We start from the raw sequence: 144,179 nt of genomic DNA, 5'->3' as shown, positions 1-144,179 counted from the left end.
CTTATTTGGCTACTATTGTAGCAGAAATTCAGTATAGTTACCACTGTAGTGTGACTGCAATCGAGCTCTCATTATAATGTCACTACAAGAGAAATACCATCATAGTGTGACTACAGTAAAGCTACCTACCTCTGTAATGTGTTAAGGCTAACACTGTAGTGTAAATGCAATAATACCAATTTTCCCTCCATTGTTACATGCTTTTATGTCACAGCTGCTTGCTTTCAAATGCCCATTAAATAACTTACTCAGGCATAGTTTACAACTAAAGTCCCAAGGTACATTGCAGAGGTGGGTGGGGGAATGAATATACAGAGATGTTGGGGGTGGTGGTGGTGATGAATATGCATAAAAGAAATAAAGAAGCAGATACTAAGTGTGGTGCAAAAGATAGGAAAACTGAGTGAAAGTTTGTTCATGGGTTTGAGATCAAAGCCCAAAATGGAGTGCAATGAGGACAGTTAGATCGGAAAGGTAAAACACCTCCAATAGAAGTTATTTGATTTTCTGTCATTTGAACTTAATGGACCTGCTCCAATACAGGAATGTGATCCTCCCTGCTTTATTTTCCTCCATATGCTTGCACTTGAACACTACAAGAGGAATATCTGCCCACGCTGCTCTGTGCTCTCTGCCTACATTTCTCTGAACTCTGAGCCAGTACTCCACTAGCTGTGTAGATACAGAGCTAATATAAATCACATGTTGTAAATAGGAGGGAAAGAGGGCTTGGTGGATGTTGTTGCCTCATGTTTGCATAAATGACTAATTATATGAAAAAATCCCTGTTAGAAGATTCTTAACCCCAGACTTGTGTAAACCTGATGCATATAGGCTAGCTAACAGCAACAGAAGTTGCTGAGATTCTTGGTGGTGAAATAATTATGAACCTGATAGCCATATAATTAATTTAGTAACCATGTTTTTATAAGGTCTACATTGCAGTTTTTTTTCCATTTATAGGTTAGTTACGTAACAGTATATGTTATTGTCTATGAGGCACTGCTTTTTAACAGTAACACTGTGCAATTTGCCATTATTAAAAACAAAGTTGCCAACATGAATAGTGAATTAAACTGACCACTGATACCAGGTTAAAATATCAACATTTTTGAAGGAATTGACCTGTGCAGCATGAGATAAGATTCAATGGAAAATAGTATCGTCAAGGCTGTGTCCAAAAGAAGGTCAAAAAGGTCAGAACTATTGAATTGAAGCATTTTAGTGGCCACATTTGTTAAGGAAGTGACATGCAGATGGCTAACTACACCAAACAGCAAGCAACTTCTCAAAAGTCTGTGATGTTGATAAAGATGAGAGTTGTCACTCAACATTCTCTAAATTCCAGAACTTCTCTGTTTTGTCAGAGGAATGTAGCTTGTAGATGGCAGATACTTGGTCATAAGACGTATCACATGGACATGTTGTGTTGGAGACCAAGAAATCCATGTGCCTTGGGAGATGCACAAAAAGCGCTCTAGTGTATCTTACATCTATGTGCACTTCCTGTGTTTCACATTTATAATGGAAACTGCCTATATAAATTTGCACCTGCACTTCAGTGATGCCACTGTAGTATCTCAGTTACAGCTCCCAAGCCTCAGGCTATACTGCAGAGAAACTCCTACGCTCCATCCAGCTCTGCTATTTTGCTTCTGAAATTACTCTAAGGCTTGAATTTTACCCTTGGCAGGCGCAATCGGCGGGCCTGCGACCAGAGAAGAAACGGGCGGTTGCTCACAATCGGCCCACAACTGCGATTTCACGTTGGCTGTCCAATTAAGGTCCGCCCAGCGTAACGCATCCTCCCAATGGTTGGGAAAGGGCAAGCGGGGGTGGGGCCCTGTCGGCCACCGGGTCCAATGGTGACCCTGCGGCCGGTTTAAAAATGGCACAGGCAGCTCCTTGAAGGCTGACAGGGAAGAACATATCTTATGCGTTGTGAACATTGAAGTTATGGCATCAAATGCATCTGGAGATGCCAGGTGGGAGGGCAGGTCGGGTGGGCACTTGGCCACCCCGTTTTTTCGATGAGTGCCTCACAGTCCTCCTGGAGTAGGTGGCTGCCAGGAGGGACACCCTTGTCCCCAGAAATGGAAGGAAGAGGCCATTGTACCTAACAAAAAGAGCTTGGGAGGAGATGGCAGTGCAGGTCAGCAGCCATGACATTGTGTGGTGCACATGGGTGCAGTGCCGCAAAAGGCTTAATGGCCTGCTGCACTCGGGAAGGGTGAGTACCACGTTGGCAAGGATCAGTGTGTTGAAGTGTTAAGGTCTGGCCATCCCCCCACCCCCGTGGAGCTCAGGGGTGTTACAGTCTGAGTGTCAACTGTCAATGACGCCGGAGCTGGCCAAGGGGGTGAGGCCTGGCTGCTCAGATTGAGTGCTTTGTGGCTCGAGGGCCATGACTTGGATGTGCCGTGCGAGGTGTTCCTCAGGTGGAGTTGGCTAGGCTGCAACGTCGCTGCAGATAGAGAGTGGACTAATCAATGCTCCTCTATCCTTTCAGAAGATGACCCATAACAACTTTGAAAGGTCGCGGACATGCGGAGGACCCCCAAACCTCCTAATCCTATCCAGATTCAAGCAGGACGCCTTGGAGCTGGAGAGGTGCCACGCACCTCGGTCAACGGGCCATGGAGAGGCTGGGGTGTCAGACGAGGGTAAGAGTGCAGTGCACAGAGGTGAGAGTTTCAGATGCTGCAAACATTCTTGTGTAGTCTCATCATTGACAGGAGCCTCAAAACTGGATTCCCCATTGATTATTGAAAGACGATGGCACCATGGTGCAGATCTCCATTGTCTCTCCAGGGAACCTGGCATGCATAGTGACAATGCGATGACTTAAACTAATGACATGTCATTGTTCTCCCTTAGATTTGCCAGCATGCACTCATTCGCAGGACCCCGAAGAGCCACCCCGACCCAGAGGACCGCCAGTTTTCACAAGCACCTGCATCGCACCCGCTCTCTGAACCAGTCAACAACGCAGGTACCAGCACCTCGATGGGTGTTAGATCCTCAGCTAGAATGTCAGAGCACAGCGGTGAGAGCACTTCACACTCACTTGAGGAGCATGCAGAGGCAGAGTGTGCCCCCAGGGCGCCAGCAGTCAGAGGATTGCTGGAGACCAGGACGGTGTTGAGTCAAAGGCAGGTGATGAGCCTCTGGAGTCGTCCATTAGGCAGCAGATGCTGGATGTCCAGCGAGATGTGCGGGAGAATCTGTCAGAGATCCATGAGAGTATGTGTGCCATGGCCTCTGTTGTGGGGGAGTCCATATGGAGCGCACTGTCTCCTCCATTGAGAGAGTCGTGACTCTCATGGAGAGGCAGCTCCAGGAACAGAATCAGGGGTTCCTGAGAATGCGCTCGGACCTGCAAGCCCTCACACAGGCAATGACATCAGGTGGTCAGTGCCAGTGTGGGAGATGGATAAGACACACTGTATCCCAGCTAGATGCCCATCCATCAATGGCAAGCAGGGGTGTCCAGACTCCGACCTTACATTGGCACAGGAGCTGCTTATCATCTTAGCGGGCTTCTCTCAGGGCACTCTGAATGATGGCAGCAGCTCCTCCGCCCATCTTCCAGTGACCATGGCATCTGATGGGGTTGCAATGACTGGGGAGATGCCAGCTGTGGCACTGGCTGCTCCCACCCAGGCGGGGCCAGCATGGGCTCCACAGGCCAGAGAACGCCCACTAAGGTTATCAAGGCCAACAAGACAGCAGAGCCAGCAGGCTGCCTCTAATGCTGCTGCCAGCGAGGGAGGGGAGGGTTGTGGGGGGGCATCAAGACGTAGTACTCACAAACGTAAGTTTAAGGCACCATGAGCATAAGAGGATTGGGCACGGGTGATCTCATGATGTCTAATGCTTTATTCATGTTATGAATGAAAACCAGAGAAGGTGATGTTAATTTTTTTGGATTGTCAAAATTAGATAAGTTTGTTTTTGTCGTAGTGGCTTGAGTATGCTTCACCTTTGTATTTTTTTGGTACAGGGTACACCAGTACGTAATGCTGGACATGAGTGGCCCTAAACTTTATTGCACAGGTACTGAGTGGACTTTGTGTTCAAATGAAAGGGTCATTTCAGACATCTGGGATGGAGGCAGAAGCCCTGGTATGAGGTGGAAGCAGATCATTGGCAGCCTAGCTGAAGGAGCGTTGGATCAAGGTGTCCCTGGTGTCCCTGCCTCCCTGAAGGGTACAGAAGTCTGCCTCCACGCCCTCAGCGTTCTCCTTACCATGCTCCTCTTCTGAATCACTACTCAATTCATCATCTGTGGCCTGTGGAACTGTGTCAACTTCCTCTTCCTCCAGTGGGTCCCCCCTTGCCAGTGCCAGATTGTGGAGAGTGCAGCATGCAACTACTGTCATTGATACCCACTCTGGTGGGTATTGTAGTGGGCCCCTGAACGGTTCAAGCATCGGAAGCATATCATCAGAAGACCTATGGCGCTCCCCATTACAGCCCTTGTGGAGGCATGACTCCTATTATAACGTTGCTCTGCCCCTGTTCTTGGGTGGCAGAGAAGAGTCATAAGCCACCTTTTCAATGGATAGCCCTTGTCAACCAGCAGCCATCCATCCGGTTGGGCTGGAGAACTGAATAGCCTCAGCACCTGGGAGTGTCTGAGGATATAAGCATCATGGGAGCTGCCAGGGTACCTTGCACAGACTTGTGAATCTACATCCTGTGATCACACACTATCTGCATGTTCATGGAGTGGATGCCCTTCCTGTTGACGAAGGCACCCGGCTGACACCTTGATGGCCACATGTGCGCAGTCGATTGCACCCTGGATGTGGGGGAATCCAGCAGTCACTGCGAAGCCTCTGACTCACTCTGCCTGGTTGGCCTCATCGATACGGTAGTGAATGAAAGTCAATGCACACCTGAACAGGGCTTCTGTCACCAGCTTGACACAACTGTGGGCAGCTGATTGGGAGACTCCACAAAGACCCCAGCTGACCCCTGGAAAGGTCTGGAGGCATAGACATTTAGGGCCACTGTGACATTCAGAGTCACTGGCATGGGATGTCCACCCACACAGTCGGAGGTGATCTCAGGCCCAATCATCTGACAAATGGAGGTCACTGTCTCCCTTGAGAGGCGGAGCCTCCTTCGGCATTGCACCTCAGGCTTATTGAGGGAGCTGCATCACCGCCTGTAAACCCTGGCAGCAGGATAGTGGCGTCTTCTGCGGCCCCTTCCACCTTGGACTACCTGCTGGCCCTGCGCCCCTTGTGCCTGCGCCTCTCCCACATTTCGGTCCCCTAGAAGCTGCATTGGGACACCTGGCCTCCTCCCCCTTCTGCCCCTCTCTTCCTCCTCAGAGGAGGTGCCACCAGCGGAGACCACAATCCCCATTACCAGGGTAACAGAAGGCTGTCTGATACCTGGAAGGTTCCACATGGTCAAAATCCTCCGGGGACCTTGGAGATACCAATGAGTCCTGAAATGAAGCCTCAAAATCTTAAGAATGGAGTTGAAGCTGTCAAATTCAAATAAGCAACCAGCAGCAAACTATCTCCTAAACTCCTCACCACTCACACAGGCAATGCTGCTGACCCTTTTTATCCTGACCTTGGTTGTGGTTTTGCAAAATGTGGGCCTGCCTATTTTGCCCATGCAACAAGTACAAAATCTCACGGTCAACGTAAAGTTGGGTTCAATTGGATTTTTAATGGTTTTAGGTGTGGTCTCTTAATTGATGGCAGGCGTGGCTCTGACCCGCCCGTGTGCCCGCCAACCTGAAGATTGTGCACGTGCAGGATGACATCAGGACGATCGCCAGATGTCTTCTTGTGTTATTTTACGCCCGATCCAGTTGGGCGGGTGCCTGCCCATGAGGCGTAAAATTCTGCCCAAATTTTGTTATTCAATTCGAAATACCAGTACAGCATCCTATTGTATTGTTACATGAAAATAAGCAGAGAGGCCTTGGGATTTTAATATGTGGGTCATGAAAACCTTTAGAACAATGTTCCCCAAATATTGAAAAAGCAAATAGCATGTGCGGATGCATAGCAAAGTATATAACCTATGAAGCCAGAGAAGTAATTTTAAACTGTTTTCATCCTGGCCAGAACTTCCAGCTTCAGCAGGGGTGTATGAGGGGTGATATCAGATTGTCCATCCATTATACATCCCTCCCAATCCAATACCAAATGTTCCTTTTGTCTTTCATCTGCCCTAGTTCCAAGGGTTGGCTGCACTATGAAAATCTTTCTCCACTGATTTCTACTATCTGCTGCCCACACTGCCTGTCCCATAGAGAAGCCAGTTTATGTTCTGACATTATCCATTCACGCCATCTTGGCTCTTCCTTGTGCATGTTTTCCAGGTGTTTTGCCTTGCATTACCTATTTTTTCCAAACACTCTCCACCTGTTTGCATCACATATCCAAAATATGAGAGCTTCCTTGATACCACTGCCTCAAACAAGTTCCTCTTAACACCAGTTTTCTCGAGCACCCCCTTGTTTGTCTGCTTGGCCATCCATGACACATGTAATATCCGTCTGAGTCCATTCATTTAAAATCTGTGCCTCATCACTATTCTTGATGGTCCAACACAGGCATACATTGTCATCGGTCACACAAGGGCTTTCAGAAGACGATTTTTGTTGTAATCAGGATGCTGTGGCTACTCCATTCTCTTTTAAGTGAGTTCACAATGCCATGACTCTTGTTAAGTCTAGCCTAAATTTCTTGGGTAGACTCTGCATCTTCTGTGATGAGTGACCCAAGATAGCGGAAGGTATCAACCTGTTCAAACTGAACTCAGTTAATCAGAATCTTGCAGGTGTTTCCACCTGTCCCCATCACCTTTATCTTAATATTGATCAGGAGACAGTGTTTCTCGTTAATTGATCAAGATGATCTTCCAACTCCTGTAGCTCCTCCACTGAGTTAGTGAGCAGAATAATGTCAACAGCATATTGAAGATTTGAAACTCGCCACCCACCAATCTGTATCCCATCTTTCTATCCATCAAGTGTCTCTTTAATAACCATTTCTGCTAGGCTGTTGAATAAATACCAAACGTGCCCTTGCCAAAAAGTTTGAGAATTCCCACATCAGGAGTGCTGCTTATTTCCAAAAGGGAATTAAGTAATTAGAGAGGGTATAGAGAAGGGTACATATTTTGCTGCAAAACTTAAGGAAAGATTGACAAGTGTGGGTTATTTCTTTTTTGTAAAAAGATCACCGAGATGGGATATGATAGAAATTATGAAAGATTTGGGAAAATTGGATCTTGGTAAGCTTTACTACTGTGTGCTGTGTGCGGAATTCAAGCACAAAGAGTCATATTTACAAATTAAGGGTAATTGGGCAGAATTTTCTGCCTGCTGGGCGGGTGGGTCCGACCCAATCTCCTGCGGGCAGGAAGCCAATTCCCGCTGGAGAAACAGGCCCTGCAGCCATTTTATGTGGGCAGGCCAATTAAGGCCCGCCCAGCGTGACGTCCACCGGGAAGTGCTATGCGCTTCCTATGTGTGCGGGGGGGAATTCCCCAAAAGCGAGAGTGCGCTTTTTCACGCATGCGCATGAAAGAGCGCACATCTCCCTAAGGCTAAGTGCTGCCTCAGGGAGATTGTTGATACTTTTAAAAACGTTAAAAATAGAAAAAAAAAATCCTTAACATGGCCCCCTCATGTGACAATGTCACATGAGATGGGACATGTTCATAAATTACACTAAAACTTTATTAAACTTTTAAAATCCCTACATGAAACCTCATCCCGCCAGTGGATGAGGTTTCATGTTTTTTCTAGTTGCCGCCGGGGCTCCTGGCCTGCCCGCCAGCCTTAAGGTCCCTTAATTGTTTAAATAATCCTGTCAATAGCCTCAATTGGCCATTGACAGGTCAGCGGGCGCACAGCTGATTTGGCTGTGCCCCCGCCTTCCTGAAAATTTAAATGGGGCGGGGTGACGTCGGGGGTTCCCCTCGATGTCATCCCACGTCATTTTATGTGTCGGCGAGCGGGACCTGCCCCCTGCTCGCCAACGGCAAAATTCAGCCCATTGAGTTTGTGGCCTTCTTGAACTGCTACAGTCCATGTGGGTGGTACTGTGGGTGTACCTCCATAGTTGCTACCATGGCACCAACATGTACCTACACCCCATGGACTGCAACAGTTCAAAAAGGTGGCTCACCACCTTCTCATGGCAATTAGGGATGGGCAATAAACGCTGGTCTAGCCAGCAACATCCACGTCTTGTGAAGGAATAAATAAAAATAACCCATTCTATGCCTGCTGTCATCCAGGCAGAGACAGCTGACATTGTGGATGTGGATCTCAGTGTTCGATGGAGCGTTTAGGTTTTCACAGTAGACCAGCAATCTGTGCTTCAGCAGACAAAGAGGATTGCTGAGGCGCTGCCCTGAGGAAGTGGCAGCGGCACTGTGGAGCTGTCATCGGGATGACAGCAATCATGCTCCCACCACTGACTCTGCATCAGTGTCTTTGCTGATACCTTTCCGTCAGCAATCTGCAGACCCCAGCGAGGAAAGTCAGCAGACTTCCATTAGTCGTGCTGTAGCAACTGGGATAGCAATGCATATGAGCACTACGGCACTGGCAAGACAGACATTAAGGGAATGCACAAAGGTCATTAGTTCTGTATTTTTGTGCCATTGATTTTCTGTTTTATAAAGTTGTTGTGTGATTAAATGATGCAGGTCAAGGGGACTTAGCCATTGAGAATCTGAAATGGATGTATTTTAAGGGGATGGTGGGTCCATTTTGGGGTGGGGAAGCTTTGTTCAAATATGATTGTGTACGAGTCCAATTATTATGTAGTCTTTCACCCTCATCTGAAGCCTTAGTACGTCACATGCTAAACTGTTGGGTGCACTTGGAATCTGTAGTATTATACTTTATTATTAGGTTCTAATAACAAATTTAATCATAAATGAAAATATTCCACTGAAATGCAATGTGATTGCAGTGACCATTTTTATTCCTGACTTAGCTGAAAATATAGGACGGGATAATAGATAGAGAAGGAATTTTACAGCAGAAACAATATTTTGAACCTATATATAAAATTGGGCATTCTATGTTGGAAATGCCTTTAGGAGATCTGCAGTTTGAATTCTGTTGCATTCTCCAGGTTTTATTATGAAGGGGTCTAACCAAATATCAGCCTCACTGAATTTGCCAATGTCACGCTGCATGTCGTGTTGTTGGACTGCAATTCACCAAGTTCAGCAGCAGTGACATGTATCTCACACTAAAGTTAAACCTCTGAGAACGCAACATAAACATGCTGTCTTCAATTGTGCCTAACTGGATAATGATGCAGGAAGAAAACAGGAAGAATGTGAATGGCCAATCTTACTGTCATTTGTAATTTTAAAAATTGGAGGAATACTCGCCCACAAGCTTCGGACATTCTTCCGAGTGCCTGGACCATATGGCATGAATAAAACCTTCTGACGAAGTTGGTCACTCTTCCTCTTGGCATGAGACATGCACAGCTCAGGAAGACAAGGGTAGGGGGGTTGGAGAAAGAAAAAAATAAATCATCAGTTATAATAATGAATCTTACTAACCACCTGAGAAGAAAAATTACATCCCAGCATTTGGAAGTTAATTGATTAGAAATATTAAAAGAAGATATCAGAATGCTGAGACAGACCAGCTCAATGATAAAGTACAGAATTAGGAACAGAGCATCCAGGCACATCAGTCATTTGATGTAAAAGAATAAAACAATCAGTAAGAAGGTGCAGATGACATCAATAGTGAATAACATCAATAACGAATGACAATGCCATTACCAATGTATATTTGTAGCTAGAGTTAAATTCAATAATTTGCTTATTTACTCCCGAACTTTAGAAGGTTTATGAACTGTAATAACTAATTTCCTCGGGAGCTATAGCCACTTTCACTCTGAAAATGTGCCACTGGCAGCAGGAGCAGTTATTCAACAGCTGCTGTTGCGCTATGTTACAAAGGAGGCAAACTCTGTGCCTTCAGTGGCTTTGGGAGACTTTTCATGAGTCCCAAGAGAAGGGTTCTGAGGTACAGAAAACAGAAAAGGGCTTCTTGTCTCTTCATCAGAAACACATAATTACTGGCAAAACACTGATGCAACTAAGATGATCAGTTATGAACTTGGAGTTGGCTGGTATCCACTGGAGTTCCAGTCTCTTGTGCCTGAACAGAAATGTAAAATTGTCCACCAATAAAAGTAACTTTTTTCATTTTGGCTTTATTCAAGGTCCCATCTTGAATGACAAATAGATTTGCACCAACTGTAACAAGCACTGAGTGAACATTAAATGTTGCTCTGTTACTCATAATTGGTTATGATTTGGTTTAGACTTAGGCAACCTGGGTTATGTGGAACAACATCCTGCTCTGGACATCCTTATCATTACGTTCCATTATTGTAGTGCAATACATAAAAATAAACCTGCTAGTTAAATGTAGAAGTTTGGCTCAATTTCCAACCTTTGTGGTAGATCTTCATTCAGACTTGATCTAGTAGAACTAATGCTGACAAGGTGGGTTTTGGCATGGAATAAGCCACGTTATCTTGTGTCCTGGGCTGAATGGCTCAGGGGTTCGGTGATCGAGAACAAGTTCTGAGTTTCCCAGCACCCTTCCAGCAGATTTGCTGCATTTTGTCACTGGGAAAAAATGAGCTTTCGAATACTGACATTTCTGATGATAAGTTCTAACATTCTTCACAATTTCCACCCCTCTGACAACTTTTACAGCTTGGTACTCGAGTGTTGTTTGGATTTCATTTGCAACCCAAGAAGCTTCATATGTATAACTGAAGACTGCTGGATACGAACTATCGAGTTGAACTGGGTATAAATGTTGCAGCAAATCTTTGTTGATAAAGTTGTTGACTTGACTTTCTCAATTTGCCCAGTATGATTAAATCTAGGGAAGAGTTTTTTTTTAACATCTCAGTGGTCTGAAGCTCTGTGGTCCATGTGTGACTATGGAGATATGTGAGGAATCTAATGGAAGTCATTGGATATCAAGATGGGTAGCTATTTTACCTCCAGTTTGTGATAGAGGTTAAAATCCTTAATAGGATCTACTTAGAGATTAAAATCCTTAATGGGATTCAGTACTTTCCATTTATACAAGATTGATAGATTTGTGTGCTTTTTAGAAAGGATGATAAATTAATCCAATTCCTTTGGGAATCTGAGGAATTTATAACATTCTTGAATTGATGATAACAGGAACAAAGAGTAAAGACTTTATGTTAACACTAACCCTGAATATGACAGGTGCTTGTGAGTTAATTTCAGGGCCTCCATTTTTTTTAAATTGGGCAACTGTTAGCTGGAGTCAGGGGGAGTATTTGAGATCCCAGCTGGTGCTTCAGAATGTTGGAATGAAAGATGCATTCTCTTTCAAATGGATTATTTTCTAATCTTTTTGGCCTTTTTCTCACTAATGGGATGTAGGACCGTCCTTTAACTTCCCAAATACGTTGGGTGAAAGTGAAAGTAGAATGCTTCAATGACCAGAGTCTCCTTTAATGTGGAGGGTGTCTGCAGTCTGATTTATGCTTTGTGTTTATAGTGTGCCTTAATTTTATACTTCATTAACTAATATGGGACTTGCCAAGGCTATTTACATCCTTCTTATCTGTTACACATGACTTTGATTGCTCTGCTTGTCATTTTTCTTGCAATTTGTTTTGGCAATCATTGTGTATAGAAATTAAATTTGGGATGTTTTTCAATTTTATCTTTTTCATACTACCTTTTATTTATTGCATACAAAACTGCACAAGACAGTAAAAAATTTAAATTTTCTAAAATAAGATGAATGTCTTATATCCCATGCCTCCTTCAAGAGGCTAACTCCTTGCCTCTAGAGTAATTGTCAGTGATGCTGCTAATTGGGTAAATAATTAGCAGATACTGGCATAACCTGTTAGTGCCTAAATCATCTGTTGAGTGAATATTAGCTTCCTGTGGTGCTCAAGTTGGTAAAAAAGAAAGCATTTATCAGTGCAGGGGTTGTCAAAAACTTGCTGAATGTCATAACAACTACAGCAATTATATAGGGACCAGAGGAATGGGTGAAATCACAAAGAAATATCTAACATTTAAGTTGCATATTTCACAACCTCAGGACATATTTAAGGCTGCAATAGGCAGACTATTTGGCTCTTAGGAAATCAAGGGAGAACAGGTGGAAGAGTGGATTGAAGTCCAAGATCAACCATATGTGTGTTGAATGGCAGAGCAGGCCATATGGTATTCTTCTGTTCCTATCCCTCGTGTTCAAAGTGCTTTACATCCTATCTGCACTTTTGATGTTCAATCACTGTTGTAATGCAGGGAAACTAGGCAGACAATTTGTGAACAGCAAGGTCCCATAAACAATAAGATATTGACCAGGTAAGCTGGGAACACAAGAATTAGGAGTAGGAGTAGACCATTTAGCCCCTTGGCCTGCCCTGCTATTCAATAAGATCATGGCTGATCTGATTGTGGCTTCAGCTCCACTTTCTTGTCTGCCCCGATAATCTTTGACTCCCTAATCAATCAAAAATCTATCTGATTTCAGCCTTGGACATATTCAGTAATCCTGGCTGCATTGCTCTCTGGGGAAAAGACTTACACAGACTGACGATGCTCTGACAGAAAATAAATTCTCCTAATCTCAGTCCTAAATGGGGCACCCCCTAATTTTTAAACCGTGTCTTCTAATTCTAGACTCCCCCACAGGGGGAAATGTTGACTCAGCATTTACGCTGTCAAGCCTCCTCAGGATCTTATATGTTTCAATAAGATTAGCACACCTTCTGAACTCTAATGAATATTGGCCCAATCTGTTCAATGTTTCCAAATAAACTAACCTCTTCATCCCAGTAATCAGTCGAATGAACATTTTCTGAACTGCTTCTAATGTGATTATACCTTTTCTTAAGTAAGGAGAACAAAACTGTACACAATACTCCAGATGCAGCTTCACTAAGGTCCTGTAGAGTGGTAACAACACCTCCCTACTCTTATAATCAATTCCCTTTGCAATAAACACAAACATTTCATTTGTCCTCTTAATCACTTGTTGCATCACTTTTTGTGATTCATGTACCAGGACCCTCTGTACCATACAGATCTGCAGTCTCCATTTAAATAAAATTTTGCTTTTCTATTATTCCTTCCAAAATGGCCCATATCCCTACTCTCTGCTTCCTGTTAGCTAAATGATCCTTTTTTAAAATTCAGTTATGGGATGTGGATTTTGCTAGCTAGGCCAGCATTTATTGCCAATCCCAATTGCCCTTGAGAAGGGGGTGGTGAGCTGCCTTCTTGAACCGCTGCAGCCCATGTGGTGTACGTAGAAACATGGTGCTGTTAGAGAGAGAGTTCCAGGATTTTGGCTCAGCGGCAGTGAAGGAATGGCAATATATTTCCAAGTCGAGATAGTCAGTGGCTTGGAGAGGGGCTTCCAGGCGGTGGTGTTCCCATGTCTCTGCTGCCCTTATATTTCTAGGTGGTAGCCATCGTGGCTTTGGAAGGTGCTGTCTAAGGAGCCTTGGTGAATATCTGCAGTGCATCTTGTAGCTGGTATACACTGCTGCCACTGTGCTTCGTGGTGGAGGGTGTGAATGTTTGTGGAGGGGGTGCCAATCAAGTGGGCTACTTTGTCCTGAATGGTGTCAAGCTTCTTGAATGTTGCTGGAACTGTACTCATCCAGGCAAGTGGAGAGTATTCTGCTCTGAAGAAGGGTCATATCGACTCGAAGTGTTAACTTTGTTTCTCTCTCCACAGATGCTGTCAGATCTGCTGAGTTTTTCCAGCATTTTCTGTTTTTGTTTCAGACTCCCAGCATCCGCAATATTTTATTTTTATGGAGAGTATTCCATCCTGACTTTGCCTTGTAGATGAAGAACAGGACAGGAGTTACTCGCCACAGGGTTCCTAGCCTCTGACCTGCTCTCGTAGCCACAGTATTTATTTGGCTAATCCGTTCAGTTTCTGGTCAATGGTAACCCCCATGATGTTGATAGTGGGGGATTCAGTGATGGTGGTGCCATTGATTGTCAAGGGGTTATGGTTAGATTCTCACTTGTTGGAGATGGTCTTTGCCTGGCACTTGTGTGGCGAAAATGTTACTTGCCACTTGTCAAGCCTGGGTATTGTCCTGGTCTTGCTACATTTGGATATGGACTGCTTCAGCATCTGAGGAGTTGTGAATGGTGCTGAACATTGTGCAATCATCAGTGAGCACTCCCGCTTCTGACTATATGGTGGAAGGAACATAATTGATGATGCAGCTGAAGATGGTTGGGCCTAGGACATTACCCTGAGAAACACCTGCAGTGATGTCCTGGAACTGAGATGATTGACCTCCAACAACCACAACCATCTTCCTTTGTGTTAGATATGACTCCAATCAGCAGAGGGTTTTCCCCCTGATTCTCATTGACTCCAGTTTTGCTAGAGCTACATGAAGGCACACTCGATCAAATACTGCTTGATGTCAAGGGCAGTCACTCTCACCTCACCTCGGGAGTTCAGCTCTTTTGTCCATGTTTGAGTCCAGGCTGTAATGAGGTCAGAAGCTGAGTGGCCCTGGCGGAACTCAAACTGAGCATCAGTGAACAGGTTATTGCTAACTAAGTGATGCTTGATAACACTTCACTTCACTGATGATTAAGAGTAGGCTGAAGGGGTGGAAATTGGCTGGGTTGGATTTGTCCTGCTTTTTGTGTACAGGACATGCCTGGGCAATTTTCCACATTGCCAGGTAAATGTCAGCGTTGTAGCTCTACTGGTACAGCTTGACTAGGGGCGCAGCAAGTTCTGGAGCACAGATTTTCAGTACTATTGCTGGAATGTTGTCAGGGCCCTAGCCTTTGCAGCATCCAGCACCTTCAGCCATTTCTTGATATCACATGGAGTGAATCGAATTGGCTGAAGACTGGCATCTGTGATGCTGGGGACCACCAGGGGAGGCCGAGATGGATCATCCACTCAGCACTTCTGGCTGAAAATTATTGCGAATGCTTCAGCCTTATCTTTTGCACTGATGTGCTGAGGTCCTCCATCATTGAGGATGGGGATATTTGTGGAGCCTCCTCCTCCAGCGAGTTGTTTAATTGTCCACCACCATTCACCACTGGATGTAGCAGGACTGCGGAGCTTATATCTGATCCATTGGTTGTGGAATCATTTAGTTCCGTTTTTCACTTGCTGCTTATGCTGTTTGGCATGCACGTAGTCCTGTGTTGTAGCTTCACCAGGTTGACATCTCATTTTTAGGTATGTCTGGTGCTGCTCCTGGCATGCCACCCTGCTCTCTTCATTGAATCAGGGTTGATCCCCTGGTTTGCTGGTAATGGTAGGGTGGAGGATATGCTGGGCCATGAGGTTACAATTTATGGTTGAGTACAATTCTGCTGCTGCTGATGGCCCTGCAGTGGATCAGAAAGTGCGATGTTCTCACCAGATTTTGATCCCGAGGCTACTCTAAAGCTAGGTCCCATTGAGGTGTGTGTCTCTGCGCTGGTGGAGGGTGTGGATGAGCACTGTGATGAGACATCAAGAAGGTTTCCTCCAGATTCCTCTTCAGAGGTTTCTTTGGGGCTTGATTGGAGGCCCTGGGTCATGGACTTTGTCAGCTGTTTGGCAGATGTACCTGCGAAAGCAAGGAGAGATAATTAGTGCATGACAGTGGCCTGTGAAAGAGGACACATCATGTCTGATGGATGTTGCACTGCTGGATCCTCACTTGATAGAGCAGTGCTGACCTCACCGTCAGCAGGAGATCGGCCCAGACGGATAGCTCTGTTTTCAAAGTCCATGAGGACCTTGATTTCAGGCATTCCGCCTCCGGTCTGTGACCTCTCTCTCTTGTTGTGTGCCAGCTTGTCCAGCATGGATAGAGATGACATGCCTACCAGGCCAGATGACAAATATGCCTGACCAGAGTGAGTGTTGAGTGGTTCCATGGACGGGATGAGGATAATGACAGTGAGTGTGAGAGAGTGAATGGTGATGTCCCGTGAACTGGCAGTGAGTAAGGGCCCTGTGGATGTGTGATGGGTTTGTGCTTGTGTGAGTTGAGTGATGAGATTAGTGACTTACCCTGGCAGAACAGAGGAGATTCATCTTCTTGCAGCACTGGGTGGCTGTCCTCTTTTGCAGGGTATTGGCACTGACCACCACTGTCACTACCTCCCAAGCCAGGTTAGTGCTGTTGCTGCCCATTCTGCGGCCAGAGCTGGGGTAGAAGACATCCTGGCGGGCCTCCACCGCGTCCAAAAGTCGCTCGAGAGACGCGTTGCTGAACCTGGGGGCTGCAGTCTTCTTCAGTTTCAGGACCATATCTTTTGTGCAGCAGTGATGAGCTGGAAGCACAGAGATATGTGCTTGAGGCCGGACTTTATACATGGTAACTGGTGTGATGCAGCAGCGGGGTGATGGCGGGCAGGTGAATGAGAGCCCACCCGCCATGGAAACGGCATGTTTCCTGGGAGTGTAGAAATAATAGCACAGGTTTGGGACAATACGGCGTGAAAACCCACCATCACAGCTGACAGGTAAAACACTGTTTTACCCACCCACTACCGCACTTAGTGCAAACCTGGGAAAATTCTAACCTAAGTCTCTGAGGTGCTTTCCTTATTTTGTTAGAGCAGCGTAGCTCTGCCACTTGAGGTTCTTCCACAGGACCGACATAAGCAGGAACTGCAGCACCAGATACATCATTAGAAAGTGACAGCTCAGGATTCGGCAGCTCGACAGAGACATCAGGCATATCATTTCTAAGTCGATCTATCACTTCAGGGATTGATAGTTCGATGTTAATCACAGAAGGAATAGTTTGTTATTGGAATGTCTTTCTATCACCAAGATGGTCCACTTGTTTTTGGGCAATTCTGTCCTCCACTTCCACCTGGGAGGATCAGGGACAATGATTCCAGGAACTTTTGAAATTCTGCACGAATACTGTGTCTCCTACAATGAATGTGTGAGCTTTGCTATGAATATTGTGATTCAGTTTTTGATTACTGATTCCTCTCTACCTTCCCCTCCAAGTTTGGAAACACCAGACTTAACCTTGTACGTAGGCAGCGTTTCGTCAATAATTCAGGTGGTGTTGAACCCGTAGTGGAATGAGGCACTGTATGATAACTGAGAAGAAAGCGGGAAAGTTGAGTTTCTAGAGTATCTTCTGATAACCTCTTCGTTTCCAGCTTTGAAAGTTTGCACAGCTCTCTCAGCTAAACCATTTGATGAGGGATGGTACGGTGCTGTTTTGATATGTCTGATTCCGTTTAAATTCAGGAATCTCTGAAACTCTGTACTCATAAAGACCGTACAGTTATCCAAAACAATGATTTCCGGTAGGCTATGTATACTAAAAAATTGACGCAGCTTCTCAATAGTTGCACTCGATGCTGGTGATCTGACTTCGTAAATATCCACCCATTTAGAATGTGCATTTACAATCAACAAAAGCATGGTACCTAAGAATGGTCCTACATAATCAATATGTAGTCTAACCCAGGGTCGACCAGGTCACTCCCACGGATGCAGTGAAGCTGAAACAGGCAACTTCCATTGTTGCTGACAATGGAGACAGTGCTTGACCATGCTTTCAATGTCATTGTCTATGCCTGGCTACCAGACTTGGCTTCCTGCAAACATTTTCATCTTTGATACGCCTGGATGCATACTGTGAAGCTCTGTCAAGAGTGGCTCTCTTCCTTGTGAATGGAAGACAACTTATGATCCCCACAACAAGATTCCATCTTGACAACTGAGCTCTGTTTTTCGGGCATGGAATGGTCTCATCTCTTCAGATACAGATGAATTTGACCATCCTTGCTGTACAAGATCTCTGACTTTTGACAAAATTGGATTTCTGTTCATTCAATTTCTAATTTGCTTTGCACACACAGGCAAAGAATCCAAGAAATTCAGTACAAGCACAACTTCTTGTGGAGCATGTACAATGCTATTTGGTAATGGGAGATTACTAAGTGCACCCGCATTTGCAATATGTAAGCCAGGATGGTGCATAAAGTATCCTCATACGCAGATAATAGCAAAGCCCAATGTTGTATTCTTGCTGTTGCAATTGGCGGAATGGCCTTATTCTCTCTGAATGAACCCATTAATGGTTTATGGTCCAACACAATGGTGAAAATTCGTCCATGCAGGTACTGGTAGAATTTCTTCACTCCGAATACCACTGAAAAACCTTCCTTTTCTAGCTGTGAATAACCCTTCTCAGCTGTGGAGAGGGTTCTCGAGATGTAGCCAGAGCTAAAGAGAAGTATAATGAAAATTTATACTATTTAAGGGGAGTGGAGCAGGTGAAGCTGGAGAGAAGGCCAGTGATAGGTGGAGGCAAAGGAGAGATTGCCAGAGATGTCATGGACAAAAGGACAAAGGGCGTGTTAATAGTAGTGATGCTGGCTAAAGGAGATGCTGATGGTGGCATTAAGGTCAGAAAGCAGAATATGATAATGGCAAGACAAGGGTAAGCACTCTGGAAAGAACATCATGAACAAGTGACAGATCGCCCTAGTGGGGGTGGGGTGGGGGGAGGGGACGATGGTGGGAAAAATGATTGAAGATAGGATAAAAAGTGGGGATAAAACAATGAATAAAAATGAAAATAAATAAAAATTAAAATAAGTGGACAAAAGTTGTTGAACTCAATGTTCGGTTGAGTTCGGTTACACTGGATGGTGAGGGCACATCTTTGATTGACTGAACTTTCTCTTCTGCCAAATGCAAACCCGCAGCATCCATCTTGTGACCCAGGTAAGTAACTTCCGGCACTTGGAATGTACACTTTTCTTTCTTTAATCTAGTACTGTTGTGATGCCCTTTAACTGTATAGATTCTCCAGTGTATGTCTTCAATTTAGTGGTTGTCCACTCCAGACTCAGTGGTTAGTACCTTCATTTAGGTATTTAAATATGTGCTGTCCCACCACTGTGGTTGAGGTTCCCATATCTACCTCCATTATTAGTTGCTACCCATTACCTCGGGTTGTGACAGTGATAGGTTCGGTTTTTAGAGCAGTGACATTATATAGGGATTGGCGGTATCGGCAGCTTCAGGTTCTGCTGTATTTTTCAATTCAGTGATGTTGGTTTGCTGCTTTATGGGCTGTTTCACATTGCCTTACTACGTGACCTTTCTTATGGCACTAATGGCATTCTGCCTCCTTGAATCTGCAGGTGTCTGGTCCGCGGTCACCCCCACATCTATAACAAATGAGCCTTGGAGTCGCTGCTGAAGAGTTTCTGCTAGGCCTTTTTGTGTGTTTCTAACAGTGGACATTGCCTCTCGCTTCGCTGCTGTGTCTCTGGTTTTCCCGTCATGACTGGTGGTAGGCTCCGGCCCCACATGAAGATCAGCGCCATGTTTTATGTGTTGTAAAGCCTGCGACTTGTCACTTTCCATGGCTAGTGCTATTTCCAGGGTGCACTTCAAATCGATATCGACCTCTGCAAGTAAATGGCACTGAATGGTGTCATCGTGAACGCCACAAACTAATCAGTCTTGCAGCATATCATTTAGTGTGTCTCCGAAGTCGCAGTGTTCTGTCAACTGCTTCAGCTTCACTACATAGGTTGCAATGGACTCTCCTGGGGCCCTAACTCTGGAATTAAACTTAAACCGTTGCATTATTAAGGATGGTTTTGGCTGGAAATGTGTTTTCTCGAGGTCCACTAACTTATTAAAGGACTTAGAGTTGGGCGCGTTCAGGGCCGTCAGATTGAGGATGAGATTGTATGTTTTGCTACCTCATACACTCAAAAAGATTGCTTTCTGCTTTTCCTTCTCAGAAATTTCATTCGCTATGAAATAAAAACTAAGGTGCTCTACGTACTGGCTCCAGTCTTCCATAGTCGCATCATAAGGATTGATTCTGCCGAAGAGTGGCATTATTGGTGAGTAATCTTTTCTTTTTTCTTATGATTTGATGTACTCACGTTAACAAGGTGAGGTGCAGCATCAGTGCTGTTTTACTGTCATCACCAAATGTAATTACTTGATGGAGCAGATGGGTTTCAACAAGAAACAGTTAAACTTTGTTACAGAGAGCTCTTCAGGTGCTGCATGTTCAATCAGGACTCTCGTCAGGAAGCCCCACTCCCCCAGATTACTTGCATTTAGGGCTCATTGGTCAGATCCTCCAAGAACATCATGTGACCCCTGATAGACAGCAGGAGGGGCTATATCTTCAGTTGCTATATGACGATTAAATATTTCTTGATATATATGGCCTCCAAACAAATCTCACCTTGCTCAACTTATTTTTAGTGCTTATTCTATGTAATCTGTGTCCAAGCCAAGCAAGAGCATGATAACACAATTTTCTGTAGGTGAACATTCCATTATCTTATCACATTTCAATGTTTCTGTTAAATTGCATTCTACAATCATGGGGAGAGTGACTGCCCTTGACATCAAGGCAACATTTGACCAAGTGTAGCATCAAGGAGCCCCAGCAAAACAGGAGTCAATGGAAATCAGGGGAAAACTATTCACTAGCTGGAATGATACTTAATGCAAAGAATGATGGTTGTGGTTGTTGGAGGTCAACTAATAAGTGGCAAGTAACATCTACTCCACACAAATGCCAGGCAATGGCCACCTCCAAAAAGAGAGAACCTAATCATCTTCAGAAGCATTACCATCTCTAAATCCCCCACTATCAACAACCTGGGGTTGCCATTGACCAGAAACTGAACTGGACAAGCCATATAAACACTGTGACTACAAGAGCAGATCAGAGGCTTGGAATCCTGAGGGAAGTAACTCACTTCATGATTCCCCAAAGCCTATCCACCATCTACAAGGCACAAGTCAGGAGTGTGATGGAATACTCTCCCCTTGCCTGAGTGAGTGCAGCTACAATACTTAAAAAGCTCAACACCATCCAGGATAAAACAACCCGCTTTATTGACAGTCCATCCACCACCTTAAACGTTCACCTCTGACACGCAGTGGCATGCGTGTGCACCATTTACAAGATGCATTGCAGCAACTCACCAAGTCTCCTTCGACAGCACAGTCCAAACTCACAACCTTTACCACCTAGAAGGACGAGGGTAGCAGATGCATGGGAACTGCACCACCTGCAAGTTCCCCTTCAAACCGCACAACATCCTGATTTGGAACTATATCACCGTTCCTTCACTGTTGTTGGGTCAAAATCCTGAGACTCCCTTCTTAACAGTACTCTGGATGTACCTACACCCATGGACTGCAACAGTTCAAGGAAGCGGCTCACCACCACCTTTTCAAGGGAAATTAGAGATGGGCAATAAATGCTGGCCTATCCTGTGAAAAAATAGTTTAAAAAAGGGTGAACAACCCAATAGATAAACACGAGTGGAGACTTGACAGAGCACAATTCCCAGCTAGCTTCCAACAACTCTCACTGCTTTTGGACAGGGGCAGAGAGCAGAATATTTGGCATCTATAGCTAAGCAGTACTCACTCAGTATTGCAATAAAGTGTTAACCAAGTGTCATGATCAGAAGACATGAACAAATATATGTACACACATATATTTACATCACCCTGGCTACTTTAGAAAATAATAAATTTTCTTTCAAAATGGACAAAAGTCTGAACTGATAAAATGGCTTCTGCTGACCACATGATGGTAGGCCTGGAAGTTTCTGAGCAGTTTAAAAGTGGACAAAGGCTAACACATCAAACACCTGGAATGTAGGGCTCCTTGCATTGTATAAACATTCCAGCCAAGCCAACACAAAGGACAGTAGATGAGACATCTGCCCCAGCCAGCTATGGACAAAGGCAGAGCTATTTGTCACTCATTATCTCCAACGTTGTGGTAATGGTTCTACAGTCACCTGCTCAAAACTGAACAGATTTTAAGACGAGGCCCCGTTAGCTGATTGGCTCGACCCAAAACCACCCTGTCACATGAACAAGACTTGAGCTGTTTGAATTGCTTTAATTATACAGCTTTGGGATTCCATCTTCAGTCTGCTATTTAACATCTGACGGGCACAGGAACAAGCAAGGCTGGACAACTGGCCCCCATTTAACCTGACTCTGCTGGCAAGATATTTGTACTATTGCCTACAGAATTGATTCAACCTCTGCATGCTTACTTCATCTTGGGACATCAATGCCACCGGAAATGAGAATCCTACACCACCGGTCTTCAGCCAGCAGTACTCTGTGAAAGAATTCCTCATTGGACTTTGATTCTGGACCCTGGACTCACATGGAACCATAATTCTTATTTTTATCATGGTCTTTGCCATGAATCCCTTTCTTTCCCTTATCCCTCTTTTATTGTATGAATGCAAAAAGGGGCAGACGCTGCAAAACCTTTTAAACTTGTTTTGTGTGTATGTGTATAAAATAAATCAACCCTCTTATTTTAGCTTATTTGCTGTGGGGTTATTAATAAAGGATTGGATAACTCCAAACTGAAGAGCTGGGGAACACTTATAAAAGGGGAAAATCAAAAATCAAAAATACCTTTCTGTTTATGGACCATTAGTGAGTGGAGAAATCAAGACTGTTCTAAATTAAACCCCCTCCGGTTTGTAACACAAGATTATGCACTCAAATCCCTATTGTGAAATTTGAACCTTATGATTCAGCATCCGTAGTACTATCACTGAGCCAAGCCAACACGCATACAGGTTGATTCCTTGACTTTTGGGTCACAACAGAAAGTCTCTCTGGAGAGAGTATGGGTCAGAAAATCATGGCTGCAATGTCATAGCCCCATCTCTGAGCCACTCTGCTTTTGAGTCAGCATCCCCACTGGGATTACATGCTCACAAAATTAGAACTCTAGTGTGCAGTACTGTCCTACTTTAGCCTGTACTTTCTATTTTCAGATGTTGACAGATCTAATGCGCTCTGCCAACATTTTATCATTTCATCAGACACAAACATGGCTGGCCAGCCTTTAGAGGATGGAGCGGGGGGTTAATCAACTCCATTAACCATACTAATCCTGCTGCATGCAAAGTTGGCATTGCTTCCTGGGGTATTGTTCAAAATGTGTCAGTAAGTTGAAGTATTTAAACCATATTTGTAACATGACTTGATTGTTTATCAAATATGTGCATTTGAGTCTCAGGAATTAATTGCTCAACACCTTAAACACTTTGGTTATGTGGCAGTACACTTCCAAAAATGACATCTAGCACTTGTTTTGAAGTAAATACTTGTGTCATTTTTGAAATTATTTCTTTGGAATGGACGAAGCAAATTAAAATAACATGCATTTTGGTTTGAATCAAACTGACCCAGATCCATTGAACTCAGAAATAGCTGATCCAAATGATTGCTATTTCCTGATAGAAATCAATGGGAAACAAAATAAAATTAACTGGGCTCCATATTTCCAGCCAGATTTATCTAACTCCTGTCATTTGAAAATAAATCTGAGCATATGGACCAAGTAGTGTTCACATGATCCAAACCAATGCTACTTTTACCACAACAATTAATTTTCAGAAAAAGAAACCATGAAAAGAAGGCTTTTATCACAAAGTTTAAAATACTAGGAGATTCAAATAAATGTTTGGATATTGGACTGTGCAGAAGGGACTAAGAACATACTACTTGCCTAAACCACTGCTTCATGAAATCTTTAGCCTCACATTTAGGGTGAAATTTTCCGTGGAGTTGGGCATATTCGGTGGCATGAGCGGACATTATGGTGAGATGGCCAAAAATTGGTTTGAGCATGCCGGAATTATCCCCCCACACTGGATCGTCCACCCACGCCAGTGGAAAAACACGCTGGTGTAGAACACGTCTTGCCAAGTGTGATGTGCAGAAGTCAGAACATAATGCCAGGGCCTTGCTCACATTGCAGGCATCCGAGGAGCAGAAGATGCTGGAGCCCGACAGCAATGGCACACTGGAGGAATGTCCATGGCATGCTGAGTGGGTTCTGATGGACATGGCTCTGCTGTGAAGCAGCTCTCAGAAGGTAGAAAGTTAATGTTGAGGGTCTGCTCACAATGGATGATGGTCGAGGAGGTGGAGAGGAAGGTCCCACTGTGTTTGGGAGAGGAAGATGTACCCCGGAGGTGGGAGAGGAAGAGGTGTCGGGGGGTGTGATGTCGGGAGGGGGTGAAACAAAGGTGTCGAGAGTGTGAGGTAGGGTGGGGGGAACAAAGGTGTCGGGGGGTGAGGTGGGGAGGTGAACAAAGGTGTCAATGGGGTGAGGAAGAGAGGGGGGAAACGAAGGTGTTGAGGGGGAACAAAGGTGTCAGAGGAGAGTGAGGTGGTGGGGAACAAAGGTGTCGGGGGTGGTGAGGTAGGGAGGAGAGGAAGAAAAGTGTTAGGCATGGAGATTAGGAGGAGGAGGGACTACAGAGGGGAGGAGGGTATTGGGGGAAAAGATGGCAACTGGGGAGGTAGGCGTAAGGGAAGGAGTTTGGAGGGGGAAGGAGTGTGGAGAAGGGAAGAAGGTGTCTGGGGCGAGGAAGGAGTATAGGGAGGGGAAGAAGTCCAGGGGGAAGAAGGAGTGTGGGGAGGGGAAGGGGTAAGGGTGAAGGAAGAAATAAGGGTGGAGGAAGGAGTTGGGGAGGGAGAAGGAGTAAGGGTGGAGGAAGATATAAGGGTGGAGGAAGGAGTCGGGAAGGGAGAAGGAGTAAGGGTGGAGGAAGGATTAAGGGTGTTTAAAGGAGTCAGGAAGGGAGAAGGAGTAAGGGTGGAGGAAGATATAAGGTGGAGGAAGGAGTCGGGAAGGGAGAAGGAGTAAGGGTGGAGGAAGGAGTCTGGAGAGGGGAAGGAATAAACATGGTGGAAGGGGTGTCTGAAGGAGTCAGGAAGGGGGAAGGACTAAGGGTGGGTGGGAGTTCAGGGTGTGGGGGGTGCAGTCAAGGACTCAGAGACAGGAGTCTGGGAGGGAAGGAGTTCTGTGGGGTAGGAGTCCAGTGAGGAATGGAGTTCTAAGGGGGGGAAGAGTTCCCAAGGGAGAAGGAGTCTGGAAGGGGGATGCCCAGGATGTCCAGGGAGGGCTTGGATGAGTCCATGACTGCTTCCTGTGGAGGGAACTGAGCCTGGTTGTGGTATGAGGGAATGGTGAGAATGATTGGGGGCAGAGTGGGGCGGTAGGGTGGTAGGGTGAGGGTTCGATGGTAGCGGCAGAAGGGACAGTGAGGGTAGTTGGTGGGGACTTGGAGGCAGACCGTGGGTGTGGGAAGGAAGAGGTCAGGGTGGTTAATGTGGTTGGGGGTGGGATTTTCAGGAAGGAAGGGAACATGCACATTCACCTGGACATCGCCGAAAGAAAAGGGTTGTGGCTGGTAGGTCACGGAGGGACGGTGGAGGGTGATGAGAGGAGGGTCAACAGTGATGGAGTAAAGGAAATGCGTGACTTGGGGGAGGGGAAATGACAAGGGAGCAAAAGAAAAACTGCAGTGCTACCATGCTATCTAAATCAAAAGTAAAAGAGAGTTGTGGTGGGCGAGATCAGGGGCTGCATGGGAGTGTGATCAGTGGGTGGGCAGAGATGCAGGTCAACTCAGATGGACAACTGAAAGTGAACCCCAGCAGGCAGCATTGAAAATGCTCAGGACATTGAGATGATTGTGATATGGGGAGGATCCTCATGCATGGGAGAGTGCTTGAACGAGGCTCCAAAAGGCTCTGCCACGCACACACTTCTCTCTCTAGAATTGCTTGTGGGCCGGCTGCGTGTAGCTGAGCTGCTAGTGGGGGAACTTGCGAAGCCTGTCAATGAAGCTGAAAGACACCATTACACATTATTCAGTGAAAGTGAATATATTTCCAGGTTATAAAGTGACAAATGTGTTCACTTAAGCAACCAACTGTGATCAGAATTTCTTAACTTTTGAACGCCTTAGACTTCTAGTTGCTGCACTAACATCCGCAGCAGGGGTGGAGACAGCCTGTGCAGTAATTGGCCCTGTTGCCCTGTTGCCTCTGATGCCTTCGCGGTGTGTCCTCTGGAGAGATGAGGCGTTGGGAGCCCCGGTTTGCTTTGGCTGGACTCCGGTGGGTCAGCTGCTCCCTCTGTGGTGACAGAGGCCACTATTGAGGGGGCCACAGGCAAAGGGGACTCAGAGGAAGTGGACAGCATCTGAGATTTTCGAATGGATGACCCAGGGGTGTCCAGCTGCTGCTCCTCCTCCTTTTGGCTGCCCAAGGACCCCGGCCTGACTCCTTGAGGGGAAGGAGCACCTGGGGGCATGTCGAGGTTTCTCTCTCATGTCGCCACTGCAAGACTGACTCTTAGCTACCGCAATGAAGTGCAGGTCATACATCTCTACATTCTGCTTTTTAAAAAATTCATTCACAGGATATTGAGTATAGGAGTTGGGATGTTATGGTGAGGTTGTATAAGACATTGGTGAGGCCAACTTTGGAGTATTGTGTGCAGTTCTGGTCGCCTAACTACAGAAGGATATCAGTAAGATTGAAAGAGTGCAGAGAAGATTTACTAGGATGTTGCCGGGTCTTAAGGAGTTGAGTTACAGGGAAAGATTAAACAGGTTAGGACTTTATTCCTTGGAGCGTAGAAGGATGAGGGGAGATTTGATAGAAGTTTACAAAATTATGAGGGGTATAGACAGAGTAAATGCGAGTAGGCTCTTTCCACTTAGATTAGGAGAGATAAACACGAGAGGACATGGCTTTAGGGTGAAAGGGGAAAGGTTTAGGGGAACATTAGGGGGAACTTCTTCACTCAGAGAGTGGTGAGAGTGTGGAACGAGCTGCCATCTGATGTGGTAAATGCGGGCTCACTCTTAAGTTTTAAGAATAAATTGGATAGATGCATAGATGGGAGAGGTCTGGAGGGTTATGGACTGGGTGCAGGTCAATGGGATTAGTGGAATAATATTTCGGCACAGACTAGAAGGGCCGAATGGCCTGTTTTCTGTGCTGTAGTGTTCTATGGTTCTATGGTTCTATATGGACTTCGCTGGCTGGGCCAGCATTTATTGCCCTTCCCTAGTTTCCCTTGAGAAGGTGGTGGTGAGCTGCCTTCTTGAACCGTTGCTGTCCATGTGGTGTAGGTACACCCACAGTGCTGTTAGGAAGGGAATTCCAGGATTTTGACTCAGCGACAGTGAAGGAACGGTGATATATTTCCAAGTCAGGATGGTGAGTGACTTGGAGGGGAACTTCTAGGTGGTGGTGTTCCCATCTGTCTGCTGCCTTTGTCCTTGTAGATGGGAATGGTTGTGGGTTTGGAAGGTACTGCCTAAAGCGAGTCTTAGTGAATTCCTGCAGTGCATCTTGTAGATGGTGCCATTCAAACGGGCTCCTTTGACCTGGACGGTATCAAGATTCTTGAGTGTTCTGGGAGCTGCACTAATCCAGGCAAGTGGGGAGTATTCCATCACACTCCAGACTTGTGACTTGTAGTTGGTGGACAGGCTTTGGGCAGTCAAGAGGTGAGTTACTCACCACAGGATTCCTAGCCTCTGACCTGCTCTTGTAGCCACATTATTTATATGGCTAGTCCAGTTCAGTTTCTGGTCAATGGTAACTCCCAGGATGTTGATAATGGGGGATTCAGTGATTGCAATGCCATTCAACGTAAGGGGGCGATGGTTAGATTCTCTCTTGTTGGAGGTGGTCATTGCCTGGCAATTTTGTGACGAGAATGTTACCTGCTATTTGTCAGCCCAAGCCTGGATATTGTCCAGATTTTGCTGAATTTAGACATGGACTGCTTCAGTACCTGAGAAGTTCCGAATGGTGCTGAACATTGTGCAATCATCAGCGGACATCCCCACTTCTGACCTTATGATGGAAGCAAGGTCAGTGATGAAGCAACTGAAGGTGGTTGGGCCAAGGACACTACCCTGAGGAACTCCTGCGGTGATGTCCTGGAGCTGGGATGACTGACCTCCAATAACCACAACCATCTTCCTTTGTGCTAGGTATGACTCCAACCAGTGGTGAGTTTTCCCCCGATTCCCATTGACTCCAGTTTTGCTAGGGCTCCTTGATGCCACACTCGGTGAAATGCGGCCTTGATGTCAAGGGCAGTCACTCTCACCTCACCTCGGGAGTTCAGCCCTGTTGTTGATGTTTGATCCAAGGCTGTAATGAGGTCAGGAGCTGAGTGGCCCTGGCAGAACCCAAACTGGGTATCAGTGAGCAGGTTATTCCTAAGCAAGTGCTGCTTGATAGCACTGCTGATGACCCGTTCAATCATTTTACTGACGGCTGAGAGTAGACTGATGGGGTCGGGTTGGATTTGTCCTGCTTTTTGTGCACAGGATACACCTCGGCAATTTTCCACATAGCCGGGTAGATGCCAGTATTGTAGCTGTACTGGAACAGCTTGGCTAGGGGTGTGGCAAGCTCTGGAGCACAAGTCTTCAGTACCATTGCCGGAATATTGTCAGGGCCCATAACCTTTTCAGTATGCAGTACCTTCAGCCGTTTCTTGATACCACCTGTAGTGAATTGAATTGGCTGAAGATTGGCAACTGTGATGCTGGGGACCACCGGGGGAGGCTGAGATGGATCATCTACTTGGTACTTCTGGCTGAAGATTAGTAGCAAATGCTTTAGCCTTATCTTTTGCACTGATATGCTGCTCCCCCATCATAGAGGATGGGGATATTTGTGGAGTTTCTCCTCAGTGAGTTGTTTTATTGTCCACCACCATTCCTGACTGATTCATTGAACTAGGTTTGATCCCCTGGCTTGTGGTAATGGTACAGTACATATATGCTAGGCCATGAGGTTACAGATTGTGGTTGGGTACAATTCTGCTACTGCTGATGGCCCACAGCGCCTCATGGACGCTCAGTCTTGAGTCGCTAGATCTGCTCGAAATCTATTCCATTTAGCACAGTGGTAGTGCCACATAAAATGGTGGAGGGTATCCTCAATGTGAAGGCGGGACTTCGTCTCCACAACGACTGTGCGGTGGTCACTCATACCAATACTGTGATGGGCAGACACATCTGCAGCAGGCAGGTGTTGGTGAGGATGAGGTCAAGAATGTTTTTCCCTTTTGTTGGTTCCCTCACCACCTGCCTCAGACTCAGTCTAGCAGCTATGTCCTTTAAGACTCGGCCAGCTTGGTAGTGGTGCTACCGAGCCACTATTGGTGATAGACATTGAAGTTCCCACCCAGAGCACATTCTGTGTTCCTGCCACCCTCAGTGCTTCCTCCAAGAGGTGTTCAACATAGAGGAACACTGATTCATCAGCTGAGGGAGGGTGGCATGTGTTGTAATTAGCAGGAGGTTTTCTAGCCCATGTTTGACCTGATGCCATGAGACTGCAATGTTGAGCACTTCCAGGGCAATTACCTCCCGACTGTATACCACTGTGCCACCACCTCTGCTGGATCTGTCCTGCCTGTGGGACAGGACATACCTGGGGATGGTGATGGTGGAGTCTGGGACATTATCCGTAAGATATGATTCAGTGAGGATGTCTATGCCAGGCTATTGCTTGACTAGTCTGTGAGACAGCTCTCCCAATTTTGTCACGAGCCCCCAGCTGTTAGTAAGCATTTTGCAGGGTTGACAGGGCTGGGTTTGCCATTGTCATTTTCGATGCCTAGGTCGATGCCGGGTGGTCCGTCCGGTTTCATTCCTTTTTTGTGACTTTGTAGCAGTTTGTTACAACTGAGTGGCTTGCTAGGCCATTTCAGAGGGTGGTTAAGAGTCAACCACATTGTTGTGGGTCTGGAGTTACATGTAGGCCAGACCAGGTAAGGACAACAGATTTCCTCCCTTGAAGGACACTAGTGAACCAGATGGGTTTTTTTTTACAACAATCAATGCTTTCACAGTCATCATTAGACTTTTAATTCCAGATTTCGATTGAATTCAAATTCCAACATCTGCCATGGGGGAGTTTGAGCCCGGGTCCCCAGAGCATTACCCTGGGTCTCTGGATTATTAGTCCAGTGACAATACCACTATCTCCCCTGGACCAGGGTCTTCATGGCGTCCACTATCCTTCCCATGGAAACCTCCATATGCGCACATATGGGCACCACTTCGTCAGAGAGCAGGCGGACGCATTTCTCAGACTCATGTGCCACTCTGTTGAGGGTTTCCAACAGTTCTGCGTGATGTTCCCTCGCCTACTGCTGAATCTCCAGGATGAGTTGGAAGGACAAATCCAGAAGCTCGTCATCTGACTCGGACCTGATAGGTGCCTGATCCCCAGCAGTCCTCCAAGTGCCGGGGAGCTTGCCTGATGCTGCGGACATGTGTCATGCGCAGATGCATCTGCGGCAGGCAGGTTAGTCAGGATGAGGTCAAGTATATTTTTCCCTTTTGTTGGTTCCCTCACCACCTGCTGCAGACCCGGCCTAGCAGCTATGTCATTTAGGGCTCGGCCAGCTTGGTCTGTTGCGGTGCTGCCTGATTGTGAACCTGGGATTGCTCTAGATTCAAGTCCCACTGAGGTGTGTGTCTGCGCCAGTGGAGGGTGTGGGTAAATGCCGCTACGGGTCTTCCAGGCTGCTTATTTGCAGCTCTTGGCTGGAGATTAGGACATGGTTGGAGCTGAGGAACAGGCTGGCTGAGAGGGTCAGTCGCTTGGCAGAGCTCCCTGTGAACCAAAGTAGAGATAGTTAGTGCATGGCAGCAGAGTCAAAAGCAGGAGAGAGAGCACTCACATTTGCGTTGAGAGAGGGATGATGTGGTGCAGGAATCTCAAGAGGGTGTTCACTGCCGACCCCACCGTCACTACACCCTCACCAGTCAGTGCGATGGCACGCTCCTCAAAGTGAGTGTGGGGCCTAATGTGGGCCATCTTACCCCCCCACCCCGGTCTGGGACTTCTCCCTGCTGCTTTGAGCCAGCTTCTCCTGCATGAAAACAGATGACGAGAGTGTGGGCATGGCATTGCATGGAATGTTTGTGTGGTGAGTGGAGCCATGGATGGGATGAGGATACAAGCTCCAGAGGACATGAGCCTGAGGAAAATGTGAGGGTGTGCGTAAGAGTTAGTGGTGTTGTCACTTGAGGTGTGGGACCTATGAGGAGGTGTGATGGGTTTGTGAGTGTGTGAGTTGAGAGTGATAAGAAGAGTGACTTACCCTGACCATTCAGAGGTAGCACTGGGTGGCTGTCCACTTTTGCAGGGCATTGGCACTGACCACCCCTGCCACTGTCTCCCATGCTGGATTAGTGATGTTGCTGCACATCCTGCGGCCAGAGCGGAGGTAAAGGATGGGCCTCCACTGCATCCAAAAGGCACTCGAGGGATGCGTCATTAAACTGGGGGTCGGGGGTAGGCTGCAGTCTTCTTACCTTTTGGGGCCATATCTTCCATGCAGCAGTCCTGGGCTGGAAACACTGAGAGGTGTGCCCATGGATTCACATTAAATATGGCACCTGACATGAGGAATCAGCGAGGAGATGACGTGGCAGGTGAATAAACAGCATGTTTCCTGGGAATACATAGTTAATGTGGTGGGATTGGGATGATACGGCGTGAGAAGCTGCTTTTGCAGCTGACAGATAAAACATTGTGTTTCCCGCCCCCCTACCGCACTTAGTGCAAATCTGGAACAATTCCCCCCTAAGTCTTAACCATTTGCTCTCGGTGACCTACTCTGGCTTCCTATCTCCCAAAACATTAAAGTAAAATCCTTTCCACCTCCTTTAATGCTCTCCGCGGGTTCATCACATCCTATTTGTACAATAATTTTCTCTCCCTGAATGTCCTTCTGTCCTCCTGTTCATCCCCCTTTCTTTTACCCAACCAATAATAGCAGAGTCTGCAGCTGACCCTGTCCTTCCCTACTGAAACTCAAGATCTAAGCCTCTCAGCCTTTCCATCCACCTTTTAAAGTCTGTGCAAAATTCATTTCTTTGGCCAAGGTTTTGGACACTCCTGTTTCCTCCATTCCTACCTCAGTGTCCATTTTTTATTATGGCTTTTTGTGAAATGTTTTGGGATATTTTTTATGTTAATGTGTCATACTATTGCAAGTTGTGGTGTCTGATTAACAGACAATTCTGGAGCTAGTGAATTATGCAAATATATTTGATCCCTTGCAAAAAGGTCTTTAGTAACAAATGACTAAAAATACTGGGGGAGAGAGTGTCAAGAGTTTAGAAGTGGGCATGGCAGAGATTCATTTGCAACTTTTATTTTTACCACCATTGCCATAGAAAAACATCCCAGCACTTCACAGGAGTGTTATCAAATAACATTTTAACACTGGGCCATATAAGGAGATATTAGGGCAGATAGCCAAAAGCTTTATTGAAAAGGTAAGTTTTAAACGTCTTAAGGCAGGAAAGAGAGGTAGAGAGCAGAGAGTTACAGGGAGGGAATCCTAGAGCTTAGCACTTGGGCAGCTGAAAGCACAGCTGCAAATGATGGAGCAATTGAAATTGGGGGTGTGCAAGTGGTCAGACTTGGAGGAGTGTGTTTATCTCAGAGGGTTGCTGGGTTAAAGGAAGTTACAGAGCTAAGTAGGGGTTTGGGTTGGGTTGGTTCAGTTTGGGTTGGGTTGGGTTGGGTTGGGGCGGGGGGGGCGGGGTTGAGGCCATAGAGGGATTCAGTAACAATGATGAGAATTTTAAAATCAAGGTATTGCTTAACTGTGAGCCAGGTCAGTGAGTATATGGCATGGTCGGTGAATGGGAATAGACGTGTGTAGGATATTGGCAGCAGAATTTTGAATGGTCTCAAGTTTACAGATGGTGGAAAATGGGTGGCCAACCTGTTGTGTTCTGGAATAGTCAAGTATAGACAGCGATGTGTTTCAGCAGCAAATGAGCTGAGGAGGGGGTGGAGTCTGGTAATGCTACGGTAGTGCTGTCAATGGAATTTCGGTTTTATGGAAATTTTATGGAAGTTGACGCTGTGTTTTGGTCCAGTACTTAACTCAATATAAAGTGACTGGTATTTCATTCTTTTCTTTTATTACATTGTTATAACTTTCAAAAGTACATTAGTCTTAGTGGTGCTGCTGTTCAGTGGTTTGGAAGTTCATCTCAGAGTCAGGTATGATACCAAGTTTGCGAATAGTTTGTTTCAGCCTCAGATAGTTGTCAGGAAGAAGGACAAAATCATTGGCTAGGGAATGAAGTTTATGAAGAGGTCTGAAAACAATGGTTTCCATCTTCCCAATACTTAGATTGAGAAAGATCCTGCTCATCCAATACTGGCTGTCAGACAAGCAGTTAGACAAGTGAGAGACAATGGAAAGGTCAAGCGAGGTGGTGGTCAGGTAGAACTAGGTGCTGTCGATGGAATTTCGGTTTTATGGAAATTTTATGGAAGCTGACGCTGTGTTTTTGTCCAGTAGTTAACTCAATATAAAGTGGCTGGGTTTCATTATCTTCTTTTATTACATCGTTATAACTTTCAAAAGTACATTAGAGGACATTTTTCTCCTTATTTACCAAATTTACTGATGCTTTCCTGATTATTCTCAGTGCTATATGAGAAAATTCAGACCTTATTCAGTCTGTATCTGTAACTGCATCTTTATGCTCTTTCCCATAATTCATTAACATTGGATACCTTCCAAGGGTTCTGATACTATTTTAAAATAAATCAATATTATGACATGAATGAGTTGATAGTGCTGTCCAATCTTTCTTTGTTGTTCCTTGCAGCCATGCTCCTTAAAGCTTTAATTTATGTTTTGGTTAATTTATTAAGAACATCCTAGTTAAAGAGATGGTTGGATAGTGCAGAAATATAAAATCTGCTTCTGGCTGCTGCAACAACATTGTTTACTGTAATGGTTGTGAGACAATTTTTGAGGATATGAAAGTATTTTTCATTGCCCTTTTTGAACAAGCATAGATAAAATTCTGCAAGAATTGGGATATTGACCAAGAAGGTGGCCAGGCATGGTCAGACCCTCAAGAACTTTCTCTGGAAGCAGCTGCAAAAAAGATCCAATATGACCTGATCTCTATGGGAAAAATGTATTGACAAATCCATGGTATTCTGATTGAGATCAGGGGCTCACTTGGAATTTGGTTTTGAACATACTTCATAGCACACTAAACCTATTATACGTCTGTCTGTTAATCATGCTCTTATTCTATTTTAATGCATTTATTTTAAATAGGGAAAATCTAGGCTGTCACTTCAATTATATCATCCCTTAATCTTCCATATTCAGGGAATACAAGCCTGGTCTGTGCAAGTTACCCTCATAATTTAACCCTTTTAACTCCGGTATCATTCTGGTGAATCTACACCCCATCTTTAAGGATAGGAAACTGACACTCTTAGCTGGTCTGCCCTGTTGCAATATGCCTTTAAGGGATAGCAGCATGCTATCACTTTAAGGGAAGTGTGTCATGTGATTCAGCCTCAATTTCACCTCGGCCTGGTGCAGGACACAGTAACACAGCTCTGATGTCCTTAAACTTTCTATCCGTGTATACATCTGCCTAGAATTAATAAATGAACGCACAATGTGTTTACCCAATCCCTTATGAACAATTGGTGCCTTTACATAATTATAGTACACATAACATGGTGTGCAGCAGTGGTTTCTTCTAAACGACATAGTGCTCAGCCTGGTAACAAGATTCAGTACAGGTACAACATGATGAACAGTCTTAGGCCGTGCTACATGGCATGAGATACCCTCGATGTTTTGGTCAGACGGCAAAGAAGCTGCAGCGTGGGACAGTGTTGAAGCTGCAGACTGGTGACTGCACAGAAAAGCACTGAAGGCACAGTGCACAATAAAGAGCTGGTAAGCAGACGGATCCCTCGTGGTGAGTGGGACCAAGAACCGAGAAGACCAACGCTGGGTTAGCTCAGTCGGAAAAGGCAAGTGACCAGGGTGTGAGCTAGTTCAACAGTGAGGGAGGGAGAGTCAAACAAAAAAAATAAAATAAAATTGGGCCAGAGAAGGTTGCAATTATAATGAGTGGCTTTGGGAGTTGCTGAACAATAAATTGACTAAAAAGCAAAGATGCCAATAATCCCACTTGGCCTTTGGAACAAAAGCTAATAGTTTCACCCCTGAATACTTTCAAGGTAAAACAGGTGGGAATGAATTTCTATACCTGTGTATGAAATATCCTAAGTACAAGACTGAGGGAAGAATAATTCTGTAAGTATTTGCAGAGGCATGTCTCAGAGATCAATTTCTTGGCTACTCAAGCCCAGCATGGGGACCTGTTTGCAGGGAGCACAAGTCAGAAAATCAGGACTGCAATGTATAGTTGCATCTCCAACTCTCATTTCCTTCTCTGTCCTCCGAGCAGGAGCGGTGGCCAGAATTTCCTATGTAATCCTTCGGAATCCTATGAAGTCCCCTTACTTTTCTTAATTGGGATTCAAGAGGAACAGAACATGGGCCCCTTCATCCTTGCAGCTACCTATCCACACAGCATGGACAATGATCCAATGCTAACAACCATCCAGCTCAGAGTATCTCCGTACCCCATCCCCAACCAGCAGCCACTGGTGCTCCCAGCTAACACTAACTCCTCTAATGCCAGCATTACATTCCCGATGGCCAATGATCACCGACTTCTGGCTAATGTTACCATCCCCCCAACATCCGCCTTTGGCTAACTCCCCTGTTCAATAATCAGCCATCACATGTAATGCTATTATTCCCAAAGCTTCTCCCAGGCCAATGTTTGTCCACCTCTAGCTATCAATGGTCCATCCTTGCTCACTTATGTGAGGGCCACTGTGAACAGCAGCCTAATGTTCATTGATGATTAGTTGGCAGCTCTGTATAGCAGGTTCCATTAAAATGAGACTCTTATAGACTTGGGGCAGGATTTTATGTCCCGCGGGTGGGCAGGCGCCCGACCCGATTGGGTGTAAAATAGTGTGCATTGACGGCAGGCAAGCGTCTCGACGTCATCGTACACTTGTGCGATATTTCGGTCAGCAGGTACGCACAAGAGTTGGCAGGGCGCCCGCCAACAATCCCTTAATCAATTAATTAAAACTTTACTCTTGGTGGGCTGGCAAATCGGCCAGGCAGCTTTTTGATTTTTTAGCAAACTTCATCCACGGGTGGGATGAGGTTTCCACAATTAAATAAAAAATATGAATTTTTGGACAGAATTTTTATTCTGCTGATGTTATTTTGAGTGAGCCCCATGTCGGGACATTTTTCTCAGATTAAAAAATCTTTATTATTGATTTTAAAATTGTTCAGCTTCCTGAGGCAGCTCCTTACCTTTGGAGAGCTTTCAGTGAGTGCTCCTGAGCACATGCGCAGGCTTTTGCACACGCACTCCTCCCGCTCCCACCCCAGCAACGCAGTCGCAGTTGGGGGCCAATGACAGGTGGCGGATTGTTTCCCAGCCGCCCCTGGACCTGCCTGCCAGGCCTGCCCGATGACCCGAAAAGCCTGCCCTTGATTTTCTAGACAGGTTTCTCATCAGAAACAGAGAACTTTTTTTACAGGGCTTCAGCAGCAGTTACATGCTTCCATCAAGATCCAAAACTGGACACAAACTCCACCCCTAAGGTTCCCTGCACTTAGAGCTGATTCATTCGCACTCTCTCGTGATACTACACAGTACAATAAGTCTTAAATCTACAATCACTATATTCCTTAAAGCTACAGTTACATTCCTCCCCCTTTATTTTTTTTTAGATTTGTATTTACAAGAACAACTACATTCATGACATTATACATATATACCATGGGTTATGATGTTATAAGTTCAGTCTCTCAGGCGGTTTACTCAGGTGGAACGTCGTAGCTCCATGATTTTAGAATCTGTTACTGAATCTTCATTTCCTGGAACTGCAGCAGCGTGAGGTACCTCCTTAGGCACAGGTAGTTCAGTGTTATCCACTCCGACAGAGACATCTGGCATGTCAATCCTTAGTTGATCAATCACAATGGGGATCACAAGTTCTACAATGTTTACAGGTGGAACATTGTTTTGTTGGGGTATCTCCCTTCTTCTCAAAGGACCCACGTGTTTTTGGGTGATCTGGCCCTCCACTCTATGTGGTGCAACAACGGTCCGGTCACAGAAACTATTACACCAGGTAATCAACTTGATCCACCACCGACGTTTCATACAAATACTGTTTCACCAACAGTAAATTCTTGCTATCAACTATGCAAATCATGAGTCACTTCTTGATTCCCTTGACTGTTTTCTACCTTCCCCTCCAAAGTGGAAGTAGCCATATTCCTGAAACTCATAGTTTTAAAGAGTTGGAGTGGCATTATTGTCATACTACTTCAATATCAGTAACAATTCATTTTCAGATTTGTTGCTGAGCTGTCTCCTGTGTTTTAAAAAAATTTTCAGGTAGCAGAGACTGTCTCCCGCTTCGCAGCTGACTCCCTGGCTTTCACACTACTCCCGGCGATCTGTTCCTGCCCCAACTGGAAAACGGGGTCATTTTGTACACCCTGTAAGGCCTGCAAATCGTGCTCTGTGCTTTCAATCGCAAGCGCTATTTCCAGTGCTCTTTCAGAATCGATATTTACTTCGGCTAATAACCGTCCTTGAATGGTATCATCATCCACAGCACAGACCAAACGATCCCTTAACATAATGTTTAGGGTTTCCCGAAGTCACAATGTTCAGTTAGCTGTTTCAGCTTCACTATGTGTGTTGCCATGGCCTTCTCAGTGCTCTTACTCTCAAATTAAAGTTGAACCTCTGCATGATTACAGAGGGTTTAGGTTGAAAATGATCCTTTATGAGATCCACCAATTCGCTGAAGGACTTTGAATCGGGAGTGTTCGGGGCCGTCAAACTATGGATTAAATTATAAGATTTACTCCCACAGATGCTTAGGAGAATTGCTTTCCTTTATCTCTCCACCGTTATTTCATATGCTTGGAAAAAGAAACCGAGGCATTTTATATATTGACTCCAATCCTCTGTGGATGAGTCAAAGCGGTTAATCCTGTCAAACAAGTGACAGGATTAACAAGTGAGTATATTTTCCTTTTCTTCTGTTTAAAACAAGATACTCACATTCACTGGACGAGGGGCAGCACGAGAACCAATTTATCCTCGTCACCAGTTATTATAGACCTGATTTTCCAGACAAGTTTCTCATAAGAAACAGTGAACTTTATTTACAGAGCTTCAGCAGCAGTTACATGCTTCCATTGAGATCCACAACAAGACACAAACTCCACCCCTAAGGTTCCCCGTGCTTAGGGCTGATTCATTCACACTGTCACTTGATGCTACACAGTACAATAAGTCACTACAACTACAGTCACTACATTCTTTAACCCTACAGTTACTACAGAGACCCATGGTTCAACACCAAGGTTTCCTCACCCTCATCATTCAGGTACTGGGATTGCAGCCCGTACTTAAGCTTTCCATTCTGAGCAGGATCTTTTCTAGGTGCTGTTAATTGTTTATAATAATAATTATTATTATTTTGCAGCTATTGGAGTATGAACATTAAGTGACCATTTTGGTTGTTTTTGAAATAAAGACACATAATTTGTCATGTCAATGTGCAATGCACCTGAGGGGAACAAAACCTCCAACTAGAGTTGATCACCATGCTTACTTATTTACTTTTGCTTTATTCAAATACGGTACTCCCATCCCACTTCCCCTGCAAGCAACTTTTCACAATTACTAGAATCAGTACATACAAATGAGAGTAAAGCACCCTAGAGGTTGTCTTCCATTAAATTAGATCATGGTTGGTCTGTACTTCAACCCCAATTACACATCTTGATCCATATCCCTTGATACATTTAACACAAGTGTGTTTGGACAACTTCTTCAGTTGAGAGAGTTCCAGATTTGTACTATCCTTTATGTGAAAAAGAGCTTCTGATTTTCCTTGATTATTTTCCTTGTTTTGGATTCCCCAACAGAGGAAATAGTTTTTCTGTGTTCTATCCCATTGAATCATTTTATTGTTTTAAACGCCTAGGTTAGATTACCCTTCAATCACCTATACAGAAAATGCAAAAAAAAGAAGCAACTTTTCTTCACAACTTTTCTTCACTTAAACCCCAGGATTGTTCTGGTGAATCTGTGCAACTCTTCTGCCAAGGCCAATATATCCTTCCTGAGATCCGATACTCAAACTGATCATACTATTTCAGACGGCGTCCGATCAAGGATCCATGCAAGGTAAAGCATCACTTCCTCTATTTTGTATTCCGGGTCCCTTGAGATAAAGAAATACCACAGATACTTTAAAAGACCCCAACAAAATGACTCAGCGGGGAAAAAGACCTTGGGTGAGCCATCGGCTGTATCAGTTTGATAGCTCACAGGTTCCTGCTCAAATCATAGAGCAACAAATTTCAACTGCAATAGGACCACCAGATGCAAAAACCAGAAAGCACTTTCCTTCAAGAAGCGGTTAAAAGTACTAGTGTGACAGCACTATTCCCAGGCACCTTCCAACACATGTTACAAAGTGTAATTGTGGAGAGGCCTGCGAGCTGGCTGTCAGGCTCTGACATCATAGAAAGGTGTCCAGTGCAGACTTCTTTAAGAGAACAATGGAGGGTATACAAGTGAGGGCAATAAAAAAGTGCAAAATAAATGAAAAAGAAGCCTAGTTTTCCTTATAATTATTATAATCTACAACACTTCTGCATATACAATTCAGAAAAAACGTAGTTAATTGAAAATGTTTTTCTAAGCATTCAAGATCATTTTTCCTGATTAAAATAAAGTCTGTTGGAAATGCCTATTGTTTTAAAAACTGCATAGTTTGCAGGAACATTAGCTTGCAAGATGCTTCCGATTAGCTGACCTTGCAAGCTAATAAATTCATCCTCTATTTTCCGCTGCTGCCAATTTATGGCATACAGGAAACCAATTGTGCACAACAACTGCCTTCCTGTACTCAATGTCTAAATGGAGCCAAATGGATTTAGAGATGGAGACACACAGCAGAACATTACGATCCCTTTGTAATAATGCTGATCACAGCAAGGACTCCATATATTGTTAAAGTAGAAGGGATTTGTAAGAGAAGAACACTACAGTTATTGACTTTATAGTATGCTATTTACTTCTACTTCACTGGAGGTTTTTTTTAAAAATTGGGATTCAATATTATAAAACATAGCTACATCTTTAACTGGTTTACACATACATTTCAAACGCTGATTTAAGGAAATGTTCTTAGTGCAGTTAAATTCTCAAAGGCTTCTGACAACTAGATTGTTATTTAAATTAAATTTAATTGAAAATATTAAACTTCATGAAAAGCTCAATAAATTTTGTATATGCTAACAAGCTTTTGGCAGTGATATTAATCATTTTGAAATAATTTTTAAAATTCATTTACGGGATGTGTGTGTTACTGGCTAGGCCAGTATTTATTGTCCATCTCTAATTGCCCTTGAGAAGGTGGTGGTGAGCTGCCTTCTTGAACCGCTGCAGTCCCTGCGGTATAGATACACCCACAGTGCTGTTAGGGAGGGAGTTCCAGGATTTTGACTGAATTATTGACTGATTTATTTGTTCAGTGTATTTTAAATGCATTCTAAATAATGAACTTGCCTCCAAGAACCTGGATATTATTCCCAGGCCGCCAGCCATTCCAATAGAGGATATTTGTGATTTGACATTTCCCTGGTGTATTGTGTCTTTTGCATATTCTTTCAAAAGGGAAAAACAATTATCTTTGGTACCTGCAATCATGCTGAATTAATAAGAGATATTTTAGATAGAAGTAGTTATATATGGAAACAGAAGGCACTTCCACTCTGCTTATGTTCCCACTGCCTTTCAGTTTAGCTTGTCACTGATTGGTGAGTCTGAAAGAAGAGGTTAACCTCTTAGTCAAGTTGTTGTGAATTCCCAAGAGATAAAGAACATTTCCCATGTTTTACGATTAAGTGTGTTTATGAGAAGCTATATGAGTTATTCATCGAGCAATGACTGTTCCCATTCTGAAGACCTCTATTTATTTCCCAGCAAATAGTTTGAACTGTGGGTATCTGGAAAGCTGCCCACTTGCAGAGCTCAATGCAGTTACCTCACTTGTGGAAGAAAAACATACAGACTTTATGAACTATATGACTTTTGAAACACAAAGCGAATTAAATATATTTAATATGAACAATTAAGACTAACTTGTCACCAATGTTTATTGCACAAGAAGCTGTCATTCAGCCCAATGTAGCTGTACCATCTCTTTACAAAAACAATCTCAAACTAATCTCACTTCCCTGCTCTCTCCCCATCTCTGAAACTTTCCCTGCTTCGTTACTTATCAGCTCTTCCTGTAAAAGAATGCAATGGTCTCTGTTTCCACCACTCCCTGTCCTGAAACATATCATGCACCAACAAACATCTGCACAAAAACCTTTTTCCTTAACTCTCTTCATACATACAAAGTAACAATTTTAAATTGATGGTCCATCACTGACCTTCCAAATAGAAAATATAGTTCCTCCAATCTACATTATCAAAACCCTTTATAATTAAAATGATCTCTGTTAACTCTCCAATTAACCATCTTTAGTACAATAGAAATAATCCTTGCACTTTAGCTACCTTCTCATACAACAGCTTCTCATCCTAATAAATCTATGCTATACACTCTCAATCACTTTGTTGTCCATCCTATAACACAAAATTCAAAATTGCACAAGGATTCTAGATTGCCCTATATGAATTTATTATTACATCTTTGCAATGTACTCTATGGCCCTGTTAATAAAACCTAAAATGAAGTTGGGCTTACTAATGGTGTTACCGACCTGCTGTCACCTCAGTTTAAGAGCCATTTGCTTTAAAAACATGTAAAATAGCCTGTACAAGGCATATACCAACAATAACAATTTGTATTTATACAGTGTCCTTAATATCAGAAAATATCCCAAGACACTTCACAGGAGCGTAATCAGGCAGAAAGCAGCACCAAACCAAAGAGAAAATACTAGCACAGGTGTTACAATCTCAGTAGAGACCGATAATGTTTAAAAAGAAATTTGAACTTTCAGTTAATAGCTGAAAAGGATGATGCAACAAGGTTTCATATTTTAAGATTTTTACTGTAACAAATTACTTAAAACACTATTAACCAAACACTATTTTTGTAGGCAACTTATACTTTAAACTACAGAGAGGGACATGTATTTATCACACGTCACACTCTCTACAGAATTACAGTCTTTATACTAAGCAGTCCACAGTAACTTTCAGCTTCCTTGGGTTCACATTTCCCTTTTCACTGCGTAGTAACTTCCACTGACCATCTCCAGTCGCTTTCTCAGTTCTTGGAGAGTTTCCTAAATCCATCACCAGCTGTAAAGCCTGCTCCAATGATTCTTCTTCCCCACTAGCCATGCTAGGCTGAATCTCCAGGATTCCTTAGATGGCTGCGGAATGTATCTCTTCGATTAGAAACCATTTCCCTCCCTTATCAAATTTTGGCAACTCACAAAAAACCTGCAGTCTCTTCTTTCTGCTGACCATACCAACTGATTTTCTTTTCCTGTCACTCTTTTCTCTTCTGCAAGCTTGGAGCCCAGCAAGTCTATTTTACTCAGAGATAAAAACAAAAAACTGCAGATGCTGGAAATCCAAAACAAAAATAGAAATACCTGAAAAAACTCAGCAGGTCTGGCAGCATCGGCGGAGAGGAGCAAAGTTGACATTTTGAGTCCTCATGACCCTTCAACAGAACTGTTGAAGGGTCATGAGGACTCGAAACGTCAACTTTGCTCTTCTCCGCCGATGCTGCCAGACCTGCTGGGTTTTTCCAGGTATTTCTATTTTTGTTAAGTCTATTTTACTGTTAGCACAGCTGCCCTTCCTTTTGTTCTCAGGTGTGAGAAGTTCGCACCTTGCTCATCAGGTCCCTTGATTTAGCCAGTCATATTGTCAGACAGAATTCAGATTAGTCACATAATCACTTCATTTTTAAGCTAAATTTAAGGACAAAGCTCAAAACATAATAATCTTAAAAACCTCATAATTACAACCCGTTTCCCTTAAAAATTTAATTCATCATTATAGTGATGAGTTTTCATAAACACTATCCAAATATAACAGCTTATAATATTCTATACATTTTAATAGCTAACTTACTACAGACAGTACAAGAAACATTCTCGCCCATGCTGTCACATTTTCCATTAAACAGTCCATCTTGGCGGTATCATGATGGCTTAACCTGTATCAACCAAACACATGTAACAGAAATTAAACTTCTGACATTCAATCTCTATTTTCTTTCATGGCTGCAGGTTTTTTAATGTATAAGTCCACAAAAAAAAAATCTACACTAGTCCATCATCCTAGTTGTCTTTCTCCTGTTTAAATGTAGGGTTATGTCCTTTGTATTGCTGGCATTTACTCCAGATCCCTTGTTGACTTTCAAAAGGAGATAGAAAGTCTTCTTGGACTGTTATAGTCCGTGTGGCAAAGGTGCTTGCACAGTGCTGATAGTTAGGGGTTATTAGGTTTTAGACCCACTGATAATGAAGGAGCAGCAATATGTATCCAAGTCAGGTTTGTATGTGATTTGCAGGGTAACTTGGAACTAGTGGTGTTTCCGTACAACTGTCCTTGGCCATCAAGCTGGTGGAGGCCAAAGGTTTGAGAGTTGCCGCTGAAGATATCGTGTTGAGTTGCTACCGTGCATCATGTTGAGAGTACACATTGTGGCAATGGTGGGTTCTGATCAAGAGGGTGTCAAGCTTCTTCAGTTTTATTACATCTGTATCCATCCAGGTAAATCGAAGAGGTAATTTTGAGTAAGAGGGTTTTAATGAAGCAGAGGAAAATGGACAGGTGGCGAGCCCTAAGGAGGGAATTCAAAAGCCTAAGCTCTAGATAGCTGAAAGCATAAACACCAGTGATGGGCTGAAGGGAGTGTTGGATGCACAAGAGGACAAAGTTGGAAGAAAGCAAAGCTTTTGGTGACTGTTCTCTATTTCGCCAGGCAATGATCAATCACCATCTCGAGAAATACTTCCCAGGTATTTTGAGACAAGTAAAAATGTTGGCTGTTTAAAGATTAAAATACCAGCATAAAAAATAATTTGCTGGGAAAAAGATAATGGGCTGAATTTTCCCAAGTTTGGGATTGTCCTGGTGTCGGGACCGAAAGTGGGTGCTGAGTCTGCATCACTTTTAGCATAAGGCCGCCAGCAAACACATTTCCCCTCCCCTTTCCCAAAGGAATGATTCCCTCTGCGATACACTGATTCACTCCTCAGTCACCCTAACATGCCTTCCCCTTCCATGGCACCTTGCCATGCAAGCACAGAGATGTAACATCTGCCCTTTTGTTTTCTCTCTCCTCGCTGTCCAAAGCTGCAAACATTCCTTCCAGGTGGAACAGCAATTTCTATGTATTACTTTCAATTTGGTACATTGTATTCGCTGTTCATAATGCAGTCTCCTCTATACAGGGGAGACCAAACGGAGCTCAGCCTGCAATCTTGACCCCGAGCTTCTTGGTGTCTATCATTTTAATTCTCCACTTTTCTCTCATGCTGAGCTCTCTATCCTTGGCCTCCTGTAGTGTTTCGATAACTATCAATGCAAGTTTGAGGAACAGTGCCTCATCTTTTGATTAGACACTTTGCAGCCTTCTGGAATCAACATTGGCCTGAGTTTTCAGCACGGCAGGCAGGTGCAATCGGCGGGCCTGGGAGTGGTCGGGAAATGGATCGCCAACCGTGATCGGCCCTGACCATGATTTCACGCTGGCTGGCCAAATAATGGCCAGCCAGCGTGAAGCGCGCGCTGAAAAGCTCAGTGTTGCCGGGGTGGGGGCCGGAAGAGGGCGGGCGATGACATTTTCGTGAGCGCTGACAGAAAGCTCCCTGAAGGCAGACGGCTGCCTCAGGGAGCTGCAGACCTAAAAGTGCTCAAACAAAGTTTTAAAAAGCTACAAAGAAATGTCCATGCATCACAATCAATCACCTGAAAATATAACTGATTAAAAATGCTGTCCACAGATGCTTATTTTCATTTTATTTCATAATGGAAATCTCAACCCGCCCTTGGATGACGTTTGACAAAAAATGTAAAGGCCGCCTGGCCGATTCGCCCGTCCACCAAATGTAAGGTTGAACGGGCTACGTAAAATGACAGAAAATTGTACCGTTAATGGCTTAATTACTCTCTTAATTGTCGGCGGACGTGATTCTGACTTTCGCGTGCACCTGCCAACCAAAATATCGCGCGAGCGTGGGATGACGTCTGGATGCTCGCCCGATGTCATCTCATGCAATTTCATGCCCGATCGGATCGGGCGCATGCCCACTCAATCAGCATAAAATTCAGCTCATTGAGTTCAACAATTTCAGTCTGTAATCTTTGCCCCAATTTTGTTTTCTTTTTTTCAGATTTCGATTTTATTCTTGTTTTTGCTTTCAAACAGCATCTGTTCATCATTCTGCCATTCACACCACCTCTAGACACATCTTTTGTTTCTTCATTTGTTCTACTGGCCTTGCACCAACGATCCATTTGTCAATTAATCTGCTGTGTCTCCCACTCTGTCACTAATGTTGACTTCTTTTCTTCTTCCCACCCCCACCTTTCACTTGCTGAAAGCGTATTACATTTCTAACTTTTCTCAGTTCTAATGAAATGTCACACAGGCTGTCAGACCTACTGAGTATTCCTAGCATTTTCAGTTTTTATTACACATCTTTTGGAACCCTTGGATGTAGGATGTCCAAGAACCAATGTCTATGAAGACTGTGTCTCTCCAGGCAGGTAGTGGTGGAGTTGTGTGGTTGGCTGGAGCAGGAGTTGATACCATTGGGAAGTGATGGACACCCAACACCTGTAGATTTAAAGGTGACATTGGTGCTCAACCTTTACACCTTTGTTTTGTTCCAGGGATTATCTGGAGATCTATTTGGCATCTCTCAGTCAGTGGACCAATGCTGCATAAAGGAGGTCATAGATGCCTGTCCGGGGCTGACTGATTCACAACCAATCAGGCCTGTCAGGCCAAAAGGGAAGTTGGCTTCAGAGCCATGGCTGAATTTCCCCAGGTGCAAGTGTCATTGACTAGACTTATGCGGCCATCAAGGCTCCCTCAGAGCAGCCTGGGACCTTTGTGAACAGGAAAAAATTCCGCTTCCTCAATGTTCAAATTGTCTACAACCACAGTAAGTGAATCATGAAAACATGTGTGAGGTTTCCATGAAGTTGCCATGTATCCTACATCCTTAGAGGGTCACAATTTCCTTCGCTCTTCAGGCTACCCAAATGCCTTCATTACTTGATACTGGGGACAAGGGGTATCCACTGAAGTTATGGGTTCTGATCTCTAATGCAATGCTGCACAAAGGCAGAGGATATTTACAACTGCTGCCATACGACTACAAGGGCCACCATCGATCGTGTCTTCTAAGGTTTCAATTGATCTCTGTAACCCTGCAGTACGCACACTCACGGATCTCCTGCATCTTTTTTACCAAAGTGGAATAGCACTGAAGCCAGAGGAAAACACTGAGCGAGCCTCATCCTCAGAGCTGGAGGATGAGGCACCTCAACAGGAGCCAGCCAATAAAGATGGCGCCATGGCCAAACTGTGACATGTGTGGCGGGGGGACTTGTAATTCTCTGATCAGCAGACATTTCACATGAGAGGTTTTCTCTCAGACGCAGTCTTGCTGACCTCTCATCAAAGATCCTTAGCATCTCTCTATACTTTTCAGCACAATATTTCAAGACCTTCTATCAACACAATTACTCATGAAGTGCTCAATTTTACAGACTATCCACTTTAATAAAACTGGCTGTGTTCACACAACTATACAGGCATTTCATAGAATCATAGAGTTATACAGCACAGAAACAAGCCCTTCAGCCCATCGTGTTCAGGCTGGCCATCAAGCACCTATCTATTCTAATCCCATTTTCCAGCACTTGGCCCGTAGTCCTGTATGCCATGGCATTTCAAGTGCTCATCTAAATACTTCTTAAACGTTGTGAGCATTCCTGCCTCTACCACCCTCTCAGGCAGTGTGTTCCAGATTCCCACCACCTTCTGGGTGAAAAAGATTTTCCTCAAATCCCCTCGAAACCTCCTGCCCCTTACCTTAAATCTATGGCCCCTGATTATTGACACCTCCGCTAAGGGGAAAAGTTTCTTCCTATCTACTCTATCTATGCCCCTTTTAATTTTGTAAACCTCTATCAGGCCTCCCCTTAGCATTCTCTGCTCGAAGGAAAACAACCCTTGCCTATCCAGTCTCTCTTCATAGCTGAAATTCTCCAGCCCAGATAACATCCTGGTGAATCTCCTCTGCACCCTCTCCAGTGCAAACACTTCCTTCCTATAGTGTGGCGACCAGAACTGCACACAGTACTCCAGCTGTGGCCTAACTAGCATTTTATACAGCTCCAACATAACCTCCCTGCTATGCCTCGGATAACAAAGGCAAGTATCCCATATGCCTCCTTAACCACCTTAATACCTGTGCTGCTGCCTTCAGCGATCTATGGACATGTACACCAAGGTCCCTCTAATCCTCTGCACTTCCTAGGGTCCTACAATTCATTGTGTATTCCCTTGTCATGTTAGTCCTCCCAAAATGCATCACCTCACACTTCTCAGGATTAAATTCCATTTGCCATTGCTCTGCCCATCTCACCAGCCCATCTATATCATCCTGTAATCTAAGGCTTTCCTCCTCACTATTTACAACACCATTAATTGTCATGTCATCTGCAAACTTACTGATCATAGCTCCTATATTCACATTTAAGTCATTAATGTACACTACAAATAGCAAGGGTCCCAGCACCAATCCCCGCGGTACACCATTCGTCACAGGCTACCAATTGTAAAAACAACCTTCGACTATCACCCTCTGCCTCCTGCCACTAAGCCAATTTTGGATACAATTTGCCAAATTGCCCTGGATCCCATGGGCTCTTACCTCCTTGACCATTCTCCCATGCAGGACCTTGTCAAAAGCCTTACTGAAGTCCATATAGACTACATCAACTGCACTACCCTCATCTACACAACTAGTCACCACCTCAAAAAATTCAATCAAATTTGTTAGGCATGATCGCCCCCTGACAAAGCATGCTGACTATCCCTGATTAATCTCTGCCTCTCCAAATGGAAATTAATCCTGTCCCTCAGAATTTTTTCAAATAGTTTTCCTACCACTGATGTTAGACTCACTGGCCTGTAATTACCTGGTTTATCCCTACTACCCTTCTTGACATTTGTTGCCCTCTAGTCCTCTAGCACCTTTCCTGTGGCCAGAGGGGATTTGAAAATTAGCGTTAGAGCCCCTGCAATCTCCTCCCTTGCCTCACATAGCAGCCTGGGATAAATCTCTCTGGGCCTGGGGATTTATCCACTTTTAAGCTCGCTAAAACCGCTAATACATCCTCCCTTTCAATACTAATTTGTTCAAGGAAATCAGTCCCCCTCCCTGATTTCTAGACCTATATCTTCCTGCTCCATAGTGAACACAGATGAAAAGTAATCATTCAAAACCTGACCTACGTCCTCCGGTTCCTCATATAGATTGCCACTTTGATCTGTAATGGGCCCTATTCTTTCCCTGGTTGTCCTCTTGCCCTTAATATTTTCATGAAAGCCCTTGGGATTTTCCTTTATCCTTCCTGCCAGTGTTTTCTCATGCTCCCTCTTCACTCTCTTTACTTTTTAAAGTACCCCCCCCTACACTTTCCATACTCCTCTAGGGCTTCCGCTTTTTTCAGCTCTCTGTATCTGTCATAAGCCTCCTTTTGTTTTCCTTATCCAGTCCTCTATATCCCTTGACACCCAGGGTTCCCTGGACTTGTTGGTCGTACCCTTCACCTTTACGGGACCAATTGGCCCTGAACTCTCACTATTTCCTTTTTGAATGACTCCCACTGGTCTGATGTAGACTTCCCTACAAGTAGTTGCACTTTGGCCAGATCCTGTCTTATCATATTGAAATCGGCCTTCCCCCAGTTCAGGACCTTTATTTTCAGCCCATCTTTGTCCTTTTCCAAAACTACCTTAAATCTTACAGAGTTATGATCACTCTCCCCTAAATGCTCCCCCCAGTGACACTTCTACTACTTGTCTGGCTTCATTCCCTAACACTAGATCCAGTAACGTCCCTTCTCCTGTAGGGCTTTCTATGTGCTGGCTCAAAAAGCTCTCCTGGGTGCACTTTAAGAATTCTGTCCCCTCTAAGCCTTTCACACTAAGGCTATCCCAGTTAATATTGGGGAAGTTGAAATCCCCTACTATTATTACACTTCTCTGAGATTTGCCTACATATCTGCTCCTCTATTTCCCCCTAACTGTTTGGAGGCCTATAGTACACTCCCAGGAAAGTGATGGCCCCCTTTTTGTTTTTAAGTTCTACCCATATGGCCTCATTTGAGGAACATTCTAAGATACCATCCCTCCTTAATGCAGTAATTGACTCCTTGATCAATAGTGCAATGCCACCTCCTCTTTTACATTCCCTCCTCTCATCACACCCGCAGATTCTATACCCTGGAATATTGAGCTGCCAGTCCTGCTCTTCCCTTAACCATGTCTCTGTGTAGCAACAATACTGAATTCCCATGTGTTAATCAACACCCTCAATTCATCTGCCTTACTTGTAAGACTCCTTGTGTTAAAATAGATGCAATCTAGCCTTGCATTATTCCCTTGTGCCTTAACAGGTCTATATTTTCTCTGCCTTCCAGACTGACTTAGTTTCTGTTCTATATTTGGCTGTGCCTCAACCCCTACTGTATCTGCACTCTGTATCCCATCTCCCTGCCAAATTAGTTTAAACCTCCCCGCAAGGATGTTGGTCCTGTCTGACTTGTACAGGCCCCACCTTCACCAGAAACAGACCCAGTGACCCAGGAAACTAAAGCCCTCCCTCCTGCACCATCTCTTCAGCTACGCATTCATCCTCTCTATCCTCCTATTCCTATACTCACTAGCATGTGGCACAGGGAGCAATCCAGAGATTACTACCTTTGAGGCCCTGCTTTTTAAACTGGTACCGAGCTCCCTAAATTCTTGTTGCAGGACCTCATCCCTCTTTCCACCTATGTCGTTCATACCAATGTAAACCACGACCTCTGACTGCTCGCCCTCCCCCTTCAAAATGCCCTGCAGCCGTTTTGTGACATCCTTGACACTGGCACCAGGGAGACATCACACCATCCTGGAGTCACATCTATGGTCGCAGAGGCGCCTGTTTGCACCCCTCACTATTGAGTCTCCTAGCGCTCCTGAACTTTTACTCCTCCCCCCTTGTGCAGCTGAGCCACCCACAGTGTCGTGAATTTGGCTCTGGCTGCACTCTCAGGGGAACCTTCACCTTCACCATTTTCCAACACAGAAAAACGGTTCTTGAGTGAGATGCACTCTGGGGCTTTCCTGACTACCTGTCTGCCACCCTTCTTCTGACTGGTGGTCACCCATTCCCCTCTCTGATTGCTCTTCCTTAAGCTGCAGAGTGACCACATCTAAAAACGTGCGTAACCCTCAGCCTCGCGGATGCACCACTGTGTCTCCAGCTGACGCTCAAGCTCCAAAACCCATTGCTCAAGCTGGTCAAGCCGATGGCATTTCCTGCACATGTGGTCATCCAGACTGTAAGGAGTGTCTAAGAATTCCCACATGCTGCAGGCTGTCCAACACATGGGACTGAGCTCCCTTGCCATACTTTTTGTTTGTGTATAATTAAAGGACTATTTCCTTAAATTTAAGCCCCGCTCTGCTCACTGAAGTCTCACTCTTTACAGCCCAGCTCTGCTCACTGATGTCTCACTCTTTACAGCCTTGCGTGTCACAGTGCTGAGAAGGTAGGAGAAGCGATGATGGCCAACTGCTGCTGGGGCATTGGCAACCATGGCCTTTATTTGAAAAGGGTTATTGACAGTGGGCAGACTGAAGTCTTCAGGTGCTTAGATCAAGTTTCAGTTTGGGCTTTCAAGTGGGACTCACATCCCCCTTTCAGTGGGCATGTACATCTGCTTTCTTCTGGTTTACCATTCATTTGTTGAAAGGAAAGTGGGACTAAAGAGACTCCCAGTCTGTAAATCCCATCTTTCTGGCCATGCCCCCTCTGACACAGGGGATCATGATTAAACTCTAGTGTACCTGCATCCTAGCCTAATTCCCATGCTTCTGCTGCACTGGCGGAAGACTCATGCCAACCATTTGCTGAAAGGGCCCATGGATTTTGACGGCCATAATTAGGTTTTGTCAGTGTTGGTTGAGGGCAGAAACCATGGTCTTTTTGAAATAGTTGAAAGGGATCTTTTGCATCTACCTGAGCAGGCAGACAGCATCTTAGTTTAATATCTGAAAGATAAAACTATAAAGCTGAAACCTTGGGAGATTGTTCTATGTAAATGCAAGCTGTTGTTATTGTTGTTAGGCTAAGATTTAGTTATGCTTTACCCTGAAGTAGTGTTAATGTGAGAGCCCCAATTTTCTGTTCTACGCATGGATAAAATAGCTTCGACCTTCAAATAATGCAGTGAAAATTTTAGTAAATTAAGGTCTATTAAAATGAACAGAAAGGTGAGGTCAGAAAACTATTATTATTGGTTGAATAAACCAGTAAAATGCATTCACTTGGAGTTTACAAAGCAATCAATTTCCCCTTAATTTTACATTAAAATGTGATTAAATGAAAAAAAAATAATTTTCAGGGGGCTAACAGTGTGCTAAACAGGTGAAAGTTAATCCTAAACTTTATCTCAAAATGTATTTTGGCTAGAGCTAAGAGAAAAAAGTTCATCATGGGCAAATCCGGGGTTACTAAGTGCATGACCAAAATGAGTGAACAAGCATGGGTACTCATGCTGTGTGCAAGTAGACATTCCAACAGTGTGTTTTACCCTGTGTAAATAGTGATTGCAGATTGCACGAAAGACAACAGTGAGGAGTTCAGCAAAGGTCCTTCTGATTTAGCTACCGTAACTTTGTCGGAATATCAGCAGAGGCACTGTGAACATATCCATTTGAAGACTTCACTTGATTTGCCACCATAGTTAGAAAGTCAATTGGTAGAATCTTTTGAAAAATATTGTAACAAAAGAAAAACCCTGTGGAGTTACAGTATTATAATTCTGTAAAGCATTCAAGTACATTTAACAAATGTATATCACCATTGGAGATGGTGAAAACAATTCCCATTGACAAAATATTACCTCCTATTTTTGTCACCTATTTGTGTTACCTTTGCCCCATTATTAATGTTTATGTTTCCATTTACAATTGAAACTGCCTATGTAAACTTGTGACACTGTATTTACCCTCCATGAGAGCGGTGCCAGAGGACAGGAAATTTGCGATATTACACCCCTATTCAAATAAGTAGAGAGAGATAAACCTGATGACTATTGACTGATCAGTCAGTGGTGGGGAAACTACTGGAGGTATAATTAAAGGGCTAAATTAATCCTCACTTGGAGAATCATTGGTCAATAAAGGACAACCAAAATGGATTTGTTAAAGCAGTGTTTCCCAAACTTTCTCTCCCAATGTGACCCCATTTAATGCCTCAGACTTCATGTGACCCCAGAATGAAACTGGGCTAGGGTGGGTGGGGGGGCGTGGGGGAGAGTTGTTGAGTGAGGAAGGTGGGCGTTACGGGGTGGGGTGGTGAGTAGTTGACTGGGGATTGGGAGACATGTTTAAAACTGTTGCATTTTTCCCAAAAAAAGTGAAGACCCATCTTTTTACAGGCTGTGGTTGTAGCAGCAACCGGGCCTCAGATAGTAGATGATTAAGCCATGTCCACCAGCAGGAAAAAATGAGCATTTAAAGGGGCCTTGCAGCTGTCTAAATTCAGCCTGACCTCCACAACCACCATTCCTTGGACCTCGCGACTCCAAAATCTCATCCCATAACCCCACTGGGGGTCATGATGCACAGCTTGGGAACACCTGAGTTAAAGACAAATCATATCTGACTGACCTGATTGAGTACTTTGATGAAGTGACAGAGAATGTTGATGAAGGTATGTAGTAAATGTATATAGATTTTCAAAAGGTATTTGATAATATATTTATTTTAAAAATAGAAGCACATGGTAATAAGATTTTAATTGGTTAAATGATGGGAGGCAGAGTAGTAGTGGAATGGATGTTTTTCTGAGTTTAGAGGTGTATGCAGTGGTGTCCCCCAGGGGTTGATATTAGGACAATTGCTTTTATTGCTTTGTATAAATTACCTGCACTGGGCTATAGGGGGTACAATTTTGAAGTTTTCAGATGCAAAGAATGTTGGTAACATGGTAAATAGTGAGTAGGATAGTATCAGACTCCAGGAGGATATAGACAGATTGGTGAAAAGGGCAGACATGTGGCAGATGCATTTTAATAAGGATAAGTGTGAAGTTATGCACTTTGGGAGGACAACAAGGAGAAGCAGTATAATTTAAATGGCATTATTTTGAGGACAGTGGTGGTGACATATAAGAGCAGAAGGACCTGGGGGTACATATTCACAAATTCTCAAAGGTGATAGGACAAGATGATAAGGCAGTTAAGAAATCCTATATGATACACAGCTTTGTAAATTGGGGTATTGAATACAAAAACAAGGAAGTGGTTTTGAGCACTTACAGATAACAGCTTAGGCATCAACTGAGGTGTTGGCTGGAACTTTTCTCCCCATGAGAGTGGGCCGGTAGGCAGGGAGGGTGTAAAATCGGGTAGCACGTTGATGGGCGTTGTGCCCGTGGCATGGAGGTGTCAAGTGACCTGCCAGCCCTTGGGTCAATTGAGGACCTTAACCTGCCAGCATTTTACCAGAGGCAGTGCTGCCCATGCTGCTTGGTGAGGCAGCCAGATAAATGCTGGCATTTTGGCTGCAAGTTGCGGTGGAGATTTGCCTCCTGTTCAGGGCCCCGAGCCCACTAGAGGCTTGCAACAAAAGTGATCCCTGGCCCTGCTCTTTTCCCATCTCCGTGACTGATTGTACCAGCACCCTCCCCAAACCTTTGCCAGAGGCTGCCTGGCTGGCTCCGGCAAAACCACTCCACCTCCTACCTTGGTGTCTGGCCTGCAGCTATGATTCTTGTGGGAACTGACTGCAACCCCAGCACTGGCCACCACTCCCAGTTGTGCTGCTGGGACTGGAGAGCTGTTGGCCATCTGATTGGCTGGCAGTGCTCGGAGACAGGACTTCCTCCCAGATGGGGACAGAAGCCACAACCTGAGCCAATGTTGGCTGTTAAATCAGGTCTGTGCTTCCTGGCCATGTAGAGGTGGGCGCACGCCCCAATTTTCAGCCAGCTAGAATGTACAATTCTGGGCACCATACTTTTGGAATAATGTCAAGATCTCGGAAATGGTACAGAGGAGGTTTACCAGTCTGGTATCAGGGATGAGGGACTTCAGTTATATCGAGAGATTGGAAAAGCTGGGGTTGTTCTCCTTAGAGCAGAGAAGGTTGAGGGAGGACCTAATAGAAAATTTTGAGGGGTTTTAATGGAGTGAGTAGGTAGAAGCTGTTTCCTCTGGAAAGTGGGACAGGAACCAAAGGCCATGAATTTAAATTAATTTGCAAAGGAACGAGTAAGGAAATGAGAAATTATTCTGCACAGAGGACTGTTATGATCTGGAATGCACTACTTGAAAGCGTGATGGAATCAGATTTCATAGGAATATTCAACAGACATTTGTACATGGATTTGAAGAGAACATATTTGCAGGTTATTGGGAGAAAGTTGTAGTGTGGAACTAAATTGGACAACTCGTTTAAAGAATCGGAACATGTTGAAACTTTCCCTTCTGTGCTATAAAATTTTATGATTATTTCCTATTATTGCAATAATTTAAAGTTTCACCAGACTAAGGTACACCATAAATGGACCTAATGGAAAAGAATGAACAAGACTTTATATAGAGTGCAACACATGGTTGTAAACAAAAATCCACTTTTGGGAATATCTTTTTCTTGGGCCCCACATGGAAAAAACATGAATATATGATGAAAGCAAAAATACTGTGTTTGCTAGAGATCTGAAATATAAACAGAAAGTGCTGGAAAAACTCAGAAGTTCTGGCAGCATCTGTGGAGAGAGAAACAATTTAATATTTTGAGTCCAATATGATTTCCTCAGAATGAAAGAGCAGCAGGAATGTGATGGGTTTTATGCATATAAAAATGGGGAGGGGCAAGTTGAGTAGAAGAAAGATCAGGGAGAGGTTTGAGGGTGGGGGAGATTAGATGACAAAGATGAAAGGCGAAGGGAGTGGTAAGGATGGTGCTAAAGAAACAAAGGATTAGTCTAGAGTAGGTGTGAATAGCAGAATAAAGGTCAGCACTGAAAGCTAAAACATGAAAACAAGATACAGGCTGGCACTTGGAGGAAAATAAATTCAAAATGGCGCTCAGAAGTCATGGTCTGAAGTTGTTGAACTCAATGGTGAGTTCAGAAGGCTGTAAAGTACCTAATCAGAAGCTGAGGTGCTGTTTCTGCAGCTTGCTTTGGGTTTAACTGGGACATTGTAGCAGGTCGAGTACAGAAATATGAGCATAAGAGTAAGATGATGAATTGAAATGGCAAGTGACCGGAAGGTCAGGGTCATGCTTGCGGACAGAACAAAGGTGTTCTGCAAAGCAGTCACCCAGTCTGGATTTGGTCTCTCCAATGTAGAGGAGACCACATTGTGAGCAGTGAATATAGTAGACTAACTTAAAAGAAGTACCGATAGATCATTGCTTCACCTGGAAGGAGAGTTTGGGGCCTTGGACGGTGAGGAGGGAAGACGCTGAGGAGGGAGAGGTAAAGGGACAGATGTTACACCTGCTACAATTGCATGGGAAGGTGATGAGGTGTTGGGGGTGATAGAGGAGTGGACCAGGGTATCATGGAGGGAACGGTCCCTTTGAAATACTGACAGGCAAGGTGAGGGCATGATACGTTTGGTGGTGGCATCATGTTGGAGTTGGCGGCAATGGCAGAGGATAACCCTTTGAATACGGAGGCTGGTGGGGTGGAAAGTGAGGACAAGGAGAACCCTATCATGATTCTGGGAGGGAGGGGAAGGGGTGAGGGCAGGCATACAGGAAATGATTTGGACACAGTTGAGAGCCCTGACAACCACAGTAGGGGGAACCCTTGGCTGAGGAAAAAGAAGACATTTTGGAAGTGCTGTTGTGGAAGGTAGCATCATCAGAACAAATGCAACAAAGTTAGAGAAACTGGGAGAATGAAATGGAGTCCTTCCATGAAGCAGGGAATGAGGAAGTGTAGTCAAGGTTAGCTGTGGGAGTCAGTGGGCTTGTAATGATTATTAATAGACAGTCTATCCCCAGAAATGGAGACAGAGAAGTCAAGGATGGGAAGGGGAGTGTCGGAGTTGGACCATGTGAAGCTGAGACTGGGACGGAAACTTGAAGCAAAGTTGATTATTTTTTTCTAGTTCTGTACTGGATGTTTTGAATATATAATGAAAAAGTTATAAAAAGTCTGTATGCTGTGTGTTACATGCTGAAGTGAACCAAAAGAGCCAACTTGCAACCCAAATATGCTTTTTTATATAAAACATCAAAGTAAGTTAATCCTTATGACCTAACATCAAAGCAAGTTAATCCTTATGACCTAACCCCATCTCTGGGTGGCAGCTGGCAACTGCTCTGAGCAGGTCATGAAACTGACCTGATATATTGAAGCTGGTTTCCAGAAAGGTCTAAAGACAGGAATCACCTAGGAACCACCTGTGCCTTTGGCAAAGTGTGGCACAGAGGCATGCTGCTGAAGCTCTCCAGAATCATCGGCTGTGTGAACACCCTACAACTAATCAACTCCATAATCAGCAACTTGACAGTGCACCTTGGAGATCAGATCAGCAGCTCATGCACAACCAACAATGGGCTCCCACAGGGATCAGTCTCTTCAACATATAATCCTTTCCACAAAGTCACGGCTTTTCAAAGATGTTGACGACTTAGCCCTGGCTTTCCAGGCTAAGGAAATTCAGGACATTGAGAAAATGCTCACAGGGGGCCTACGTTCCCTGGAAGCCTGCTTCAGAAAATGAAGACTTCGACCAAACACTGCCAAGACTGTTGTTTCAGCCTTCCATCTGAACAACCCAAAGGCCAGGGAAGAACTTCAAATCCAATTCTGTGGCCAACCACTCACCCAAGACCCAATGCCAAAATATCTTGGCATCACTCTTAACTTGTACATTGATCTACTGGTAACCCTTGCAGAACACCATAGCTAAGGTCAAGACAAGAGTGAATCCCACACGGAAACTGGCGGGTTCCACCTGGGGCAGCAGAGCCAACACTACACACTGCTTCATTGGCCCTGGTCTACCCAGTTAACACAATACTGCTGCTCAACTGGCACAGGAGCTGCCACACAAACATGGTAGATATCCACCTCCAGGAAGTCATGAGGATTATTTCTGGGGTGTTGAAACCAACACAACTCAAATGGCTTCTTGTGCTAGCACAAATTGAACCTCCTGATGTCAACAGGGAAAACATCCTCTTCACAGAAAACCACTGGCTGACATATAACAAAGCACTCTCACTGACACAGGACTTCAAAAAAAGAATAATCTGAAATTCTATAGTCCCTACTGGAATACACTCTACATCCTATGAACTGATCACAGCCCTACTTCTGGATGGCTCGCCTCCTGGTTGATTGCAAACATCAGCAACCACAAACTGGTAACTGACCCAAGTGGTGAAGTCCCAGGTTTCAGCCTTCCATGGAAAATCTGGACAACCCTCAGCTGCTTGAGGATGGGCTGGGAAAGGTGTGGCCGCTTGCTCCACAAGTTGAACATGAGAAACAGCTCAAATTGTGACTGTGGTCATCCAGGTCAGACCGTCGCCCACATACTGAACATTCCTGAGAGATCCATTCCTGGTGGCATCACAACCATTCAAACTGTGTCAGCTGTAGCCATTGAATGGATATTTAACCTCAATATCAAACTATTGCTGCTTTCCCAGCCATACAAATATAAAAAATGCTGGCAAAAGTCCCTCTGAATGGTTGTGGTCTTCTTTCAGCCTTGTCAGATTGCTGACTTGTCCAAGGCTGCTTTCTCCACCTGCCTCTGGCACCATGGGAAGCAGAGTTCCTTGCTAGTGCTGTGAGCCTGAAGCAAAACATATCACTATGATCCTGGAGACCTTTGTGGGATTATATTGGAGTCCAATACCTCCAAAACCTATCTAGGCACCAAAAGTGAGGTTTCAGAAAAGTCTGTTCAACGGGATGCGATTTGGGTAAATGAGCCTTGTTTTATCTTGTCTGTGTGGGGACCTTCAGGTTCAATATCAAACTCCTAAGCCATTGTTGTTGATTGTAGCCACTGACCCCTTGACCCCTTCCCAGGGGCTTTGACGAGGACTAGGATTTGAATGTATTGAAATGGAAATAATCATGACAATGCCCAGCGTAGTAAGTTATTTACACGCATGATGATGTGCTTGGCATTGCACACAAGCTGGACATCCTGACCTTCCTCTCATGAAGATAGGGGTAAAAGGGAATGCCACAGGGAAAATCACATCATTGGGAGTGGGGTAATGGCTGCTAGAATTCAAAACTCCAAAAAAAAGGGTTTCACTCCCTTGGGCATGATAAAACCAGCTCTTCCCCACCTTAAAGTGCACAGAACTATAGGTGAAGAAACCTGAAAGTAAATAGTTCTCTGAAAGCAAAATTTGACAAAATGGCCACTGATCATCATTTTCAGTTAGCAACCTGCAGTACCATTTTCTTTCATGGTCTTTTACGATGAACCAGGCAATGGCCAAGGTCAATTGAGTGTTGCATCACCACTCATTCCACATTTAGGGTAGGTTTTCAATCAGAACCAATTGAAAACCAGCATTTGGCCTTTCTATTACAATTTTCTCACTTTACCACCCAGGATCCATTTGAATGTGGACGCTTGTAAAGCGGGAAATCTATACCTGAGATATCACATACATACAGTGAGAGAGGAGCTAATTGCATCCCAACAGCTCATTCTTGCAATTAATAAATTGGGATAAATGAGAAAAAGTTAACATACTAGGTATAGTTTATTTACACCTTTTGAAACCTTTTGACAAGACTTCCACATGAAAGGTCTCTAATTAAACTGAAAGCCACAAGAATCCAGGGCAGAGCACTGAACTGGATTAAAAAGCTTATTGAAAGTTAAGAAACAGAAAGCACTCATGAAAGATGTATTACCAAACTGGGGTCAAGTGATAAATCTCACAATTGGGTCTGTGCTAGGATCTGTTTTTTAAAAATAATTTTTGTTAATGACTTGGATTTCAAAAACAAATGCTAACTTATCAAATGTGCTGAACAGGTTTATAAAGCAGACACTTGTGTATATGGAAGATGCAGCAAAGAATTTGCAAAAAAAGATTGACATTTGCTACATAGTTGGGCAGACAACCATCAATATAAGGTACTACACATAAGGCTACTTAATAAGATAAGAGCCCATGGTGTTGGGGGTAGTATATTAGCATGGATAGAGGATTGGTTAACTAATAGAAGACAGAGAGTTAGGATAAGAGGGGCATTTTCGGGATGGCAGCCTGTAACTAGTGGAGTGCCACAGGGATCAGTGCTGGGGCCACAATTATTTACAATATATATTAATGATTTGGATGAGGGAAGTGAATATACTATCGCCAAATTTGCAGATGACACAAAAGTAGGTGGGAAGGCAAGTGGTGAGGATGACACAAGGAGACTACAGAGGGATAGAGACAGGTTAAGTGAGTGGGCAAAAACTTGGCAGATGGAGTATAATGTGGGAAAGTGTGAGGTTATGCACTTTGGCAGGAAGAATAGAGGAGCTGAATGTTATTTAAATGGAGAAAGACTGCAGAAAGCTGCAGCACAGAGGGATTTGGGGGTCCTCGTGCATGAATCACAAAGAGCTAGCATACAAGTTCAGCAGGTAATAGGGAAGGCAAATGGAATGTTGGCCTTTATTTCAAAGTGAATGGATTATAAAAATAGGGAAGTCTTGCTAAAACTATACAAGGGACCAGTTAGACCATACCTAGAGTACTGTGAAAAATTTTGGTCCCTTTGTCTAAGGAAAGATACACTGGCATTGGAGGCAGTCCAGAGAAGGTTCACGAGGTTGATCCCAGGTATGGAGGGATTTTATTATGAGGAGAGGTTGAGTAGGTTGGGCCTGTACTCATTAGAATTTAGAAGAATGAGAGGCGACCTTATTGAAACATATCAGATTCTTAGGGGGTTTGACAGGGTAGATGCTGAGAGGTTGTTTTTCCTTTTGGGAGAGTCTAGGACCAATGGGCATAATCTCAGAGTAAGGGGCGCCCATTTAAAACAGAGATGAGGAGGAACTTCTTTTCTCAGGGGGTCAATCTGCAGAATTCTTTACTGCAGAGGGCTATAGAGGCTGGGTCGTTAAGTATATTCAAGGCTGAGATAGACAGATTTTTAATCAGTAAGGGAATCAAGGGTTACGGGGAAAAGGCAGGAAAGTGGAGTTGAGGATTATCAAATCAGCCATGATCTGCTTGAATGGCAGAGCAGACTCGATGGGCCAAAAGGCCTACTTCTGCTGCTACGCCTTATGGTCTTATGATCTTAATAAAAATTTAATATTTATAAATGCACTATGCTTGAAATAAATATCCAATGAATGACATTGCATTATCTAGATTTAAAAAGGACCTGAGTGTAATAGCAGACTCATCACTTGCAATGTCTAGACAAGATGGCAAAGCAATTAAAAAAGTTCCGAGAATATATAGCTTATACAGGACAAGTCTTCAGAGATTATTCCAAGCACTTTACAATGTACTGCTCATTTCTCACTTAGTTGAAATTGTCCATTATGTTATTTCACACACAAATTGAGTGTCAACACTGAGTAAATTTTATGTTCAAACTGACACAGTGCTAACCTTTTATAAACTTCAGCAAAAGAACTCAAATTTTCCCAGGGTTTCTGTGTCTCTTCTAACCTCAGTTACAGTGGACAAATAGGAGGGCTCAAGCAGAAATTTACCCCTCTGTATATAAGTCAATATCCATGATGGCAAAACTGACACCATGGGCTGAATTTTCATTTGAGGTTGGGAACCTGACCTACAGATAATTTCTGGGTCCCGATTCTGCCCTGAGTCAATGTCAGTGCTGTGACACAATTTTCAAATGTAAAATACATAATTGGCCTGGGGGTAAGTTTAGCAACCAATCAGCCGATCTGGGAGCATATAAAAGGCAGGCCATAAAATCCGAGAGTCCTTTGAAAAGGCAAGTGGCAGCCATGACTCAGTGTGACATTCACTGGGGACATATCACCGGAGGATGCTGATTGGGCCGGCACTGGCATGGGCAGGTATCTTTGGGTGGTGCCAAGGTTTTCTGATGCCGCTCTAGAAACACTGATGGAGACATTGTGGACCAGAGCTCAAAGGTCTGAGACCACCTGCTGCATAAGCGCAGTCTCCTACAGCCCTGCTGCTGTGTTATTTGCAGGCAGCTGATTCGTGGGTGGCACACCCGATGTTCTGAGTAGAGTCTTCTTCCCTTTGCAGCCCCTCTCTGTTCTCCTCTGGCCTCCTCCTAACTAGGAGGATGTATCTTCTGAAGCTCCTCCTTGCTACTCTGTCCAATGTCAGAGTAACCTGCCCCCATTTCCACTCCCTCAGCTGGCACTTGTTTGTTCACCAGGGCTTCCTCTACTGTCCAAGTGATGTCAGCAATCTGGCCCCCTTCTCAAGATTCCTTCCCGTCACTATTGACAAATACAAGCCTCCCACCTTCAGTGATGGCAACTGTGTCACTATTTGTGCAGCTGAGCTTTCTTCTCCCTCTGTGAAATGAGTTGGTCAATGTATCCATTAGCTCTTATCTCTCCCCGCTGTGTATACATGACATTTGCACCCCAAAGTGTCCCAGACACTGCAGGTCCCTGTGCCTGGCAATTGAAAACTCAAAACTGTTCCCCTGAGGTCTATTAATTAGCTTAGAAGTGGACCCTCCTTTGAAAATCACATTGCCTTCTGGAGGCAGTGAGATTCAGTGCCATCGTCCAGGAATGTAATTTTTAAATTGCGCCCACACTCGTTCCCACCCCCACCAGCCTTTTAAAATCCAGCCCCATGTTAGTAGGCTCGCACCAGAACATACATGTTTCTCCTTTTGGCTCCTGCACTATGCTTTTTAGCTGCCAGATCAAAGAACAAAGAAAAATACAGCACAGGAACAGGCCCTTCGGCCCTCCAAGCCTGCGCCAATAATATTGGCCGTCAACTAAAACATTTTGCACTTCCGGGGTCTGTATCCCTCTATTCCCATCCTATTCATGTATTTGTCAAGCTGCCTCTTAAACACCACTATCGTACCTGCTTCCACCACCTCCTCTGGCAGCGAATTCCAGACACTCACTACCCTCTGCGTAAAAAACCTGCCCCGCACATCTCCTCTAAAGTTTTCTCCTCTCACCTTAAATCTATGTCCCCTAGTAATTGACTCTTCCATCCTGGGAAAAAGCTTCTGACTATCTACTCTGTCTATGCCACTCATAATTTTGTAAACTTCTATCAAGTCTCCCCTCAATCTCCATCGCTCTAGTGAGAACAATCTGAGTTTCTCCAACCTCTCCTCATAGCTAATAACCTCCAGACCAGGGAGCATCCTGGTAAACCTCCTCTGCACTCTCTCCAACGCCTCCATATCCTTCTGGTAATGTGGCGACCAGAATTGCACGCAATATTCCAAGTGTGGCCTAACCAAGGTTCTATACAGCTGCAGCATGACTTCCCAGCTTTTCTACTCCATACCCCTGCCGATGAAGGCAAGCATGCCATAGGCCTTACTGACTACCTTACCTATCTGCGATGCTACTTTCAGTGACCTGTGGACCTGTACACCCAGATCCCTCTGCCCGTCGATGCAATTAATTGTTCTGCCATTTACTGTATAATTCCTACCTGTATTAGACCTTCCAAAATGCATTACCTTGCATTTGTCCGGATTAAACTCCATCTGCCATTTCTCCGTCCAAGTCTCCAACCGATCTATATCCCGTTGTATCCTTTGACAATCCTCTTCACTATCTGCAACTCCTCCAACCTTAGTGTCTTCTGCAAACTTACTAATTAGCCCAGTTACATTTTCCTCTAAATCATTTACGAATACTACAAACAGCAAAGGTCCCAGCACTGATCCCTGCGGAACACCAATAGTCATAGCTCTCCATTCAGAAAAGCATCCTTCCACTGCTACCCTCTGTCTTCTATGACCATGCCGATTCTGTATCCATCTTGCCAGCTCACCTCTGATCCCATGCAACTTTACCTTCTGTACCAGTCTGCCATGAGGGACCTTGTCAAAGGCCTTACTGAAATCCATGTAGATAACATCCACTGCCCTTCCATCGGCGATCATCTTTGTCACTTCCTCGAAAAACTCGATCAAGTTAGCGAGACACGACCTTCCCTTCACAAAACCATCTGCCTCTCACTAATACGCCCATTTGCTTCCAAATGGTAGTAAAATCCTGTCACGAAGAATCTTCTCCAATAATTTCCCTATCACTGACGTAAGGCTCACAAGCCTGTAATTTCCTGGATTATCCCTGCTACCCTTCTTAAACAATGGAACAGCATTGGCCATTCTCCAGTTCTCTGGGACCTCACCCGTAGCCAGTGAGGATACAAAGATTTCTGTCAAGGCCCCAGCAATCTCCTCCCTTGCCTCCTTCAGTACTCTGGGGTAGATCCCATCTGGCCCTGGGGACTTATCCACCTTAATATTCTTCAAGATGCCTAACACCTCCTCTTTTTTGATATCAACATGATCCAGGCTATCTATACGCTCTTCCCTAGGCAAATCGACCGCTAAGTCCTTCTCTTTGGTGAATACTGATGAGAAATACTCATTTAGTATCTCTCCCATTTCTTCTGGCTCCACACACAGATTCCCACCTCTGTCCCTGAGTGGGCCTACCCTTTCCCTGGCTACCCTCTTGCTTTTTACATATGTATAAAAGGCCTTGGGATTTTCCTTAACCCTGGTTGCCAATGACTTTTCATGACCCCTTTTAGCCCTCCTGGCGCCTTGCTTAAGTTTCTTCCTACTTTCTTTATATTCTCCACGGGCTTCATCTGTTCCCAGCCTTCTAGCCCTTACGAATGCTTCCCTTTTATTTTTGAATAATCTCACAATATCCTTCATTATCCAAGGTTCCTGAAACTTGCCATACTTATCCTTCATCCTAGCAGGAACATGCCGGTCCTGAATTCTTATCAACTGATGTTTGAAAGCCCCCCACATGTCAGTTGTTGATTTGCCCTCAAATATTCACCTCAGTGTCTAGATTCTCAGTTCCTGCCTAATATTGTTATAATTAGCCTTCCCCCAATTAAGCACCTTAACCCGAGGAGTCCTGTTATCCTTATCCACCAGTACCTTGAAACTTACTGAATTATGGTCACTTTTCCCAAAATGCTCCCCTACTGAAACTTCGACCACCTGGCTGAGTTCATTCCTTAATACCAGGTCCAGTATTGCCCCTTCCCTAGTTGGACTTTCTACATATTATCTCAGGAAGCCCTCCTGGATGCACCTTACAAATTCTGCACCATCCAAACCCCTAGGACTAAGTGATTCCCAGTCAATATAGGGAAAGTTAAAATCACCCAGCACAACAACCTTATTGCTTTTACATCTTTCCAAAATCTGCCTACATAACGGTTCCTCAATCTCCCGCCGGCAATTGGGAGGCCTATAGTAAACCCCCAACATTGTGACTGCACCCTTCCTATTCCGGAGCTCTACCCATATTGTCTCGCTGCATAAGCCCTCCAAGGCGTCCTCCTGTTGTACAGCTGTGATATTCTCCTTAACCAGCAGTGCAACTCCCCGACCTCTTCTACATCCCCCTCTAACCTGCCTGAAACATCTAAATCCTGGAACGTTTATCTGCCAATCTTGTCCATCCTTCAACCAAGTCTCTGTAATAGCAATAACATCATAGTCCCAAATACTAATCCAAGCTCTAAGCTCATCTGCCTTGCCTGTTATACTTCTCGCATTGAAACAAATGCATTTCAGGCCCCCAGTTCTACTGTGTTCAGTAATTTCTCCCTGCCTGCTCTTCCTCTTAGTCCTACTGGCCATATTCACTAGTTCCCAGTCATTTATTTCACCTGCTGACCTATTGCTCTGGTTCCCACCCCCCTGCCATACTAGTTTAAACCTTCCCAAGTGACACTTGCAAACCTCGCAGCCAGGATATTGGTGCCCCTCCAGTTTAGATGCAACCCGTCCTTCTTGTACAGGTCCCACCTGCCCCGGAAGATTCCCAATGATCCAGATATCGGAAACCCTCCCTTCTACCCCATCTGTTCAGCCACGTGTTTAGCTGCACTATCTTCCTATTTCTAGCCTCACTTGCACGTGGCACAGGGAGTAATCCTGAGATTACAACCCCAGAGGTCCTGTTTTTTAACTTTCTGCCTAACTCCCTGAACTCCCGCTGCAGGACCTCGTCATTCTTCCTGCCTATGTCTTTAGTACCAATGTGTACCACGACCTCTGGCTGTTCTCCCTCCCCCTTCAGAATGTCCCGTACCAGATCAGAGACATCCTGGACCCTGGCACCAGGGAGGCAACATACCATCCTGGTGTCTCTTTCACGACCACAGAAGCGCCTTTCTGAGCCCCTGACTGTAGAGTCCCCTATGACAATTGCTCTTCTGTGCTTTGACCCCCCCTGCTGAACAACAGAGCCAGCCTTGGTGCCACTGCTCTGGCTACTGCTGTTGTTTTCCCCTGATAGGCCATCCCCCCCAACAGTATCCAAAACGGTATACCTGTTAGAGAGGGGGACAGCCACAGGGGATTTCTGCACTGACTGCCTGCCCCTTCTAGCAGTCACCCATCTATCTGTCTGTACCTTGGGTGTGACCACGTCTCCAAAACTCCTGTCAATGACGCTTTCCGCCACCTGAATGCTCCTAAGTGCATCCAACTGCTGGTCCAACCGATCCATGTGGTCTGTGAGGAGCTGCGATTGGATACACTTCCTGCAGATGTAGTTGTCTGGGACACTTGAAGCGTCACAGATTTCCCACATCCCACAGGTGAAGCACTTCACCCCAGCAGCTGCCATTTCTAGAACTATTTAATAATTTAATTTAAATCTAATAACTGCTTATTGACTCCTTATTAACTATACGTTCTCTAGGGCTAGATTTCTACTATAAATGCTAAATTCTAAGAACAGTAATCACCTGTTTCTGGTCTAGATACCCTCTTATTAATTAAGTGATTAATTTATTTGGTTTAATTAGTTTAACAATGTTTTAGTTTCAAATTCAGTGAGATTCCCTACCAGCCAATCAGGTCACAGATTTACCGTGGTGCCACTTTTAATTTTTTTTTAAAGACCCAAGGTCCGCCCTCTGACTCTGCTCCCTGGAACTAGGCCACGAATCTCCGAGGTAAGGTTTTTATACTCACCGCTCTGGAATTCTGCCCTCCAACTCTGCTCCCTGGAACTAGGCCGCGAATCCCCGAGGTAAGGTTTTTATACTCACCGCTCTGGAATTCTGCCCTCTGACTCTGCTCCCTGGAACTAGGCCGCGAATCCCCGAGGTAAGGTTTTTATACTCACCGCTCTGGAACTCCGCCCTCCGACTCTGCTCCCTGGAACTCAGTTTAAAGCTGCAGAACCTTGTCCTAATTGTTAGAATCATATCTCTCAAGACTGAAATTTTCCTTTACAAAATAGAAGGACCTGGCATGATCTGGTCATCCGGATACTAACCTGGGATTTTTTTTTAAAGAATGTCATAAGTTCACCTTGGAATTATAAGCAAGCAGGCCTCTTCCAAGAAATCAACTGGCCTATATGGTACTTGTGAAAGAGTTGCTTGTTTATTGAACTGCAAAGCACTTTAATTAATGAAAGGCCAAGAGACAAAAAGGCAATCACATGGGAGAGAAGAAAAAAACTTCAGTTGTGAACCTGCTTGTTTGGAAGGCAGTCTTGTTGGGAATAAGCTGAGCAAAGAAGGCTACCTTAACTGCCCCCGTCTCTCTCTACCTGGCCTAAAACTGTGTGTGGCTATCAACCTTCAGCCAGAGAACCCTCATCTGAGTGTAACAGGTCTGCATTTGGACCTACAAAGCTGAGACCAGTGGTGAGAATGTCCAGGCACCCACCAGGATCAGAGGCCTGTCTTCACATGAGAGAACTCCAGGTCCACAGTGTCATACTTTATTTTATAATGCCCATCATCCAAAGCCCATCTCTGCAGAGAGACTCTATCTGTTCGTCCTCTTTTGTGTGTGTGCTGAGCGAATTCTTTAGGAAGAGATAGATTGTTATACTTCCCGATTACAATTATATGTTAACTATTACTTGCAATTTGAAGTTTTGTTTTAAAATAAATTCATCATTCTGAGTTCGTGAAAGAAACCTGGTCAGAGTCTCTTTTTCTTCTGGGTGCTAGAGGTATAGATACTCAATTGACCATTTTGGTGAGAAAATTAAACATTTAAATTGATGGTACGGCCTGCAGGGTAGTGGTGCTTGATAATTCGCGCACTCCTCCCATCCCAGCCAGTCCTGACCTTGAGCTGAACTTTCTTGCCCAAATCCACTCAGTGATCAAAATTGATTTTTTAATCCACTGACACAACTCCTCCCATCTTTACTCCCACATCCTCACCCCTGCTGAAACCTGAGTATGTCCCTTCTTTATCTCAAGTTTCAACTACCCAACATTCACTTTATCTCCGTAAATTGCAGCTCAGTCAATATGTCCTCATCCACACACAGTCTAGCAATCTCATCACTTTTGTTCTGTTCAAGAGCCACTAGCTAGCACCTAGTTGATTTCAAAAACCATTGCTTTCAGTTGGTAGGTCAGGTGTTTCTCACGTCTCGGTGCAGACTCGATGGGCCGAAGGGCCTCTTCTGCACTGTGATTCTGTGAAAAGTCAAATACAGTCACTCCTTGCAATTTTGTACTGTCAAGACTCCAATTGTGCAAAATTCTCATCCAATAACAGTGCAATTCAAACCATGGAGATAATAAGCATTGTATAGAATATTTCCTGAGGGGAAAGGAGATTGCACAAGGAGATTCTATTCTCTCAATTCAACAGCATGACTATAGCTGTGAACATTTAATTCTGGATAAACTGGGTGTTGTAATCTGATGTGCAATATACCTTTAAGACGAATGTTGTAATGGAAGATCACATGATCTTGGTATCCAATAGCAGAGTAGCGCACACTACCTCTCTAGTCAGTAGTCTTGAGTTGGAGTCTGAAGTGTAAAGGCAGTGTTTTGAGCTGTAAGCACACAAATATAGCTATTGAGTTCCTTTTGTAATAAACGGAATGTGTTTCCTCTAAGAACGACCTACTGATCTTCTCTGTCTAAGGTACCAACTCGGTCACACCTGAAACAAGTGTGCAACCCAGATCCTTAAGTCCCAACAAGCCAGGGTACAGGATCCAATACTGGGATGAAGGGAAATGAACTGCAAAAAAAAAAAATGAGCAATGAGGAAGCCAGCAGACATTGGGATCACCCTTTCTCCATACGTTGGTGCTCAGCTACATTGCTCTCATAGGAGTTCTGCCTGAAAAGGCTATACCTGAGCAGGAAGGGCATGCCTCAGTGGAAAACCAATTATTAAAAGGAACAATGTGATTGGACCACAACAGAGGAGCAGCCTTCCATTTACATTGGAGTATGTATGACTTTGAAGGTGGTCACAGATCAGAAATATTTTCCAACAATTTGGCAGAAGACCTATTCAGGATCAGCAAATTCACCAGCCCATTATAAACAGGCAATGGACACCCAGGGTAGATTTTTAACCTTCTGCTGCATGTAAAACTGACATTGCAGATCAGACATCCATTGCATATGAATGAAAATGAGAATCGTGCACTTTTTATAATGGGTGGCCAGTTTTAAGCTTGGGGGAAAGTTGAAATCTATCCCTTTTGAGTACCTATACAAGTAGTGAAGAAGCTATGTTATTGCATAAGCAACATACTGCAGATGTGGGAAATCTGAAATAAAAACAGAAAATGCTGGGAATACTCAGCAGTTCTGGCAGCATCTGAGGAGAGAGAAACAAAGTTAATGGGCAGAATTTTCCGGCTGACGTGTGGGTGGTGGAGCCCGCACATCAGCGTGTAAAATGTCGCGCGAGCGTGCCGATGTCAGCGCGTGGCATCGCGATATTTCGGTGGGCGGGCGCGCTCAGTTTGCCCGCCATTAATTGAAGGGCTCATTAAGGCCCTAACTCGTCAATTGTCCAGGATTTTGAGGAGCCCGTGTGAACTTCGGGTCGGCGCACAGGCCCAACGGGCAGGCAGGTAGGAGATTATTTAAGAAAACTTTTGCAATGTCGGGATATGTGGACTCAGAGGGGTTGTTCATGTTTTACATGAAGTTATAATTGATGAAAGTGTTTAAAACAAACCTGTGCGATTGTTAGTAGTTCTCAACAATGTCCAAGAGGTTTTTGTGTAATTTGAAACCAGTCTGCAGACAGTAATCTTTTTTGGCTTTGCAGCTTTCCGGAGGCCTCCATTTAGCCTGGGGTTATGGGTTCTGACCTGTCCAGTGGAGGCAGCTCCCCTGAGGAGGAAGGGAGGGATAGAATAAGGAGGAGGCCAGGACTGAACAATCAGCCTCCAGGGGAGCCACCTTTGGGTGTCCAGGCGCAGGCACAAGGGGCGCAGGGCCAAAAGGTTGTCCAAGGTGCAAGGGACTGCAGATGACACCACTATCCTGCTGCCAGAGTATACAGGCAGCGAAGCAGCTACCTCAATATGACTGAGGTGCAGTGCCGAAGGAGGATCCGACTCTCAAGGGAGACAGTCAACTATATCTGTCAGATGATTGGCCCTGAGATCTCTCCTAACTGTGTGGGTGGACACCCCATGCCAGCAGATCTGAAGGTCACAGTTGCCCTCCACTTCTATGCCTCTGGCTCCTTCCAGGGCTCGGTGGGTGATCTTTGCGGTGTCTCCCAATCAGCTGTCCACACTTGTGTCAAGCAGGTTACAGACGTTCTGTTCAGACGGGCATTGACCTTCATACACTTCCGCTGCAACCAGGCAAGTCAGGCACAGCGAGCCAGAGACTTTGCGGCCATTGCTGGCTTCCCCCGCGTCCAGGGTGCTATAGACTGCACACATGTGGCAATCAAGGCGCCAGCAGGTGAGCCCAGTGCCTTCGTCAACAGGAAGGGCTTCCACTCCATGGACGTGCAGATAGTGTGTGATCACAGGATGCTGATTCTACAAGTTTGTGCAAGGTACCCAGGCAGCTCCCAAGATGCCTACATCCTCAGACACTCCCAGGTGCCGGGGCTATTCAGTGCTCCAGCCCGGCTGGATGGTTGGCTGCTGGGTGACAAGGGCTATCCCCTCGGAAGGTGGCTCATGACGCCTCTCCGCCATCCAAGAACAGAAGCTGAGCATCGGTACAATAGGAGCCACGGCACCACAAGGGCTGTGGTGGAGAGAGCCATCGGTCTTCTCAAGATGTGCTTCCGTTGCCTGGACCGCTCAGGGGGCGCACTCCAGTACCCCCCAGATCGTGTCTCTCTGATAGTGGTAGCATGCTGCGCTCTGCACAATCTTGTGCTGGAAAGGTGGGATGGAATTGACGATGAAGACCTTGAAGCCCTGGATGAGGCTGCACATGATAAATCCAGCAGTGCCTCAGAGGATGAGGAAGCACAGGGCGATGATGAGGGGGCACAACGATGATCCGTGTTTACACCAAGGAGGCAGGGACACCCGGGACACTTTAATCCAAAGAACCTGCAGCTAGCTCCACACACATGGATCAGCAGGAGCAACATTGCCTGGAACTTCCACACGTGGCACTTAGGTGCTACATCTTATCAGCTGCAAATAAGGGCTTAGTACAGAAACATCAATCTCCACTCTAACACCCATGATAATGATGTGAAAATGAAAAAAGCACCACAATGAAAAGACCCTCAGCCATGGTAACAAAGGTGGACTTTATTGTGTCCAAAATTAAAACACACATGATTATTTCACAATGACAGAAAAATGGGTCCCTATTCTAAGGCCAACACAAAATCACCAGTGACATACCCATGGAGTGCCCAACGTGCCTTATACTTATGTTTGCGGGTGCTATGTCTAGGTGTCGCCCCATCGCTTGGAGTGGCTTGTGACTCTGCTGTCCTATTGGCCTAGGTGACCTTGGCGGGCGTCCTCTGGTCCGTGGAGCCAGTGATGGCCCCGCCTGGGAGGGAGTGGCCAGTTCCAGAACTGGCACCTCCCCAGTTGTCACAGCCTCAACAGAAGAAATGTTGACTGGCAGAAGGGCGGAGGAGCTGCTGCCCTCATCCGGAGCACCCTGAGAGGAGCTCGCAGCGACGACAGGCAGCTGCTGTGCCGACGTGAGGTCCATTTTGACCTCCCTGCTCTTGCAGGAGGACAGCAAGGCATGCATCCGAAAATCTGGGGGCACAGTGGCCCCTCGCTGGCCTCTCCTGTAGCCTGCTCCCCTCCTCCTCCACCTCCTCCTCTGCCCTCCATGCAACATTGCTTGATCTCTGAGTGGCCATGGTGGACTGCTTCAAGCAGGCGTCCTGGCCACTCTTTAAACAGGCTGCCGGCTCTCCATTGGAACTGGCAGTCTGAGGCCGCCCGCCCCCACGACTATTTTCCCGTTCTCCACGGGAGTCGCTTACCCGCGGGGAGGGCCTTAATTGGCCTGCAAGCGGAAAATGGCGGCGCAGCCCGTTTTGCCAGCGGCAATCGCCCGCCCGCCCGCTGCCGAGTCGGTCGGGCCCGCCCCACCAACGAACGTAAAATTCTGGCCAATGTTTCAGGTTGATGATCTTCCAACAGAACTCAGGGCAGAATTTTGCTGTCGGTGAGCAGCGGGTGGGGCCCACTCGCCGACGTGTAAATTGATGCGGGATGACATCGGGGGGAACCCCTGGCGTCATCCCGCCACATTTAAATATTCAGGAAGGCGGGGGCTCAACAAAATCAGCTGTCCACCCGCCGACCTGTCAATGGCCAATTGAGGCCATTGACAGGGTCATTTGAATAATTAAAGGACCTGCCCGTCCAACCTTAAGGTTGGCGGGCAGGCCAGGAGCCCCGGCGGGCAATAGAAAAAACATGAAACCTCATCCACCGGCGGGATGAGGTTTCATGCAGGATTTTAAACAGTTTAATAAAGTTTTACTATAATTTATGAACATGTCCCAGCTCATGTGACATCGTCATATGAGGGGGACATGTTAAGGATTTTTTTTCTATTTTTAATCTTTTTATTGGCCCACGCACGTAAAATGGTGGTGGGGCCCGCTTCTCCGGTGGGGGTCTGCTCCCCGCCCGCCAGAGATTGGGTCAGCCCCGCCCGCCCGGCAGGCAGAAAATTCTGCCCATAGACTTTGTTACTGGGCTATCACATCATTCAGCTATATATAGGCAATCAGTACAAAGGCAACTGTAGCCTTAACTACTGTCGTCCAGAGCCAGAGAAAAATAATAAGTACATTTCTCACCAGTACAGAACCGCAGCAAATGTATTTCTTCTAAGTATTGATCTTCCTGAGGGCACAGGGCTGCATTAACATTACTTCTATCGTAATTAAGCACCCAAACAAAATAGTCTGCCCCATGAGATCAGAAAAGGGTTCGTGGAAGATTTTAAGATTTAACACTCTTAGCATACAGCATTACATGACAGGAGTAAATATTGGTGGTTTGGGTACATAGAGATGTGCCAGGTTTGTGATTGAGATTTTAAAAAATCATTTGCAGGATGTGGGTATCGCTGACAAGAACAGTATTTATTGCCCATCCTTCATCAGGTTGAGAAGGTGGTGGTAGGACAATCCGTGCTGTCCATGTGATTTTCTTTGTAGCAGTTTAATGCAACTGTCTGACTTACTTGGCCATTTCATAGGATTCTTCAGAGTTAACCATGTTGGTGTGGGACTGGAGTCATGTATAGGCTTAGCTGGGTATAGACAACGTATTCCCATCCCCAAAGAATATCGATGAACCAGGTGGGGTTCACAACAATCCAACAGTTTCCTGGTCACTATTATTGATACCAAATTTTTATTTCTAATTTTTTCAACTGTCAAATGTTGTTTGTTAACACTCCTCTGAAGTGCCTTGGGATGTTTACTACACCATATAAATAGAATTGACGTTGAATTCAAATTCTCAAACTGCCCTGCTGGTATTTGAATTCATGTTCTCTGGATTGTTAGCTAAGGACATTGGTAATTACTAAACCACTGCACTGCTATAACTGAGCAATAATGCAAAATCATGTGAAGCAGGAATCGGGAATGCTGCCCTCCGCGTCCAACTTCCTAGTACCTGTTGTGCAAAGCTCTGTACTCGGAACATTAAACCATAACATCTTCCTCATAGCTGTGTGAATATTTAAATAGACACGAAACGAAAGTCACACCTATGAATGCACTTCAAGTCTAGAATCTATGATCTTTATATTCCCTGCAATTATGTGCTGCCTAAAGTTTTCCAAGGTTGCAAAGTTGTCTCCTTGGCAACTGTGCTGTATGTGCTGTAACCATGGCTCTTAACATCAATATCCTTATAAACCAATTGAGCATTATTACAGCAAGGCATATGATGATGCCAGATAAATTATTGAGCAGACATTTAGCCTGCCTCAGCAAAGATTCTGATATTTAGCTCCCTTTCCAATATGCCCAAATTTATTCAGATTACTTTTCCCACTATGCCCTTCATTTTCAAATCCTTCTGTGGCCTCATCTCTCTCTATCTCTATAACCCCTTTCAGCCATACAACCCTCCAGACCTCTGCACTTCTACAATTGCCTTTTGTGCATCCCCAATTTTCATTGCTCTATGGCAGATCAGCCAAAATTCTGTCTCAATGAATAGTTGAACATAGTCAGTGGGATAAGTTTCCTACTCCTGTTCCTATGTTCCTAATATGAGGCAGTACGAGAGAAGCCAAAGACATATACAAGACTCAGAGGGCTGAATTTAATAGCTACGGTGATGGCCTTGTCCACAGGCAGGAAATCCAGTAGCAATTACTATTCCTGAAGATTTGATGGAATCAGGCAGTTAACAACCTGCTGTTGGGGCGTCTGTGTTTTTAAAGGCAAAGATCCCATCTCCATTGAGCTGCCAACCAACCAGTAGGCTAGCAGCACTTTAGTCTTAGCAGTGCCACTGGGAATGGTGACCACTACTGGTACTGCAGTAGGCCCCAGGAGACAGAGTTGAGTTGGATGATGGGGGGTGGGGGGCGGGGGCGGTGAGGTATGGGCGAGGGGCTCACTGGGGCTCATTAGACAGGTCCTGGGGTCCTGGCAAGGGGATTCGTTGTGGAGGGAAGGTGGGAGGGGCGTGTAGCTTTTGCAATGGGAGCAGCCCTTGTCACAGGAGGTGTTCTCCGTGTGGCACAGGATGCTGATCAGGAGGCCTATCCCACCCCCGAGCCCACGGGGAGGCCAGGGTAAAATAACAGTGGCAGTTGGATGAGGCCCTTAAATGGCTATTAATTGTGCACTTAAAGGCATTAATTAGCCTCAGAATGGGAAGGCCATCCTTGAGCTTCCCTGCCCTGAATTAATCTGGGGAAATTGAAAAGGCAATGGGTTCTCCAACCTTCACCTTTCCACCTGATTATACAGTATCCTCTGCCTTCCAGCCTGCTCTAGGGCATGAGCGGTGCAATTAAATTCTGCCTAGAGAGTGTGTAAATAGCTTAAAGAGTTGGGGTATAAATATGGTGAAAGGGAAGTGTTGAAAACTGACAGGTGTTGTGACCTGCCTAACGAACCCCAGTGAGCCCCTTCCCCCCTCCCCTGCCTCCCAACACTGACCTACCTGCCTTCTGGGTACCATTCCCAGTAGTGCTGTTAGGACTAAAGTGTTAAGAAAAAAGCCCAAGAATATTCTGTTTTCATTCATTTATTGGCTATCCCCTCACCCATTCTTGCTGTAAAGCAGCTTTTTATCTCAAATACATTTTCCAAGCTTGTCCAAATATGCATTATTTTGCATGGACACTGACCTATTCCTCGAATTGCACTTGATCACATAAAGACATCTAAAGTTCAATTTTCTGCCAATATGGAGGCTCGCTCCATATATTTTATCTGGGAATCACAAGTGCACATAATTTTCCATCCATTCTTCTAAACGACAGAGAAGTTCAAACAGCACACATGGATTTTCTGATATGTGTGGATGAGGATCAGAACAATTTCAAAAAATTACTTGCATGAACTGCCATTCATGCATCAAATTCAATATAGAAATACACAGAATTTACAGCACAGAAACAATCCATTTGGCCCAACCAGTGCAGTGTTCTCATTTTTACTCCATGCGAGGTAACAGTAACATGTACCATATATCTCAACACTTATTGTTCTTAACCAATTATGACCATTCCTGTCACTCTTTTATGTAGCTGAATATAGTGCTACAGTGTTGTGAATTCAGATCTGTCATAGATACCTTTCATGGTCTCATTGTAGTCAGCCGATCCCTTAAGTGGCCTCAGTGTCTTTCTTTTATGGGAGTTGCCTCAGACTGCCCATACCTACTTTTGCAGAGCTTAACCTGTGGATGTAACAATAGCATCCCCTTGTGACCTGGACTCATGGGGGTGATATTAGTCATCACCGTATGCTGACTTCAATGGAAAAGAAAATCAGGCTGCTGAATAGCTATAAGCTTGTTTAACTCTGCTGGTGAAGATCAATGTTACCCCTCCTGTAATTTCCAAGAGCAAAACAGAAAATGCTGGAATAAACTACACGGCATCTGTGGAAAGGGGAAGGAGGAGTTAACATTTCAGGTTGATGCTGTTACAACATGTGTCTTCAAGCATTCTAAGACTAGATAAGCTGAAATTAGGTTTGAGGTGTAAATTGTTTTATTTCACAGCAGAAGGAAATCTACAGATGTGTCAGAATTGCTTAGTTAAATTGATAAAACTCAATATAATAATGCAAATTATGGAAAATAACAAAAACACAAAAATGATAAAGCTGGGTCAAAGTCGTGGAACTCCCTCTCTAACAGCACTGTGGGTGTACCTACACCACATAGACTGCAGCGGTTCAGGATGGCAGTTCATTACTACCTTCTCAAGGGCACTTAGGGGTGGACACTAAATGCTGGCCTAGCCAGTGATGCCCACATCCCATGAATGAAAAAAAAAATCCCACTTCGGTGCGCCATTTTTATTTAATTTAAACAGAATGATCTCTCTGTATTCTGTCCTACAAACCCACAGCAAAAGAGTTGGAATAAGTAGTGAATTAGTGAGAGATTTTTAAAAACACAATAGTTGGATTTTTGGATAGTTCAGATTTTTCTAAGTAGACTGACAAGCTGATAAATATGTCAGGAATGTCTGATTGGTGTAGGATGAAAACATCATAGCTGCTGTCAGGATAATGGGCATTCACCAACATGATGTTCTGTGTATGGTCCTTAACCAATTACCACTAGCAGAACTGTTGTATCTCCCCATTGAGGTGTGGGGCCAGGTTTTTGCAGAGTTTTGGTGACTCCACAAACTTTTAAAAATGGCAGACAAGACCCAATTCCAGGATTCCGGCCCCCATTCCTGGCATCCCCAATTTTGGCTGGCAAGGGAAAAGGGTGCAGTCAGCAATCCTGCACCCCTGTATTCCCATTCCATTGCAGCATCTCTTGGTCCCCCACAATTTTCATGGACTCGGGCCAGTTTCTCAGGGACGAGTGATTCAAGGCCCCTCATTGGAGTCATGAACTATAATCTGGATGAGGAAACCTTTTGAAAGATTATGCATCCTGCTTGTCTGGCTGAGAGCCCCGACTTCCATAAATGCTTTCTTTGTTGAAACAGGTGCATAGAAAAAAAAGCATTGCTTGATTAATTTACAAACTTTATTTCAGTGATTTATTTTGTCACTGGCTCAATGTTTATTTATGCAAGATAAAACGGTGTCAAGTGCTTATAGTTTCTGGTTCTTTTATTCTTTCACGGGGTGTGGACATCGCTGGCTAGGCTATCATTTATTGCCCACCCTAATTTCCCTTGAGAAGGTGGTGGTGAGCCATATTCTTGAACCACTACAGCCCATGTGGTGTAGGTACACCCACAGTACTTTTGGGAAGGGAGTTCCAGGAATTTGACCCAATGACAGTGAAGGAACTGCGATTGATATTTCAAAAGTCTGGTTGATTGATATTTTTTATAGAGTAGTTGCAGCAGCAGTTTTTTTTTAAGGAAAGTTATGAATGGCTGTTTTTTTTAAAGCACTTCCACACATGCCATTGTTAATATAAAATTTGCTCATTCTGTGCAGAGTCTTTACTGGGTCAATGGGCATGGAACTGTAATGAGTTGGCATGGGGAGGGTATGAGGGGCCATTGGGGTGGGTGGGAGGCATGCGCTGGCATGAGTTGGCATGAATGGGACATTGGGAGTGGGTGGGAGGGGTGAGGGGCATGAGGGCTAGAGGGCTGAATATTTAACAAAACAACTATGACAAAGTTCCAGAGAATTGTTGGGGGGTGGGGGGGGGGGGGGGGGGGTGGCCCTTTAAACAGCCACTCGGCAGACCATCTGGCCACCTCCGATCTATGTCCCTGGGGTGGCGGGCCCAACTCCATCTCACAACTGCCCTCCCCAGAGTGAAAATTACACCATTCTGGGCACTTTTTCTAAAAGCAAGTGCGCCAATCCAGGAGATTTCCCGAATTGAGCTCCCTGCCTCAATGGTGAAAATCCAGCCTGTGGAGCCTACAGAGCCACCTGTGTGAATCTTAAGACTTTCTGTGCCATTGAGAATCCAACTACTTTGGCAAAGTGATGTGTCTGCTTCTTCTGCTTCTCTCTGGTTAGAAGTCTATGAAGTACATTTTGCTTGCATGCAGGGCCTGTGTTACCTCCTTGATGCAATGATGCATGGCAAACTGAGATGTTGGCAATGTCGCTAGTTCCAGTTGGAAGGATCCTGAAGTGTATAAATTGAGGGCAATGGTGATATTCATGGTCTCCGGCAATGTTCCCCCTGTCCTGCTCCAAAGTGATAGGTCTGATTGGAACAGGTGGCACTGTTCAGCGAACCAACTTTCCGGTAAATAATCTCTGCTTCAGAAACTGCTCCTGGCTGAGGTTAAAATCAGAGTGCTCCAAGAATGCCCTAGATGGGTAAAGCCTTCTGTTGAGAACCTTTCTCCTCCCTCTTTCTGATGAGGGACTGCAACTAAACCTGCAGGAATAATACCAGACTTCCTCCTGACAGGCCTTCAAACTCCACTGAACTCCTTGGCCTGAATTCTACTCGCGGGGTGCGCTGAGGATAAAACCCGCTTCTGGCGCCATTCATGCTGTGAACATGATCTTATGCTGGGTGGCCCGCCCAGGGTGAAATGCGACTGCTGGATGTGTTTTCCGTGCAAGGGGGCGGGAACGCGTTGGGCTCCGGGTCCAATGGTGACCCGGTGGGGTGTTCAAAAAATGCAACAGGCAGCTCCCTGAAGGCTGCCAGGAGTTGTGGGGGAGGTTGAGGGAGCTGTTTGGAAGCAATCCAACAAATGCCGTGGTGTACATACATGGCCTCAGCACCTGGTAGTCATGGAAGGCAGGAGGTCAAGTCAGGTGGGCACGCTGGCCCCAGTTTCTCAGACGAGCGCGTGGGAATGCTGGTCGAGGAGGTCATTGCCAGGTAGCATGTCCTAATACTCAGGGACAGCAAGAGAAGGCTACCCCACCTGACCAAGAAGGCCTGGGCAGAGGAGGCCACTGCCCAGGTCAGTGGGCAAGGATGTGCCAGGGGAACTGGCAGAGATCCATGAGGGTCTGCATGCAGTGGTCTCTGTCACGGAGGAGTCCTTGTGGAGCATGAGTTCTGCATTGATCCTTAACACTGAGCACACAGCCTCCTCCATGGAGAGAGTGGTGACTCTCATGGAGTGGCAGCTTCAGGAACAGGCTCAGGGGTTTGGGGCTACACTTGGACCTGCAAGTCCTCACACAGGCAGTGAGCTCAGGAGGTCACTGCCAGTGTGAGAGATGGATGAGCCTCCCTAGTCTCCCTGCTAGGTCCCTGTCCAGCAATGGTGAGCAGATAGGTGCAAACGCACTTCATGCTGGCAGACAAGCTGCCTGTCATCTCTATGGGCTTCACTCAGGGCACTCTGGATGAGGGCATCAGCTCCTCTGCCCCTCTGCCAGTATCCGCTGCCTCTGATGATGCCACAATGACTGAGGAGTGCCCAGCCATGAGGCTGGATGCACCCTCCCAGGCAGATACTACTCAGGCTCCGGCGGCCAGAGGAGGACTGTCAAGGTCATCAGGGCCACCAGGACAGCAGAGTCAGCAGACTGCCTCCAACGCCACTGTCAGTGAGAGGGAGTGGGGCCGGTCACCAAGATGCAGCACCTGCAGATGTAAGTTGAAGCCATCTTGAGCACAACAGGAGCATGTCACGGGTGACATTTTTTGCGTTAATTATTTTGACTCTTGTGTTAGGGATGGATACTTTGTTTGTACTTTGTCTGTTCATGTTCGGGTTCGCATTGTAGTGTATTTGTGTGCATTGGAAGCTACATATATTAACACACGGGGCCCTGTTCTTTGCAGATAGAAAGAACATGTACACACATTGCATCTGTTTCAGCTAAAGAAACTTGGTGACAGCCATTCGCTGACTCATTCTTCAGGGCAATGCCTTGACCAACCAGAGTCAAACTGCCTGGTTTAAATCTCAAATATTGCTCGGCAGTTAACTGTCAGCCACCATCAATTGGTGCATCCGCCATAGTAATGTTTCTACCAATCAGCATCTACTTTCAACCAATCAACACCCTCAGTATACAGTATAATGAATTATTTTTGAAGTGTGGTATGAAACTGTTACAGGGAAAGACATCAGCCAATTGGTGCACAGGAAGATCCCACAAATGGCAATGAGATATACAGTATAAATACAAAGCTATACAGTATAAATTGTTCTTTTCCCCTTATATTGGTATTCTTGCAAAGTGTCCTGATGAGTGCAAGATGAAAAGCTTTGACATGTCCCATTTTTCAGATGCAACATTATTAATTAAAAGAAACACCAAGAAGCTAGGTGTTGGTGTCAGTTAAGGCTCAGTGATAGTAATTTTGGCCTCTATGTCAGAAATTGTGCGTTCAAACCTTGGTCTAGGACTTAGCACATATTCTTGGCTGATACTTCAGTACGTGGAGGCACTGCCTAACAGATGATTTATCAAATTGATCGCCAGTCTACCATCTTAGGTGGATTGAAAGTATCCTATTACACAATATGAAGAACAGCTGGGTGTCCAGGCCCATATTTATCCCTCAATTGGCACCACCAAGAGCAGTTTAATTGATCATATATCTCATTGCCATTTGTGGGTTCTTCCTATGCACCTATTGGCTGATGTCTTTCCCTGCAACAGTATCATACCACACTTCAAAAATAATTCATTGGGTGTGATGTGCTTTGTGAATGTTGTGAGAGGCACTGTATTAATGCAAGTCTTTCTTTCTCCAACTGTTCTGGCCAACATTTCCTCTTCAGTCAATTCCACCAAGACAGACAAAGGCCTGAAATTCAAGACAATTCCCGGATCTGCAAACAAAACCCAGGAGAAAGTGCTCCGGAAGGTTGGATTTTCGATCTGTGGCGCCGTGTGTAAATGGAAGGCATTGCAGTCAACCCCATAAAGAGGTCAGAGCCTGCTGGGTGCGGAGGCAGGCTGGGCAGAAGACCAGCCTTGGTGCACCAGCACTTTGTCGAGGCCATGAAAATGAATTATAAACAAAAAAAACGCCCCGGCCCTCACCCCTCACACCCTCTCACCCCGACATATGCCCCAGACCCTTTCAATGCCAGCCCATGCCACATCATGCCTCCCACCCACCACCATTGCTCTTTATAGCCTCCATGCCAATCTATGCCCCTCAACTCACCCACATGGCCGTTTATAGCCACTATGCCAATTTACTGCCACCTTAGGGAAACCCATTCCCCCCACCCACCAACTTTTCCCTTACACTGCCAAGTCTCCCAGTATCCACCATGGGCAGACCTCAGGAATCACGTTGAGATTAAATAAAGTTTTTAAGTGTCTAATAATGAATTCACTATTTCAAAAAATAATACTCTCATTGATAAAAACACATTCACTACATTTAAATTCCTTTGTTCCCTTATGAAAACAAGCATTTGCATTCATAGTCCTACTTCAAAGATTTTTCACCACTTGGAGCTAGCAATCAGATTGTGAACTGACAGGCACTCCACTGTGATAATGAAAGGTTGTGAATCAGCCGTGCAGCATGAATCCTATAATGATAACCCTCAGGCTTGTCTCAACAGACAGTGAAATAGCAAGCATTGATTTTTTAACATTGCACACTGCTTGTTTAAAATTTAAAGGGTAGGAGATTTAAATACCTTGACAATTTAACAGCTATCTTGACAGTTCTCTTGATAGCTATCTTGATGGTTTTCTTGAGAATTCCAATGAGATTGACAGTTCCAATGAGTTTATGAACTTTTTATGCACTTTCATGCATATTTTTAACAATTCTTACCTCTCCCAAAAGTGTCCCAGGACCACATCCAAATGGATACCCTACCTCTCCAAAATGCTATGCTACCTCTCCAAAGAAATCCCACGGATTTAGATCTTCCCTTACTTGGTCTAAAGTGCACATCATATTTTAGACATACCACTAGCCAAAATCAGATCTGACTGAGGCAGCTGCACTTTAACACTTGCAGTTGCCTCTGTGAACCATGGATGTGTAAATTAAAACCTGTCCCATTCCCCCCTGCCCCCTCCTGCAAAAATAGTGGGGGCTAGGTTCATGGGTGGGACTTCCGGATCTGGGCCATTGCTGCCATTTTTGCACAGATGAAGAGTCTCCCCATCTGTGCGAAAACTCAGGCCTAACTGTTCATTCGTTCACTTGCTGTTTGTCAGATCCCACTATCGGCTGATTGGTTGCTTTGTTTACCCACATAGCGATGACTATGCTTTGAAAAATAATTTATTAAAGATGAAGCATTTTGGGATGTTTTAAGGAGGTGATAAATTTACTGTAAGTTCTCTTTCTATTGGCTTCAGGAAATGAACATGTAGGACAGCACTAAAATAGTTTGTGCAAAAGCAACTTTAGATGAGAGCAGCGTCAGGGAAAGTTCTTGTGACCACACATGCCCCAGCATTCTGCCTGGAACGTGTCTCCAGCCATACCAGTGACATCATCCAGGGACATGACTGACACATATTGTTACCTTCAATTGAAGGCTCAATTAAAATTGCATTTGCAGCTGCTCCATTTTAACCATCTAGAATTGGAAGGTCGAGAGATGCAAATCATATGTTATTGACGATCAGCAGCAGCTGCACAAGGGAGAAATATGTACTGTTTGATATTGAAATGAATGAGCGACAAGCTGGTGGACTCTAGTGTTCTGATAGTACAGCCATACCCCTAATATGCCACAGGCATATTCTGGATCCATTTAAATCAGTGACTTGCCTTTGGCACTACATTTTACTTCTTGTAATATTCATATGCCTTTTGAAAGGGCGGAAATAACTGTCTTGTGTAGAGTGGAGGATGAAAGAGTGTAGAGCTTTAAACTAAATCCATGGTTGGGAACAACAATTAAGCCTAAATCCTTATGTCTGGGAAGAAAATGTTTACTGGGAATGATGTGACTGACAAATCACCTGCACCAAGAACTGGCACAGAATTAGATTATTAATGGAGTGAGTGTTTGAGTTGAAAACATTTTGGACAATAAAGTATGACATCTATATACGGTTTGCTAACCACAAGTAGATGACTGCTGCAGTTAATACAAGCTGAAAATTCCACCCCTGGTGACTATATTGGAAACATGTGGAACACCTGAGGACATTTTACCATGTCAAAGACACTATGTAAATACTAGTTGTTATTATTGTTGGAAGTAAGTTGGGTAAAGACACATTACTGATCACAGTGGCTAAACAGTATGAAGCTTTGATTAGGGAGCTCTTCAGAGTATGGAGTCACCAAACACCCAAGAGTCCTGAACCTCACTAATGATAGAGCCAGTCACTTAATTTGGGATGTGACACAGTAACAAAAAATGACCATTCTCATTACTGCCTCAATGAACAGGTCATTAAATTGTCCTGGCTCGAGTATTTTCTACTGACTGATGATATTTTATATTATTCAATAAAGTAAATGAGTCAGATGGATTATTATTGCTTAAAATATTATGGGACAGGATTTTCAGCTCGATAGACGGGCGCAATCAGTGGGCCCGGGATCGGCCGGGAAACGGACTGCCGACCACGATTTCACGCTGGCTGGCCAATTAACAGCCAGCGGGAAATGCTTGCTGAGAAGCTCAGCACTGCCGGTGTGGGGAGCGGGAGGAGGGCAAGCGCTGAAGTCAGCGTGGGTGTGGGCGAGCGCTCACAGAAGGCTCCCTGAAGACCTGAACAACCTAAAATAAAGGTAACAGAAACCGGAAAAAAGTGTCCAAGCTTCATAATCAGTCACCTGAAAATGTAGGTAATGAAAATGTTGTCCGCAGAAATTTATTTTATCTTAATTTATCACGGAAACCTCATGATGAGGTTTCATGAAAAATGCAAAGGCCGCCAGGCCAAATCGCCCGCCTGCCAACCGTAACGTTGGATGGGCAATGAAAAATCTCTATTAATTGTGCCGTTAATGGGCTTAATTAACCTCTTAAATGTCGGCAGGCGCGCATCCGAGTTTAGCGCATGCCCACCGAATGAAATATTACGTGAGTGCACGATGACACTGGGACGCTCACCCGACATCATCACGCGCTATTTTTTGTTCGAGTGGGTTGGGCGCGCACCCGCTGCTCAGCGAAAAATTCTGCCTGTGGTGATGAAATCCTTACACTGCTTTATACCAGCTGTGATAGGAATGGGAGTATAGCTGGGGACCAGGATTGTCAAATGAGTGCCATTTTGTGCTGGCTAACCAAGACCTGTTTGATGTGAAGTCAGTGCTTGGTGATCTTACTGAAAACCAATGAGATGCTTATTTGAATGTTATAATGAACAGTGCCATGAGTTGCTAAGGGCAGCATGTACACCACAGGTTTTGTGCAGGAAGTACAAATAATGGATAAATGGGCATCTAATCATTTTGAAGCAGCAGGGACTTCCTTGATGGAAGATCTGCATGGCAAATTTGGAAAGGGTTTTGGACAAATTTTCAGGGGTTTGACTTTGAAAAACTTGGCTGTGTTACTCTGCATTTTGCGCCTAGTTCTTTGCTCTTATGTTAAAAGTGGCAGCATGGAATTGCATAAAAAATCCACAATACTTACCCCTGTCAGATGAGCAGAAGGCTGAGCAGGATGTTTGGCAAGTCAGGTTGTACTCTAGGTACATTCGCCACACGATTAACTACTATCCAAGCAGCAATTTATTGGCTGAAGTGTTTGAGGCACTTTAATACCTGAGGAACAGAACATAAGGAGGCTGTACTTTCGCAAAGAAGCTTTACTAGTGTTGTTCTGCATGCCTGAAGCAAGACCTGTGGACATATTGTGAATTTATTTCTCATGGCCGGATTCCACAATGTGGCTCCTCATTCTTTAAAACTGCATCAACTGTTAGGCTATAACTTCCTTAATATGCAGCTAATATGTGACCAAGAACACTGAACACAAAGAACATATATGTGAATACCTTAACGAGCCTACCAACATCCACAAATTCTTAAGAAGTTAAGGATGTGGTATTATCAGTCGGAGTGAACGTTGGCTGTTATAGCCTTGGCATCCCTGACTAATGACACTACAACCAGGTACATGCAGCCATCATGATGAGATTGATGGGGCAGATAGGTTACTGATACACTTAGATCTCAACCATAAAATTATAGAATGGTTATAGCAGAGATGGAGGCCATTTGGTGTATCGTGTTTGTGCCGGCCCTCAGAGAGCAATTCAGTTAGTTCCATTCCTCCGCCCTTGCCCCATAACCCGATATTATTTCTCTGTTCATGCACTTACCCATTTCCCCTTTGAAAGCCATAGTTGAATCTACCGCCTTAAAATGCTCTTAGGCAGTGCTTTTCAGATCCTAACCACTGGTTGTTTAAAAAGGTTTTTCCTCATGTTGCTGCTGATTCTGATGAAAGGTCATGGGCCTGAATTTCACGCTTGGTGTGCACGCCAAGTTGGCGGGAGCAGAAGCAGGTGTGGCATCTGCTCCCGGCCGTGGTCGCGTTGCAAACACGATTTCACGCTGGATGGCCAATGAGCGCTGGATGCCCAGTGTGAAACGCATCTTCTCAATGGTTGAACATAAGAACATAAGAATTAGGAGCAGGAGTAAGCCATTTGGCCCTCCAAGCCTGCCCCATCATTCAATAAGATCATGGATGATCTGCCCCAGGCCTCAAATCACTGGTATTTGAAAAATCTATCTACCTCCTATTTAATTACTTTCAGTGATCTAGCCTCCACAACTCTCTGGGGCAGAGAATTCCAGACATTCACTACCCTTTGAGAGAAGAAATTCTTTCACATCTCAGTTTTAAATGAGTGTCCCCTTGTTCTGTAACTATGCCCCCTAGTTTGAGATTTCCCTACTAGTGGAAACATCTTCTCAACATCTACCCTGTCAAGCCCCCTCATAATCTTGTATGCTTCAATAAGATCACCCCTCATTCTTCTAAACTCTAATGAATAAAGGCCTAACCTGTTTAGTCAACTCTTGATAAGTCAACCCCCTCATCCCAGGAATCAGCCTAGTGAATCTCTTTTGAACTGCCTCCAATGCCAGTATATCCTTTCTTAAATACGGGGACCAAAACTGGGAAGGGCCGGGCAGGGGCAGGAACCTGTCAGGCGCCGGGTCCAACAGCGAGCCCTTTAACACCGACAGAGGCAGCTCCCTGAAGGCTGCCAGTGGAGAATCTTTGGAGTCTGTCCAGGAAACCATGACATTCAAACAATGGCTTCACCAGCGGTTGGAGACATCAGGATGGAGGGCAAGTTGGGTGGGCACGGCCCCCCATTTCTCGGTTGAGTGCCTCATGGTCCTTGTGAAGGAGGTTGGTGTCAGGCAGGACAGTTTTGTAACCAGGGATGGCAGGAGGAGGCCACCACAACTGACCAAAAAAGCCTGGGAGGAGGAGGCAGCCAAGGTCAGCGGCCACGATGTTGTGTGGCTCACATGGGTGCAGTGCTGCAAAAAGTTCAACGCACTGCTGCACTCGGCAAGGGTGAATACTGAGTTGGCATGGATCAGTGTGGAGAAGTGTTAAGGGCTGGCCATCCCCTTGTGGAGCTCAGGGACATTATAGTCTGAGTGCCAACTGTCACTGACACCGGCGCCTGCCAAGGGAGTGAGCCCTGGCTGCATGGCCTGAGTACCTTGCAGTTCGAGGGCCACAACTCAGATGTGCCCTGCAAGGTGTCCGGGGGTGGGGGGGAGGTGGTTTGCCTGGCTATAATGGCGCTGCAGGTAGAAAGTGGACAAATGGATGCCTTGGAGTTGGAGTGCCACCACCCACCTCGGTCAGCCAGTCTTGGAGATGCAGAGGCCTCTGATGAAGGTAAGAGTGCAGTACACAGAGGTGAGAGTGTTGGATTGTGCAAAAATCCTTGTGTAGTCTCATCATTAATGGGAGCCTCAAACCTGGAGTCCCCATTGATCATTGAAAGACGATGGCACCATGATGCAGATCTCCATTGTCTCACCAGGGTGCCTGGCATGCACAGTGACAGTGTGATGACTTGAACTAATGACATGACGTTGTTCTCCCCTGGAATCACCAGCTAGCCCCCGAACGCGGGATCTCGAAGAGCCACCCTTGATGCCAGAGGATCACTGGGCTTCAGATGCACCAGCAGCACACCCGCCTCTCTGAACCAGGCCACCAGCGCAGATACCAGCACCTCGGTGGGCATTAAATCATTGGCTAGAATGTCGGTGCATAGCAGTGAGGGCCCTTCACACTTGTTTGAGGGGTAAGCGGAGCCAGAGAGTGCCCAGTACGCTAGCAGATGGAGGACTGCTGGAGACCAGGATGATGCTGAGTTGAAGGCAGAGGATGAGCCTTTGGAGTCGTCCATTAGGCGGCAGATGCTGGATGTCCAGCGGGATGTGGGGGAGAATCTGGTGGATATCAATGAGGGTCTGTGTGACATGGTCTCTGTTATGGAGGAGACCATGTGGGGCATGAGCACTGCATGGACCCACATCACTGAGTGCACTGCCTCCTCCTTTGAGAGAGAGGTGGCTCTCATGGAGAGACAACTCCAGGGACAGAATCGGGGGTTCCTGGGGTTATTTTTATCCATTCGTAGGATGTGGGCTTAGCTGGCTGGGCCAAATTTTATTGTCCATCCCTAGTCGTCCTTGAGAAGGTGGTGGTGAGCTGCCTTCTTGAACCACTGCAGTCCATGTGGTGTAGATACACCCACAGTGCTGTTAGGAAGGGAGTTCCAGGATTTTGACCCGGCGACAGTGAAGGAATGGCGACATATTTCCAAGTCAGGATGATGAGTGACTTGGAGGGGAACTTCCAGGTGGTGGTGTTGCCATCTATCTGCTGTCATTGTCCTTCTAGATGGTAGTCGTCATGGGTTTGGAAGGTGCTGTCTAAGGAGCCTTGGTGAATTCCTGCAGTGCATTTTGTAGATGGTACACACTGCTGTTACTGTGCATCGGTGATGGAGGGAGTGAATGTTTGTGGATGGGGTGCCAGTCAAGTGGACTACTTGTCCTGGATGGCGTCAAGCTTCTTGAGTTTTGTGGGAGCTGCACTCATCCAGGCAATTGGATCACACTCTTGTGACCATCACACCTGACTTGTGCCTTGTAGATGGTGGACAGGCTCTGAGGAGTCTGGAGGTGGGTTACTCGTCACAGGATTCCTAGCCTTTGACCTGCTCTTGTAGCCACAGTATTTATATGGCTAGTCCAGTTCAGTTTCCGGTCAATGGTAACCCCCAGAATATTGACAGTGGGGGATTCAGTGATGGTAATGCCATTCAACGTTAAGGGGCAATGGTTAGCTTCTCTCTTGTTGGAGATGGTCGTTGCCTGGCATTTGTTTGGCGTGAATGTTACTTGCCACTTGTTAGCCCAAGCCTGGATATTGTCTAGGTCTTGCTGCATTTGGACATGGACTGCTTTAGTATCCGAGGAGTTGTGAATGGTACTGAACATTGTGCAATCATCAGCGAGCATCCCCATTCCTGACCTTATGATGGAAGGAAGGTCATTGATGAACCATTTGAAGATGGTTGGGCTGAGGACACTACCCTGAGGAACTCCCGCAGTGATGTCCTGGAGCTGAGATGACTGACCTCCAACAACCACAGCCATCTTCTTTTACGCTAAGTATGATTCCAACCAGTGGAGAATTTTCCCCCGATTCCCATTGACTCCAGTTTTGTTTGGGCCCTTTGATGCCACACTCGGTCAAATGCGGCCCCGAGGTCAAGGGCAGTCACTCTCACCTCACCTTGGAAGTTCAGCGCTTTTGTCCATGTTTGAGCCAAGGCTGTAATGAGGTCAGGAGTTGAGTCGCCCTGGCAGAACCCAAACTGAGTGTCAGTGAGCTGGTTATTGCAAAGCAAGTGCCGCTTGATAGCATTGTTGATGACCCCTTCCATTAGTTTATTGATGATGGACAGTAGACCAATGGGGCGGTAATTGGCTGGGTTGGATTTGTCCTGCTTTTTGTGCACAGCACACACCTGGGCAATTTTCCACATAGCGGGGTAGATGCCAACGTTGTAGCTGTACTGGAACAGCTTGGCTAGGGGCATGGCAAGTTCTGGAGCACAAGTCTTCGTTACTATTGCTGGAATATTGTCAGTGCCCATAGCCTTTTCAGTATCCAGTGCCTTCAGCCATTCCTTGATATCACGTGAAGTGAATTGAATTGGCTGAAGGCTGGCATCTGTGATGCTGGGGACCTCCAGAGGAGGTCGAGATGGATTAACCACTTAGCACTTCTGTCTGAAGATTGTTGCAAATGTTTCAGCCTTATCTTTTGCACTGATGTGCTGGGCTCCCCCTTCACTGAGGATGGGGATATTTCTGGAGCCTCCTCTTCCAGTGAATTGTTTAATTGTCCACCACCATTCACGATTGGATGTGGCAGGACTGCAGAGCTTATACCTGATTCGTTAGCTGTGGGATCGCTTAGCTCTGTCTATCACTTGCTGCTTATGCTGTTTGGAACACAGGTAGTCCTGCATTATAGCTTCACCAGGTTTACACCTCAATTTTAGGTATGCTTGGTACTGGTCCCGGCATGCCCTCCTGCACTCTTCATTGACCAGGGTTGATCCCCTGGCTTGATGATAATGGTAGAGTGGGGGATATACCAGGTCATGAGGTTAGAGATTGTGTTCAAGTACAATTCTGCTGCTGCTGATGGCTCACAGTGCCTAATGGATGCCCAGTCTTGAGTTGCTAAATCTGTTCGCAATCTGTCCCATTTAGCAAGGTGGTAGTGCCACATAACATGATGGAGCATATCCTCAACGGAAAGGCGGGACTTCGTCTCCACAATGACTGTGTGGTGGTCGTACCTACCGATACTGTCATGGACAGGTTGGTGAGGATGAGGTCAAGTATGTTTGTTCCCTCATAACCTGTTGCAGGCCCAGTACATTCTGCACCCTTGCCACCCTCAGTGCTTCCTCCAAGTGGTGTTCAACAGGCTGGAGTATTGATTCATCAGCTGAGGGAGGTTTCCTTGCCCATGTTTGACCTGATGCAATGAGACTTCGCGGGGTCTGGAGTCAATGTTGAGGACTCCCAGGGCAATTACCTCCCGACTGTATACCACTGTGCTGCCACCTCTCCTGGGACTGCCCTGCCGGTGGGCCAGAATATACCCAGGGATGGTGATGGTGGAGTCTGGGACATTATCTGTAAGATATAATTTTGTGAGGAGCGCTCCCAATTTTGGCACTAGCCCCCAAATATTATTAAGGAGGACTTTGCAGGGTCGAAAGGGCTGAGATTGCCATTGCTTAGGTCGATGCCAAGTGGTCCGTCCAATTTCATTCCTTTTTTGAGATTTTATAGCAGTTTGATACAACTGAGTGGCTTGCTAGGCCATTTCAGAGGGCATTTAAGAGTCAACCATATTGCTGTGGGTCTGGAGTCACATGTAGGCCAGACTAGGTAAGGACAGCAGATTTCCTTCCCTAAAGGACATTAGTGAACCAGGTAGGTGTTTACAACAATCGACAATGGTTTCATGGTCATCATTAGACACTTAATTCCAGATTTTATTGAATTCAAATTCTACCATCTGACATGGCAGGATTCGAACCAGGGTCCCCAGAACATTACCCTGGGTCTGTGGATTACTAGTCCAGTGACTAGTAATCCAGGTTGTGCGCAGACCTGCAAGCCCTCACAGAGGCAATGACTTCAGGCGGTCAGTGCCAGTGTGGAAGGTGGATGAGGCACCCAGCATCCCAGCTAGGTGCCTGTCTATCAATGGCGAGCAGGGAGGCCCAGAGCAACCTCATGTTGGCGCTTGAGCTGCTTGTCTCTTTGGGCTCCTCTCAGGGCACTCTGGATGACGGTAGCAGCTCCTCTGCCACTCTGCCAGTGACTGTGGTGACTGGGGAGATTTCGTAGCACTGGCCGCTCCCTTCCCGGTGGGGCCAACACAGGCTCCACTGGCCAACTCGACCAACGTCATCTTGGGCTATTTCATGTCCGTTCTGGTAGGGCACATGCCCACCCGCGAGATGTAAAATTCTGGCCATGATGGAGGGTCATGAGCTGAAACGTTAACTCCGTTTCTCTCCCCCAAAATGCTGCCAGATCTGTTGCATATTTCTCGCATTTTGTGTTTTCGTTCCAGGATCCCATATGCTTTTTAACTATTTTCTCAACCTGCCCTGCCACCTTCACAGATTTGTGCACATATGCCTCACATAATTCTCTGTTCTCGCACTAATTTTAGAATTCATCCTACAAAAGTGAATCACTTCAGACTTCTGTGCATTAAATTCCATCTGGCACATGTCTGCCCATTCCACCAACTCATTTCTATTCTCTTGATTTCTATCATTATCCTCCTCACAGTTCACAATACTTTCAAGTTTCGTGTCATCTGCAAAGTTTGATATTGTGCCCTGCACACCCAAGTCGCAGTCATTAATATAGATCAGGAAACGTGGTGATCCTAGTACCAAGACTTAGTGGACTCCATTTTATAATCTCAAGTGTGAAAAACATTTTTTTATTCATTTACGGGGTGTGGGCTTCACTGGCTGGGCCGTCATTTATTGCCCATCCCTAGTTGCACTTGAGAAGGTATTGGTGAATTGCCTTCTTGAACCGCTGTAGCCCATGTGGTGTAGGTACACCCACAGTGCTGTTAGGAAGGGAGTTCCAGGATTTTGACCCAGCGACAGTGAAGGAACAGGATATATTTCCAAGTCAGGATGGTGAGTGACTTGAAGGGAACATTTAGGTGGTGGTGGTCCCATCTATTTGCTGCCCTTGTCCTTCTAGATGGTAGTGGCCATGGGTTTGGAAGGTGCAGTCGAAGGAGCCTTGGTGAATTCCTGCATGATATTTGAAACTAACCTTCAAATTTTTGCAAGTAGAAAGGATACCTGCCTAAAGCAGGAGAGGGGCAATCAACTATATTTGCACTTGAGCCATGATTTGATAACATTCTTTGGGCCCAATGCAATTTTAACCTTGGGTTTGAGCAGTCAAGATGTCATTGTTTTCCCACAATGCATAAGAGATCTGGAGCTGCTCAGAAGGCAGAATAGGCTCTTCAGATAAGTTTAATTTTTTTCTTTGTGCATCCAGGAGGAGTAGGAGTACACCTGTGAGTTCCCAATGGAAAGTCATGACTTCACCTCCTTTTCTGTGACAATTACCTGGAAGATGATAGGCTACCCAATCTTCTCTTGCTAGCAGCTGCTGTGCATCATCTTCATGCTCCTTCTGCTGTTCCAGTGGATAAAATCAGTGGGTTCCTGCTGCCTTTCCTAAATATTCACTGACACAGGATGCTCAACAACAGGGCCTGAAGATGTGAACAGCCAGCAGCCCCATAGAGAGTAGGTGTTGCTGAGGCAGGTAGGGGAACTGCGAGGGCACCTCAAAATGGTAACACTCTGAATGGTCACAACTATCCTGATTCATGGAGTCATAGAGTCATTTATGATGCAGAAGGAGGCCACTCAGCCCATCATGCCATCATAGTGGAAGGGTCAGACTGCCACAAGATTGTCCGTGGTCGCAGCTTTGGCCTCCTCATCCTAGCAGCTCCATGATAGGGCAATGAGAGGAGATGTTGCCGGCTTCCATGTACCTGCTGGTCTCCGGCCTCAGTGGGGAGCCGTTCGGATGTTATGAAGATCACGTTGTGAGAAGGAATTTGCCACCAATTTGGCCCTTAAAACTTGCCATCCAGCCTCTCTGCTCTTTGACAACATTTCCCCCACTCTGACTGCTCTCCCCCGTCCCCTCTGACAGTTCTCCCCCTCCCACTCTGACAGCTCACTCCCTCCCACTCTGACAGCTCACCCCCTCCCACTCTGACAGCTCACACCCTCCCACTCTGACAGCTCACCCCCTCCCACTCTGACAGCTCACTCCCTCCCACTCTGACAGCTCTCCCCCACCCACTCTGACAGCTCACACCCTCCCACTCTGACAGCTCACTCCCTCCCACTCTGACAGCTCACCCCCTCCCACCCTGACAGCTCACACCCTCCCACTCTGACAGCTCACCCCCTCCCACTCTGACAGCTCACTCCCTCCCACTCTGACAGCTCTCCCCCACCCACTCTGACAGCTCACACCCTCCCACTCTGACAGCTCTCCCCCTCCCACTCTGACAGCTCACACCCTCCCACTCTGACAGCTCACACCCTCCCACTCTGACAGCTCTCCCCCTCCCACTCTGACAGCTCACACCCTCCCACTCTGACAGCTCACACCCTCCCACTCTGACAGCTCTCCCCCTCCCACTCTGACAGCTCTCCCCCACCCACTCTGACAGCTCACACCCTCCCACTCTGACAGCTCTCCCCCTCCCACTCTGACAGATCTCTCCCCACCCACTCTGAGAGCTCTCCCCTCCCACTCTGAGAGCTCTCCCCCCACCCACTCTGCTCTCTGCCACCCCCCCGACAGCTCTCCCCCTCCCACTCTGACAGCTCTCCCCCATCCACACTGACAGCTCTTCCCCACCCGCTCTGACAGCTCTCCCCCTCCCACTCTGACAGCTCTCCCCCCACCCACCCTGACAGCTCTCCCCCCACCCACTCTGACACCTCTCCCCCACCCACTCTGACACCTCTCCCCCACCCACTCTGACACCTCTCCCCCACCCGCTCTGACACCTCTCCCCCACCCGCTCTGACACCTCTCCCCCAACCCACTCTGACAGCCCTCCCCCCACCCACTCTGACAGCTCTCCCCCCCACCCACTCTGACAGCTCTCCCCCCATCCACTCTGACAGCTCTCCCCCCCACCCACTGTGACAGTTCTCCCCACCCACCCTGATAGCTCTCCCCCACCCACTCTGATAGCTCTCCCCCACCCACTCTGACAGTTCTCCCCACCCACTCTGATAGCTCTCCCCCACCCACTCTGACAGCTCTCACCCCGCCCACTCTGACAGCTCTTCCCATCCCTGCTCTAACAGCTCTTCCCATCCCTGCTCTAACAGCTCTCCGCATCAACAGCTACCAACCACCCCACCACCTCTCGCTCTAACAGCTCCCGCCACCACCCATCCATGCTCTCACTCTGGGATTACACTAATTTTCACAAGATGGGGTCACAGTGGGAAAAAGTTTGGGAAGCACTGGCCTATAGCCCACAACCAGTAACTAGCAAACTGATTTCATCCCCTTTCCAGATTCCTTGACTGGAGGTCTACCACAGTCACAAGCAGTGTTTTGGACTTGTAGTCTATAATGGTTAAAAACGTACATGGGCTAAAATTTTGCAGAGCTCCTCCCGCCCCACCAATATCAGACCTCCAGGAATGAGGTGAAAAACCTGCTTACATGAATTGAGTGATTTTCTGCTGAACTTTCGCCAAAGGTACAGCAGTGGAGTAGGAGAAACCCTGAAGAAATTCCGTCCTTTTTTAAAAGCATGTTTTTTGTAGGTTTTACTTTTAATTTTATTTAAAATGCCTCAAAAGAGATACCTAAAATCAAAGTGTCTCACTATCAGACCATGAGGCCTGGCAGCCCTGCTTACATGGAGTGCTTTTCTTACTGCAGGAATGTCCTGGGAGCATAACCAATTTCAGAGACTAAATGAAATCAATTCCTGCTCAAGTAAAGAAATCCCGGGAGGATAGATTCGGCAGTCAGTCAAACCAAGAAATACAGATGGACAATTTGTTATAGAAGATTGTTACAGATTTGAATCATCTCTTCGTCTCCATCAAACATAAGTTATGATGCATTGAGTATGCATCATTTCCTTTCTGGAATCTGTGAAGCATGTTTTGAGTAACAACTGTTCCTTCTCAAGGCTGCAACAGAAAGGATTTACTTTCCTTGCTTCGCAGATGAATGCACACTCACACAAGCACATTGACACATAGATTGACACATTGACACAACAAAACACCACAGCCCTGCTCCAGCTGTGCTCATTTAACCAGCTGTGTCTGCACCTTTGATGATGGCCAGAAGTGCTTTTTACTATGAAATGAAAGGCAACACAATTAAACTAAAATGGTGCACATCTTTCTGAGGGGGCCTTAATACCTTTCATCCGCTTTGTTCACACTGAACGTCAGCACATTGACGCACTCTGAACAGCCATGTGAGTTAAGCTGCAGTATGCTGTCAGTACATGCCTCATGTCTAATGTCTCAGCATGCACTTAGGGGACCTAGCATAATATTACACTGCTGTGACATCAACATGTTGTAAATATCTGAGCTCATTAACTTGCTTAAATCAGATTATTTGGGTTGACTATACTTGGATATGCTTGAGTACCTGACTGGTGACTGCATTTTGCTCCTGATCTTTTTTAAATCTATTTTTCTATCTGGACAAGGAAAGGGAGAAGGTTAGTTTCCGACTCTAGTCTTCAGATCAATACCTTTTGCATTCCATGGCTTCACATACCTGCGATGATAGACTGACTAATTGTCTCCACAAACACATGCTGCAAATTCCACGTTAATGATAGTTTATACAGATTACAAGCTTTCTTTCACTATATGTGCAGTGAAGCATGCAGGAGGAAGCCCTAGAATAGAATCACAGAGCTAGAAACTTTCTCAGAGCTCAGAAGCTACTATGTAAGGGCACATCTGTTACATCAAAGTTTCATTCATCAAGAGTATGAGCTATTCATTATAAAATAAACTGCATTCTTTCATCAAAAATATCTCATCAATAATGTCACTCAGCTGAATTTTCCTAACCTTGTGGTGCTGATCTGAGAGACAGGGAGTTGTGTCAGCTGGAAAGACAGGAGAAAGCAATGTTGGAATGGCAGCCCAATGCATTCCTGCAGTTGGGGAGCTTTTCCGGGGCGGACTGGGAGCAGGATCAGCTGTCCAATCCAGAGATGGGCAGCCAATTAAAATATTTAATTCGGGATGGTTTTGCGAGCCCGCTGGCATATTGCTGCCAGCAGCATAGCGCCACCGCGCACGGAGGCCACCAACCTAATGGAGGTGGCCTTCCTGAGGCAGACCGAGGAGCAATCAGAGCTGGAGCCTCCATGTCCCAATGTACACCACGGGCAGGAGTGGTTCACCAGAAGGAGTTTCTCCTCCACTTTGAGGGGGCCTAACAGCTTCGCCCCTCAAGATTTTTAATTTAAATCCATGCCATGCTTTGTTAATGGCCTAAGTGTCAACTGTGGCTTAGTTGATAGCACTCCAGCCTTTTATATTAAAATATTCTGGGTTCAAATCCCACTCCAGGGCTTCAGCACATCAATCAAGGCTGACATCACATTGCAATATTGAGGGAAGACTGCACTGTTAGAGGTGCTGCCTTTTGGATTAAATGTTAAACTGAGACCCCATCTGCCTATTCCAGTGGATGCAAAAGAACCAATGGCAATATTGTGAAGAAGAGCAGGGGAATTATCCATGGTGTCCTGGCCAATATTTATCCTTCAAACAATATCACAAAAACAGATTATCTAGTTATTATCACATTGCTGTTGCTATGCACAACTTGGCTGCTACATTTCCTACACTTCAAAAAGTACTTAGCTAACAGTAAAGTGCTTTTAGGTATGTGTGGTCATGAAAAGCACTATACAAATGCAAGTCTTTCTTTCTAATAGCTTAAAGGCCATGTGCTCAAATCTCTTCATAGCAAGTTGTAAAAGTGGGAAGAGTGCAAAGCAGCACATGAGCAGCCCCGAGCATTTAAACAGAAACTGAGAGAGAACATAAATAACTCAGGAATAAATAGAGTTATAGAACAGGAGTGTGCGAAGATAGAAAAATAAACTGAGAGGAACTGTTATTAAAAATAAGCTAAACTCTCTGTACATCAATGCACACTTGTAGCCATAATCACACAGGGAACTGGATATATTATAAGGAACCAGATGTAGTAAGGGTCACTGAAACATGACTACAGAAACACCAGGACTGGGAATTAAACACTTGTGTGCTGAAGCACTGCCATTTTACACAGGCTGGCCAATTAAGGCCTGCCCAGAGAAGACGCGAATGGTAGCTGTGCCAGCGGGAGGATGAGGGAGAGTCGGGCTCAGCGCTCAGAGTTGGAGCTGCCTCAGGGAGATTGAAGCGCTTTTGAAAAAAATAAATGAATGTAATAAAAATTTAATGAAACATGTTCCCTCATGTGTCTCATGAGATGGGACATGTTTTTATTTTTCAGAAAAACTTTTTATTTAATTCATAAAAGCTTTAGGAAACCTCAACTCGCTTGTGGATGAGGTTTGCGAGAAAACGTAAAGGCCGCTTGGCCTTTTCACCTGTCCACCAACCATAAGACGGAAATGGTGGATGAAATTAACAACTATTTTGCTTCCAACCGTAAGGTTGGACAGACAGCGTAAAGTTGAAATTAATTACTTTGTTAATGGCCTTAATAGGTCTACTAATTATTGGCAGGCGCGCAGCCGACTCCGGCATATGCCTGCCAAATGGAACATCATGAGACAACACAATGATGTCGGGACGCACGCTCAACGTCATCGCGCGTCATTTTCCGTGCTGGCTTGTCGGGCCCGCCCCCGCACACCGACTGTAAAATCCTGGTCCATGTTTAACCAATTTACTGGAGTTCTTTGAAGGAGTAACATGCGCTGTGGATAAAGGGGAGCCTGTATGCATGCTGTAGCTGGGTTTCCAGAACGCATTTGATAAGTGCCACATCAAAGGTTACTGCGGAAAATCAAAGCTCATGGTTTAGGGGGTAACATATTAGCATGGATAGAAGATTGATGGCTGACAGAAAACAGAGAGTATACATAAATAAGTCTTTGTCTGATTGGCAGGATGTGACGAGTGGAGTCCCACAGGGATCTGTGCCGGGCCCTCAACGTTGTACAATTTATTTCAATAACTTAAATGAGAGGAGTGAAGGCCTGGTAGCTAAATTTGCAGATGACATAAAGATAGGTAGGAAAGTATTTGTGAAGCGCACATAAGGAGGTTGCAGATGGATATAGATAGGTTGAGTGAATGGGCAAAAATCTGGAAGATGGAGTATAGTGTAGGAAAATATGAAGTTGTTCACTTTTGCAGGAAGAATAAAAAAGCAGATTATTACATAAACAGAGAATAGCTGCATAATTCTGAGGTGCAGAGGGATCTAGGTGTTCTAGAACGTGAGTCACAAAAAGTTAGTATGGAGGTACAGCAAATAATTAAGGAGGCTAATGGAAAGCTATCCTTTATTGCAAGAGGAATTGAAAATAAAAGTAGGGGTGTTATGCTTTGGTTATACAGGGCATTCGTGAGACCACACTATCATGCCTTTTCTCCCCTCATCTAAGTTATTGATATTAATTGTAAAAATTTGAGGCTCAAGCACAGACCCCTGTGGGACTCCATTCATCACACCCTGCCAATCAGAAAGAGACCCAAATTATTGTGTGCAGTTTTGGCTTCTTTGTTTAAGGAAGCTGTAAATGCTTTGGAAGCAGTTCAGAGGAGATTTACTAGATTGATTCCTGGAATGTGCTAGTTGTCTTATGAGGAAGGGTTAGACAGACTGGGCTTGTTCCCATTAGAGTTTAGAAGAGTGAGGGGTGACTTTATTGAAGTATATAAGATCCTGAACGGTGTTGACAACGTGGACGTGGAAAGGATGTTTCCTCTTATGGGTAAGTCCAGAACTAGGGGGCACTGTTTTAAAGCTAGTTCAGAAATAAGGAGAATGTTTTTCCCTCAGAGGGTTGTGCATCTTTCAAAATCTCTGCCTCTGAAGGCACACGAACATATGAGCAAGGAGCAGGAGTAGGCCATCCAGCACCTCGAGCCTGCTCCGACATTTAATAAGATCATGGCTGAACTGATAGTAACCTGAAATCTGCATCCCACCTACCCCCGATAACCTATTGCCCCCTTGTCTACCAAGAATCTATCCACCTCTGTCTTAAAAATATTCAAAGAATCTGCTTCCACCACCTTTTCAGGAAGAGAGTTCCAAAGACTCACGACCCTCTGAGAGAAAAAAATTTGCCTCATTTCTGTTATAAATTGCAATCCCTTATTTTTAAACAGTGACCCCTAGTTCTAGATTTTTCCATAAGAGGAAACATCCTCTCCACATCCACCCTGTCAAGACCCCTCAGGATCTTATATGCTTCAATCAAATCGCCTCTTACTCTTCTAAACTCCAGCAGATACAAGCCTAGTCTGTCCAACCTTTCTTCATAAGACAACCCACCCATTCCAGGTATTAGTCTGGTAAACCTTCTCTGAACTGCTTCCAATGCATTTACATCCTTCCTTAAATAAGGTGACCAATACAGTATACAGTACTCCAAATGTGGTCTCACTAGTGCCCTGCACAACCGAAGCATAACCTCCCTACTTTTGTATTCAATTCCCCTCGTAATAAATAATAACATTTGTCACGACTCACTGGGGATAGTACGTTATAATGTCAAGCCCCACTGCTCCCTGAGGCACAACAAACGTGAAAAGTTTGACCAAACCATCAGATTTTCCCAATTCTACTTAACTGTTTAATTTAGGTTAACAGAATACGAGCACCTGGTTTGTAAACTTAATAAGTAAATAACTGTTTATTGAACAAATTGTCTTTAACTAGTGGCAAAAGTAAGAAATATGAGCTGCTAACTTCTAACACTATAACTTAAATTCTACCCCCTTCTTAAATCCCTATGCACACATACACACAGACACACACACATACACACCTAAGACACACAAGACACGCAAAACATGATTTTAAGAATGGGATAGAACAGTTTCAATAGCACCAATCTGGGGGTACAGGGTTCGATGGGTTGATTTTGATTGATGTCTTCCAAATTCCTTTCAGTTCTTGTTGATGACACAAGGTGGTCTTCCAGCACTTTCAGTCTGTAGTTCACTGGTTGAGCACTTGCTTTTCAATGTCTCTAGTGGAGATTTTCCCCTTTGCCTCTTGGCAGGGGTTTTCAGAGAGAGAGCAGGTTATAGAGATATGGGGAGAGAAGAAAACAGCTAGCTATTATTGTAGAATAACTGGAATCTTCCAGGAGAAAGAGGTTTCATGTCTTGTTCCTTTCAGGCTAGGAGCCATTCTGCTCTGCTCTCACACAAAACTTCGTCACCTGGTCAGGAGCCAATTAAAATGCTGTTGTCAAGCAACTCCCTTGGTCCAGGACTTCTTTCCAGCACCATCCTGTCTTTCATGGCACACTCTGTTCCAGGACTGCAATGCTGTATATATATCTCTCATCCTCTCCCACTGGACATGTGTTTCCACTGCAGCCATTGTAATTTTACCACAATCGAACAGAAAAATAAAAATATATGTTCTTTACAACAATCCAACAGAAATAAAAAAGATATGTTCCTTACACAGTATATTAGCTTTCCTAATTATTTGCTGTACTTGCATGCTACCCTTCTGTGATTCATGCATTAGGACACCCACTCCCCTCTGCACCTCAGTGCTCTGCAATCTCTCACCATTTAGATAATATGCTTCTCTTGTATTCTTCCTGCCAAAATGGTTAATTTCACATTTTCCCACATTATACTCCATTTGCCAGGTCTTTGCTGACTCACTTAACCTATCTACATCTTTTTGTAGCCTTGTTATGTCCTCTTCATAACTTACTTTCCTACCTATCTTTGTGTCATCAGCAAATTTGGCAACCATCCCTTCAATCCCTTCATCCAAGTCATTTATATAAATTGTAAACAGTTGAGGTCCCAGCACTGATCCCTGTGGCACACCACTCTTTACACCTTGCCAACCTGAGAAAGACCCATTTATACCTACTCTCTGCTTCCTGTTAGCTAGCCAATCTTCTATCCATGCCGATATGTTACCCCCATACCATGAGCTTTTATTTCCCACAATAACCTTTCATGTGGCACTTTATTAAATGCCTTCTGAAATCTAAGTGCAGTATGTGCACCTCTTTATCCACAGCACATGTTACTTTCTCAAAGATCTCCAACAAGTTGGTTAAACATGATTTCCCTTTAACAAAACCATGTTGACTCTGCCTGGTGACCTTGAGCTTATCCAACTGCCCTGCTATAACTTCTTTAATAATAGCTTCTAACATTTCCCCTATGATAGATGTTAAGATAACTGGCCTGTAGTTTCCCACTTTCTGTCTCCCTCCCTTTTTGAATAATGGAGTTACATTTGCTATCTTCCAACTTAATGGGACCTTCCCCAAATGTAGGGAGTTATGGAAAATTAAAACCGATGCGCCAAGGCGATGGAGGTGGGGTCATTGAATATTTTTAAGGCAGAGGTTTATTAGGCAAGGGAATCAAAGGTTATTGGAGGTAAGTGGGAATGTGGAATTCGAAACACAAGCATGAGCCAAGGTCTTATTGAATGGTGGAGCAGGCTTGAGGGGCTGAATGGCCTACTTCTCCTCCTATGCCTGTTCGTATGTACAAAGAAGATGGTTGCTGTTGTTGGAGGTCAGTTGCGTCAATTCTGGAGCATCACTGCAGAAGCTCCTCAGGTCCTAGGCTCAACCTTCTTCAGCTGCTTCTTCAATGACATTCCTTCCATCACAAGATCAGAAGTGGGGATGTTCGCTGATGATTGCACAATGTTCAGCACGATTTGCAACTCCTCAGATACTGAAGCAGTCCATGTCCAAATGCAGCAAGACCTGGACAATATCCAGGCTTGGGCTGACAAGTACCACTTAACATTCGTGCCACAATGTATAAGTCAGCCTTATCTTGCGAACTTAACAAATGAGCGCTGTCTTTAACTCAATAACAACATATTTAACATATATTACATCAAAGTCCGCCAATGGCAGCATTGTCAGAAAGGCTGTAACTCTATACTTATAACGTAGCCACAAGTTTCCCACTGCATTCTCCCATTTCTTGTTGGGGCTGCATGCATTCATAAAGTTCACCTTCTGATATTAGATAATCTGAAGAATGGGTCTAAGTGAAAGTGTCCATGGTCATTGTTGATATAGACTAGATAATCTCTGCCAAGAGTGATATCAATGCCATAGATTCAAAAAGAAGTTGTTATTCCTCCCCAGCCTCAGCTCTTCCAACAATCATGGAAGAAAATTCTGGAATTGGTTGACCCTAGCAGGGAGTGATGTTCTCAGAGGGTTCCGGTCAGGAGATCATGGGCCACATGCTGCAATTTCCCATGTAGTAAAATTAATGGTTCTGTACTGCAGTCCCACAATTTCCTTTGGGATTACCACAGAAGTTTGGATGATGGAATCTGCCCTGTTAGCTGTAGTAAAATAACATTGTTATCCTCAAGGAAATTCTTCTGTTTTATATGGAGGTCTTTCCCTGAGAGTGTAACAGCAGTGAGGTGCTCATCCAATCTACAGAATGCGTATATAACAAAGTTATGTGCATTTTGCCTGTCATTTTTTGAAATTGACTGATGTGGCAGAGCTTCCCTGCTACTTAGATTTACTACATAGTTAACAGTTTTGCATCTAGTGTCTTTACAATATTCCAGTAGGGTGTATAAAAATGTCTGACATATCTGCAGGATGCAAATCATGCTACCAGGAGAAAGTTTCATTCACTATAAACTAGCCACTGAAAAGAATTATCTAAAATAATTGCAAACACACAAGGAAAAAACTTACATTTTATATAACATGTTTCATGACCTCAGGATGTCCCAAAATGCTTTTCAGTCAATTAATATTTTTTGAAGTGTAGTCACTGTTGTAATTAAGAAAATACGCCAGGCAACTTGCACACAGCAAGTTCCCACAAACAGCAATGAGATAGAGGATCATAAAATTTGTTTTAGTGATGCTGATTAAGGGATAAATATCAACCATCACACAGGGATTATGTTCTTGCTTTTCTTTGAATAGCACCATGGGGTCTTATAAGTTCAGGAGGGCACACAGTGTTTTAGTTTAACATCTCATCCAAGAGACAGTGGGTTGCATTTCCAATTGCCTGTGGCTGCTAGTGTGGGTGTGGATGCACACTGAAAATTGCGTTCCTGGAAGGCCTGACAAGCTCTCAAGGGCTCTGGAATATAATGCAATTTTCAAAGAGAGGGCGAGTGAGGGGGAGCCTGAAATCCGCATGCCTCTAATTAACTGGTTGTTGAGTTTGTTGTAGAGCTCATTAACAGGCTTTTAAACAGCAGTTTGAGATTTTCAATTGGGAGGCATGGGGAAAATGGAGTGTCTGGGACATGTCAGGGTGCAGATGTCACAACCACACTGGAGAGCCATGAGGGCTGAAGGAAACATTAGTCAACATACTTAAGAAGTAGAGAACTATGCTCAGTGGCTCAACCAGTGACACAGAGTTGCCATCGCTGGTGCTGAGAGGCTTGTATTTGTGAGCATTGAATGGTTGGACTCTTGAGAGGGACATGAGGCTATTGGCATCATTTTGGCAGCAGAGGTTGGCAGAGAAAGCCCTCATGAATGAACAAGCATCAGCTGAGAAAGTTGAGATGGGAGCAGGCTACTCTGACATTGGACAGAGTATTGAGGAGGTATTTGAGCAGATGCATCCTCTTTGTCCGGAGGAGGAGGAGGCCAGGGGAGGGCAGAGAGGGGCTGCAAGGGGAAGAAGGTGCTATCCAACAGATCATGTATTTCACCCAAAAATCAGCTACCTGAAAATGGCAGAGTGTCAGTGCCATAGGAGTCTGTGCCTATCCAGGCATTTGGTCTCGGATATTTGTGCTCTGATCCACAATGACCTGGTGCCTCACAGCCCCCCTGGCAGTGCCCACCTGCAGCTGTTAAGGTCACCACGGCACTGAATCTATTCATCCAGGTCATTCTAGGGATCAGCTGTGGAGGGGTGGCATCTTGCAATTGGCAGCTGTTACACACTAGCCATTCTTGACCCACAAAAAGGCCAGAGGAAAATGATGCAGGTTGGGGAACTTGGGGGAAAATTGGGTTTTCTCCAAAACAAACTAATGTGTGGCCATTCTGGCACCCACATGCATCCCCACACTCAAATGAAAACTTGGCCCTCTATATTAGTTGCTGGACTAGTAATCCAGAGACCCAGGGTAATGCTCTGGGGAACCGGGTTCGAATCCCACCATGGCAGGATTTTGAATGGAATTTGATTTCAATAAAAATCTGGAATTAAAAGTCTAATGATGACCATGAAACCATTGCCGATTGTTGTAAAAACCCTAATGTTCTCTAATGTCCTTCAGGGAAGGAAATCTGTCGTCCTTACCTGGTCTGGCCTACATGTGACTCCAGACCCACAGCAATATGGTTGACTCTTAAATGGCCTCTGAAATGGCCTAGCAAGTCACTCAGTTGTAACAAACTGCTACAAAGTCATAAGAAAGGAATGAAACCAGACGGACCACCCAGCATCGACCTAGGCATCGAAAATGACAACGGCAATCACGGCCCTGTTGACACTGCAAAGTCCTCCTTACTAAAATCTGAGGCCTAGAGCCAAAATTGGGAGAGCTGTCTCACAGACTAGTCAAGCAACAGACTGACATAGTCATCCTCACAGAATCATACCTTACAGATAATGTCCCAGACTCCACCATCACCATCCCTGGGTATGTCCTGTCCCGCTGGCAGAACAGACCCAGCAGAGGTGGCAGCACAGTGGTATATAGTCGGGAGGGAGTTGCCCTGGGAGTCCTCAACATCAACTCCGGACCCCATGAAGTCTCATGGCATCAGGTCAAACATGGGCAAGGAAACCTCCTACTGATTACCACTGACTGCCCTCTGTCAGCTGATGAATTAGTGCTCCTCCATGTTGAACATCACTTGGAAGAAGCACTGAGGGCGTCAAGGGCACAGGATGTACTTTGGGTGGGGGACTTCAATGTCCATCACCAAGAGTGGCTCGGTAACACCACTACTGACCGAGCTGGCCGAGTCCTAAATGACATAGCTGCTAGACTGGGTCTGTGGCAAGTGGTGAGGGAACCAACAAGAGGGAAAAACATACTTGGCCTCACCCTCACCAACCTGCCTGCCACAGATGCATCTGTCCATGACAGCATCGGTAGGAGTGACCACCGCACAGTCATTGTGGAAACGAAGTCCCGCCTTCACATTAAGGATACTCTCCATCGTGTCGCACTACCACTGTGCTAAATGGGATAGATTTCGAACGGATCTAGTAGTTTAAGACTGGGCATCCATGAGGTGCTGAGGGCCATCAGCAGCAGCAGAACTGTACTTGAACACAATCTGTAATCTCATGGCCCGGCATATCCCCTATTCTACCATTATCATCAAGCCAGGGGATCAACCCTGGTTCAATGAAGTCTGCAGGAGGGCATGCCAGGAGCATACCTAAAAATGAGGTGTCAACCTGGCAAAGCTATAACACAGGACTACTTGCCTGTCAAACAGCATAAGCAGCAAGTAATAGGTGGAGCGAAGCAATCCCACAACCAACGGATCAGATCTAAGCTCTGCAGTCCTACCGCATCCAGTTGTGAATGCGGATGGACAATTAAACAACTCCCTGGAGGAGGAGGCTCCACAAATATCCCTATCCTCAATGATGGAAGAGCCCAGTACAGCAGTGCAAAAGATAAGAATAAAGCATTTGCAACAATCTTCAACCAGAAGTGCCGAGTGGATGATACACCCCAGCATCACAGATGCCAGCCTTCAGCCAATTCGATTCACTCCACGTGATATCAAGGAATGGCTGAAGGCACTGGATACTGCAAAGACTATGGGCCCTGACAATATTCTGGTGATAGACTTGTGCTCCAGAACTTGTCGCACCCCTAACCAAGCTGTTCAAGTACAGCTATAACACTGGTATCTACCTGGCTATGTGGAAAATTGCCCAGGTATGTCCTGTACAAGAAAAGCAGGTCAAATCCAACCTGACCAATTACCGCCCCATCAGTCTACTCTCGATCATCAGTAAAGTAATGGAAGGTGTCATCAACAGTGCTATCAAGCAGCAATTGGTTAGCAATAACCTGCTTACTGATGCCCAGTTTGGGTTCTGCCAGGGCCACTCAGCTCCTGACCTCATTACAGCCTTGGCTCAAATATGGGCAAAAGAGCTGAACTCCAGGGCAACATTTTCACCCCGTTGGGAGGAATGTGCGCGAGTAGACACGGGTGGGTGTGTTCCTGATCAGTGCCCCTGGTCGAGGGCATGCCGTCATTTTACGTGAGTGGGCCAATTAAGGCCCACTCAGCGTGACGCCTGCCAGGAAGCAAATGCACGCAAAAAGTGCCGCCTCAGGGAGATTGACTCAGGTTTGAAACATTGAATAAAGATTAGAAAAAAAATCACTGACATGTCCCCTCATGTGCCACTGTCACATGAGCTGGGACATGTCATTTTCTTTTATATAGACATTTAATACAAATTTTAATACCCTCATGAAACCTCATCCCGCCCGTGGATGAAGTTTCATGTTTTTTCGTGAGCCCACCTGGGCTCCTGGACTGCTCGCCAACCTTAAGGTTGGACGGCAGGTCCATTAGTTGATTTAATTACTTTATTAAAGGCCTTAAGTGGCCGTTGACAGGTCGGCAGGCGTGCAGTCGATTTGGCTGCGCACCCACCGACCTGAAAATGTAAATGATGCAGGGTGACATCGGGATGCCCACCCAACATCACCCTGCATCATTTTACGCATCGGTGAGCAGGCCCCGCCCCCCGCTTGCCAACCGGAAGATGCAGCCCCAAAGGTGAGGTGGACTTCCCTTAACATCAAGGCCAAATTTGACCGAATGTGGCATCACGGATCCCTGGAGTCAATGGGAATCGGGGGGAAACTCTCCACTGGTTGGAGCCATACCTAGCACAAAGGAAGATAGTTGTGGTTGTTGGAGGTTAATCATCTCAGCTGCAGGACATCACCACAGGAGTTCTTCAGGGTAGTGTCCTCTGCCCAACCATCTTCAGCTGCTTAATCAATGACCTCCCTTCCATCATAAGGTCAGAAGTGGGGATGTTCGCTGATGATTGCACAATGTTCAGCATCATTCACAACCCCTCAGATACTGAAGCAGTCCATGTCCAAATGCAACAAGACCTGGACAATATTCAGCCTTGGGCTGACAAGTGGCAAGTAACATTTGCGTTACACAAGTCTCAGGCAATGACAATCTCCAACAAGAGAGAATCCAACCATTGCCCCATGACATTCAATGGCATTACCAGCACTGAATCCCCCACTGTCAACATCCTGGGGGTTACTATTGACCAGAAACTGAACTGGACTAGTCACATAAATGCTGCGACTACAAGAGCAGGTCAGAGCCTAGGAATTGTGCGATGAGTGACTCACCTCATGACTCCCCAAAGCCTGACCACCATCTACGAGGCACAGGTCAGGAGTGTGACAACAGTGAAGAAGCTGGACACTGTCCAGGACAAAGCAGTCCACCTGATTGGCACCCCATCCACAAACATTCACTCCCTCCACCACCAATGCCCAGTAGCAGCAGTGTGTGCCATCTACAAGATGCACTGCAGGAATTTACCATGGCACCTTGGACAGCAGCTTCCAAACCCACATCCACTACCACCCAGAAGGGCAAGGGCAGCAGATAAATGGAAACACCGCCACCTGGAAGTTCCCCTCCAAGTCACTCACCATCCTGACTTGGAAATATATCAGCATTCCTTTACTGTAGCTGGGTCAAAACCCTGGAACTCCCTTCCTAACAGCACTGTGGGTGTACCTATACCACATGGACTGCAGGGGTTCAAGAAGGCAGCTCACCACCACCTTCTCAAGGGCAACTAGGGATGGGTAATACATGCTGGCCCAGCCAGCGAAGCCCAGATCCCATGAATGAATTTGAAAAAAAATCCTCCATAGAGCTCTGGTTTTGGTCGCCCTATCTTTCCCCCTCATCAGAATGTACTTTGACTGTACCTGATCCATCTCCTCTTTTGAGACAGGTCACTATCCCGTTACAGTTTGCTGGCCACTCTTTCATTCCAATTTATCAGGGACAGGTAAATTCTCAACCCACTAAAATTGGTCCTTCTCCAATTCAGTATTTTTACCCAAGATTTCTCCTTGTCCTTTTCCATAGCCAATCTAAACCTTATGTGACAATGCTCAGAGTCCCCTAACTATCCCCTATTGATGCTAGAACCATTTGACCCACCTAATTTCTAAAAAAACCGATTCAGCAATACTTCCTTCCTCACTGGGCCAGAAATGTTCTGATAAAGATAATTCTCCTGAACACACCTGAGAAACTCTCCTTTTTCTGCCCTTTAGGCTATTATTATACCAGTCTATATTATGATAATTAAGTCCCCCATCATCACTGCTCTACTGTTCTTGCACCTCTCTATAATTTTTAAGCAAATTTGCCCCTCTATATAATTTCTACTATTTGGTAACCTATAGAATATACCCAATAGTGTAATGGCACTTCTATTGTTTCTTACCTCTAACCAAACAGACTCTGTTCTTGACCCCTCTAGGACATCCTCTCTCTCTGACACTGTGACCGGAATTTTATGGCTCCACCATGGAGGGAGCAGGGCCATAAAATGCAGTGAGATGTTCAAATGACTATTGACTTCGGCAGGATCGTAAAATCCCGCCAGCCTAAAATTCCGCCCCGTAATATTTTCCTTAATCAGTAGAGCTACCCCTTTTCTATTCTTTCCTTCCTTATCTTTCCTGAACACTTGAATTCAGGAATATTTATTATCCAGTCCAGTACTTTTGCAGCCAGGTCTCCATTTTTGCTACAACAACATATTCCCATTGGCTATTTGTGCCTGCAACTCACCAACCTTGGTCACCATGCTTGCTGCATTTACATCCATGCACTATAAACATGAATTAGTTCATGAGCACATAAGAACATAAGAAACAGGAGAATGAGTCAGCCATTCGGCCCCTTGGGCCTGCTCCACCATTCAATAAGATCATGGCTGATCTTGATTTGGCCTTACCTCCACTTTCCTGCCTGTCCCCAGTAACCCTTGACTCACTTGTCAATCAAAAATGTATCTAACTCAACCTCAAATATATTCAATGGCCCAGCCTCCACTGCTCACTGGGGAATAGAATTCCAACCACTAACATCACTCTGTGAAAAGGGATTATTCCTCATCTCTGTCCTAAATGGGAGACCCCTTATTTTGAAATGTGTCCCCTAGTTCTAGATTCCCCCACAAGGGGAAACATGCTCTTAAATTCTACCCTGTCAAGCCTCTCAGAATTTCTTACATTCTCCCAGTAATGTTCAAATTCCAGAGAATGAAGAGAGGTCATACAAACCAGAACATACTGTTAGTGCAAGGAGGGGGAGGTGAGTTAAAAGGGATCTCTGAGGTCATATATGCCAAGGGTCCTCAGGAAGCAATGCTTTTACTTTAACTTCAGCAAGGACCAATGCATGAGATGTTTTGACTTCACAAAACAGGCTGTCACTGAAAACTGCCGACTGCTAAGCCACAGCAGTATCATTAAAGCAGAGCAAGGATAGCAGTGCATGTGACTGACAAGGTGACCATGACTTTAACTTCTATGCATCTGGCTCCCTACAGGACGTATGAGTAACATTTCACAATTCACAAAGCATTGCTGTGTAAGGGTGGTAGCGTTGGGGTAGGAGGAGGAGGTGGGGAGGTTAATGAGGCTCTCTATACACAGGGAAAAAAAATAGTCTTATTTACTTTTGCAGAGACAAGCAGGTAGAGAAAACAAAAGGGTTTACAAAGACTATAGGCATCCTTGTGACGTAGAGTGCCATGGACTGCATGCACATTACTTTGCATGTGGCTTGTATAAACTCTGCTCTTTTCATGAACTGAAAAGGATTTCACTCCCTTATTGTGGGAGTATATCTTACAGGTGAATGCCTGTAGCCATGATGTGGCCATTCCGCAATTATCATATGTATCATCTGTATTTGAACCACCATGGCAAGTCAAATGTTAGTGAGAAGGGTTACCCACTCATAATACAGTTCATGATTCTGATACAGAGCCCATGCACGCATGTACAATGAGGGCCATGCTGCCACAAGGAACATTACAAAATCAGCATTCTCAATATATATTGCTCTGGAGGAACCCTGTAGTACTTAGCTGAGCAGGTATCTAGATTAGTGGTGGTATGCTGCATGCCGCACATCCAATAATGTAGAAATGGTCCTTGCTACCGCCTATCAGGCAAACAGCTGACAAGCAGCAGCAAGAGAATGAGGAAGAGGCGGAAGTGCAACAGGAAATGAATGAACATGAAAGCAGAGTGCAATATAGACAATCCCTTTCTACCTGGGTTCTGTTGTATTATCACTGCTGATTGGCAGTTTTATTGATTGTGTTATGGTGCCATCACTGTGGTGTCTCAATTGTGAGATCTTGAGATTGCATGTCTTAACATGAACCATTTATTGGTAATGTTGAACTTTATAAAGATCCTAGTTATTATCATGCATGGTACTGCTGCCATGCAAGTAGACTGCTTGTAAAGTGTTCTCTCTAAGTCTATTACCCTATGACTCTTTATATCACACCGTGGGCAGTGCTAATCTTCAGTGCCACGTTCACCTTTGCTCTGCTGAGCACTTTTACATTACAATGGCATGCAAGCACATACAACATCATGCAACATCCCCCTTTCTTCTCAAAAGAAAACTTTCCTCCCTTCCAATGGAGTAGAACAATGAGAGCTTCACGTGCTATCCCTTCTCCCCCACCTCGAAGTCTCTGACTTTGTAAATTCAAATGGTCTTGAGGCTTAACAGTTCTTCCACATCTCAGTCTGTCACTTTTTGTGCTCCTTCGAGTTGCATTTCTCTTTATTAACAATTCATCTGCTTTTCTTGTTTGTCCCGTTCCTTCCATAGGGAATTTGTACTCTGTTCATTCCTAAAGTGGACTCAAATTCTATTTTTCTATGGTGACCACCATGTTCTTGCTGGGCGTATACACTTTGCAAATGAAACCTTCATTTCCACTTGTTTCACAATCTCAACCAAGCTTTTGTTTGCTGTTTTATTTTCAAACCATTTTACAAGCTTATAATCTTTTCATTCAGCTCAGCAAACATTCTGGTGAGTTCAGTTGTCTTTTCTTTCTCTGGCTGGAGCTTGGAAAGTTCTACGGCTTTTCGTTTCTATGTCTCTTTATTTTCATTAAACTGCTTCTTCAGCTCCTTAGTTTGTTTCTTGTAACTTTCAGCTTCCTCCTGGAATATTGAACATTGCTGAGTCTTCTCTACCAACTGGTTCTTCAGTTTGCGCAGAGTGACGTTAAATCATTTTGTTTCTCTTCATAGTTTTCCAGAAGAATACACTTTGACCTGAGGAATTCTTGTAGTGTGTGAAGATTCTTCAACAGGGTTTCCTTTTTTTGTGAAGCTTGCTTGCTTCAGCTTGAGTTTTCCTCTAATTCAGCATAGTCTCCTTGAATTTTTTCTGCTGTTCTTCCATTCCACTATTTAAGACAGTCTTCATTTCTTCATGTTGCTGAATGACTGCACATTCCTTTTGCATTTGATCTTGAAGGACAATCAATTGTCCTTTCAACTGTTTATTTTCTTATCGACCTTTTGTCAACTCACTCTGGGCTTCAGTGCATTGTTTTGTTGCTGCTGATAGTTCCAACACAGCATTCTTTTTAGCTCCTCATGTTTTTTCATGGCTCATTATTGATTTTTCAAGGAGTCTTTCAGGGTTGCAATTATTTGCATGCCTTTTCTGACTGCTGCTTTGCCTGGTTGTACATCTGGTTGAGTTTTCCCAACTCCTGCTTTGATTTGTCAACTGTGGAATTGAGGGTTGTTATTTCTTCCTGGTACCTCTATGCCATCTCTGAAATATGCTTGTTCATATCTCGAACAGCTTGGATCATCGAAGACTTCAGTATATCATGCATTTTCAGAGGTATATACTCAGCTTGAGCCTTGGACTTCAATTCTTCCAACTCAGCTCTGATCTGAACATTTTCCTGTAGAACAGCTTCATTTTCAAAAAGCTCTATTTTTAAGCCTTTTGGCTGCTACTAAGCCATTCTTTTTTCTGTACTAGACTCTTCAGCTCATGAATTTCATTGCATTGACATGGTCGGCAACTGTCTTGTGGTTTGTTTGAATATAGTCTGGGGTCTTCTGTCTCCTTCTCAATGAGGTCTTTTGTTGCCCTATCTCAGGAGTCTCTTATTGTCCTCGGTGCTTTATTGGGAGTTGCCCTCTCTCTGGGGTCTCTTGATGCCCTCAACACTTTATTGGGGGTGTGCTAGACTTTCTTCTAGGGTCTGTGTTTCCACACCTTGGAGTTTAAAATATCTGTCAAAGCCTTTTAATATCTCACTAAATGCTGTTCAGTACTGATCCATACGTTGGCTGTGGTGTACTTCACTAGCAAATGAACCAAACAGGAATAAAAACTTATCAACTTGTTCTTCTTCTGATTCCTTATTTAATCCTGCAATTCTTCTGTAAACTAAAAATGTCTTCTCTGAGGCTGCAACTCTTTGTTCTGGTTTAGCCCTTTCCTTAGCCAAAATATGTCTGGCCCTTCTAATTATCTGTTCATGGCCTTTTGTTTTTAGTTACTGCTTTAAATCTATTGCTCCTTTAAGACTATCAGTGCAGTAACCACTGTTGTCACTCAGCTGTCTGCAGCAAGTTCGTTTTCTTTGTTGTGGGTTTCCCGCACTTCTATGATTTTGGTGATCATGGGCCTTTTTAAAAAACTTTTTAAAACTGGGGACCCAACTGAAAATGGATTCCTTTTCCAAACTCTGTCGGCTTTTTCTTTTGATTTTTTTATTCTCAGTGCCATTTTTTTAAATCTTGAGAACAGCAGCAATTCTTTTTCTCGTTACTGAAAAACTACTTTTCCCAACTGAAAATGGTACCCACACAATCGTGAGACATTTCCTTTTTAAAAAAACCTTTAAAAATGCGGCAGTTTATTCCTTTTTTTCTTTTTTTTGAACTCTGCAGGAACTTTTCTCTTTTTTTTGCTTCAGCTCAGCCGTCTCATGTTATATGGTGCTGGCTGACATTGCAGCTTTCCTCCAGCTGCCCTATGGATATGCTGAACTGAGGGATTGCCACCTATTCTATAATGTAGGTACAGTTTCCTTTTTGTAACTTTGCTCACCATCTTGTGAACTGACCAGGTTGTTTAACTCTGCATCACTCAGGATCTTGCAATTTTTGTAGTTTTGCTCACCATCTTGTGAATGGACCAATATTATTCACACCGAGTCACTGAGGATCTTGCAATTTTGTACTTTTGTAGTTTAGCTCACCCATCTTGCGATTGGACCAGATTTCTTCACTCTGCATAATTCAGGGTTCTTGCAATGGACCTCCACTCACCCTGGTGTATTCCTCAACTTCTAAGTCTGTAGTGAAGCTTCATCAGCTATTTCTTCTTTGGCGCGCATCTCTCTAGTTTAGCTTCAGCTGCTTTTAGTTTCTCATGCCTTGAGATATTGTTCTGGGTTCATCGGTTAAAATGCCACCTTCCATATCATTACTGCTGCTGACCATGTTGTATTATCACCGCTGATCATCATGTTGTGTTATGATGCCATCTCTGTGGTGTCTGATTTATGAGAACTTGAGACTTGCATGTTTAAACATGAACCATTTATTGGTAGCCATGAACAATATACAGCCCCCAGTTATTGTCATGCATGGTGCTGCTGCCATGTAGGGAGGATGCTTTTAGAGTGTTCTCTCTGAGTCTATTATACATCATACTATGGGCGGTGCTATTCTTCAGTCCCATGTTAACCCATGCTTTGCTGAGCACCTTTACATTACAATGGCATGCAGCACATACAACATCATACAACAGGTTCTATGGGATCAAATAACTCATAAGTGATACCAATAACCTCAATCACGCCTTACCACTCACCAACGGCCCCACACTCCTCATACTTTTTCTCTGATCGTCACACTGTCCTCTTTCTGACAACACAAAATTAAAAACCACCAGAGAATTTAGATTCCAAACCAATTTTATAAATTCACTCATGAAATAATACTTATAAAATGAACCTAATTGCCCTTGTGCATTCCCTTATTGCACATCTTCTATGTGGCTTTGACTTCTCTAATGATCCTATAAGGTGCTTCCCCAGTAACTGCAGCATTAAACACATAAAATTATAGAATGCGTGAAAGTATTTTCCCTCTTGTCACCTCTTGTTCTTTTGCCAATCACTTAAATGGTTAATGGAAGTTCTGCTGACCCTCAGCTGAGGAGACTGCAGATGTCCTTGGAGGATGACCTTCAGCAGGTATGTGCTGTGAGAGCCTGGCTCCCAACTTTACATCTCAGCCTGGGCTATATTCATTTGGTTGGTTGACTGACAGACAACTGCAAGAATACTGGTGGTCTGGCAAGGTTGAGAGCTGGGATGCTGCCATCCTGAGAGAGGAACCACTACTACTCTCCCAGGTTAGTGCCTCAACAATCATTCTGATCAGTCGGAGAAAAGATCAGAGAACAGGCTCTTGTGATGCTCTGTAAGCCTATGTGAACAGAGCTATCCGAACCGTGATGGAGCTTCCACTGCTGCACTCAGATATTTGTTGGAAGCAATTTCTGCTGCATTAGAAACTGAGACATTGGCCACCAGGCATAGTGGGTTCCATACATGTGCTGATAGAGGTCATCACCTATTCCATGTTCCAATCAGCTCCAAGCTTTACACAAAACCCTGTGCCAAGTTGATGTCAGCCTCATGTATGTTCTTTGGCAATGTTTGAAGGCTTTCTGGAAGACTTTTCACTGCACCAAACATTTTGTTGTGTTCTATCGATCAACATTCTTCTGTAGTCTGGCCCATTGAAGTCCTCATCTATCTCCTCTGTAGGAAGGTCTAGTGTGCGATCTCACCTTCTGGCAAGCTGGTGCCCATGCTGTCAATTCACCACTTCTGGCTGCAGGCCACTTTTGCACTGTCTCACCATGTGCCAATCACTCCTTTATTCTAGTCTCTAAAATACAAGCAGTGTGTGTCTCTGAGTTGGTGACTGCATGTGTAAGATCGAGTGATGGTGTATCTTCATCTTCACTGTCTTCCTCTTCCTTCCCTGACTGGGCAGATTTCAGTTCTTGGTTATTGTATCTGAAGTGAAAGAGGGACAGGGATGGTTTTGGTGAGAAGAGAAAAGAACTACATATGGAGACCATCTGCAGCTTGTGAATCAGGAGAGATTGTGGGATGAGGGAGAATTGGGAAGAGAGAAGGAAGATTAGATATGCAGGGACTCTCATTGTCGATTTCTCCAGTGCCGCAAGTGGCCATGGCCTCAGCGATATTCCTTTCCATGATGGGCAGCACTGCCTCCACAATGGGGTTTAAACCGTGCAGGCCCACTTGTCTCCCTCCAGTTCTTTCTTCTTGTGTCTTGTTATGGACAATCTTCCCCTACAGGAAAGAGGGAAGTGCATCAGTGCATCAGTGAGTGTTTTGCAATTTTGAAAAGAACATGAATGTAAGAAGCCACAGCAAAGGATACCTATAATAGAAGCATAAATTCATCAAATCATACGGGACATCATATATGGGCATACAATATATTCAAGTCATTAGCCACTACTAACAAGTAGAATGGCAGGCAATCAATTTTAATCATGTTAAAACTACTTTGGTGTTTCAGCAAATCAGCATTGTTAGTCCAGTAACCCTGATATGTCACAGTGCAAGTCAGTTAATATGTTATAACCAGTCCATTGTCAGAAAAGACATTCTCCTTTGTTGAGGAAAAGTTTGCCTTCATGAATGCTGAGTAATAATGGCCATTATGGCAATATTCAGTGGAAAACCATGAAAAAGCCACAATGGAAATCTTAGCTATTAAGGCCAGAATTTTCAGCACGGCGTGCGGGGGCGGGGCCCGCTCGCCGAGGCGTAAAATGACACAGGGTGACGTTGGGCAGGCGTCCTGACGTCAACACGTGTCATTTAGATTTTCAGACTCGGCTGCGCGTCCGCTGAACTGTCAAAAGGCCTATTAAGGCCATTTGAATGTCAATTATAGTAATAAGCTGAGCTGCCCGTCCAACCTTAAGGTTGTCGGGCAGAGTGAAGAGCTCAGGCGGCCTTTGCATTTTCCGTCGAACCTCATCCACAGGCAGGATGAGGTTTCATGAAGGGTTTATAAATTAAATAAATTTTTTCATTAATGTTCCTTGTCATGTCCCAGCTCATGTGACACTGTCACATGAGGGGACATGTCTTAAAATATTTTCTTTTCTTTATTTAGATTTTTAAACCTTAAACTAATCTGCCTGAGGCACCTCTATGCCTCAGGGAGATTTCTGCACTCTTTCGAGCGCATGCGCGAAAGAGCGCGGGCCCCAACTCAGGGAACCCCACCCTCCTGCCCGCACAGGGAGCGCACAGCACTTCCGGGCGCATGTCACGCTGGATGGACCTTAATTTGCCCACCAATGTAAAATGGCGGCACGGTCCTGATCAGGGGTGCCGATCGGGTTTGCGCCTACTCCCGCATGCCCCTGCACAACCCCCGCCACGAGGGGAAAATTCTCCCCTGTGTCAATTGGTGGAGCGAGTGAATTAGAAGTTAAAGTCAAAACCCTGAAGTTGGTTTGTCTCATCCGCTAACATTTTTAGTCTGTTACAACAGGGGTGAACTAGATCCCTTCTATTCGACCTCTTCAGTTGGTCACAACAAAAGTTTAAGATTTTTTTCATGAGGATATGCCTTTTCCAAATCAGAATGTATTTAACTATTTAAGCTGTGAGAAATAAGGAGTCAATCAAACAAGGTTTTCTTGAGTCAAAGAAAGAGCAAGTTTTTAAATCATTAAATCCGAGAAAAATAATAGATCGACGACATCAAGCATTCAGCCCTCATGCAGTCCTTGGGTCCACACACACAGACACACACACAGATGTGTATCAGAAATAAAAAAAGGTAAAGTTACATATGGTTAAGTGTCCTTTGATTGTCTTTAAGGTATAGATTTTAAACCTTGTGGCTGATTTAGGTTAGCTGGTTTCTTGGGTGCAGTCAGATGTAGAAGATGCTGTAATTATTGCAAGATCTCACTTCTCTGGTAGGTTTCTGGTAGAGTTGGCTTCACAAACCGGGTGATGCATTTATTCCAAAAGGGAGAGAGGCAGAGAGAGAGCAGGCTTCAGCTCGTTTCCTCTGCTGAGGACTGTCTCGACACTCCCTGTGTCATTTGCAATCTCTCTAAACTATCTGGCAACCTTACTTTGAAATACTTCACCCATTGGGTATTTCCAAGAGGTTTTGGGTGGCCTCTCTGTGGCAGCCATTGTTTCAATATCCAGTATTTTGCATTTTTAATGTCTCTTCCTTAGACAGTTACGAGTTTCGGTGGGTATCTGGATTATAGGAAATGTCACACTCCCCTGAGGGTGATTTGTTGGTTTCTCATCTTCATCTTGGAATGTGGCTTTGCATTTTTAAACGGCTTGCTCTACCTCAGTTCAAGTTGTAAAATTTCCAGTCAGTTGAAAGTTGAAAAACCATATTTTCAAAAATAAAAGGGAATAGCCTCATGACAATTTGCAAAACTAATCATGAACTTGAGTGAAACAAGGATATTGTAATTACACTGTATGTAACTCATTATTACAGTGTTTGTGGAAAACAGAAATTAAGTTCCACTATTGTGGAAGAGCCTAGCATCAGGCTTGAGTTTGTGAAAATTGAGTGTAAATATCTAATGCACTCTGTTATAACTGATATGATACCCTCAATGTCATTCTCAGTGCCATGACTTGTAGTTGTACAAAGTCTTGGGATTAGTAGCAACAGTATTGTGTCTATACAAATCATCATTTACAAGACTTTAAAAGCTGGTTTTCACTCCTCAGCAAAATAATGGACACAGAGTTTTGTAGAAATTTTGGAAGGCTGATGACCTTTGCTATATCAGATTTAAACCTTCATAAGGACTTTTAGTTCCAATAGAGGCTTGCTGGCAGGGTTACAGCATTTACTGATCAGTGTTCTGTTCAGCATTCTCGCACTCTGTCCAATTTCACTGCTGATTTCCCTTAGCCAGAACTTGCCATGGTTCTCTGACTTTGGAGTTGTTCCTATAAATTCAAACCTCCCCAATCCTTCTTAACTCAATGGCTGAACCCCTAGATTCAGCAGTCATCAGCTCTTCCTGACTCCCATTTTGATACTTCAGCATTACTTGTAATATAGCTGTTTGTAAGAGATGAACAGATGCTGTATGCGTCTGTGATAAATGGCTTCTATTGCAATTCTCCATTTCTTGAAGCAAAATGTTCATTCTTTTCATGCCTGGCTCCTACATTTTTATTGCCTCCTAAGTGTCAGGTTGACTCAGGTGGGGGCATTCTAGCCTTTGAATCAGGGGATTGTGGGTATAATTCCCACTCCATCACTTGAGTAAGAATATGAAAATATAAGAAATAGGAGTAGAGATAGAACATATGGCACTTCAAGCATTCTCCACTATTCAAAATAATCATGACTGATTTTCTGGCTCATTGTTTTTATTTATTCGTTCACGCGATGTGTGCATCACTGGCTGGGCCAGCATTTATTGCCCATTTTGCGAAGGTGGTGGTGAGCCACCTTCTTGAAATGTTGCAGTCCATGTCATGTAGGTACACCCACAGTGCTGTTAGGGAGGAGGTTCCAGGATTTTCACCAGAGACAGTGAAGGAACAGCGATATAGTTCCAAGTCAGGATGTTGTGTGGCTTGGAGGGAAACTTGCAGGTGTTGGTGTTCCCATGCAGCTGCTACCCTTGTCCCAGGTGTTAGAGATCATGTATTTGGAAGGTGCTGCCAAAGGAACCTTGGTAAGTTGTTGTAGTGCATCTTGTAAATGGTACCAGGACTCAGGAGAGGGGAAGGCAGACAATGTCATACACCAGGGCCCAGGTTCTGGGGAGTGGCCCCAGGCTCAGTGTTTTAAACAGGTTCTAGTCAACCAGATTGAGCAGCCAGAGCTGCAGACCTGAATGACCAGCTTAAAAAAGATGGAACTGTCAGGCTGAGAGTTCTGATATTGTTTAAGCCGGTCTGTCAACTTCAGGACGATTTCATTAGTTGCTGCACTGCTGCTTCCGACCTCCGGGCAGCTTCATGATTCCTTTTTATTTTGAAAAGCCTGCCAGGAAACCACGAAGCTGCCTGAAGGTGAGAAGCAACAGCAACAACTGAGAGTGTTCCTGCTTGAAAAATGGTCAGTCAAATCACTGCAATTTTAGAACTAGTTGGGTGCTGTTGGAAGTGGGGTTGGAGGGGAGGCTGGGGGATGTTGGAAGGGTGGTTGGAGGGGAGGTTAGAGGGGAGGTTGGAGGGGTGTTTGGGGAAGTTGGATGGGTGATTCGGGAGAGGTTTGGGGAAAGGTTGGGAGGAAGATTGGAGGGTGGTTGGAGTAAATGTTGGGGGGGTTGGGGGGAAGGTTGGAGGGACAGTTGGGGGATTTGGGGAAAGTTTGGAGGGGAGTTGGAGGGGAGGTTAGGAGAGTTGGTGGAAAGGTTGTGGAGGAGTTGGGGATGTTGGGGAAAGGTTGGAGGGATTAGAGGGGAGGTTGGAGGAGGGTGAGGGGAGGTTTGGGGGTTTGGGGAAAGGTTGGAGGGATTAGAGGGGAGGTTGGAGGAGGGTGAGGGGAGGTTTGGGGGAAGGCTGGAGGGAAGGTTGCGGGGAGGCAGTAGGGGGAGTCAGGGGGGTTTGAGGGGATATTCGGAGGAAGATTGGGGGTGTTGGGGGGATGTTGAGGGAGCTGTGGGAAAAGTTGGAGGGGGGTTGAGGGAGGGTTTGGGATGTTAGGGGTGTTAGGGGAAGGTTGGGGGCTAGAGGGAAAGTTGGGGGGGTTGGGAAAGATTGGAGGGGAGTTGGAGAGGAGATTGGAGGGGAGGTCAGAGGGAGGTTGGAGGGAGGTGAGGAGAGGTTTGGGGGGTTTTGGAGAGGTTGAAGGGAAGGTCAGGGAGAGGTTGAAGGGGTGTCCAAGCGGAGAATTTGGAGGGAGATTGGGGAGGGGTTGAAGGAGGGTTTGAGGGGATGGTTGGAGGGAAGGGTGCAGAGATGTTGAAGGGGGAGTCCAGGTGGAGGGTTTGGAGGGGGATTGAGGGGAAGTTGGAGGGCAGGATTGAGGGGACGGTGGGGGGTTTGGAGGAATATTGGAGGGAGGGTTGGGGAGAGGTTGTGGGGGGGGTAAGGGGGTTCGAGGGGGGATTTGGAGAAAGGTTGGAGGGGGGTTTAGAGTTGGATTAGGAGGGTTGGGGGGAGGTTGAAGGGGGGATTTGGGGGAGTTTGGAGGGGGAGTTGGGGGGAAGTACAGGGTGGGGATTGGGGGAAAGTTCAGAGTAGGGGGTTGGGGGAAGGTTGGAGGGGCAGTTGGGGGCAGGTTGGAAGGAGAGTTGGGAAAAGGCTGAAGGAGATTTGAGGGAAGGTTTGGAGGGATGTTGGAGAGGTGTTGCAGGGGAGGTTGGTTGGGAGTTGGGGGGGAAGCTAAAGTGGGGGCTTGGGGGTTTGGGGGTTGGAGGAGGGTTGGTAGAGGTGTTGGGGCAAGGTTAGAGGAGGCGTTGCAGGGGAAGGCTTGCCACAGAGTTGAATTGTTCTGTAAATGTAGTGATTTCTTTGTAGCCACGTTCCTAGCATCAGTTGATTGCTCTATGATTAATTATCCTTAGAGAATGAGCATTGGGCCTCCAATTTCACCATTGTTCCTGTCACTCTGCCTACTGCATGCAGGTGTAACGAAAGAAAGACAAAACCTACATTTATACAGCACCTTTCACAATGTTTCAAATCAATTAAGTACTATTGCGTTGTTGTCACTGTAGGCAATGTTATCAAATGGCTGAGCAGGCTTGAGGGGCCGATTGGCCTACGTCTGCTCGTAACATGTATGTTTGTATGTCATTCTGGATGGTTGAGCTGAGCAGGGTTAGATGGCCTTTGTCATCCATAATTATCTTGTGAACAGAGAGTGGAATCATGGCTGGGGTTCTTTTTATTTTGTTGCTCATGGAAGTTTACTGTAAGCAGGCTTTGTGGGGTGAGATTGCCAGGACAGGAGTGCATAATGGGCTCAGTGAAACAGTAAACCATTTTACAATGCACATGATTCTCAAGAGTCTTTCCCATTGACTTCAATCTTGTCCGCTTGTCTATTTACCTATTATCCCACTTTACTTTGTTGATTTTTATGAGTTTTTTAAGGTATTGGAATATTGTGATTCAGTTGTTGTAGTAATCATAAGTAAAACTTTTCATACCATTATGGAGATCATGTGACTGTACAGACGAATCAGCCCTAGAAGACTGAAGACTGGCATCTGTGAAGCTGGAGTCCTCAGGAGGAGGCTGAGATGGATCATCCAAGATGGTTGCAAATGCTTCAGCCTTGTCTTTTGCACTGATGTGCAGGGCTCCCCCACTATTGAGAATGGGGATATTTGTGGAGCCTCCTCCTCCAGTAAGTTGTTTAATTGTCCACCACCATTCGTGACTGGATGTGGTAGGACTGCAGAGCTGAGATCTGGACCCTTTTTTGTGGGATCGCTTAGCTCTGTCAATCGCATGCTGCTTCCACAGGTTGACATGCAAGTTGTCCTGTGTTGTAGCTTTACCAGGTTGACACTTCATTTTTATGTACACTTGGTGCTGCTCCTGGTGTTTCCTCCTGCACTGTTTATTGAATCAGCGTTGATCCCCGGCTTGATGGTAATGGTAGAGTGGGGAATATGCTGGGCCATGAGGTTACAGATTGTGGTTGAATACAATTCTGCTGCTGCTGTTGGCCCACAGCACCCAATAGATACCCAGTTTTGAGTTGCTAGATCTGTTAAAAGTCATTTAGCACCATCTCGCATGCTGGTAGTGCCATTCTGTGGAGCGTGACTCCCCAAAGCCTGCCCACCATCTACAAGGCATAAGTCAGGAGTGTAATGGAATACTCTCCACTTGCCTGGATAAGTACAGTTCCAACAACACTCAAGAAATTCAACACCATCCAGAACAAAACACCCTGCTTGACTGGCACCTCATCCGCCACCTTAAGCATCCACTCCCCTCACCACTGACACACAATGCCAATGTGTACCATCTACAAAATGCACGGTAGCATTTCACTACAGCACCTTTGACATCACCTTCCAAAACCACGAGCTCTAGAAGGACAAAGGCAATAGATGCACGGGAACACTGCCGCCTGCAAGTTCCCCTCCAAGTCACACATTATGCTGACTTGGAACTATATCAACATTTCTTCACTGTCACTGAGTCAAAATCCTGGAACTCCCTAACAGCACTGTGGGTGTACCACATGAACTGCAGCACTTCAAGAAGGTGGCTCACCACCACCTTCTCAATAGCAATTAAGGGTGGGCAATAAATTCTGGCCTAGCCAGCAATGGCCACATCCCATGAACAAATAAAAAAACACACTTAACCTGTTTATATCTCTTCGCAGCTTACATCCTCAACTAACTTTTTATCATCAGCAAACTTGGGTACATTGCTCTCAGCCTCTTTGTGTAAGTAATTAATATAGATTTTTAATAGCTGAAATTGCAGCACTGGTCTTTGAAGCAGTCCACTAATTATACCCTGCCAACTTGAAAATGCCCATTTATCCCTAATCTCTGCTTTCTGTCCATTAACCAATCCACCAGCCATGCTAATATATTACACCCCCACTCCATGAGCCCTTTTCTTGCTCATTAGTGTTTTGTGTGGCACCTTATCAAATAACTTTTGGGGATCAAAGTATATTTCATTTATTGGCTCCCCTTTATTCCCTTTAGATACATCTTCACAAAACTCTAAGAGTTGTCGAACATAATTTCCCTTTTTGTAAAACTAATTTCACTCTGTTTGATCATGCTATGATTTTCTAAGTCCTTTCTTAAGCCTTCCTTAATAATAGATTCCAGCATTTTTCTAACAACCGATATCAAGAAAACTGATCTTTCGTTCCCTGTTTTCTCTTTTCTTTTCTTTCTTGAATAGTTGTGTTACAATTGCTAACTTCCAAATCCACTGGGACCATTCCACCATATAGGGAATTTTAGAGAATTTCAAATAGTGCATCTATTATCTTTACAGCCACCTCAAGAACCCAAGGATGTCAACCATCAGGTCTTGGGGATTTGTTGATTTTTAGTCCTTTAAGTTTCTTCTCCTCTGCTGATAATAATTACCTCAATTTTCTCACTTTTAGTAGCTCTAGGTTACCATTTATTGTTGGTATATAATTTGTGCCTTTTACTATAAAGACAGACATAAATATTTGTTCAATGTCTCTGCCATTTCCTCATTCCCAATGATAATTTCTCCACTCTCTGCCTCTAAAGAATCCATATATACTTTAGCCACTCTTCTCCTTTTTATATGCTTCTAAAAACTCTTGCAATCTAGTTTTCTATTTGTGGATAGTTTACTGCCATTTTTTTTCAACCCCCATCTCCCTACCTTACCTTGCGAGCTCTGGTAAAGATCTGGAAAAGACTAGACTGTGGGCTTTCTCTCACATCTGGTTTCAAATTTCTGGAATTCTCGACATCAAAAGTACATTTCTGTGCTAGGCTAGATTGGAAAAAAATACAAGGCTCTGCTTCTGTCTTTAGTCTGCCACTATTTTGTGATCTATGAGCTATGGAAAAAAATTGGAAAAAACAAATCCAGGTCTAAATTTTCTTTCAACGTGGCTTCAACTTCCTCTGAACACTAAGAAGATGTGTCTTTTTGGACCATGCTGGTTATACCATAAGGTTCAATTTCTGTCTCTGATTTGCTGCTCTTTTGCGATATTTTAAGTAATTTTATTTACTGCCCTTCCCCCACAACTGCTGTGGCTGAGAGACTTCAGTCTCCTGCCGAGCCTATGTTTGGCCACCATTCTACTGGTTTTTCACCATCAGTTTGTTACTGGCCAGAATATTCTGCAGATAAATCCTCCGTTGCTTTTGGATTTTATAGTGTCCTTTCCAACCTTACCATCATCTTTCTGATCCTGACTGACTCTGTACACCTCCTGGATCGTCATTCCTATAAAAATACCTCAGTTCCTCCTCTGATACTCTACCTTCAAACAACTTTGTTTGCTTCAACTTTCTCTAAACTCAAACAATAGCTCATTGATGCTCCATGCTGACTCCAGCCTACATAAGTCACAGGGGGAGATGGTGATGTAGTGTTAATGTCACTGGGCTAGGAATCCAGAGGCCCAGGCTAATGTTCTGAGAATATGAGTTCAAGTTCCACCAAGGCAGCTGGTGGAATTCAAATTCAATTAATAAATCTGGAGTACAAAGCTAGCCTCAGTAATAATAATCATAACAACTACCATCGATTGTTGTAAAAACCCATTTGGTTCACTAATCTCCTTTAAGGATGGAAATCTGCCATCCTTATCTTGTCTAGCCTCCAGAACAGACTAATATGATTGACTCTTAACTGCCCTCTGAAATGGCCTATCCCTCAGTCCAAGGGCAATTAGGGATGGGCAATAAATGCTGGCCTTGCCAATGATGCCCACATCCCATGAAATAATAAAGAAAAATGAAGTTTTTATTCCACTACAAGTCCTCCACTCTGGACTTCTTCCTATTACCTCCATCCATTTCCTATTTCTGGTTTGTTAGCATGTTCTCTACATACCCTAAGTACGTCTATGTAACTTGCACTTTCCCTGAGTCCAATCACATGCAAACATTTTGGCTGTCGCTCCAGATGTGACCCCATCACTCTAGTTGTAAGTTTTTGCTCTCTCTTTTTAAGTTCTTTTCTCTTTCATCCTCCTAGACTCTCTTCTATTGTCATGCCTCCTTTCATTTCTCCACCTACAGATATTCTTCCCTCCAAGTCCCATCTGCACATTGAGGATTCCCTGCTTTGTGTTGTGTGGCACTACCACTGTGCTAAATGGGATGGATTTTGAACAGATCTCGCAACCCAAGACTGGGCATCCATGAGGCGCTGTGGGCCATTGGCAACAGCAGAATTGTACCAACCACAATATGTAACCTCATGGCCTGGCATATCCTTCACTCTACCATTACCACCAAGCCAGGGTATCATCCCTGGTTCAATGAAGAGTGCAGGAGCGCATGCCAGGAGCAGCATCAGGTATGCTGAAAAATGAGGTGTGAAGCTTCAACACAAAACTACTTGCATTCCAAAGAGCATAAGCAACAAACGATAGACAGATTCCACAATGAATGAATTCCACAACCAATGGATCAGGTCTAAGCTCTGAAGTCCTGCTACATCCAGTCATGAGTGGTGGTGGACAATTAAATAACTCACTGGAGAAGGTGGTTCCACAAATATCCCCATCCTCAATGAATTGGAAGTTCAGTACATCAGTGCAAAAGATAAGGCTGAAACATTTGCGACAATCTTCAGCCAGAGATGCTGAGTGGATGATCCATCTCAGCCTCCTCCAGAGGTCCCCTGCATCACAGATGCCAGTCTTCAGCCAATTTGATTCACTCCATGTGATATCATGAAACAACTGGAGGCACTGGACACTGCAAAGGCAATGGGCTGTGACAACATTCCAGTAATAGTACTGAAGATTTGTGCTCCAGAACTTGCTACGCCCCGAGCCAAGTTGTTCCCGTACAGCTACAACACTGGCATCCACCTGGCTTTGTGGAAAATTGCCCAGGTACGTCCTGTCCACAAAAAGCAGGAAAAATCCAAACCAGCCAATTACCCCATCAGTATATTCTTGATCATCAGTAAAGTGATGGAAGGGCTATCAAGTGGCATTTGCTTAGCAATAACCTGCTCACTGACGCTCAGCTTGGGTTCCACCAGGGCCACCCAGCTCCTGACCTCATTACCTTGGTTCAAACATGCACAAAAGAGCTGAACTCCAGAGGTGAGGTGAGAGTGACTGCCCTTGATATCAAGGCAGCATTTGACCGAGTGTGGTATCACGGAACACTAGCAAAACTAGAGTCAATTGGATTCAGGGGTAAAGCTCTCCACTGGTTGAAGTCATACCTACCACAAAGGAAGATAGTTGTAGTTGTCGAAAGTAAATCATCTCAGTCTCAAGACATCACTGCAGGAGTTCCTCAGGGTAATGTCCTAGGCCCAATCATCTTCAGCTTTAACCTTCCTTCCATCATAAGGTCAGATGTAGGGATGTTCGCTGAAGATTGCATAATGTTCAGCACCATTCATGGCTCCTCAGATACTGAAGCAGTCCATGTCCAAATGCAGCAAGACTGGGAAAATATCCAGGTTTGGGCTGACAAATAGCAAGTAACATTCACACCACACACATTCCAGGCAAAGACCATTTCCAACAAGGGAAAGTCTAACTATTGCCCCATGACATTCAATGGCATTACCATCACTGACTCACCCATTATCAACATGGGGGTTACCATTGACCAGAAACTGAACTGGACTAGTCATATAAGTACTGTGGCTACATGAGCAGGTCAGAGGCTTGGAATCCTGTGGGGAGTAACCCACCTCCTGACTCCCCAAAGACTGTCCACCATCTACAAGGCACAAGTCAGGAGTGTGATAGAATACTCTCCACTTGCCTGGATGAGTGCAGCTCTAACAATCCTCATGATGCTGACACCATTCAGGACAATGCAGCCCGCTTGATTTGCACCCCATCCACAAATATTCACTCCCTCCACCACCGATGCACAATAGAAGCAGGGTATACCATCTACAAGGTGCACTGCAGGAACTCACCAAGCCTCCTTAGTGAGCACCTTCCAAACCCACAACCGCTACCATCTAGAAGAACAAGACGGCTCACCATCCTGACTTGGAAATATATTGCTGTTACTTCACTGTTGCTGGGTCAAAAGGCTGGAACTTACTCCTTATCAGCACTGTGGGTGTAGCTACAGCACATGGACTGCAGTGGTTCGAGAAGGCAGCTTACCATCACATTCTCAAGGACAATTAGGGATGGACAATAAATGCTGGCCTAGCCAGCCAAGCCCACATCCCATGAATAAATTAAAAAAATAGATTCCCTATCCCAAGCCTTCAGTACTACATGAACTTCCTGCTCTTTTGCTGCCACCCCAGTCCTGCCTCCCTATTAGATAAGCCGACATCCGCCCTCTTGCCTCACTTGGCATCCTCCAATGCACTCATTGAGGCACTCTGCACGGGATCATTATGAGCAGCAACCCTAATTCCCCTTTCCACTCTCATTGACCTTCCCGCCCAGTGCATGCACTGCGGACCAACCTTGCCAATCATTTTCCTGTCCAACTCGCTTTTCCCACTGCTGTCCCTGTGGTTCCCGCCATAGATCAGCTTTCACTGCCCCACCATGTATCTCCCTCCAGAATATCCCTTCACTTGCAAACAAGTCTCTTACCATGCATGAACTTATAGTGGATGTTTGCATTGACATCATGGCTTTAATGGACACCTGGCTGAAGGGTGATGACACCTTCCCCCATAATGAAACCTCCCAGTCTGGCTACACCTTCTACCACTTTCCCTTCCAAGATAATTGTGGTGGCAGTATGGCGCTTTTCACCAGACCACACTGCGCACTGATCCCCTACTCCTTTGGCACTTTCTCCTCCTTTGAGCATCCCACCTTGCCCCACCCCAATCACCTCTCTTTCAAAATGATCATTCTCTGTCACCCTCCCAATTACAAAAAAAAATTTATCACAGTGTTATCTTCACTGCTTACGGCCTTAGTCTTTGGAGTGAATGACTTCTCATCCTTGGTGACTTTAACCTCCAGCTGAGCTCATCATGTTCTCACTCCTCTGAGCTCACTGCTGTCTTATCCTCCTGAAATCTCTCCCTCCTTGTAAACTCCCCAATCCATATTCATGGCCTGCCCCTTGACCTGTCTCAGCTGTGGAGGAAAGGTCACCTTATACAAGGTTTCCCTAATGTGTGGCTGCTTCCCTAACATCACCTCACACATGCTTGCGCACTGCCACCAACCGCAGGTCAGCCCTTGTCGCCAACCCCAAGTTGCCTCAACCGCAGGGCAGCCCTTGCCCCCACCCCTCCAACATACCTCAACCTTGAGGTTTAACAGGCGACCCGGTCTACACCATCTACAAGATGCACTGCGGGAACTCACCAAGGCTGCTTAAACAATACCTTTCAAACTCAAAACCACAAACATCTAGAAGGACTGGGCAGCTGACAGAGGAGAACACCACCACCTGGAAGTTCCCCTCCAAGCCACTCATCATTCTGACTTGGAAATATATCGCCATTCCTTCACAGTCATTGGGTCAAAATCCTGGAGCTCCCTCCTGAATAGCACTGTGGGTGTACCTGCACCACGCAGACTGCAGTGGTTCAAGAAGGCAGCTCACCACGACCTTCTCAAGGGCAATTAGGGATGGACAATAAATGCAGGCCTAGCCAGCGATGCCCACATCCCATGAATGAATAAAAAAATCTATGCTAACACCCTGTTTAGGCCCAGTATAAGTTTAGTGTGTCAGTCAAGGAGATTTTAACTATTCCTCCACTGGTGGAGACAGAACATAGGATATTCCACACAATCTGAGGCATAACTCATTCATATTAGTTTAGTTTTATATTCATTTTAGTAGTACCTCTAGGTTATATTAAAATCTCCCATTCCCCAGATTAAATATACAGTGGTAGATAAAACTCCTTCCCATTTTTGAAGGCCTGTGTTACAGGAGCAGTAGGTCTGTTATTTTAGAGAATGTGCTTTAGAGTTTTATCATCTGACAGTTGAAACGTTTGCTGAAGAATTACACATGAATCCAATGACTGAAGAAATTGGTCAACATTGATTTTAAGTGAAATAAAAACAGAAAATGCTGGAAAATCTCAACTGGTCTGACAGCACATGTGGGGTCAGAAGCAACAGTTAATGTTTCGGGTCCATACGATTATTCTTCAGAAGAAGGGTCATACAGACTCGAAACATTAACTCTGTTACTTCTCCACAGATGCTGTCAGACATGCTGAGTTTTTCCAGCATTTTCTGGAGTGTGAGAGGAGCCGGGAGTTGAAGAGGAGCGCGAGAGGAGCCAGGAGTTGAAAAGGAGCTGGGAGAGCAGAGGTAACTGAGGGAGTTTGGTGAGGAGGGAACGAGATGATCCTTTGAGTACTATGAGTACGGTCGGGTAAGTATTTACTACTTTTATCATTTACAGTTTTTAAGGTTTTATTTTGTGGTTCATCATTTGTAAGGGCTATACTCTGTAACATCGAGGAGCAGGGAAGAAAGGCCCTAGAGTAATTGATATTATTTGATATTAAGTATCTTCCAAGAGCTTTAATTTAATTTAAAGGGGTAAGTCATGGCAGGAGAGCTCAAAGCCGTGGTGGGCTCCTCCTGCTCTATGTGGGAAGCCGGGAACATTTCCAGTGCCCGGGGCCAGTATGTGCGTGGGAAGTGTTTCCAGCTGCAGCTCCTGGAAGCTCACGTTTCGGAGCAGGAGCGGTGGCTGGGGACACTGGAACATCTGCGAGGTGGAGAGTATCGTGGATAGCACGTATAGAGAGGTGGTCACACCGCAGGCTAAGAGTCCACAGGCAGGAAGGGAATTGGTGACCACCAGACAGAGCAAGAGGACTAGGCAGGCAGTGCAGGAATCTCCTGTGACTATTCCCCTGCAAAACAGATATACCACTTTGAATACTGTTGGGGGGAATGGCCTCTCAGGGGAAAGCAGCAACAACCAAATTTGTTGCACCAAGGTTGACTCTGCTGCACAGGGGAGGAGTAAAAAGTGTGGGAATGCAATAGTTATAGGGGATTCAATTGTAAGGGGAATGGATAGGCATTTCTGTGGCTGCAAATGAGACTCCAGGATGGTATGTTGCCTCCCTGGTGCTAGGACCAAGGATGTCTCAGAGCAGCTACAGGCCATTCTGATGGGGGAGGGTGAACAGCCAGTGGTTGTCATACACATTGGTACAAACGACATAGGTAAAAAAGGGATGAAGTCCTAAAAGCAGAATATAGGGAGTTAGGAAGTAAGTTGAAAAGTAGGACCTCAAAGGTAGTGATCTCAGGATTACTACCAGTGCCACGTGCTAGTCAGAGTAGAAATAGCAGGATACATCGGATGAATACATGGCTGAAGAGATGGTGTGAGGCGCAGGATTTCAGATTCCTGGGACATTGGGACCGGGTCTGGGGGAGGTGGGACCAGTATAAACTGGATGGGTTACACCTGGGCAGGACCAGAACTGTTGTTCGAGGGGGAGCATTTGCTAGAGTGGTTGTGGAGGATTTAAACTAAAATGGAAGGGGGATGGGAACCTATGCAAAGAGTCAGAGGAGGGGGAATCAAGGACATGAACAAAAGACAGAAAGGGGAATAAGAAAAGTGATAGGCAGAGAAATGAAGGGCAAGAATCAAGCAGGGCCTCAGTGAAAAATAGTGGGAATGGGACAAGTAATGTTAAAAAGACAAGCCTTAAGGCTTTGTGCCTTAACGCAAGGAGCATTCCCAATAAAGTGGATGAATTAACCGCGCAAATAGATGTAAACAGGTATGATATAGTCGGGATTACGGAGACATGGCTGCAGGGTGACTAGGGATGGGAACTGAACATCTAGGGGTATTCAGTATTTGGGAAGGGCAGACTAAAAGTAAAAGGTGGTGGAGTTGCATTGCTGGTTAAAGAGGAAATTAACGCAATAGTGAGGAAAGATATTAGCTCCGACGATGTGGAATCTGTATGGGTAGGGCTGAGAAACACCAAGGGGAAAAAAAAGTTAGTGGGGATTGTATATAGACCCCCAAAATGTAGTGGTGATGTGGGGAATGGCATTAAACGGGAAATTAGAGACGCATTCAATAAAGGAACATCTGTAATAATGGGTGACTTTAATCTGCATATAGATTGGGCAAATCAAATTAGTAACAATACCGTAGAGGAGGAATTCCTGGAATGTATATGGGATGGTTTTCTGGACCAATACTTTGAGGAACCAACTAGAGAACAGGCCATCCTAGACTGGGTATTGTGTAATGAGAAAGGAATAATTGGCAATCTAGTTGTGCGAGGCCCCTTGAGGACGAGCGACAATAATATGACAGAATTCTTCATCAAGATGGAGAGTGACGTAGTTGATTCTGAGACTAGGGTCCTGAATCTTAATAAAGGAAACTACGATGGTATGAGGCACGAGTTGGCTGTGATGGATTAGGAAACGTTACTTGAAGGGATGACGGTGGATAGGCAATGGCAAACGTTCAAGCGTATGGGCGAAATGCAACATTTGTTTATTCCTGTCTGGCGCAAAAGTAAAATAGGAAAGGTGGCCAAACCATGGCTTACAAGGGAAATTAGAGATATTATTAGATCCAAGGAAGAGCCATACAAATTGGCCAGAAAAAAACAACAGACCTGAGGATTGGCAGCACGTCAGAATTCAGCAAAGGAGGGCCAAGGGATTTATTAAGAAGTGGAAAATATAGTACGAGAGTAAGCTTTTGGGGAACATAAAAACTGACTGTAAAAGTTTCTATAGGTATGTGAAGAGAAAAAGATTGGTGAAGGCAAATGTAGGTCCCTTACAGTCAGAAACAGGGGAATTTATAATGGGGAACAAAGAAATGGCTGACCAACTAAATACATACTTTGGTTCTGTCTTCACAAAGGAGGACACAAATAACATACCAGAAATGTTGGGGAACACAAGGTTTAGTGAGAGGGAGGAACTGAAAGAAATTAGTAGGGAAATGGTGTTGGAGAAATTGATGGGATTGAAAGCCGATAAATCCCCAGGGCCTGATAATCTACATCCCAGAGTACTTAAGGAAATGGCCCTAGAAATAGTGAATGCATTGGTGGTCATCTTCTGAGATTCTATAGACTCTGGAACTGTTCCTACAGATTGGAGGGTAGCTAATGTAACCCCACTATTTAAAAAGGGAGGTAGAGAAAAAACAGGGAATTTTAGACCAATCAGCTTGACGTCGATAGTGGGGAAAATTCTCGAGTCCATTATAAAAGATTTAATAGCTGAGCACTTGGAAAATTGTGACAGAATCGGACAGAGTCAGCATGGATTTACGGAAGGGAAATCATGTTTGACAAATCTACTGGAATTTCGTGAGGATGTAACTAGAAGAGTTGATGAGCGGGAGCCAGTGGATGTCGTTTATTTGGACTTTCAGAAGGCTTTCAACAAAGTCCCACATAAGAGATTAGCGTGTAAAATTAAAGCACATGGGATTGCGAGTAGTGTATTGAGATGGATAGAAATAAAAACAAAAAACTGCGGATGCTGGAAATTCAAAACAAAATCAGAAATACCTGGAAAAATTCAGCAGGTCTGGCAGCATCGGCGGAGAAGAGCAAAGTTGACGTTTTGCGTCCACATGACCCTTCAAAAACTGGTTGGCAGACAGGAAACAAAGAATAGGAATAAACGAGTCTTTTTCCGAATGGCAGGCAGTTTCTAGTGGGGTACCGCAGGGATCGGTGCTGGGACCCCAGCTATTCACAATATATATTGATGATTTAGATGAGGGAGCTAAATGTAATATCTCCAAGTTTGCAGATGACACAATGCTGGGTGGGAGGGTGAGCTGTGAGGAGGATGCAGAGATGCTTCAGTGTAATTTGGACAAGCTGAGTGAGTGGGCAAATGCATGGCAGATGCAATACAATGTGGATAAATGTGAGGTTATCCATTTTGGTAGCAAAAACAGGAAGGCAGCTCATTATCTGAATGGCTATAAATTGAGACAGGGGAAGGTGCAACGTGACCTGGGTGTCCTTGTACACCAGTCGCTGAAGGTAAGCATGCAGGTGCAGCAGGTGGCAAAGAAGGCAAATGGTATGTTGGCCTTCATAGCGAGAGGATTCAAGTACTGGAGCAGGGATGCCTGGCAGCAATTATACAGGGCCTTGGTGAGACCACACCTGGAATATTGTGTGCAGTTTTGGTCTCCTTATCTGAAGAAGGATGTTCTTGCTATAGAGGGAGTACAGCGAAGGTTTACCAGACTGATTCCTGGGATGGCGGGACTGACATATGAGGAGAGATTGAGTCGGTTAGGATTATATTCGCTGGAACTCAGGAGAATGAGGGGGGATCTTATTGAAATGTATAAAATTCTAACAGGGATAGACAGGGTAGATGCAGGAAGGATGCTCCCGATGGTGAGGGAGTCCAGAACCAGGGGGCACAGTCTGAGGATACGGCGTAAACCATTTAGGACTGAGATGAGGAGAAATTTCTTCACCCAGAGAGTGATGAGCCTGTGGAATTCGCTACCATAGAAAGTAGTTGAGGCCAAAACATTGTATGTTTTCAAGAAGGAGTTAGATATTGCTCTTGGGGCGAAAGGGTTCAAAGGATATGGGGAACAAGCCAGGATCATAATGAATGGCAGAGCAGGCTCGAAGGGCCGAATGGCCTACTCCTGCTCCTATTTTCTATGTTTCTATGTTTTTATTTCAGATTTCCAGCATCTGCAGTATTTTGCTTTTTTATTGATTTTAAGTGATTTGTAATGTAATAGTGGAAAGGATTTTTTTCTGCCACTTAGGAAGTGTTGAGGAACAGTAAGATTTAAGGGTTCATATACACAAGTGTATAAAAGCAAGAGAACAAATTAATAAAGCTGTAAATAATGCATTTGGGATTGTAGGTTTTATAAATATTGTTTATAGGCGCAAAAGGGTAATGTGAAATTGAGATAAATCATTGGTTAGCTCTCTGTTAGGATACTGCGGATGAAACTGTTCTTCAAATATCGTGGAAGATGGACGATAATCAATCAATTTCACTGCCATTGTGTCCCATTGTGGGCACCTTACTTTGCAAACTATGTTGAGCCAATGCAGCTCATCAGGTAAGGCAAAGGAGGAGTGTCCTTTTATGTGCATGCATGTGCAGGGAGTCAGTGATGCCTTCAGCAACAGCTGGGGCTCCGGGTGAACAAAATGGGTCCGGGGAGGGGCTGTTCTCTACAATGTAGCTCTATGTGATTCATGTCGTTGTATATAATTTTCCAACGTGAGAAACAGACTCATAAAAGTGCTCCATTTTTTGTAAAATCACTGATTTTTCTGCATGCACCAATTTATCTTTTCCTATTATATTACAGCTGTCATGATAATTGTTGATTGTGGTTGTGGACTCCAGTATTAGATACTATACAGTACGTTCTACTACATATGGGGTCACCTGACCTGGGAGTTGAAGGTCAGAAAGCACATGTTGGAACCTGTCTTGATAGAATTCAATTACTGCGGATATGTGTTCATGTTCGGAAAATGTGTTACCAATAAAGTTAGCTCAGCTACAATGTCGACAGCCTGTGCGCATCATTGAAACAAATAACAAGATATGGGGCAGGATTTTATGTACCGTGGGCGGGCACGCGCCTGACTCCATTGGGCGTAAAACAGTGCGTGATGATGTCGAGCAAGCATCCTGATGTCGTCACGTACTTGTGCACTATTTCAGTTGGCGGGTGCACGCGAGAGTCGGCAGCGTGCCCACTGACAATTAAAAGGCCTATTAAAGTCCTTAATCAATTAATTTAAATATATTTTTCGCTGCCCGTCCAACCTTATGGTTGGCGGGCGGGTGAATCAGCCAGGCAGCCTTTTGATTTTTTAGCAAACCTCATCCACGGGCAGGGTGACATTTCCACAATTAAATAAAAAATATCAATTTTTGGGCAGAATATTTATTCTGTTGGTGTAATTGTGAGTGAATCCCATGTCAGCACATTTTTTTCAGAGTTTAAAAATATTTATTTTTGATTATAAAATTATTCAGCTCCCTGAGACAGCTCCCTGCCCTCAGGGAGCTTTCAGTGCGCGTTCCGCCACACATGTGCAGACTTTTACACTCACAGTCCTCCCACCCCCACCCTGGCAGCGCTGAGCTTCTCAGCGCGCCTTTCATGCTGGCTGACCATTAATTAGCCGATCACAGGCAGCGTACAATTTACCGGCCGCTCCCGGGTCCACCCGTTGTGCACGCCCGATGACCTGAAAACCCTGCCCATGATGTCGGAAATAAATTAAATGCAACAATAGAGGTTCTGAAACCACCAACAGAGCTCAGTTTGGAGGGATATCTCACTGAAAACTGGAGAAGATTCTGGCAGTGATTCTAGCTGTACCTCACAGCGATGGGCAGTGATAAAAAAGACCCTCAGGTACAATCTTCCTTCTTTCTTCACATAGCAGGGAAAGCAGCCCTAGAAGCCTATAACACATTCACATTTGAAAGTGATGAGAAATGAAATGACTTGAAAGAAATAATGGAAAAATTCAAAGCCTACTGCAGCCTTAAGAAAAATATCACATATAAAAGATACCAATTTTTTACGTGCATGCAAGGCAGTGACATTAGTCAGTATGTAACTGAGCTGAGAAAACAAGCTTAATTGTGTAAATTTGGAGAGTTTGAAGAATCACTCATCTGAGATAGAATAATTTGCGGGATCGCAAATGACTCTCTGAGAGAATGGCTTTTGAGAAATGTTGATCTCATGCTGGAGAAAGCAATACATATCTGCAGAGCAGCAGAAACAACAAAATGCCAGATCAAACAGATCACAGAAGATGATAAGCCACACAAGGTCAAGCAGCTAGATGCAGTTAAACAGAAACAGCCCCAGGAAAGAACAAATAGATAGTCTGAACGTAAAAAGAATAAAACTGCTATTAAAACATTTAAATGCAGCCGTTGCGGAACAGACTATTTACTACATAGTTGTTCAGCCTACGGAAAGCAGGATAAGCACTGTGATAAACTAAATCACTTCGCTAAGATGTGTAAATCGAAGAAAGTGCACACGATTGCAGATGATGACACAGGCACTGAAACTGAACTTTTCATTCGTGCATTAACAACAAATTCCAAAGAAGACAAATGGAGGGTTGATTTAAAAATTGCCAACATGATGGCGAATTTCAAGCTTGACACAGGTGCACAAGAAAATGTCATTCTCATAAGCCTGTATCGTAAGGTAAGCAAAGAAAAACAGTTAACAAAAACAAAAGTGAACCAAAAACAGAAAATGCTGGAAAAACTCAGTAGGTCTAGCTGTATCTGTGGGGAGAGAATTCGAGTTAATGTTTCAAATCCGTATGACCCTTCTTCAGAGCAAAAATGAAGCTGTCTACTTATACACGTGAAAAAATTGCAGTAGAAGGCAAGCGCACACTTAAGGTGAACTAGAAAAAACAGTCTCAAGCACTTTCATTCATAGTGTTAAAACTGATGCAAAATCTATTCTTGGAATCAAAGCTTTTGAAAATCTGAAGCTTATCAAGAGAATAATGACTGTCAGCACTGATGACATCCTAAGCGAGTATAAAGATATGCGCCAGGATATTGGCTGGCTAAAAGGAGAACACACCATCAAGATTTATGAAACTGTGACACCCAAGATACAGCTGCCCAGGAAAATACCAGTAATGCTGAGAGACCGACTGAAACCAGAGTTGGACAGAATGGAGAAACTTCACATCATCAAGAAAATTGAAGAACTGACAAAGTGGGTTAATCCAATTGGAATTGTAGAAAAATCAGATGGGAATCTGCGAGTCTGTCTGGATCCCACAGACCTAAACCAGGCAGTGCAAAAAGAGCATTACCAGCTGCCCAAAGTAGAAGAGATCACGTGTAAGCTAGCTGATGCTAAATACTATTCAGCCTTGGATGCGAGTTCAGGTTTCTGGCAGGTCAAGCTGGATGTACGCAGCTCCTATCTCTGTACCCTCAACACACCATACGGACAATACAGGTTTTTACGCTTACCTTTTGGTATTAATTCAGCTCCGGAGGTGTTCCACAGAACAGTGAAGCAGCTGTTTGAAGGGTTAGAGGGCGTGGATACCTATATCGATGATGTGCTGGTCTGGAGAATCTCACAAGAAGAACAAGACCACAGACTGAGGCAGGTGCTGGCCAGAGCTAGAGAAAGGAACCTCAAGTTGATGAAGGAAAAGTGCAACATAGGTCTTCATGAAATCAAGTACTTGAGACATGGGCTAACAAATGAAAGACTGAAGTGGACCAGAGTAAAATCAAAGCAGTCGTGAACATACCACCCGCAGAATGTAAGAAAGACTTGGAGAGGTTTTTGGCAATGGTGACCTGCCTAGGGAAGTTAATTCCAAACATGTCAGACCTGATAGCACCTCTCAGAGAACTTCTACAAAATGATGTGGAATGGCACTGGGAACAAAGTCATCAGGAAGCTTTGACCAGTCTGAAGAGAACACTGACCAGGCACCAGTGTTAAAGTATTATGATGTCAGTCAGCCAGTCAAGATCTCACTGGCCTGGGAGCAATCCTCTTGCAAAATGAGGCACCAGTGGCATATGCTTCAAAGGCAATGACTGAAACACAGCAGTGGGTATGCCCAAATGGAGAAAGAAATGCTGGCAATTGTGTTTGGCCTAGAACGCTTCCACCAGTTTGTCTATGGCAAAAATTCAGAGGTAGAGTCTGACCATAAGCCTTTGGGAGCTATACTTAAAAAGTCCCTGAACTGTGCACCACCCAGAATCCAAAGATTACTAATGCATCTGCAGAAGTACCAGGTCAGAGTTAAATGCAAACCGGGCAAAGAAATGTACATCGCAGACACTCTGTCACGTACATACCTACCCATCGCGGAGGAAGAGGATAAAGAAACGGAAGCACAGGTTCACATGCTGACAAAGAACTTACCTGTGGCTGTAACAAAATTGGATGAGATCAGGGAAACGACCAAGAACGATGTTACCCTGAGGAGATTGTGCAAACTGGCTGGCCCACACATCGGAGCGGAGCCCCTTCTGCTGTACAACAGTACTGGAACTTTCGTGAGTACAAGAGTACTGGAACTTTCAAAAGGAGCTTCATGTAGCAGAAGAAATACTTTTCAAGGGAGAAAAGATCATAATTCCTGTAACACTGAGGAAAGAAATGCTGCAGCACATACATGAAAGTCACCTTGGCATACACACATGCAGGAGAAGAGCTCGAGATGTAATGTATTGGCCTGGAATAGCAGCACAAATCGGGGAAATGGTGAATGCGTGTGCAGTGTGCCAAAAGTACAGTAAATTGCAACAAAAAGGACCACTTCAACCACACAGTATTCCAGAGAGGCTCTGGCAAAAATTTGGAGTGGACTTGTTCACATTTGACAACAGTGAGTACCTACTAACAGTAGATTATTACTCAAAGTGTTTTGAGTCTGTGCTGATGAGAAATGATAGTAAGGGCATCACTGCAATAGATCATTTAAAATCAATTTTTGCTTGCCACAGCAGACTTGAAATGCTCATCTCAAATAACGGTCCACAAATCTCAGGCACTGAGTACATCTTTGCACAGGACTGGGAGTTTTGCCACATTATGTCAAGTCCCAAACATCCACAATTCAATGGAATGATGGAACATACCACACAGACCTTAAAACACCTGTTGAAGAAGGCAAAGGCGGATGGAAGAGACCCCTACCTGGCTCTGCTGGATTTCAGGAATATTCCATTAGAGGGCATTGGATCATCTCCAGCACAGCTCCTGATGGGAAGAAAACTAAGAACTAAGCTTCCAGCTGTGCCCCAACTGTTATTTCAACAGTGAGCCACAGTGTGCAGGACCTGCTCAAACTGAGACAGCAGAAGCAGAAACATTACTTTGATCGAGGTACCGCTCTGCCTGATTTGAACATGGGAGAGATAGTGAGGATTTAAGATGAAGGGATCTGGAATCCTGCTGTTGTCACAGGAATCACAAGAGAACCAAGGTCTTACATAGTGCAGACTCCAAACGGACAACAGTACAGGAAAAACCGGAAATTCTTACGGAAAGCAAATGAAACAGAACCCTATTCTGAACCGGAAAGTGTAGTTGAAGATCAAAAACCAGAATGTACCAGTGAAGCAACAGGTAACCAGACAAAGCCGGAGTGTCCTGAAAACTATCCATGGGGTGATAGTGACACAGAGCTGGAGAAGGCCCTTTGTCCTTCAAAATCACCTCTGTCACCACTCAGAACATGGAAGAACTGTGAAAAAAACACACATACATACAGGTACATACAGAGCTGAGTAAAAGTCAGAACAGACTGATCAAAACAGAGTGAGAAAGACTAGATAAGAGGACTTGTGTACTTGAGTTGTATAAAAGTTATCTTTTAGAAAGGGAAATATTATGATAATAGCTGATTGTAGTAGTGGACTCCAGTATTAGATGCTGTACAGTACCCTCTACTATATACGGAGTCATCTGCCCTGGGAGTTGAAGGTCAGATAACACATGTTGGGACCTGCCCTGATAGAATTCAGTTACTGCAGATAAGTGTTTGTGTTAGGGAAATATGTAATTAATAAAGTTAGCTCAGCTACAATGTCGGCGACCTATGTGCATCATTGAAGCAAAAAACAAGACAGCAGCTACCAAAACTCAGCACAGAATTAGTTACTTCCAAAAGAGGAGTACTTAAGGCTTGGGGGAGCAAGCAGGACAGTGGGATTAGATTAGGTAACTCATTCAAGTAAAATAAAATCACAGGAACAGATGTAAAGGGCTGAATGGCCTGTATCCGTGTGCTGTGATTGCAGGGTTATATGCCATTCCACAAAATCTGCTAAATATTTAAAAACATCTCTCAGAGAACAAACCAAAATAATATTTGAGTGATTGCGTTCGGGTAAACAGAGACTGACATCACATTTCAAAATGCTAAAATATTGTTGTTTAAGTCAAATTGGAAATGAGGTTTAACTTATCCTGTTCCAGTGACTGAAATTTCCAATTTTAATTAGTGACTAAAGGGTTAAAGTGGTGGAATTGGGTTAAAACCACTTTGACTGACACACTGCCTCTTATTCTGGGCCTAAATCGGATGTCAGCATAGTGTTGCAACCACTAGACCTTAGTTCCGATTTCTGTTTTAATCCTTATGATTAATGTCTTTTTGAGTGCAATTTGGTTCCAAAATCCTTGTGATTTAAGCTAGTGCTGACATATTAACATGATTTGACATTTCACACTGTACAATTCACAATCTTGTTGACACAAAGCATGACACCATCTACATATATTAACATAAAAAAACCTGCTGAATGATACACTGGCAAATCTTCCCTCACAATTAAGAGGCTGAAAGTACTTCATGTGAGCAGTGGTTTGGGGAGGCAATTGCACCTTGTAGGGAATTGAGCAGCATCTTTGCTTTCCTTACAAAAGTTGTAAAACAGCAACATAGATCACTTTTGAAAGACAATTAGGATTGAATTTCAATCTGTATAAAGGGCAGCCACAATTTAAAAGTCACACAGTGGCACACAGAGGGGTACCCCATCCCACCCAGTTGGCTGTTAGATGGCTCCTTATGATTAGCTGCATCTCTGTGCGACACAGAAGACATCACCTGCAGCCAAATACTGAACTCACAACAATTTGCCTACAATTATAGACGATATTTTCAAAAGCCCCCAGCATTGCTGCCTGAGACTTGCACACAGCAGGCAATCCACCCACAGTTTTCCGATAAGGCATCTGCTGTGTGCATGACTCCACAGGTCTGGTAACATTTCTCCCTGTTGTGCAGCTTGTGGCACTGCAAATCCAAAACCTCTTTACAGAGTGTGAATTGAACAGTCCTATGAAATTAAACACATTTATATTGTGGTGCTTGACATGGGAACAATCATTTGTTTTTATTAATTGAACTGTTGAATTTTATAAATGTAACAGGTTCATATGTTTTATCAATTAAATATCCCTGGAGATCACTGGAAAATAAAATTTGAGATTTCCATGAGCAGCGTTTCCATCAAACAAATGCAAGAGAGGCAGACTGTAAAACATGTTTACCCTTGATAAGCACATCTGCTTAGATGCTAAATCTGTATAGCTGCCAGAAATACATGCCTTATGGAAGCCACTGCAACTCTGAATATTTCAACATTATGACCTAGTATATGTTCAAAATCTGGTGAAAAACTAGAAATGAATCAGAGGATTAAATAAACAGTTTAAGTTCTCTGTAGACACAATAAATTGAAAATGTTAGTAAAATTATAGATCCAAACAAGAAAACACTGAATGCACTGACAGCCACTCAAAGTAAAGTCCAACAGTCTGCTAGGTGGTACACCAGTAACTACATGGTCACAACTTTGCCAGGATATCCAGATACCCTTCGACACAGGGCATGTATGAAGGGATCAAAAAGGGAACAGATCCAAAAGCAAATGAAACAGCTCCATTGAAAACAAAGGCACAGATGTCACCACTGACTGCAACAACCAGTTGGACAGCTGGGTAGCACCACATCCTCCTGGAGTCGGTGGCGCAATGTTATTGCCACTCGATTAGAAATCCAGAGACCCAGGGTAATGCTCTGGGGACCTGGGTTTGAATTCCAAACAGCAGCATTTCCTGCTTCTGATTGAGATCTCAGTAATCTCTCAAGGTTGATCTCTCTTAACCAGATTCTTCCGAGGAGACTCAGTCCTCTGCCTGCTATCACCATGTGGGGTAGATTAGCAGACTGGCTTTTATATTGTACTGGAACCTTGCATATACTTTTTACTTGTATGTCTTCACCAGTATATGTCTTTAGTCTAGTATCTGAGTTTCCCAGCTTTAGAGGGTGGCCTCTTCCATTCAGATATTTAAATGTGTGTTCTCCTATGACTCTCAGGGATGCACCTGCATCCACCTCCGTTCGAATGGCTTTTCTGTTGGCTTCTACTGTCATGTAGATTGGCTCTGTTTTACCCATTTTTAAGCTGTGTAGCGAGTAAGTATTTGTTTCTTCTGGTTCCTCCATTATATAAGTTTCACGACTTCTGGCTTTTTGTTTGGAATGTTCCCTCATTCCTTGACTACAATATTGCACAATGTGCCCATTATGATGGCAGTAGAAATATTAGGTTTTTCTAAATTGTCGTTTGTTTGTAGACTGTCTGGTTCCAATTTTGCTATTATCCATTTTTATCCATTAAACCATTGCTTTTTGCTGGTCTGTTAATGGCGACTGTTTCCCACCTTACTGCAGAGCCCTGCTCTTCTGTGCCATTTCTAGCCCCTTCTGACATGAAGAATGGCGCCATTTTGTGCTCCCTTGATTGCTTCTGAATCCCTGACCGCGCTCTCCATTGTGAGCGCCAGCTCCAATGCCTTGCTGAAATCTAAATTCGTTTCTGACAACAACCTTTTTTGAATGGCGTCTTCATTAATCCCACACACTAATTGGTCTCTTAACATGTCATTAATCGATGTCCTGAACTCACAGTGCTCCGTCAGTTTTTTTAGGGCTGCTACATAGCAAGTGGCTGTCTCACCAGGGGTGCGACACCTCAAATTGAATTTAAAATACTGCGTTGTTACTGAGGATTTCAGCTGAAAATGGCTTTTCACTATATTCACCAACTCATCAAAGCTGTTGGAATCTGGGACGTTGGATGCCATTAGACTACGATTTACGCTGTATGTTTTACTGCCGCACGTCTCTTCTCCTCTCCTGATATGTCATTGGCCAGAAAGAAAAACACAAGGCGTTCAATGTAATGTGATCAGTAATTGGTGGTCTGATCAAATGGTTTCATGCGGCCAAATTGTGGCATACTGGAGGGAGATAACTTTGACGACTATGGTGAGGGCTGTACTTACAATCGGCCTGAAAGGCACGGCTGATTCACTTCAGTTGAGTTTTCCTTGATGTCGTTGACTGGTCGTTGCCTTGTCACCAGTTGTTATGTTTTACTATGGGGTCGCTTTGCTCGGGAACCAATTGCAAGCTTATCTGTCGGCAGGTGAGTTGATTACAATATGAGACCAATGTGAAATGAAGCACTTGCTATTTATTTATATATAGACTAACATTAACATGGTAGCCCGCGCTACACAACTATTGGGTCTTACAGTGATCTGGTCAATCTGCTCACACTCTCTTAAAGGTGTATTACACCTCAGATTACCACAGCAGGCTCTGATTCGCCAGCCCCGCCATGGTTCTTCCCTCTGTGCGCCATATTTAAAATGCAGCCACAATCAGCCTTCTCAATATCTACAGGACAGCCGCCTGGGAGAAATAGCCCCAAAAGCCAAGAAGAGTTCAGCTCCCAAGTTCAGTGACGCTTCGCTGGGCCACCTGCTGGACACTGTCGAGGCCCGCCAGATGTCCACTACCCCAGCGATGGCCAGAGGATGTCCACCAATTCTACCACTCCGGCTTGGGAGCCTGTGTCTTCGGCAGTCAGTGCAAACGCGGCGCAGAAAAGGTCTGCAATCTTGTGCAGGAAGAGGGTGAATGATCTCATCCGTTCTGGCAGGGTAATCCAGCCATCTCATCACCCTCAACTCACCCATTTACAAGCTTATCAGGCATTAGCAGGATGACACTCCACGGGGGTCTCACACGCTGCCAGCTTAAGATACATCACCACTCACTCTCTCACACATACCTTCACATCTCCATGTGGGCTCATGTCCTCTGTACATCATGTGCTCATCCCGTCCACTGGTCCACTTCTCACCCACACAAGGCAGGCATCCTTTTCATCTGGCTAGGCATGTGTCCTGTTCACAATCTCTCCATTTGTCTTCATGTAGGACAAGCTCACACACAATAGGAGGGAGAGGTCCCAGACTGGGTGTGGAATGTCTGAAATTAAGGCCTTCACTACATAGGAGGAGTGTGCCATTGGCTGGAGAGGACAGGGACCATGCATATGGTGATGGTGAGATGGGCGACACCAACCCAAGTTGGGACCCTGCATCACTCATCCCTCAGACAACCACACTGTGAGTCCTGTGAGCTATCTTCCAGTCACATGCCATGCTTAAGAAACCTCTACTTTCTTTCATAGGCACCTCTGGAAAGTGTCCGAGGGCATCAACCAGCCAGGCCCTCATGTCCAGGCCTGATGACACCTCGGAAGAAGAAGCAGAGGAGGCCACCGTTGAGACCCATCACAGTGCTCAGCCACACCCTCCAGCAGCGCAATAATACACACTTCATTGGGACCTAGCTCTACAGTAGCCTTGGGGTCACAAATTGGTGAGAGGTACAGCTATTGTGCTGAAGTTAGGCACAAACTTCCTATAAAACCCACAAATTCCCAAAAACGTCATGATTTTTTGTTTAGTTTTAGGAATGGGGAATTCTATTAGAGCGTTCACTTCTGCTGTTCTTGGCAACACTTTACCTTGTCCTACGATGTGACCTAGGTAAGTTACCTTTGTTTTTGCAAATTCGCTTTTGGTCAGATTTGTGACTAAGCCAGCCAACCACAACTGCTTAACCAGGTCCTCTAATTGCTTTACATGTTCTTCCCATGTGTTACTATATATTATGACATTGTCTAAATAAACCACTCAGTTAGGTACTTCAGCTACGATTCGATTCATAAGTCTCTAGGATGTAGCTGCGGCATTTTTAAACCCAAATGGCATGACTAGACATTGATACAACCCACCTGGTGTAACAAAGGCAGATATTTCTTTAGCCCTTGATGTTAATGGCACTTGCCAGCACCCCTTCAATAGATCAATTTTAGAAAGAAATGAGGCACTGCCAACCCTATCGATGCAATCTTCTAACTGACGAATTGGGTGCAAATCTGTCCTCATTGCTACATTCACTTTCCTGTAGTCTATACATAATCTAGTGGATCCA

This window comes from Cetorhinus maximus, chromosome 7 (genome assembly GCF_964194155.1).
Source record: "Cetorhinus maximus chromosome 7, sCetMax3.hap1.1, whole genome shotgun sequence".
Lineage (NCBI taxonomy): Eukaryota > Metazoa > Chordata > Chondrichthyes > Lamniformes > Cetorhinidae > Cetorhinus > Cetorhinus maximus.
The sequence above is the reverse complement of the archived record's forward strand: the minus strand, read 5'-3'. Positions refer to the sequence as shown.